This window comes from Megascapheus bottae, chromosome 19 (assembly GCF_031878675.1).
Source record: "Megascapheus bottae isolate mThoBot1 chromosome 19, mThoBot2.hap1, whole genome shotgun sequence".
Taxonomy (NCBI): Eukaryota; Metazoa; Chordata; class Mammalia; order Rodentia; family Geomyidae; genus Megascapheus; species Megascapheus bottae.
This window is the reverse complement of record NC_143527.1, coordinates 35,172,158-35,303,714: the sequence shown is the minus strand read 5'-3', so window position 1 is coordinate 35,303,714 and position 131,557 is coordinate 35,172,158. Positions and strand designations below refer to the sequence as shown.

At 38.8% G+C, this 131,557-nt stretch overlaps 2 protein-coding genes, 1 non-coding gene and 1 pseudogene across 5 annotated transcripts; 2 read left to right on the top strand and 2 right to left on the bottom strand.

Moving 5' to 3' along the window:
• The first annotated feature begins 10,204 nt into the window (after positions 1-10,204).
• Positions 10,205-42,898, top strand: Impact (impact RWD domain protein). 2 transcript variants are annotated; one of them, XM_090353317.1, is made up of 12 exons: positions 10,205-10,321; positions 11,264-11,392; positions 12,286-12,338; positions 14,564-14,626; positions 22,269-22,357; positions 26,217-26,339; positions 29,306-29,403; positions 32,468-32,541; positions 36,174-36,303; positions 37,453-37,509; positions 38,877-39,011; positions 40,015-42,898. In XM_090353317.1, exons 1-12 carry the CDS (start codon positions 10,286-10,288, stop codon positions 40,081-40,083), a joined length of 1,056 nt encoding a protein of 351 aa, XP_090209443.1. In that variant the 5' UTR covers positions 10,205-10,285; the 3' UTR covers positions 40,084-42,898. The 2 variants fall into 2 exon arrangements, with proteins under 2 accessions (XP_090209443.1, XP_090209442.1); XM_090353316.1 differs by lacking the exon at positions 36,174-36,303 and having other exon boundaries at positions 37,419-37,509.
• Positions 42,899-46,424: 3,526 nt separating this feature from the next.
• LOC150049826 (ATP synthase peripheral stalk subunit OSCP, mitochondrial pseudogene) lies at positions 46,425-48,349 on the bottom strand (annotated as a pseudogene).
• Positions 48,350-48,964: 615 nt separating this feature from the next.
• Hrh4 (histamine receptor H4) lies at positions 48,965-59,526 on the top strand. 2 transcript variants are annotated; one of them, XM_090353590.1, is made up of 3 exons: positions 48,965-49,157; positions 53,757-53,920; positions 58,708-59,526. In XM_090353590.1, exons 1-3 carry the CDS (start codon positions 48,965-48,967, stop codon positions 59,524-59,526), a joined length of 1,176 nt encoding a protein of 391 aa, XP_090209716.1. The 2 variants fall into 2 exon arrangements, with proteins under 2 accessions (XP_090209716.1, XP_090209717.1); XM_090353591.1 differs by lacking the exon at positions 53,757-53,920 and having other exon boundaries at positions 58,808-59,526.
• A 61,149-nt stretch (positions 59,527-120,675) lies between these two features.
• On the bottom strand, positions 120,676-120,777 carry LOC150049824 (U6 spliceosomal RNA). Its single transcript, XR_016538920.1, has one exon. It is a non-coding gene; the product is annotated as a U6 spliceosomal RNA (small nuclear RNA).
• Between the last annotated feature and the right edge of the window lie 10,780 nt (positions 120,778-131,557).

The following is a 131,557-nucleotide window of genomic DNA, read 5'->3' as shown; positions in this document are numbered from 1 at the left end:
AGCCAGGTCAAAGGGCTTGTGCTGAACAATCATAGCATGCTCGAACTACTGAAGTCACAAAGATCTAAGGGAGAGGGTTTCACAGCTCTGTTTTGGGGCCTGAATTAGAAATATGGGTCAAATCACAAATCTCTAGGTTTTAAATTTGGGGAAATGATCAGAAATTATGTAGTCCAGTCTTAAACATTGATCCAGATTGTCCCCGACCACATTCCGAATAAGTTTTTCCTCAAGAAGAGTTTGAAAACTTTTTGAACCAACAGGTCACTACTTCACAGGGTGTCCAAACCACTACCCTGCCCCTACATCATTACTGTTCAAATTTCTTCTTACTAAGCAGAGGCTAGCTCTATATAACTTTCAGGTAAGTTCTCATTACACAAGTGAGAGCTGAAGACAAAAAGCATAATTCTTCATCTCGCAGACCATTCATCTAAAATTTTTAAAATGACTATTAGCCAGGTGCCAGTGTCTCATGACTATAAGCCTTGCTACTCAGGGAGCTGAAATCATCATGGTCAAAGCCACCTCTGGCAGAAAAGTATGAGAGACTCTTAACTCCATTAATCACCGAAAAGCTGGAAGTGGAGCTCTGGCTCCAATGTCAAAGTGCTAGTTTTGTGCAAAAAAGATCAGGGATAGCATCCAGCATGCACAAATGCTACCCCCCTCTCTCATACACACACACACACACACACACACACACACACACACACGACTAGTATGAGATACCTAGATTTTTCTCAGGCTTGGCTTCCCAGATGTTCCACCTCAATCTTGTGCGTCACTTAAACAAATTGATTCTGATATGCAGTTAGCACTACTCTCTCTTAAAACCTACTGCCAGAATTTTTTTAAATCACAGGCAATTCTATGAAACTAAAAAGTGTAGAGAAGTTTTAAGTTCTGTTGTTGAATTTCTGACCTACACAGTAACAAATACATCCTAAAACAACCAAAAGGGCAATTTTCCTCTTCCTCTAACTTAAACCTGAGGCTTGTTTTCTATATGTAGGTAATAGAAAATGGGGAGATGGGGAAGGTCAGTGGAAAAGAGGAAAAGAAGGAAATGGGGAGAGGTGGGAGCATATTAGAGAAAGGAGGGGAGAAGATATTATGAAGAAGTGGCATATTTATTTTGTATGTGATACCGAGGATCAAATCTGGGCCTTCATGCATGCTAGGCAAGCATTCTACCACCAGGCCAAACTCCTGGCCCTCCCACTTTTTTGTTTCTTTTTGTATTTTTCGGTTGCAGAGCTTGAACTCTGGGCTTGGGCACTATCCCTGAGATCTTCAGATCAAGGCTATCACGCTACCCCTTGAGCCACAGTGCCACTTTTCTGGTGGTTAATTGGTGATATAAGTCTCACAGACTTTAGTGCCTGGACTGACTTTGAATTGTGATCCTCAGATCTCAGCCTCCTGAGTAGTCAGGATTACAGGTGTGAGCCACCATGCCCAGCTTGGCCCTCCTATTTCTTTCTTTCGTTTTTTTTTTTTAATAGTAATGTATAGAGGGGTTACAGTTATATTCACCAGTCAGAGGGTACATCACTTCTCACACATTGATACCCCTTCTCATGTTTTTGTCTCCATTTCCCTTCCCCCACCCCTTCCCATCATCTTGTTTTCCCCCTTCCCTTACCTATTTCAAATAAACAAGTAAATGTATATACAATACTTGGCCCTTTGATTTCTGACAATGTTCTTCCCTGTTTCTCTGAGCTCCTTGTCCTAGGACTTTCCCTTATAAGTCACAAGCTCTCCCCTTTACCTATCCTCATAGGTTTCTTAGATGAGTGCCTATGCTTCCATGGCTGAGAGAGCTATATAGTCAGATTTTCCAACTGTTTCTTATTCTTGAACTTCTGACCCACACAGTAATTAATAGATCCCCAAACAACCAAAAGGGTAATTTTCCTCTTTCTCTAAACTTATTTCCTCTCTCTCTCTCTCTCTCTCTCTCTCTCTCTCTCTCTCTCTCTCTCTCTCTCTCTCTCTCTCTCTTCTCTTGTCAGTGGAGAGGCTTGAATGCAGGGCCTGGGTGCTGTCCCTGAGCTCTTCTGCTCAAGGCTAGTGCTCTACCACTTGGAGCCACAGCAGCACCATTTCTGGGTTTTAAGTGGTTAACTGGAGAGGAAAATCTCACAGGAACTTCTCTGCCTGGGCTAGCTTGGAACAGAAATCCTCAGATCTCAGCCTCTTAAGTAGTTAGGATTACAGGTGTTAGCTACTAACTGAGGTGAGCATTTTTTTTTACTTGTGTGTGTGTGTGTGTGTGTGTGTGTGTTGGTACTGGGACTTGAATTCAAGGCCTGATACTCTCCCTTAAGTTTCTTTCTCTCAATGCTGCTGTTCTGCCAGTTGAGCTATATAGCTCCACCTCTTGTTTTTTTGTTTGTTTGTTTTGCTGCTTAATTGGAGATAAGTCTCTTGGATTTGTCTGCCTGGGCTGACTTTGAACTTAGATCCTCGGATCTGATCTTCCTCAGTATTACAGACCTGAGTCACCACCACTTAACCTCAACACTTTTCTATTCTCCTTTTCTATACTGCTTTTTCTATGAATCTTTTCAACCCTATTCTATATTTCAAAAACAGACATTTCCAAAATTTAAATCTGAGAAACAAATTTTCTTAAATTGAATTTCCATTGGAAATCATGAAGCCCTGCACATGTCCAGATTCATTTCTCAGCAGCTTCCCACCGTATCTCAAGCAGCTCTCAGTTATTGACATGGTCACAGATGCTTTAGAAACCTTCCTATATTTTCCTTGAACTCTCTTCCCAGTTTCTTCATCTTGCTCATGTTTATCCTTCAAGAAGTATGAATTTATATATCACTCCTCTAATTCCCTGTGACCACTTAGGTGTCCCTTCTATGAGAAAGAGGAGGAGGGGAAGAAAGGGAGAGAGAGAGAGAGAGAGAGAGAGAGAGAGAGAGAGAGAGAGAGAGAGAGAGAGAGAGAGAGAGAGAGAGAGAGATGAGGAAATAAAGAGGAGAAATCATGTAGGTAAATAATCATATGCCTCATTATGGGGACTAAAACTAGTCCAGAAAGATTAGTGCAAAAGTTGCACAACTGGGGGCCAGGAGTTTGGCTTAGTGGTAGAGTGCTTGTCTAGCATGCACCAATACCTGGGTTCAATTCCTCAGTACCACATATATAGAAAAAAGCTGGAAGTGGTGCTGAGGCTCAAGTGGTAGCACTCTAGTCCTGAGAAAGTCCAAGGACAGTGCTTAGGCCCGGAGCTCTAGCCCAGGACTGGCAAAAAAAACTGTGAAGAAGTAAAGATTTTAATAATAAATGTGTAGTATCCTGGTACTGGTAGCTCACCTGTAAGTCTCATTACTCAGGAGGCTGAGATCTGAGCATCCCTATTTGAAGACAGGCCTGGTAGGAGTGAGACCCTTATCTCCAATGAACCAGCAAAAACCTGGAAGTAGAGGTGTAGCTCAGGTGGTAGCATGCTAGTCTTGAGCAAAAATCTCAGGCTGAGTTCAAGCCTCAGAACCATAGCATGAGTGCGAGTGCGTGCGCATGTGCACACGCGTGCACACACACGGACACTATGGCTTTCTTATTTTTATGTCTTCAGTACAGTGAGAAAAGTTCTTTTCTGTCAACGTGTGTTGTTTAAATGTGCCTGTTTTGGTCTGGTTGGACAGTCTCTGCTTTGGGATAAGAGGGATTTTTTTTTTCTTAAGATTCTATTGACATTTTTTACATCATATTTCAAATTTCATGTTTAGCAAACAAATATTCAAGAAGGGATTCTCTATATATAATCACTGGCAGGGATAGGAGGGATTTTGAAAAGTATTTTCTTAATCTGGATTCTTTTCAAGATGGAATTAAGACACAGTATAGATTGTTCAAGAAATAACAGGATATGCGTTAGTTATTTAATGGCCACCTTATATAAATACATTTTACCTATTCAAACTAGATAGCTGCCAGCAAATTGTGAATATAATTTTAACCCATCTGGGAAGACGTGGAGGGCATACTTTCTTAGGGTAAATAGGGGAGCAGCCTGCCTGCTCTGTGTGCTTACTTGCCAGATTTTTCACTGATGGTGCAGAAGTAAAATTTGCCTTGCTGAGACAATTCTTTATTTTCATGTATATCATTGTGACTCCATTGGTTCTTGGAGAGCATATTTATAACTGTAAGAATCAGAGACTAAAGAATAGATAAGCTGGGTGCAGTGGCTCACACCTATAATCCTAGCTACTCAGGAGTTTGAGATCTGAGGATCAAGGTTCAAAGCCAGCCAGGCAATGACTAGCAAAGAGACTCATCTCCAATTAATCACTAGAAAATGGGAAGTGGGGCTGTGGCTCAAGGGTATGGTGGTAGCCTTGAGCTGAAGAGCTCAGGGTCAGCACCCAGGCCAGAGTTCAAGCCCCATGGGGGAAAAAAAGGAATAAATCTAGTCTCAACTTTTAGCAAGGATAAAGTATAACTGAGTAAAAGTGGGAGAAGCTAGAGAAAAGGAGGAAAAGTAATTTCCCGTTCCCTATGCAGGTTATGAAATTAAAGAAACTGCAATAAATACTTTTGAATAACCCATTCAATAAATAAGATAGAAATGCAGTATATACATGAAAGCAATATACTCTGAAGAATATTTTGGATTTGGATGAGTTTTACATGAGATAATCTTATACATTTTCAAATGTCGTCTGGGCACTTACAGAAAAAGTACTGAGAAGAGAAGAAACCTTCAGAGAAGCAAGGTAGGGAGCCATCAATGTTCACTAGATAGCTGAAACAAGACTGAAACCTCAAAGGCATCCTATCATAGTGGAATGTGGTGCGGCTTCATAGCCCTTCAGGTCCTGGTGCTTCCTTTAAGGGGCACCAACATCATCAATGCATGGGCTGGACTGTAGAGAGACAGCACAGGGAGAATGTTCTCCAGATGTGGATGGAGAGACCTGAAAGTGGCTTATATCACTTCCAGATATACTCTTCCTTTGCAGTTCTCTCTCCTGGGAGGCTGCCTCTCTCACCTGGAAAGGTGGTCACCTTTCTTTCTCTGGCAGAGGAAATTTCAATAATGGATTCAGAGGATGAGAGGTAATAAACAGAAGAAAGAGCATAAACAAAAGGGTGAGTGGTAATGACTATCACTAATATGTTACTTCTCCTCTGATACATTTTCTCTTCCTCACTTACCCCCATTGTTATTTTTGTCAACAATTTTGAGCAGTGGCTATGTATTGTTACAGTCATAGATTTTTATTTTTTAATTTTTTTGTGTGTTGGTAGTGGGGCTCAGACTTTGGGCCTGGACACTGTCTGAGCTGTTCAGTTCAAGGCTACCTACCACCCTACCCTTGAGCCACAGGCCCTCTTCCAATTTTCTAGTGGTTAACTGGAGATAAGAATCTTATGTTCATAGGCTGGCTTTGAACTGAGATCCTCAGATCTCAGCCTCCTGAGTATCTAGGATTACAGGTGTGAGCCACTGCACCCAGCTACAGTCACAGATTCTTATGAATAGTTACTGTTTTGTTGTTTTGTGGTTACAGCTTTTGCTAATCTCCAATATATATGTATATATATATATACATATATATATATTCATTCCATTCAATCCTGGGAGTTTTAACCTCTTCTTGCAGTTAATAATCTTTAGCAATTTCTCTGTCCTTTCTGGGGTCCCTTGATTGTGCCTTTTCTTTGTTAATTTATCCCTTCTTTAATCTTTCTTCAATTAAATCCTTTGACTTTTGTATGTTTCCTGTTGAAGCTGTTTACTATTTCATAATAACTCGATTTCAAATACCAATGCAATATTTTTTAGTTTGTTTCATCAAAAGGGATGCAAGTGACCCCAACAGGCAAAATTCCATATTAGTACTATATCAAGAAAGTTTTAAGATTCTTCATTTAATTTCAGAAATGCTTATTCATGCTGATTCCAATGTTCATCTATTGCTACAGACAACCCATAAAACAACAAGTGATTTGAACTATTATATTATTTTCTCTGGAGTTTTCCCCTTTTCCTGTAGGAGACAACTTCTACTTTGCACCTAAGGATACTTTGTCATAGACAGAGTTTTACCTACCTCAAGCTCCCAAGCAGCCAGGACTCTCTAGGCACATGTCATTGTGCCCAATTTATTTTCAATTGCAATAGCTACCATTTCTAGCATGCTTCCTACATGCCACAAAATATGCTAGGAGATTCATTACTTTCACTTATTAAAAAAACTCTCAACATAAATATTAACATTCTCATTTTATAGCTAAGGAAAGCAAGTCTCAGAGAGACTAAATTACTTGCCCAAATTTAGATTGATAACATGGGTGGAGAAATAGATCAAATAGTGTATTTTGCAAGCATATGCTCTTACCCTCTATGCTCTAATGCTACAGGTCAAATACTCTTTAACTGGACTAGAAGCTTAGAAATAAACAGTGGGTAATTGTAGCAATAGTATGAAGACAGTGTGAATGGGTTTTAGTAATAAATAGGTATGAGAGAGACTTGCTTTCCTGACAGTGCAAAGGGCATAGTATATCAAGCTCTAGGCAGGATGGCACAGAAATGAATTCTAGGTAATTAAACAGATTACAGGAGAAGAGACAGGTTTCTCATGTAAATTTAGAAAAACAGGTAAGAAATGAGGAGTTTTGTTTCCACCATACAGCAGTCCCTGAGTTAGTTAGTGAAACTTTTACTGTTATTTTTTTCTTTCTTTCTTCTGTCTGTTTCTGTCTCTGTCTTTATCTCTTTATCTCTCTCTCTCTCTCTCTCTCTCTCTCTCTCTCTCTCTCCTCTCTCTCTCTCTCTCTCTCTCTCTCTCTCTCTCTCTCTCTCCTCTCTCTCTCTCTCTCTCTCTCTCTCTCTCTCTCTCTCTCTCTCTCTCTCTCTCGGGGGCTTGAACTGGATGTTATCCCTGAGCTCTTTTCTTCAAGATTAGTGCTCTACCACTTTGAGGAGCCACAGCATCTACTTCCACTTTTTTTTTTTTTTTTGCCAGTTTTGGCTTAAGCTCAGGGCCTGAGGACTGTCTTTGGATTTTTCTCAACGCTAGAGCTCTACTACTTGAGCCTCAGCACCACTTCTGGCTTTTTCTAAGTATGTGGTACCAAGGAATTGAACCTGGGTCTTCATGCATGCTAGGCAAGCACTCTATCACTAGGCCAAACTCCCGGCCCTCAACTTCCGCTTTTTGAGTGGATAACTAGAGATGAGCTTCATTGGACTTTCCTGCTTGCCTCAAATTTTGATCCTCAGGTCTGAGCCTTCTAAGTAGCTAGGATTACAGGTATGAACTACCAGTGTAGCTAGGATTACAGGTGTGAACTACAGTGTCCTACTGTCTTCTGAATGAAACAACATGAAGATTTTTCTTGTTGTTTGTGTCATCTTAGGGCTTGAAATCAGGGCCTGGGCACTGTACCTGGCTCAAGGCTAGCACGGTGCCACTTGAGCCACACAGCTCAATTCCCCTCATTTTGGTGGTTTATTGGAGATAAATAACCTTATAAACTTTCCTGCCAGGGCTTCTTTCCAACTGCCAGCCTCAGATCTCAGCCTCCTGAGTAGCTAGGATTACAGGCTTGAGCCACTGGTGCCTGGCACTATTATTTGGGGCAATAAAAATTGTAAGACAAAATGAAGAGGTCAGTGATGATCCAAAGTGAAAGTAGGAAAGAAAGCTATTTGAACAACAGAAAGCTGCAGAAGGTTTTGTCTATTCTTTGCAGAAGACAATGGGATAAACTTGTACTGTTTACTGTTTTCTTTTGTTCCCTCTTAATTTTCTAAAGGCAGCACATGGCATTAAGTTTTGCATCTCCAATATTTGCCAATGTCTCATAGATGTTTGTTGAACTAATTTCAGGTATTTTGGCACAGGGCATCCTTGACCTGAGAAAAGCTTAAAAGAGAACCAGAAAAATGTTTATAAGGAAGAGTAGCAAGATGCACTATTGAGTATTTGTGTGTATGCGTTTTATTTATTTATTTGTTTATTTACTTATTGCCATTCCTGGGGCTTGAACTCAAGGCCTGAGCACGGTCACTGGGCTTTTTCCTCAAGGCTAGCATTCTGCCACTTGACCTACAGCACCATTTCTGGCTTTTTCTACGTATGTAGTACCGAGGAATGGAACGGGGTCTTCGTGCATGCTAGGCAAGCACTCTACCACTAGGCCAAACTCCCAGCCTGTGTATGCATCTTTGAAAACACTGGAGTGAGAGCAGGCAAAATACACTCCCAAACAATAGAATAAATATCTTGGTTGAACTATGGAAAGCAGTATTGCAGTTCCTCAAGACTAAACACAGAGTTCCCCTATGTCCCAACAATTCCACTACTTGGCATTTACCCAATTATCCAGAAACAAGGATATACTAAATCCACCAGCACAATAATGTTCATTGCAGCATTATTTACCATAGCAAAGACATGGAACCATCCCAGATGAGTGGATCAACAAGATGTGGTATTTATACACAATGGAATTCTATGCTGCTATCAAAGAATGACATTGGCCCATTTGTAAGAAAATGGAAAGACTTAGAAAAAAATCATATTAAGTGAAGTAAGCCAGACTCAAAGGAACATAGGCTCAATAGTCTCCCTCATTGGTCATAACCATGAGAAACCTTGGGTTCTCCTAGCAGAGATTTACAATAGAGCAAAACCTAGATACATAAGGCCATATAGTATGTCGCTAAATGAAAGGACCTCCAGGATATAGAAACAAAAGCCATATAATGAGTGATTAATGTCTTTACTGTACTATGTTATCTCTCATCTCTTTTGCTGTCCCTTGGTTATTTCAAATTGTTACAGTATTTTACCTTGTTATCTGATATATTGTATATATGCTTACTTGGTTATTTGAAACTGGATAGAGAAGGGGGGAAAACAAGATGAGGGGCGGGGGTGGGGGAGGGAAATGGGGACCAAGACATGAGAAAGGGTATCAATGTTTGTGAAGTAATGCACCTTCTATCTGGTGAATATAATGTAACACTTCTAATAATTACAATAAGAAATATATGAAAAATATCTTGGTTGAGGTATCTTGAATAAGGTGACAATATAATTTGTAAATATATTGGACTGTCTTATCCCCAAAGTAGACAAAATACTTTCAAACACTAAATATCAATACATTGGTGAGATAATGAGGCCTTTTCTGTGCTGCTATGTGCATCTGTTTCATTCATTAATAAGTTTTGTGGTTGTTTTTCTGTGGTTGTTTGCTTGCTTAAAAATGCTTGTTTATCTGACTTTGTTACCTGGCATATTGTATATACGTTTATTTGTTTATTTGAAATAGGAAAGGGAAGGGGGGGGAAACAAGATGACTGGGAGGAGATGAAGGAGGGAAATGGGAACAAAAACAGGAGAAAGGGTATCAATGTATGAGAAGTAATCCACCCACTAACTAGTGAATGTAACTGTACATTACCCCGACAATAAAAAATAAAATTAAATAAAATACATTGGACTGGAAAGTATGTTGGGGATGGTGGGACAAATGACAAGATATTGATTCAAATGGCAGGGGACAGGTAATGAAATAATGATTTTTTTTTTTCTAATTGGCCCAACTGGGGCATCCTACACAAGTTCTTAGGACAAAATGTTCAAGGGTATTAAATGACTACAGCAATACAAGGACTAAAGTCCCCCCCCCCCACGTTTTTGAAATTGCTTGCCCTCTCCTGTTTCCTTGTTTTATTTATTTATTTGGTAAATCCAAACTATGTTTTCCTAGACGAAAATGCTTAAAGACTTGTTAAAAAAACGAATAAAACAACCAAAACCCCTGCCTGGAATTGGAAGCTGCGGGTGACTCTCTCCCTGGGACTTGGCGGTGGACTGGAGCTTCCGACCCGCGGTGGGTGGTGGTGGTGGGGCTTCAAAAGGGGCCCAGGGCGAGCAGAAGCCCCCAGGCCCAGGCAGTCTGCAACAGGCCCGGGCGAGAAGCGCTCCGGCGGCTCTGCAGCTTCCCCGGGTGCGCGGGGTTCCAGGGCTAGGGCGCGGAGCATCAAGAGCCCCCGCCTGGCTGCTGTCCCGCCAGCCCAGCGACCACGGCGCCCTTCGCCCACCAGCTGGCCCACAACCCGGAAGTGGAAGCGGGAACGCCGAGCTGCCGGGTTACGGTTCCGGGTCCGGCTGCGCTGCATCCCGCGCTCTGTTCGCCGCCGCCGCGCTGTTCCCTGTCCTCCCCCTCCACCCCCCCTCGCTCTCCGGATCTGGGCAGTCGCGGCTACCGGGGCCGCTCCCGGGGCCTCATGGCCGAGGGGGACGCAGGGAGCGACCAGAGGCAGGTGAGGCCCCAGCGGAGCACCGACCTTCCCGGCTCAGCTCGGCCTCGCCTCATCTTCCCAGGCCTCCTCCGTCCGAGGCCGTGCTGGCTCCCGCCCGCACGGCCCCGGCCTCCCGGCCTTGCGGATGGCTCCACCGCGGTCCATTTTGCCAGCGCTTCCCCTCATCCCAGCTCCCCCGGGCCCGCTGCTTCTCGGTGGCTGCAGGCCCAGCCCAAGGCCGCCGTCCTCGTCTACCATTATTAGCACGCGCCCCAGCAACTCTGGGCCCAAGTCTGGAACCCGGGGTTCTGTACCTCACTGGGTCACGTAGGTCCAGGTCCCTAAACCCAGGTGGTTTCCTTTTGTTTTCCCTTTTGGGGGGAAAATGTGCAAATGCTAGAGACCCCGAAGTTCCTTGAGAGCCCACAGGGTCTTAGATCTCTTGGTCTGCAGTTCATGATTCATTCTCCTGTGCGCCTGGTTCGCGTGGGTCCAATGAAATTTATCCAAAGTTGAATGCTTTATGTACCTTCCCAGTTTTTCCCTTTTAGGTCTAGTTATTTTCTAATTGCAAAGCAAAAGAATAGTTTCTGAAATGTGTCAAGGTTTGATTACCAAAACAAAACATAAAATCAAGGCCTGTTTTCACGGGGGGAAAAAAATGGAAAACAACTGGGCATGTAGACATAGTGGCAAAGCTATTAGGAATGGTCCTGGGGGCTGGATTTCTGTCTTGTTTATCTTTGCATGGTGAATCACTGCAGGCTATGGAAAAGGCCAAAGCCTTGATAATGCAGTAGCTAGGCTGGGCCCAGTCATGGCACTAAGTCAGGAAAAACAGTCAAGAAGATAACATTGGTGCCCCTACTATTAAGGACTTGGGACTTCCTCCAGGCTAGTGATGGATTTGTACACTTGCTGACTTTTCTCTCTCTCTCTCTTTTTAAAAAAATTAACTTCCAGAATGAGGAAATTGAAGCAATGGCAGCCATTTATGGCGAGGAATGGTGTGTCATTGATGACTGTGCCAAAATATTTTGTATTAGAATTAGCGACGATATAGATGACCCCAAATGGACACTTTGCTTGCAGGTATTTTTTTTTCCCCCTTTTTCTCTACCACCATTTTCCTCTCATGGTAGTTAATATGGGTTGAACATACTTCTCGCATGAGTTATTTTCTTTGTTAATTTTTGTCATTATCTAGATAAAAATTTCATTACCCTTAAATCCTGCTCTTATTGGTCTTTTCAATCTTTCTCATCTCAGTTCTTTAAATTATTAAAAAGTTAATGTACCATTGACAAATGAGTTTCACTTCCTATTGTCCGTCTATCCATCTAATATGCTAAGGTCTAAACATGGAAAGATGGCTAATATTTAAAAGGTTAATAATGAGAATGACTATAGAGTAGCCACATTTCTTTACTGAGAATTAGAATAAAATAAATGGAAAGATCAGCATGGTTTCCTTAGTGCTTATATGCTTAATACTTATATTTTCAACATAAGGATGCTAAATAGTATTTGTTGTTATAATACTAATTTGAAAATAAATGTGTAAGATTCTATATTAAGAAACAGCCTTTTCTGTATAGCATATTTGGTGGATTGCAGAGGATTTGTTTTTTATATCCAGAAAATTTTGTGGAAAATTATACGAAATTACTTTGCCTATTAGGGTCATGATGTTATTGTTGTTCTAGCTTTCTTTTTCCTTGCATTCTCACCCTTATTTATTCTGATCATTATTGTTTTTATAGTTTCTCTATGAAGAATTTTCTTCTCTTCTGGAGGAGCTAATATTGGCAGTCAAACAATATATTCATTGTGGAAGTATATTCAGGAGAGAGTTCTCTTCTGAAGTCTAATATAAAAATGGTTTGGTTTTGATTTGGCAGGTTAGAAATTTGTTTATTGACTAGCTTGATTATTTTTGCTACATGGTGAAGGAATGTAAACATTTGTTTTAAACTGTGTTGTAGGTGATGCTTCCCAGGGAATACCCAGATACAGCTCCACCTATTTATCAGTTGAAGTAAGCTATATTTCTCCATTTATATTTTTACAAAGTTTGTACTGTAAATGATACTTTCTATTCTATACATTATGTTATGTAAAACACTTTAAAAAATTGAAATGCAGCTGTAGAAATTTAAAACACCTCTAATTTAGCATAGAGCATGTAAATAGAAAAAGAAAACCTAAAAATCTACTGAAAGCTGTGCATCACTAGCTCATGCCTGCAATCCTAGTTAATCAGGAGACTGAGATCTTAGGATCATGGTTTGAAGACAGCTGGGGCAGGACAATGAAGCTGTGTTTCAAGGGATATAGTACTAGCCTTGAATGGAAAAGCTCAGGGACAACATTCAAGTCCTGAATTCAAGCCCTAGAGCCAGCACAACCACTTTTTTTTAGTAATATAAAATTAACCATTATTCCTCATGATCTGCTGATGCAAGTGACCTGTGATATATTTTGCCAATTTGGGCCTCATAGTATGTGAAAACCGACAGAATAGTTAAGCAAAAAACAACCTACTAAAACGTTTATCTACTAATGGAATTATTTTTTGTGTATTTTAAAACCGCACCAATAGCAGGCTCCAATGGCTCATATTTATAATCCTAACCACTCAAGAGGCTTCTGAAGTCTGAGGATTGGGGTTCAAAGCCAGCCTGGATAGACAAATTTGAGAGATTCTTACCTCCACTTAACCAGGAAAAAGCCAGAAATGGAGGTATGGCTTAAGTGCTAAGCTGAGAAAGCCAAGCAAGAGTGGAAGGGTCCTGAGTTCAAGCCCCACTGCTTGCATATACACACAATAAGTAACTAAATAAATCTATAGTAATAAAACTTATTAGTAAGATGATTTGTGTGTGTGTGTGTGTGTGTGTGTGTGTGTGTTGTGGGGCTTGAACTCAGGAACACTTTCTCTGAGCTTTTTCACTCAAGGCTAGTGCTCTACCACTTTGAATCACAATTCCACTTCAGGTTTTCTGGTAGTTAATTGGAGATAAGAGTCTCATAGACTTTCCTGCATAGGCTAGCTTGGAACCGTGATCCTCAGATCTCAGCCTTTTGTTTTTTTGTTTTTTTTTTTTGCCAGTCCTGGGCTTGAGGTCAGGGCCTGAGCACTATCCTTGGACTTTCTCAAGGCTAGAGCTCTACCACTTGAGCCTCAGCACCACTTCCAGCTTTTTCTATATATGTGGTACCAAGGAATCGAACCCGGGTCTTCATGCATGCTAGGCAAGCACTTTAACCACTAGGCCAAGTTCCTGGCCCCAGATCTCAGCCTTTTGAGTACCTAGAATTACAGATGTAAAGTGTCTGTGCCAGGCTTGTTTTTAATTTATTGAAAATGATAACTATAGAATATTTATAAATCTAAATGTTTTTAGAAAAAGCAAAATGTTTTCATGACCATCCGGGAGCTCTTTTGAGAGACCAGTTAATAAAATTGGAACTCCTAGTATTGTGACACATTATTTTTACTCTGGATATTTAGATTCTACAAGCAGTTCTGTAAAAGTAAACTTGGAAAATTTATTAGATCCTATGAATTCACATTTATTTATTTGTTCATTGGTTTATTTATATAGTACCACGCCTGGGGCTTGAACTCAGAGCTTGGCCACTGTCCGTGAGCTTTTCTGTTCAAGGCTATCACATTTCTGCTTCTGGATATTTGGTTGTTGATTGGAGATAAGAGTCTCATTGACTTCCCTGCCCTAGCTTGCTTTGAATCCCTATCAGATCTCAGCCTCTTGAGTGCCTACGATTACCAACACCTGGCTTTCACATTTATTTTTATTTTATTTTATTTTGATATTTATTTATTTATTTTGCCAGTCCTGAGGCTTGAGCTCAGGGCCTGAGCACTGTTGTTGGGCTTTCTCAAAGCTATCGCTCTACCACTTGAGCCACAGCACCATTTCTGGCTTTTTCTATGTATGTGGGATGCCAGGGAATTGAACCCAGGTCTTCATACTTGCTAGGCAAGCACTCTACCACCAGTCCAAACTCCCAGCCCCTCACCTTAATTTTGTAAACCCTTAAAATTGGCAAATATTGGTGTTGATTTTGTCATGATTTTGGAGGAAGTAAAGAATTTCAAATCATAATGTGCAAATGCAGACACCATTTACATAAAAGTAAATGCTTAAAAATTAGAATAATTTGTGTACTGATCAGTAATTGCAGCTTGAAATGTAACTATAATCTTTAAATAATCTTTATTGTTTTATTCAATCTTAGTGCTCCTTGGCTAAAAGGACAAGAACGTGTGGATTTATCGAACAGCCTTGAGGAAATATATATGTAAGTGACAGGTGATCTTTTAACATTTTATTAGTGATTGTACTTGGGCTGTTGTTGAAACTTCTTGTCTTAGTATCTTTACTATACCTTTTGTCATACTACCTTTTCATTAATAAAAAATTACTTGAACTGTAACCCCTCTGTATAGCATCTATATAAAATTTTTTAATTGAAAAGTTTACTTGAAGAGCCCTTGAAAGGTTATTTATGTAATTTCATATATTCATTTGATATAAAAACAGTAATATTTAGAGCTAGTAGATATAAAAAACATTTAACTGACTTATGAATTAAATTCAGAGAATTCCTCTTGTATGCTTATTTTTATGAGATAGTAGAAATGAAATTGACAGCAGGTGAATTCTAGCCATAATTATTGGTTAAATGTCTAAATATTATACTCATTCATTTATCCATTCAACAAATGCTACATGGCAAACATTACTTTAGATCCTAGACACACATGGTTAGCATAAACACAAACAGTTTTTAAGCATATTTTTTCATGACATTTAGAATTTACCAGCAGGAGCAGCAGGGGAAAGATATTTCTTAAAGCCTCATAAAATGACTATAAAACTATAGTTCATGGTTAGTTCTATCAAAGAAAGATCAGCAATACGGTACTAATTGAGTTGGCAACAAAAGACCCTTCTTAGTCCAGGAAAGGAGAGAACCTTTTCTTCAGCTAGAACTGAGTTAGTTTGGTGAAGCTAAATCCAGTGAGAGGCCATAGTGTGTATGGCTTTGTGTCAGGAAACTTGACACCATGAAGGAATCAGTAATGGTGATAGCAGTGGGAAGAGGGCCAGTCAGGGAGTAATATGGTGAAAGAATGACCTGGACCAGGTAGGCAGGGAAGGTCCATTGGAGTTTTGAAGGCTATATTGAGGAGTTTTTTCTTTATCCTAAGAAAAATTGAAGCAGTTTTAAATAATGGGGTACCAATAATAAGATTTGCATTTTGAAAAAATCTTCCTATTGCTATGTGGAGACTGGAAAGTAGCAAAAACAGATGTGGGAAACCAGTTTGGAGGCTGATACATTAGCCTAGAGAAAATATGATGGGTTTGGCTTAATTTTAATGAGATATATTAATTTATTAAAATGAATAATATTCTGGAATATCAGTTTTTTCCAATTCAGGAACTAGTAAAGATTCTATTATATTTCTAGGTGGCCATCCCATTTGGTACAGTGAGAGTACCCCCTTTGTGTCCTTGGGATCCAGGCAGGTTTCTTTTCCTCCCAAAATATTTAATTAGAAAATGGTAAGTCACCATGGAATCCATTCTACTTGTTTTCTTCTTAAAGGAAGTATGGTCTTCTTGAGTCCCCATTTAGTGATTCTGTTATCTTCAGCATATAAATGTTATTTTCTCAACTTGATGACTTTTTATATCTGTCCCTAACCTTACTGGACATTCTAACTTTTGTGTTCCCAACAAATGTCTTGGTATAATCCAGTTTTTTGGCCAAATTTTCTCCACCTTAATATAGAGTAAGATAAGTACATTAAAAATTTGCTTATCATTGATGTCTTAGTTATACATCTGATGGTCATTTTTCAGCTCTTATTTTACTTGATCTCTGTAACTTTCATACTCACTACTTCTTTCTTGAAAATCTTTCACACTTGACTTCCATTATGTTAATTGTATTCAGCAGTTACATTTTTCTTCTGTTCATGCACTATGTCATACCTTTTTAAATAGCTTCTCAACTGCCCTTTCATTGTCCCAAAGTTTTGTGTGTGTGTGTGTGTGTATGTGTGTATGTATGTGTATGTATGTGTATGTGTATGTGTGTGTATGTGTATGTGTATGTGTGTATGTATGTGTATGTGAGAGAGAGAGAGAGAGCGCATGTGTGTTCGTGTGTACTTGTGCATGCACATGTGTGTGTGTGTGTGTGCCCATCCCAGAACCTAAACTCAGGGCCTGGATGTTATCCCTGAGCTCTTTTGCTCAAGGTTAGCATTCTACCATTTGAGCCATAGCTTCACTTCTCCCATAGTTAAAACTTGACTCTTCTCTTTAACTAGCTATTTGAGATTTGGAACGTTCAGAATTTACAAAGCATTTTATTCTAAAGACGACATGTAGATCTTATAGTCTTAGTTACTCAAAGTGTGTGAACAACTCAGTCTGATAGTATTATTTTTATTCATGTAGCTGAAACAGGAAAACATATTACATGGTATTTTCTAACTATATTTTCAAATACTTCCAGAATGGGGGGCAGCAAGTGGAATATATTATTGAACTTCAAAAATTTAACACAACTATATATATTAATATAGTTTTCCTTATTATCTTTAAGTGATTATACAGAAGGATTTCAGATTAATATGTCAGTTTATGAGTACGATGCATTTTGATCAGTGTCACCATATCATTTTCCTTCATATGTCCAATACAGTTTTTTTTTTTTTTTGCCAGTTCTGGGGCTTGAACTTAGGGCCTGAACACTGTCCTTGGGCTTTTTCAAGGATAGAGCTCTGCCACTTGAGCCACAGCACCATTTTTGTCTTTTTCTATGTATGTGGTTACCAAGGAAGCGAACCCAGGTCTTTTTGCATGCTAGGCAGGCACTCTTACCACTAGGCCACACTCCTGGCCCAACCAATATAGTTTTTAAAGCTTATAGTCTGTGTGTGTGTGTGTGTGTGTGTGTGTGTGTGTGTGTGTGTGCGCGCGCGCGCGCGCTGTTTCTGAGATTTGAACTCAGGGTCTGGGTATTGTCCTTGAGCTTTCTTGCTCAAGGCTAGCACTCTACTTCAGGCTTTTTTTTGTGGAGATAAGAGTCTCACAGACTTTCAATGATGTGCTGGTTTCAAATCAGAATACTTAGATCTCAGCTAAGGTTACCGGCAAGAGCTACCAGCACCTACTTAATAGTTTTTATGATTCCAAAAACTGTAAGATTATTGAAGCAGTATATTTAGCTTCATTCTGATTAGTAAGTTTAATTTTTGCCTTTATAAGTGACTACTGAGATAGGGTAGAAAGAAAATTTAACAGATTTTCCAGTAAATATTTATTGAATATATTAATGTACTCATATCATTAGGAATTTTGAATTTTAAAATTAGAATGAAAGTCTTGAAGATATATTTCAGTGGTAAAGCACATGCCTCGCTTGCAGGAAACCCTGAATTTGATCCTTATCATACACGCACACACACATGCACAATGAATGTGTACCAGTGTGATAGAGGGAGAGGGTTTACTGAGAATTTGAACCAAGTCTAAGGTAGTCTGCCCTCCCCCCCTGCCTGCCTGCCTTTTTTAGTATTGGTACTCAGAACCTTTCATTCTCACTTGACTTTTGGCCTTATGATTGGCATGCTACTATTGAGCTACACATCTTCAGTGTTGTTTTGTTTTGTTTTTGCTGGTCAGTTGGAGATAAGAGTCTAAGGATTTTTCTGCCTAAGCTGGCTTTGAACCTCTATTTTCAGATACCTATGTTCTAAGTAGTTAGGATTTCAGGTATGAGCCACTAGCACTTTTTAAAGTTAGCACCAGAGCATCTCTGAGAGTGTGAACAGGTTATACGGGTGGGTTTTACTGTGAAAGGGACTTTGTGCACAGCATTTGCTAGGTAATCGAAGAGGACTCTGGTAGGGGGAACCTTCTATACAAAATCCTGAAGATGGAAAGCAACCTTCCATCTTCAGAGTTAGCTTTCTGTTAGTGTGATATAGGGCTGAAATAATAAACTACTACTAGATAACATGAAAAAATGCTTATTTTAGCTCAGAGTTTTCAAGATTGATGATCATTTGCCCCCTTGCACTGGGCCTGTAGCAGCACATTAGAGGAGCTGTGATGGTGCAAAACTGCTTGCCTTATAATGAAAAATAAAGGAGAGGAACCATGCTGGGGTCCCACTCTGTGACACGTGTGTTCCTCATGACTTGAAGACGTCTCAGTGGGCCCACACTTTTGAAAAGTTCTAGGTTGGGAACTAATTAAGTGCCAAGTGGTTAAACACCTCTGACAGACATTCCAGATCCACAGCAGGGCACAAAATTTATGTTCCTGGTATGAAAAATGAGGAAGATTTGAGCAAAAGATTTGAGCAAATGCTGGAATAAGACTGTGAGTTTTGTTTTGTAGGTTCTGGGCATTTTAGGTGGGGACATAGTACTATCTGTGTGTTAGTATGGTAGATAGGCTATTAAAAGTTGGGGTTAAATAGTGGGTAAAAAGGCTTAAAATGCAGAAAGGGTCACTTTAGGGAAAGCATACAGTAACTCACAAAGGATTTATTAAGGCAATCAGAATGTAAATGGAAAAGAATAGCTAGTTATTTAAGAATATGAACTAGGATTTGATGGTTGATTAGCTAAACACACATTTTTTTATTTAGCTTTTTGGGTATGTGAGAATAATTACCTTAGCACGTATTTGGAATTCTTATAGTGTTAATAGTAACAAAAAATGATAGGGATGAAAAAAATGCGGTATTTGAATATATGGTGGTCCATTATAACAGTGCTTAATTTAAAAAATACAAGAAATTTTAATTTCCTATTTTTTTTTACTTTTTATCTATTCTTTTGTTATTTGTTATTGTTTTTCAGTGCCAGAGTTGAAACTCAGGGTTTTGTATATTATAGGCAAGTTTTGTACTCCACTGAGCTATATCCTCAGCTCAGCTTTTCACATTTTATATATTGTAGAATTTTAGACTTTAATGCTCTCTAGTGAGTTTGTCAGAGCTGAACTTTTAGCAGAAAAAGTTAAGCACACAGGAAAAAACTTGACTCAAGATATTAGAATGAAGGAGAGAAGCAAGTTCTAAGTTTGAACTCAATTTTTCTGAGACAAACGGCAGAAGGTATTTTAAGGGCTAGGCTAAGCTGATAAAACAGTACAAGATACCAGGAGTGATTATTGGATGAATGCTTTGGGCATTCTGCATTTACTAATTCAGTGTATTTATAAGTTAGGCTCAGAGTGAGAGGGAAATAAAGCACTCTTTCTTGAGAGTTTTGGTCCCAGATTCTCAGAATATTCCCGGTTGCAAAACAGGCCATCAAGCTTCTATAAAAGATATATCTCACCCAGACCCAGAGTTCAAGTCCCACAACCTGACAAAAAAATTAAATATATATATATATATATTTATCTCAAAAGGGTAGAGAAAAAATTTAGCAGAACAGTTTTTCCAAAGAAAATGTGCTAAGGAAAAAGGAAGGCAAAGGCCTAGGAAAGATGTAGCCTGTAAAGCTTAGTCAGGCGAAGGTCAAGTCTGTTTTAGTTGTGTTTCTGGAGTCAGTGTTGGAATAGTGTGAATTCCTTGTGTCTATGTTTCTATCTGTAAAATTAGGATAAAATTTAAATGACATCCGTGTGAGAACACATGGGAGAGAAAAATCATTCATATCATGAGTGTGAAGTAAAAAGAAAAACAAAAAGGGATGGGTTCAGTGGGTAAGATTGATCTTTTTATCTGTGGCTTTTCACAAAACTACATGTGCTACTACACTCAGCTTATTGATTAACATGAGGATATGAGGTCTCAACTAATTTTGTGTGTGTGAAGATGACCTTGAACCACACTCCTTCACAATATCTGTCTCCTAGATGAGATTTCAGGTGTGAGCTGTGTAGCCCAGTCTTGAAGTATTTTCATTATTATTTCCTCTTCCTCTTCCTCCTCCTCCTCCTCTTCTTTCTTTCTTTTTTTTTTTTTTTTTTTTTTTGATGGGTCATGGGGCTTGAACTTGGCCTGGGCGCTGTCCCTGAGCTCTTCAACTCAAGGGTACTGCCCTACTCCTGGACCTGGGCATTGTCCCTGATCTTTTCAGCTCTAGGCTATGGCTACTGCCCTGCCCTTGAGCTAAGCCCCACTTCCCATTTTCTGGAGAGGTTAATTGGAGATAAGAGTCTCAGGTCCTTTTGTGCTTGGGCTGGTTTGAACCTTGATCCTCAGATCTCAACCTCCTGAGTAGCTAGGATTACAGGTGTAAACCACCATGTCAGGCTTATTTTATTTTCCTTTTTGTAAACCAGGATTGTAGACTTTTAGAGTTTCTTCTATAAATGAGGAAACTACAACTCAGAGTTCTTCTGGCATACTTGACTGAAGTCATAGCTGTCTGTTAGGAGAGCAAAATGCAACAAAATGGCTTGAGCTTTGCACCTTAATTCTGGATTTTTATTCTAGCTGTAGAATTACTGCTTGTAAGATAGTCTTGGCCAAGGTAACTGAGCTCTGTCAATTTGTTTTCTTATTTATATAATGGGGAATAATACACTCAGGTCTTACACTTAATATTCTGGCAGTGTTTTAGTTATTGTCCTTTATTGAGAAGAGTAGGAATTGCTTAAAAGAAATTCACTAACATTTTCAATCTTTAAAAATCTTTTCAAGTAACTTTGTGTCTGTCTAAAGAGAGAGCTTAAAAAAGGAAAGATGTGGAAGATCATTTTAGTGCTAGGAGTTAAGTTCCAGTGAGCTAGGTAGAGTTTAAAGGTATAGTATTGTTTCAAAAGTGTTGTTTTCTTCAGAATTATTCTGAAAGTTTCCTTTCTTGAGTACTGACAATAGGTGGTGATAAAGAGATATAAGGTTTTAAGGGGATTTTTTTGTTTTTTCCTTGTTGGTCGTCAGGCTTGAACTCAGGACCTAGATGCTTCTGTCCCTGAGCTTTTGTGCTCAAAGCTGTGCCATGTTAAGCCACAGCTGCACTTCTAGTTTTGGGGTGGTTAATTAGAGATAAGAATCTCAGGGGCTTGCCTGGGCTGGCTTCAAATCTTGATCTAGATATCTCAAGGAAGTTGATATCTCAACTTCCTGAATAGCTAGGATTACAGGTGTGAGCCACCAAAGCCTGACTTAAGGACAGATTTTAAAGGAAGGAGGTAGGCAATAAGGTGGGGTGGTTTCTTGAAACATACCAATGCTAGTTATAAAATTAGTGTCTTTCTTATAAGAGTAGATAACACTGGGCTTTATTTTATTGCTGTTGTCATTATTTAACATAACCATGGTCATGACTTGGTTTTAACTCATGATGCATTCTTTTTTCTCTTTTGAGAAAAATTTAATTATGTGAGGTAGCCAGACATTTGGAACCAGTATAAATCAATTAATGTATGCTCAGCACTTTTCTTTTTTCTTTTCAGTAGTAAGGATTGAGAATATTTTATCAGAAATAAGGTACAAATGCAAAATTTGAACCCCTGAAGGAGTTCACTCTATGTTTTTCATTTTTCTTTGTTGAAATAAGTATATACTAAAAGAGTGTCCCAAATATACATACCAAATACATGTTCAAAAAGTTTAGAAAAGTAAGCAATGATTGAACATGAATACTGAAATTGTTTCCATTAATAGAAATGAAAAATGCCTTGTCTGGTTCATCTAGTATAAACTAAGAAATTTTTTCATTGTATCTCTTGTGCTTATTTTAAGTAAGGTAAGGTGTTGTGAAGCCAATTGAAATTTGTAGCATCTAATGTATATAATACAGACATAAATGTTGATAAGCCATATCTTTTAATAAATACTTTTAGAAAAGGCATTGCTAGGTTTTAAAAAATATATACATTTAAAAATTATCTTTTTTGAAATTGAGAAGATAATTTTTTTGAAATAATAATATTCCTTCCTAAATTTTGTTTAGACAGAATATCGGTGAAAGCATTCTTTACCTGTGGGTGGAGAAAATAAGAGATATTCTGATACAAAAATCTCAGTTAACAGAACCACCAGGTATGTATGAAAAATACTCTGAATTCTCTTTTAACTAAAATTAATTAACTTTTCATGTAGATATTCTAGTGAAAATGTTATATGAAAATCTTTCCTGGTTTATATCATGAATGTTTCTCTGGAAAGTTCATTTACTCATGTGTTTATGGTTATTTTTATAAGGCTTAGCCTTTTTGGATTCATGCTATACTTTTAAAGTAAAATTGTTTTATGGTGAAAGAATTTGGGTTGCAAATCTGTTGTCTTTGACCGTCTTTAAAGTAATATGAACTTCGTAGGATTCTTCATGAATTACTAATGAAATTTTATTTTTTTGTGCCAGCCTCAGGCTTGAACTCAGGGCTTAGGCTATACTCTTGGCCAGTGCTCTGTTACTTAAGCCACAGCTCTACTTTCAGCTTTTTGTGATAATTGGAGTCTCATGGTCTTTCTGTCTAGGCTGGCTTTGAACCACTGTCCTTATATCTTAGCCGCCCGAGTAGCTAGGATTATAGGTATGAGCCCCTGGCACCCAGCTGAAATGATACTTTTTAAAAAATTGGCCCATCCTGGGGCTTGAACTCAGGGCCTGAACACTGTCCTTGGGCATTCTCAAGGCTAGCATTCTACCACTTGAGCCACAGCACCCCTTCCAGCTTTCCTTTGTTTGTGGTACCGTGGAATCAAACCCAGGGCTTCGTGCATGATAGGCAAGCACTCTACCACTAGGCCATGCTCCCAGCTCTGAAATGATACTTTTAAACTGAGATATAATTCACATGCCATGATTATTTACCCTTTAAAACTCATGTAATTGAAAGTGGTTTTTAGCATATTTTCAGTTGTTCAGCTATCATTACTAATTGAAGAAACTTGAAAATTAATATTTTATCCTGTTGTTAATCTCTCAATGATCTATTAAGCATCTGACATTATAATTTCTAACTCTTGCTTTTACTTCACTTGATTAGTCTTTATTTCACTTACCACAAAGTCCTTTTGGAGTGAAAAATACATAATTTAATATGATGTTATTTGCAAATGGTTTTTTATTGTTACTTCTGGCAAAATTTGTTTCAATTTGGGGAAAATATGATTAAGAGAGAGCCTAGTGGTTTACTTGTTTTTTTTTTTACTGAGAACTATTTATATATTGCATATTATAACTATTCATATACTTGCAAATTTAAAAGTTGATAATAATGTACTTTTCAGAGCATTTTACCATTTGTATATATAAACAGATTATATTCCATTGAAATCTAAGAAAATATGAGATACAAAGACACTATATCTGTAATATCTGGAAGGATTTTCCTGATCATTTTTATGACCGATGTTGTGAGTTTGCCCTATTTCAAGGCATCTGTGAGAAAAGTAGTCTGGAACTTCTTATAGCAAAATTAATTTTTTCCGTCTTGCCTTTGTGGAGTTGGAACAGTTATAAAAACTCAAGACTCTTGTGCCGGGAGTTTGGCCTAGTGGTAGAGTGCTTGCCTAGCATGCACGAAGACCCAGGCTTGATTCCTGGATACCACATAGATAGAAAAAAGCTGGAAGTGGTGCTGGGGCTCAAGTGGTAGAATTCTAGCCTTGAGAAAATCCAAGGACAGTGCTCAGGCCCTGACACTGGCAAAAAAACCCCCAAAACAACAACAATAAAAAAAACCCTCAAGACTGAAAAATTTAGAGTCATAGCCATTATCAAGAAATCTAATAACAACCGATGGCTGGTGGGGATGTGGACAGGAGGGATCGTTACTGCACTGTTGGTGGGAATATAAACTCCCAGTGAACCACTGGAAAGCAGTATGGTGATTCCTCAAAAAAGACTCCTATGACCCAGCAATCCCACTCGTTGGCATTTACCCAGCTCTTAGGAAGTTTTAAAAGTTGATCTAAGAACTGATCTCTAACTATAGGCAGTATAGCTGTCTTTCAAATTGTGGAGTTATTGATTGGTAACGGCTTTCAGAATTTTTTTTTCTTAACTTTTTGTTGGGTAGGGGGAACATGGCTTAGTAGTAGAGTATGATAGACTGCTTTCTTTACATGCACCAAGGATCTAGGTTTTATCCTGAGCACTATTCAAAAGAAAAAAGAAAACTTTTTGTTGCCTTCACATTTAAATGGAATCATTAGTAACTGAAGGACTGATAAAGGTGAGAATTGTGGATCAGGTATATCATATGAGAATCATTTTCAGGACATCGATTTGTCAAGTTATTTATTTTTATCTTACGAACTTTTGTTATGAATTTATTTATTTGTTTGTTTATTTATTTTGCTAGTCCTGGGCCTTGAACTCAGGGCTTAGGTGCTTTCTCTGAGCCTCTCTGTGGTCAAGGCTAGCACTTTACCACTTGAGCCACAGCACCACTTCCCATTCTTTCTTTGTGGTGCCAGGGAATTGAACCCAGGGCTTTGTGCATGCTAGGTAAACACTCTACCACTAGGCCACACACTCTGCCCCATAAATTTATTCTTTGTGTGTGTATATATATATATATATAATTATTATTATTATTATTTTTTTGGCCAGTCTTGGGACTTTTATTCAGGGCCTAAGCACTCTCCTTGGGCTTTCTCTAGGTTAGCACTCTGCCACTTGAGCCACAGTACCACTTCTAGTTTTTCCTATATATGTAGTACCAGGGAATTGAACCCTGGTCTTTGTGCATGCTAGGCAAGCACTCTACCACTAGGCAAAACTCCCAGTCCCATATTCTTTGTATTTTTTAGAATAGAACCTTTGAATTCTGAAGTTTAAATACAATTTATAATTTTAAAACTTGAATTAATTTTAAAGTTACAGAAAAGTTGCAAAATACTATGAAGAGCTCTTTTATAATCATGCGGATTCCTTATTAACTTTTTTAACATGTTATAAGTATCAAGAACAAAAATAAGCAGTGATATAGTACTAATAAGTGAACTAAGTAGCTTATTCAGATGTCACCAGTTTTTGACTATTTCTGTTTCTGTTGCTATAGGACTTTGGGTCTAGGAATCTATATTGTCTTATTTTTTTTTAATCTCTTATAATCTGTAATCAACTTTTCAGTTTTTGCGTAACTTTCCTTATCTTGACACTTTAAAAACTATCAATCACTTAGTTGTAGAATTATACTTATATTCTCTTTGTCTATTTTCTTATGGAGTGAGATTAGCTATTTGGGCCAAGAATACCACAAAATCATATTGTTTCCTGGCAGTAATTTATATCAAGGAGTTATTGAGAACAATATGTTTTGTTATTGTAAACAATATGTTTACTTTGATCCTTTGGTTAAGGTCATGTCTGCCAGAAGTCTTCACTGTAACTATTTGAAGTATTTTTTTTGTATATACATGTGTATAGAGATTTATTTTAAGGAATTGGCTTACCCAATTATAGAGACTGGTAAATCTATCATTTTTAAGGATAGGCCAACAAGCTGAAGACTCAGAGAAGAGTTGATGTTGCATTCTGGTCCAAAGGTAATCTGCTGGGAAGAGGTCATTCTTCTGAGGAGTTTATTCTTAATTAATTATTAAGACTTTAAATGATAGGATGAGGTTTACTATGGAGGACAATCTGCTTTACTCAAAGTCAACTGATTTTAATATTAATCTCATCCAAAAAAACTTACAGAAATGTGTAGAATAATGTTTAAGTCAGCTGACAGGTAAAATTTACCAAAATAGTTACCAGCTTTCCCTTTGTATCTTATGGGCGAATCCTTTCTTTCTTTATTCACTGGAATTCTGTTGTAAGGAAGAGAAAACCTGGATTATTTTGTTGAAAACGGTGTTTAGAAATAAGACTCAAAGCAGTTTTTTAAAAGTGAAACTTTCTGTTGGCTTAATGGACCAGTCACAATATCTTATATCCATGCAGGATCGCATGTGAAGAAGAAAACTGAAGAGGAAGATGTTCCGTGTGAAGATGACCTCATTTTAGCATGTCAGTCAGAAAATCCAGTTAAGGCATTGGATTTTGATATCACTGAAAATCAACCAGGTATAATATAATTAATTAGTTTCATTTGAGAAGAATAGTATGATACATTTATTATCCTTTGGCATGGTATGGAAATTTGATAAACTTTCAAATGTTAGGAAGTTACTAGTTTGTAGACAGTTGAGATGTTATTTTCCTTGCCTATTAGTCTTTACTTTTTGCCAATTCTATCAGCATAGTGAAGAAAATATTACTTGTAGAGTTTTTTTGTTTTTGTTTTTTGCCAGTCCCAGGCTTGAGCTCAGGGCCTGAGCACTGTGTTTGGACTATCTCAAGGCTAGAGCTCTACCACTTGAGCCTCAGCACCAATTCTGGCTTTTTTCTATGTATGTGGTACCGAGGAATGGAACCTGGGTCTTCGTGCGTGCTAGGCAAGCACTCTACCACTAGGCCAAACTCCTGGCTCCTACTTATAGAGTTTTGATGGGAGAAATTAATGATAGAAAAAGGCTATTAATAGTCTTAATTTCTATTCTGTTTTTGTACTTCTGTTTTGAAATTTCCAGCTATCTCCTGACTTCTCAGACTTCAGTTTTATAGTTTGTGCTGACAACATAAGTAAAATAGCATTGAAAGTATAGCTACTGAAATTAAAGCTAGTAATAATCCTTGAAGAACTTAACTTTTGAGTAGCCTACAAGTTGAAGATAGATGTAATAGTTAAGTTCTATTTCTATAAGAAAGTATATCCATACTCTTCCTCTTTTCCTCTTTCTTCTTCCTGTCTGCTTCTGCAGGCCTCCATCTTGTATGAGGCCTCAGTTTGCTTTCCCCCCAATAAACTTTTCTGCCTGAAAAAAAATGTTCATTTTAGAATTTAAATATTTTTATTATTTTATTATTGTTATTATTATTGCCAGTCCTGGAGCTTGAACTCAGTGTCTGGGTACTGTCCTTGAGATTTTTCAAGGCTGGTGCTCTACCACTTGAGTCACAGCACCACTTTCAGCTTTTTCCTCTGTATATGGTACCAAGGAATCAAACCCAGGGCTTCATGCTTGCTAGGCAAGCACTCTGCCACTAGGCCACACTCCTAGCCCTAGTATTTAATTGTTTTTAAGTTTATCTCTTTTTCTTGAAGCAGAATTTTACTATGTGTCCCAGGCTTTTTTCAATTTCTCTGTTCTTTAGACTTAGTTTCCATGTACTGGGATTACAGATATATACTACCACCCTGGCTTCATTTTCATATTTAAAAATTTTAGGTGTTATTGTGAATATTACTGCATCATTTATGAAAACGTGATTGACTGAAAGGAAAAATCATTCTATTTGAATGTAAACATTTTCTTATGCTATTTCATTGTAGTTTTGAATAGTGTTCTGAATGCTTAAGACTTTAAAAAATTGATATTGTAAAGGTTACAGAGAGGTTACAGTTACATAAGTCAGTTAAAGGTACATTTCCTTTTGGACAGTGTCACTCCTTCCCTTACTGTTGCCCAGTTTCTCCCTAGATACAAATTGCATACTTCATTTTCAACATAATATCCAGTGAGTATCATTGCTGCATTTGTTCACCCTTTGTCCCTCGGTTTCTGTGCCTCCCCTTAGACTTCCAAAGATATATAAACAAATGAACAGAATAAAAAAAAAACAAAAACAGAAACACTGAAAAAGGAAAAAAACCTCTTGCATTTCAGTAGTACCTGGAGCAGGTGGAAGGAGATAAAAGGGGAAATGAAAGCGTTAGGGGAGAGGATCTAGACTCAAGAAAGGAATGATAGATGAAGGAAGGTACTGTTGTAAAGTGAGAAAACAGAGAAGCCATATTTAAAGGATTGAATCTTGGAGTCTTTCTTAAAAGGCTAGTGACTGCATGGTAGACTCCTGTCTCAAAGACCAGCAGCCAGCAAACACACTTAACACTGTTAAAAAACTGAGCCATGAAGGCTAGAAAGGAAATAAAGAACAAAACAATACCCAAACCAATTCAGCCCCAGTGGAGAGCTGAATTGGGATGCCATAGTGAGCGAAAGGCCATGAGTTAGGAGATGGGGAGGCATGTAACATGGCATCCTGTACCCAAGCTGGTCCAGGTCTAACTAGAGCCAGGTCAGGGGGCAGAGTCACAGCAAACTCCCAGTCCCATGCACTGGACTGACATGTTTATAACCTATGAGCCAAGAGCCTACTTTTGTCTCCAGGGATTTAGGTAGCTCATCACCTGAGAGGTGGGGGCTTTACCTGAGAGGTGGGGGCTTCACCTTTCCCCACCACAAAGACAAAATGCCAGAACCTACCATTCGCCCTGTGTCCAGACTTGATTATCCTATTTCAGTACAAAATCCTACATGGACGGTTACCTTAGATAAGTTTTCATCCTAATGAGGCTGGTAACCTTCACCAGGATACTTTAGTTTCTCATTAGTGATGGATTTAATTAGTGATTCTTAAACTTCTTAAAGAGGCAGAATAACTGGAAATTTAAAGTAGAATATCAGATGAATATATGGTTATGTTTCCTTCTATCCTTCGATGCACAAACAGTTTCATTAAAAGAAAACATTATGTTGGGTACATACTCTGTGGAAGAACACTTTCCTAAAATTTGTAATTTTCTGGGTAGGATTCTAAGCTCCTCCCCCTCCCCCCACATTATATTTAGCTATGTGGTGTAAAGTCATAGGTTCCCAACCCAGAGCTGAATGGAAGAAATGAATCATGGTGTATTTGCAGCCATCGGTCTTTGGTCGTAGGGTCCCTTAACATTTAGAAATTAGATATTGTACCAGCTTAAATTACTCCATCAATCTGGGTTTGAGTGCCAAGTCTGTCTTGCCCAATGAGTGATGCTGGAAGATGAAAGTCATTTCCAAATCTTTCGTTTTATCTTAACATGAACTGTTCAGTGTCATTTAGACTTGTTATATAATTTGTATTGGTTTCTCTATTCCTTTCCCTCTTGTCAGTCTTTTAACATCTGAATGTGTATTTTAAAATAAGTTAATTCTTTAAATTTATAGAAATAGAAGAATTACCTCCAATTGATCATGGAGTTCCTATTACAGACCGAAGAAGTACCTTTCAAGCCCATTTGGCTCCAGTAGTTTGTACTAAACAGGTAAAGTTATTATGTCTGTTTCACTTCAATGATGCTTTACCAAAGTAACATAAGTAAATGATTTTGCAGCAAACTTTTATTTTTTACCCTTAAATTTAATTTTTATACCAGATAAAAATTACTTGCTCATTTTCTGTTCTCAAATTAACTGTGAATCATGGGAGATTTGTTTTGTTTCTTCTTGATTTCAAAATTGTATTTAATGTAAGGCCCTAAGACCAAATCCTAACACCACCAAAAAAAAAAAAATCATTCTATGACACTAAATGAAAGGACCTCCAGGATATAGAAACATAAGCCATATAATGAGTGTTGTTTTTAATGTGCTATGTTATCTCTCACCTCTTTTGCTATCCCTTGGTTATCTCATATTGTTACAATATTTCACCTGGTTATCTGATATATTGTATGTATGTCTATTTGGTTATTTGAAGTCGGATAGGGAAGGGAGGAAAACAAAATTAGGGGCGGAGGTGGGGGGAGGGAAATGCGGACCAAGACATAAGAAAGGGTATCAATGTAGAAGTAATGCACCTTCTATCTGGTGAATATAATATAACCCTTCTATTAATTACAATAAAAATATATGGGAAGAAAAAATCATTCTAATCTATGATTGGGACTAAGTCTAAAGAACTTTTTAAAGAAACATTTGTGATGCTATTATGAAAAATTATGATACCAGCTAGTTAAAAAGGATTGTCCCTAAGTTCTATGAGACAAAACAAGAGCACAGGAGACAGATGTTGGCCTACCTGAATTCTTTTCTTTTCTCTCTGCTACCAAAGGATATAAACTGGAGACTGTTTCATTAAAGCTTGAATTCCTAGGGCACTGACTTTCTCATTTAGGGCTCTTCTCAATAAAATCCTCCTAGTCTTCTTCCCCATTTCTAAGATCTTGCCTAGGTTAAATTCTGTGTTGTAGAAAGTAGTTCTAATTCTCTCCATAAAGGTAAATAATTTAAAAGTTTCATTTACCACTTTTTAAAAATGAATCTCTTTGTTTTAGTGTCTGCCACTACTATACTCTATAAATTCTTTGCTGCTGGCTCTTTTCCCCATTTACAGTGTTGCATATCAGGTCTAGGAAATCTAGACAAGTCCTCTACCACTGAAGTACATCCCCAGTCCTCTGCACTGTTTTAAAGCCCTGGCCTGTAGGAATGAAGTACTTTGAAATAGGATGTTTATTCTTTGCTAGCCTCTGGAGAGAAAGCCGTTGTTAAAATAGGCTTGTAGTTAAGATCCCAACTTAAGGAGCAGCCTTCTGGTCTTTTCTCTCTGGAATCCCATTTTATCATTGGCTTAAGCTTACAGTCCTGCCAGGGTCCTTCTTAGGCGTTCTCTCCTGAATCTATTCATCTTTCATCCTTTTTCTGTTTTTAGTTATAGTCATAGAGATTATATGAGAATCAAACAAATTTTAGAGATTTTTGTCTATTGTACTAATCAGGAATCTGAGAAATTAAAATTATAAAATATGATACCAGCTTAGTTTTCCCTACATCTAGTATTTCTTCTATTACTCCTTTCCAGGTTACAACTTTTCTGAAAATTTGACTGCATTTCATTTTCTTCTCACCCTTTCCACATAATCTTTGATGACTTTATTGTCTACAAGTAAAAAACAATCTTAACTCTTACCCAAAGCTCTTTGTGTATGATCCTAGCCCATATGATGTGGTATATCTATCATCTCTCATAATCTTTGGTTACTACATATAATTTCTTCAACCTTTCTCTTTTATGTTCCTCTCAACATTGCTGGAAAAAAATACAAGATAGGTAGTTAAATTTGGATTTCATATAAGCAGTATTCATGGGACATATTTGTATCTATTTATTTTATTTTATTTTTATGCTGATCCTAGAGTTTGAACTCGGGACCTGGGTGCAGTCCCTAGGCTTGCTCCTCAAAGCCTTCTCTACCATTTGTGCCACAGCTCCACTTCCAGATTTTGGGTGGTTAATGGAGATAAGAGTCTCGGACTCTTGCTTAGGTGGGCTGAGTAGTTAAGGTTATAGACATGAGCCACTGGCTTCCAGCCCTCATTTCTATTTACTTAATACTTATATAGATACGTACTTGCTATTTACTGGATATTCAGAGTTGACTGGTTATTCTTTATTTTTGTTTGCTAAAACTAATCACCCCAAGTCTGTGCACTTGCACAGACTCGGACTAGAATTTTTCCTGCCTTTGTTACTCATTTTATAAACCTAGCTCATGTGACCTCTTTGTAAACCTTACTTGACTTTCAAATTTTGCTTTTTATAACATTTGGAATGTACTATTAGTGCATACTTGCCACATTGAATATATACATTTGGCCCATTTTAGAGCTTGCATTTAATATTCCTGTGTTTTCATTTAAGATTCTCTATATTAGGGGCCAATTTAGACATTTATATCCTAAACATCTATTGATAATTAGTGTTTAGAAATACCAGATCCTTTGCTAGGTGTAGTTGTTCAAGCCTGGACATAAAATGAGACCATACCTAGGAAGTAACCGACATAAAAAAGGGTAGGTGTGGCTCAAATGGTAGAGTGCCTGCTTACAAGGGCCAGGCCCCTAAGTTCAAACCTTATGACTACCACCAGACACACACATACATATGCAACAACCAAATTTGTTATTTTTATACCAGTGGAGAGTACCCTTTCTGCTCCTAAAATAAGGAGGAAACTGGAAATAAGCCTTTTCGGAGCCAGAGAGTTCCTTGCAAGTGTGACCTACTAGGGCTTGAATTCAGGTCTTTCTGAGATTTTTACTTTCTTGCATGGCTTTTTTTTACTGAAGGCTGGTACTGTACCACTTGAGTCGTACTTCCATTTCCAGCTTTTTGGGTTTTTGGAGATTAGAATCGCACAGACTTTCCCCCTTGTATTGATATTGAACCTAGGTCCTCAGATCTCACCCTCCTACATATCTAGGAATACAGGAACCACCAAGTGTTTCTTTAATTTAATACTTTTATCAATGTCCTTTAAAATATTTTTCAAGCATTTATTTGCAGAGCAAATAAAAAGCAAACATTGTGTTACTGCTGTTTTTAAGGTGAAAATGGTTCTTGCCAAATTGTATGAGAATAAGAAGGTAGCCAGTGCCACTCACAACATCTATGCTTACAGGTAAGTGATTACCACAATTTTTGGAATATGCAGTTTACAAAAGATTTATAAGTGATTGGGAAATTTACTATTGTTTGTCTTTTCTACCGTAATAGAAATGTGTGTATATAATATTTGGAACTTTAAAGTAGAAAAGTAATTGGGAAGAAAATAGGACAACTGTTACGTATAATAAATTTTTTGATGAATTTTCTGTCTTTTCTAAAAGCTTGTTTTCCTCAATGCTTTAATCTTGTGTCTTTAGTTTTTACAATTTAATGAGTGTTTTACCATAGCCATCTGATAAATATTGTTTTAATGGGTATACATTTGTTTGAGTTTCCATACCACAACTTATTTAAGCATTTCCTTTTGTTTTGTTTTAGTCTTTGTGTGTATATGTGTGTGCTTGAACTCAGAGCACAAGTACTGTCCTTGAGCCTTTTTGCTCAAGTCTAGTACTCTATGACTTGAGCCACAGCTTTACTCCTGGCTTTTTGGTGAATAATCGGAGATAAGAATCTCAAGAACTTTTCTGCTTGGGCTGTTTTGAACTATAATCTTCAGATCTCAGCCTCCTAACTAGGTAGGACTACAAATATGAGCCACTGGTACCCGGAAAGTCTTTAATATTTTTCACTTTTTTTTTTTTTTTGCCAGTCCTGGGCTTGAGCTCAGGGCCTGAGCACTGTCCTTGGACTTTCTCAAGGTTAGAGCTCTACCACTTGAGCCTCAGCACCACTCCGGCTTTTTTCTATGTATGTGGTACCAAGGAATCGAACCTGGGCCTTTGTGCATGCTAGGCAAGCACTTTAACCACTAGGCCAAACTCCTGGCCCATATTTTTCACTATTATACAGAATAGTCTAGTGATTCTGGGTATAGGAGTTCATGCTTGTAATTCCAGTTTGTGGGAGGTTGAGGCAAGAGAATTTTGAGTCCAAAGCCAGCCCAGTCAAAGTAAGAAAGACTCATGTAGTTACTGTATCTGACTTTATTACCTGGTATATTATATATACTTTTATTTGTTTATTTGAAATAGGGAAGGGAAGAGGGTAAAACAAGATTATTGGGAGGGGATGGGTGGGTGGAGGGAAAGGGGGACAAAACATGAGAAGGGGTATCAATGTGCAAGAAGTAATACACCTACTACCTGACAACTGTAACTAACCCCTCTATACATTACCCCTACAATAAAAAAGAATGAAAGAAGATCTCACCAACAAGGTTTTTCCCTTGGTAACAATATAGAAGACAATTGAAAAATATCAAAATAAAGAATGTGACATTGATAAAAAAATATACCTGGTTCATGCCTTGTAGTACTGGCAGCAGCTTCTTCTTCCTCCTCCTCCTCCTCCTCCTCCTCCTCCTCCTTCTTCTTCTTCTTCTTTTTAATGCTAGCTTCTTAGAAAGCTGAGATTTGAGAATTGAGATCTGGAGTCAGCTGAGGCAGACATATCTGTAAGACTCTTAACTTTAGTTTACCAACAACAAAAAAAGTAAAAGTGTGGCTCAAGTAGTAGAAGTGCTGTGAACAAAAAAGCTGAGTCAGAGCATAAAGTCCTGAGTCTGTGGCCCAATACCGGCTCTAAAACTAAACAAAGAAACAACAACAAAAACAGAAATGGAGGGACAAAGGGTAAACAAGTACATTAAGGATATTCACTGTACAATACATTGAAAATGAACTATGCAACTTGTGAGTGGGAGGGAAAAACTGGGAGTGAGCAAGGGAAGGGATGGCTTTGTCCAAAAAAGAAACATACTCTTTGCCTGACATATAATTGTAACCCCTTTGTTTTTAGCACTTTCAAATAAAAATAATTGGGAGGGAAAAACAGAAACCAAAGTACACACAACAGGACTATGGGCCTGGCTCAAGTGGTAGAGTAGTAGAGTGTTGTTTACCTTGTGTATGGCCCTGAATTCAATCCCCAATATCTAAAAAAAGAATAATCCAGTTAATATCTTTGAATATTCTGCCAGATAGATTCTGGTTACTTCAGCTTCTTTGTTGAAATGAAATAGGTATAATTAAAAGGAAGACAGAATAAATTCTTAGAGGAGCATTATATTAAAAAAGGAGGAACGTTTTCCAATTTTTTTTCAATGAAACTTAGTTTATATCTGCTGGGCATATTCCATATACCAGCTACTCTAGAGGTAGAGAACAGAGGGATTGCTTTTCAAGACAAATCTAGGCAAAAAGTTAGTGACCACATCTCACAACAAACAAGCTGAACATAGTAGATCAAATTGTAGTCTCAGCTACTATCATTGATAGGAGGATTCTAGCCTGACCCTTGGGGGGGGGGGGAACACCACCAAACCCTATCTGAATAACTGAGGCAGAAGAGACCTGGGAGCATGGCTCAAGTGGTAGAATGCCTGACAAGTCCTGAGTTCAAACTAAGTACTTCCAGAAAGATAGAAACAAACAAATAAAAAAAAACACAAAAAGTATTTAAGAATTAAGAATTTTTTTTTTTTTTGGCCAGTTGGGCATTAACTCAGGGCTTGGGCACTGTCCTTGGACACTTTTTCCTCAAGGTTAGCACCCTGTCACTTGAGTCACAGCGCCACTTCCAGCTTTTTCTGTGTATGTTGGACTGAGGAATCGAACCCAGGGGTTTGTGCATGTGAGGCAAGCACTTGACCACTAGGCTATGCTCCCAGGCCCTACTTCTTCTACTTGTTTAGTGTTGAATACTAAGATTTTTATACAAATCTTTGATGAATAGTAAATGAAAGTACAAAGGACAATTTTAATACATAAATTATAAGATTTAAGAACTTAGTTGGAGTCTAAGTTAAAAAAATACAGATATAAAGATTTGGTGCCAATTAAAATTCACTTGAGACTATAAAATCTAGACTTAAATTCAAATTCACAAAACTATCAGTTTGTATAGGAGAATTTTTAGTGAATTCACCTCTCTTCAACCATCCAATCAACAAAAGGAACTATTTGTAATTCTCTTCTGAGTATTGTCACTGAAGAGAGTCATCAGTATGAAAATGCAGAATTAGGCTGTTTGTCAAGGATGAAATGTACAGTAAAAATAGTAATAGGTATCCTTCTTTGATGCCACATGTTTATTGCATACTTACTTTGAGTCAGCAGTGTTAACAATCAGTTTAATTCTGATTATTTCAGCCTTGTAAAAAGATTAAAGTTTTCAAGAACTAATAATTATTAAATGATAGACCTGATTTGATAATCCAAATTTTATTTATCTTTTCATTTTATTCCTAATTGGCTATTTGGCTTCAAAACTCTACTCTATGGATCTTGTATATGATGTTATGCTTAAGTTAGCAAAAAGAAAAGCTCAGCAATGTACCAGTTATTCTCTTTCAGGTTCCAGAGCTTTGGGTTTTTTTAAAAGTCTTCTGAGTATTTAGTCTTTCTTATTTTCTTCCATATTAATGATTGCTTCTCACATGTCTTTGTCAATGTGACTTCAAGCAGCAGCTTCTCCCCCCATCTTCCTCAGTAATTGATGCCTGGCAGTAGAGGGACTGAGCTTGTCAGAATTATGTATCATAAGACTAAATACAAAGTACAGGCTTAAGGGACCCTATTGGGAGTAAAGTCAAGGAACTTTATTTGGTAGATAGACTTTCAATTGTATATTTTGAATGCTTAGGGTCCTTTTAAGCTTACAGCTTGATACTGGGCTGTGTTCCTGCTTTGGAGTTAACGGGGTGCTCTTCAGGCCACTGGAACACAGCGCCATTGGATGCTACATCATTATCTTCCTGGCATGTGAGGAAAGGGTTAGTGAAAATTTCCATGAGTTCATGCTTTCTCTTAATTTAACAATACTGACTGACAGTCAATTTTTTTGCATTTTCTCCATAAAATTATTTTATTAGGTTATAATTAAAAATCTGATCTACACTAATCCCTGATCCTTTTAGCCTTAAATTTGTTGTATTAACCTTCATCATTCATTTAATAGTACTAATATATTTTCCTTTAACTAAGTCAACTCTGAATAATTATAGAGTGTTCTCAGAGTAAATGTGAGTTACCATTTATTGAATAGAAACATGGTGGTGATTGGATGGATAGACAAGGAATGAATTATTTAATGTGACTGCTATAATGCAATTAATGTAATTAAGTATGTAGATAAATATTTATAGTTTTTAGGTTTACATAAAATATTTATAGCTTTTAATGACTTTAGTTGGGATCATATTTTTATCAAAGATGCCCAGTTACATGTGATATCATTGTAGTGTCCTAACAAACTCACTGTTTGGGGGTAAGTGGTGCTACCTGTGGATTGTTTCTAGGATTTTGTTTGCCAACTTATTCCACTACAAAGTTTTCTTATATTATTCCAAATTTAAATGGATGAAAATCCCATGATTTATTTGTAATACTGATAAACATTTAGGGAGATATTTTAAAGAGGAAGGGTAAATTTTTAAATTCTTGTTCAGAATGGAGGAAATAAAGACATGCTCGATGGCTAGAATAAAATGAGAGGGAAGGTGTGAAATGTTCACATGTTATCCTTCTTTTCATGTGCTTCCTCCCATAGGCTCTTTTAATACAGGATTATGCCATGTATTTCATTTACATCATTTCATAGTATCTATATTTTTCAATGATGTCTATTACATCATAGCTTAAGATTCCTTTTTCTATTAAAGAAGCATTTCTGATATAAAGCTTATTCCTAGCTTTCCAAGATATAAAAAATGGTAAAAATGGGTTGGATAGTAAGTAAATCATCCATAAAATGTATCTTGTATAGAGTTTAAAAGGAGTTTTACAAACAAATATGCTGATTTTGGAAGCAAATGAGCTGTAATAAGTATTGATGGGGAGACTTTCATTGTACTACTTTGAAGTATAACCCTGTTGTACTTATTTCTAGAATATACTGTGAAGATAAGCAGACCTTTTTGCAGGACTGTGAGGATGATGGGGAAACAGCCGCTGGTGGACGCCTTCTTCATCTCATGGAGGTAGGTATAAACTAAAATTTAAATCTATTCTATATGAGCCATAAAATTTCTCAAGGAAACAGAGCTCCATGTGGGAATTAGTAAGTTACATGATAAATCATTTGGCTTAATTAATAGTACAATTTTTAAAATTGTGTGGAAATTTAACCACTGGATATAAGCAGAGAAAAATGGTTAGCTTTGCATTCTAAAGGCGATTGAATATTGTCTTTAGTTTGGGTAAACTCTTTAGTTTTTTGATAATTTCCTCTTTTTCTTTTCTTCCATCTTTGTGGAAGTTCTGTTAATGGAATATTGGAATTTCTGGAAAGATTCAGAATGAATCCTTTCTCCCTACTTTGCTTTCCTTTTCTACCTTCTCTTCTCCCTTTTCCTCTCCCTTTTTCTCCTTATCTTTCTCTCTTTTTGCCTTATCCTTCCATCCTCTCTCCGAGCTCTTTCTTCCTTTCTTTTCCATCTCATTGTCTTTGTTACCTGACATTCCTTGATTGAGTTCCAAAAGTGTTGAATTTAAAAAATTTTTTTAGTAATCATTCATCTACTTAATTTTTTCTTTTTCTTTTTTTTTGCTAAGTATGTACGTTTTAAGAGTCCATTATTTTTCATAGAATCTTATTCTGGGTTTATGAATATGTATTTCTAAAGTTCCTCTGCATTTATTAATTAGGATTTCTTTATTCAGATGTTCTCACCATTAAATTTTTCCTGGTCCATTTTAGTTTATTTATCTTGTCCTTTCTCTTTCATGCTGCTGGATTTTCTTCATCTGTCTGGTGATCATTGATTGTCCATTAATTTTAAGAATGGATTATTTTTTTCCCTAAGGTAGTTACTGTATTAAATGTAGAGCCTTGTTTTCTAAACTAAGCCTTTCCCTTGACTAGGAACTCTAGATGTGGGTCAGGCCCATATACTGGTGAGTTTTACTTTAAGGGGCAACATTTAACAAATATTAAGCTAATGAAGACCTTATTGGTAGGCTCCGATGACTGCTTGTACAGGTTTTGTTCTTTCTAGGTTTTTTTGTTTAGGTGTTGTTCAGTTCAGTAATAAAAAGCTCTCCTATACTGAATTATTCTGGTAGAAGTCCCCAAATAATTGGAACACTACTTGCATGATCTCTTCTTCATTCTGCCCTAGTTTGGAGTTTGAGGACACTGGAATATAGAATTGATTTTCCAAATGGCTTTCTATTCCAATATTTCAACCCTGAATTACTAGAAAGTTAGTGAATTACTCACCTGGTTTTGCCATTAAAGTCAGTGGGAAATTTTATGTGCAATATGTAATGTGGGTTATTTAATTCTTTGAAACTTGTGTTTGTTCTTATCTACTTGTATATCTAATCATGCTTCTAAATATAACAGATTTTGAATGTGAAAAATGTCATGGTGGTAGTATCACGCTGGTATGGAGGAATTCTGCTAGGACCAGATCGTTTTAAACATATCAACAACTGTGCCAGAAATATACTAGTGGAGAAGAACTATACAAGTTCACCTGTAAGTGGCTATTGATCTGAAGTTTCTTATCACTGTCTGTGAAAGTAGGGAGTGAGGATCTGGTCAGAACAATGAGACTGGGCAATCATATGGCCTTGGGCAGATTGTTTTATCTCTTAAACCTTGATTTTATATATTCATAGATTTCATATTAGAAAGAACTTTGGAAGACAGCTCATTCTCTCTCTTGCCTCTCAAACTGAGGCCCAGAGAAATTGTAACTTATGTTACACTAGACTAGATGTTATTTGTGTGTGTGAATATAAATGTATGAGAGTGTACCGAAACAGGTTTGAACTCAGGGCCTCTGCATTGTCCCTGAGGGTGTGTGTGTGTGTGTGTAAAGCTAGTTCTACCACTGAAACACAGCCTTACTTCCAGCTTTTTGGTGGTTAATTGGAGAGCAGAATCTCCTGGACTTTTCTGACCAAGCTGGCTTTCAACCATGGACTAGATGTGGTGTGTGTGTGTGTGTGTGTGTGTCCGTGTGTGTCCGTGTGTGTCCGTGTGTGTCCTTGAGTATGAACTTAGGGCCTAAGTGCTATCCTTGAGCTTTTTACTCAAGGCTAGCACTCTACCACTTGAGCTACATCTCTACTTCCGACTTTTTTGATGGTTAATTGGAGAGAAGAGTCTCACGGACTTTCTTGCCCAGGCTGGCTTTGCACTAATCCTCACTTGTTTGGCATGTTGTTAGTAGTTTTCTTTTTGTATACTTTGAGTTCATTTTTGTTTAATGTTCATATGTAATTAAACTTTACTACATAAGAAACTAGAAATATATTAAGTACTGAGATTAAATCTAAAATATTAAAGTATTTTTTCTTAATTAGTCTTAATTGTCCTACTGTATTAGACTATAAGTGAAAGTACATTGTAAGACACAAAGATGGTACATATGACAGTGATTATGCCCTCACCAGTTTGTATAGACTATATGTTTAGATATCAGGTTCCATCTATTTGTAAATGGAGAGTTATTACATTTTTTTTTCTTTTTCAGGAAGAATCATCTAAGAGTTTGGGCAAGAACAGGAAAGTAAAAAGAGACAAGAAACGGAGTGAACATTAATACTTAAAACTCTATAAGAGGTTAATTTTCCTATAGTTATAAATGTATTCCACCGTCATCAAGGAATATATTATCCTGGCTGCTCAAATCAGCCAGTTCATCATGGATACCAGCATTGATTTTTCTTCTTTAGTATATCATCTGCCAAAAATAGAGAGCTTAGAATATATTTGTGTGTGTTTTAGGCTTTTGGGGAAGAACTAATTCATGCTTAAAATTTATCAAATTTTAGGACATTTGCTCAGGCCAGTGCCTGAATTACTGCTTCACTTAAGTACATGTCAAGTGCCTTTGTTAGGTGGGGAAGAAATGTCTCCAGAGGACGATACATGCCTGATTTCTTGTTATTGGGATTCATCAAATGAATATTGCCTTTTCTGCTCTTTGTGGGCTATATTGGAATAGAAGCTCAACGAAGATTGATCTTGGAGAATTTCTTCCTGTGATTTCAGTTTAAAGTGTGCCATCTTTCGGTTTTCATTTTTTTTAGTCTTTGTCTTTGAGTAATAAGTGGAAATCCAGAAGTATCTATCTGCAGTTATGTGCTGAGGTGGTCATTTATCAACCATATTTGTTAGCTTAAGTGTTATGCTTCAATTTCTGAAACAAATTGGTGATTGTGAAATTTCAAAAAGTGATTTTGTGGTCTCTGCCTTTTTATTGTTTAATTCTTATAATGCAAATCAATGAATGGAGTGTCAATAGGCTCCTTCCACCTCGGAACTGTTCATGTAATATTCTGGTCTAACAACCTGGTTTCATTTTTCTTTCTGGTCTTCATTAAGGTATTAGAACCATGCTAGGAGCTATACTGTGGTTAATGGGGCATTTATAGACTGGGGCAAGTGACAGAACTACACTAGTCTAAGGCAAGAACTGCAATAAATTTGATACATATTTCTCTGTGCTCCAGGCAGCCTTTTTAAATCCATGGTTTTTGTGGAAAGAAGAAAGAGCAAATATTTTGATTGGAAGCAAACTCTTCCCATTCTTAGCAAATCTTATGTTTCATTTCATCTGCAAGTTGCCTGTAAGCTTTCAGACAACATTATTCCTTTCAGATAAGATGGCAGACAATTAGAAGTGATCAACTGACCATAGATTTGTGGAGGAACTATTTCCTAAGGAAGGAAACCAACATTAGGAGGCAGCTTTGGAGTGGTGCTAGAGCATGGAGAGCAACAGAGTTTAGGTATATCATTTTCTCCTCTTTCCAGTGTTCTACTTTTAAGAGAGCCAACATCTTTACTTAGTATTTTGAACAAGAATCTTGGGTTCTGAGACATAAAAACTTACTTTAGTCTTTTTTTTTTTTTTTTTTTTTTGCCATTCCTGGGGCTTGAACTCTGACCTGGGTACTGTCCCTGATCCTCTCTGTGCTCAAGGCTAGAGCTCTACCACTTGAGCTACAGTACCAGGTCCATCTATTTCTGTGTATATGGTACTGAGGAATTGAACCTAGAGCTTTGTGCATGCTAGGCAAGCACTCTACCACCACTAGATCTTGCTCCCGGCCCCCAAAACTTATTCTTAATATTAGTGTGGTGAATTATCAAGTTACAAGAAAATGTATGTATTTGAATGCTTACCTCAGTTTCCATGAAGTGCTAAGCATTATATTGTAATAAATTTAACAGTTAACATAATGAAAGAAATTAGAGGCATTTATTAATATCAGGCTAATTTCACAATTTTGACTTAACAAACCTGTGAGAAATGATGTAAATGGTAAGAATTTAATGCTGCAGAAAATGAGTTAATTTTTTTCTACTGCATCAATTTTGCATTTCTTCTTTTTTTTTCTTTATTTTTTTGGTGCTGGTACTGGGGTTTGAACTCAGGGCCTTCACTCTCACTTAGCTTTTCTGGCTCAAGACTACTGCTCTACCAATTGAGCTATACCTCTATGTCTGGACTTTTGCTGGTTAATTGGAGACAAGACTCTAGAATTTGTCCTCCCAGGCTGGCTTCAGACTTTGATCTTCAGATCTCAGGTTTCTGAATAGCTAAGATTGAAGGAATGAGCCACAGGCCCACAGTTTGAGTCTCATTCTTGTTTTATCTAACATGTACTTGAGTCTCTAAAGAAGACACTTTTTTATACTATGATCTTATTTCCCTTAAAAATCTTAATTTTTGCTTCTTTTTTTACAAGATTAATAACTATATTTATGGAATAAAAAAACTAGTCTGCTTTACTGAAAGCAAATCAGCTGGTAAAAGGAAAGATTCAAAATCCTCTAGTTCTAGTCTCTGAGTTATTTTACACACTACTATTAATGAACACTAACTATCATTAGTTAGTTAAAATTTCTATTATATAGAGGATTTTCCAATTCTTCAGGTAGTAATTTTTTATAACCAAATCTATCCTTCCTATGCTGTATTTTATATTATATTTCGTTAGTAAAAATATTTTCCCACACATTATATATGAAAGCAGATAGCATCTACTTTTAAGTGGAAATGATGACAGTAACAGCAGATGTCGGCTCTGGAGATATGCACCATGAAGCAACCTAGCTGTAGAGAATTGTATCAGATTAACCACAACCAGGAGAGAAGAGATAAAGCAAATTCTGTTTTTAGGGCTGATGGGAAATTGTGTAATCACCTTTAATTTCCACTGTAGAGATAACCATTATAAACATTTGGTATGGACATTTATTAATTTTTCTTATGCATGATTTTGTATATATGGCTATTTTCCCACAAAAATATTAAACTGTATATAGTGTTTTGTATCCTGCATATTTCATATAGAAGTATATTGTTAACATTTTCCCATGTCAATAAATATTCTTCTATGGCTCAATTTCTTTTCTTTTTTAAAATGTTTATTAACTTCATTGGAAAGATGATGGATAGAAATGTTACTTAATGATTATATTGTTTTTTTATTTAATTTTATTGTCAAGCTGATGTATAGAGGGGTTACAGTTACATGCTAAGCTAGTGGGTACATTTCTTCTTGGACATTGTTACCCCTCCCACATTTTTCTCCAACTTTCCCCTCCTGCACCCATCCCTAAGTTGTAAAGTTCATTTCCAACACATTGTCTTGTGATTATCACTGTCACATTGTTAACCCTTTGTCCTGTGTGTCATCATATTGTTCCCCTTCTCCTTCCTAATTCTTATGAACAAACATATATACAATACACCAGGTACAGGGACAGCAGGGGATTAACCATAGGGGTAAAAAAACCAATATTTTCCAGATTTAGATGGATATGCAGCCCAACTTAGATCTCCAATAATAGCCTCCTCAGGAACAATTTTATTCCCATTAATCATCATCAATTCATTGATAACATGAATCCAAACCTTCCTCCTAAAGTAACTCTCTCTGGTTAAGTTACTAGGCTGGCCTATGTTGCTGGTAGCAAGATAAGTTATTCTCGGAATTCTGCTTTTTTTATGTCTGAAGGGAAAGGATCAAAGTAAATATATACTGAGAAATGGGAATGCTTCTTTCTAGAAGAAGGTAAAATATTTGCATAGAAATTCCCAACTTGGCAGGTCTTACATTTATGCTAGGGTTGGCCTGGACTATAATCCTCCTATTGATGCCTCTCAGATAGCTGGAATTGCAGGCCCCCACTACAATGCCCAGTTTTTACTGACTGAGTTCTGGTCTTGCAAACATTTTGCCCAGGCTGACTTCCAACTACGGTCCTCCCCATCTCAGCCTCCTGAAAGGCAAAGTTTATAGGCATGGGTGAGCTACCATGACTGGTTAAAACAAAATGCTGCAGTCTTTGTAGACCATATTTTCAATTCCTTGCCATGTCTCTTTTCTTTCTTTCTTTCTTTCTTTCTTTCTTTCTTTCTTTCTTTCTTTCTTTCTTTCCTTCTTTCCTTCTTTCTTTTTTTCTTGTTGTTCATGGGGCTAGATTTCAGGACGTGGGCACTGTCCCTGAGCTTTTTTCTCAAGGCTAGCACTCTATCATTTTGAGCCATGGTGCCATTTCTGTCTTTTTGGTGGTTAACTAGAGATAAGAGTCTCACAGACTTTCCTGCTCGGGCTGGCTTTGGACCACGATCCTCAGATATCTGGCTCCTGAGTAGGTAGGATTATACACATAAGCCACCAGCACCCAGCTTCTTAAGTATTTTACTTAGCCATTCTAATGTTCTACTATTTCTTTGAAAGTGATGAGAAATACAATAATGTTGTTTCACTTATTGTGGCTTGCAAGAGCAGGGAAGTGTGTGAAAAGTTGTGGATAGGGAGTCCACAAAAGTTACTCTGGGTTTCTCTAGAGTCTTGGGCAGGAGATGGGATACAGTGGTGAAATCTCAGTTTGCTGGTGCTTTACCAGTCTTTCTCTTGGGCAACTATATCTTTCTGAAAGTGAATTTTGAATAGCTTTCTGAATATGTATCACACTTAAAGGAAAAGAAATAAAATGGAAAAACATAGTCTTTTAAAGCTATCCTCTATCTCACATTCTGTCAGGAGAGACAAGCAAACTTCACTTTCTACTAACCTTCGTCTCTTTGTACCTGAAAAAATTAAACATTGCATGTGTGGAAGTTTGCTGCTACGTTCATTCAGCTTGCATATTGGGAAAGCTTATGTTTTGCTTGGTGTTTGACGGATATTTTTAGTAAGTATAGAAACCTAGATTGACAGGGTTTTTTCTTTGAGTACTCAAAAGGTGTCAAAGCCATTACATTCTTACCTTATTTAATAACAAGCAATCTGCTGATGTTCTTTACACTGATTCTGAGCAAGTTTATTTCTGTACTCTGTCTAGTTCTCTCTCCTTTCTTCCCTCCTCTCTCTCTCTCTTTCTCTCCCTCTCCGTCTCCGTCTCCGTGTCTGTCTGTCTGTCTGTCTGTCTGTCTTTCTCTCTCTCTCTCTCTCTCTCTCTCTCTCTCTCTCTCTGTCTCTGCTTCCTGAATTTGAGATTTTTTTTCAGAAATCTTTTTTTTAATTAGAGAATTTATTAACGTTGGTTTTTATATCATATTTAAATGACAAGTTTAACAAACAATTGTTCAAGGAGGGAATCTCTATTTACAATCACTGGGACTTAGTATTTAGAACTTAATCAAAATTAGGCCAAGGATTTGTATGTCATAGAAACATTAATTTATGAAATAAAACATTATGTCTATAGAGTCATAGGTTTTTATGTCTATATAGTTATGTTTGTATTTCCATTACCATGTCCATAGTTTGGGTATGCAGTTATTGAGTCCTCGCTCTTGTACTCTTTGGATTTAATAGCCACATATTAAGGATACCATGTGCCTTTTGTTCCTTAGGTCTTGACTTGTCTCACTCAACATGATTTGCTCTAGATTCATCCACTTCCCTGCGAATGCCATTATTTTATCTTGTCTGTTGGCTATGTAGAATTCCATTCTGTATATATACCACATTTTCTGTATCCATTTATCTGCAGTAGGGCATCTGGATTGTTTCCATTGCCTGGCTATTGTGAATAGTGCAGAGAAGAACATAGCTGAGCAGGTGTCCTTATAATATCCTGGGTCATAAATGCCCAGAAGTGGTATGTCGGGATCATAGGGAAGGTCTATTTTCTGTTCTTTAAGAAACCTCCACACTGCTTTCCAGAGTGGCTGAACTAGTCTACATTCCCACCAGCAGTGTAGTAGGGTTCCTTTTTCTCCACAACCCCGCCAGCAACTGTCATTGTCTGAGTTCAAAATCTTGGCCATTCTTTTTGGGGTAAGGTGGTATCTTAGGGTTGTTTTTATTTGCATTTCCTTTATGACCATAGATGATGAACATTTTCTCATACGCTTTTCTGCCATTTTAATTTCTTCTTCTGATAAGTCTCTCCTTAGTTTCCTTCCCCATTTAGTGAATGGTTTATTGGGTTTTGGGGGGATTAGTTTCTTGAGTTCCCTGTAGATACTGGATATTAAGCATTTGTCAGATGTAGTGTTGGTGAATATCTTTTCCCAGTTGGTTGGCTGTCTCTCTACTTTTGCAACTATGTTTTTTTTTTTTTGCCAGTTCTGGGCTTGAGCTCAGGGCCTGAACACTGTCCTTGGACTTTCTCAAGGCTAGAGCTCTACCACTTGAGCCTCAGCACCATTTCTGGCTTTTTTCTATGTATGTAGTACCAAGGAATCGAACCCGGGTCCTTGTGCATGCAAGGCAAGCACTCAACCACTAGGCCAAACTCCCGGCCCATGCAACTATGTTTTTATCTGTACAGAAACTTTTTATTTTTAGGTAGTCCCATTTATCGAGTCTTTCTCCAATCTGTTTTGAGTTACTCTGGTTCATAGTTTTTATCAAATTTTGTTAGATTTTGGAAATTCTTCATTTTTTATTGTTGCTTCAGGTTTAAGAATTTTCATGGATGGGGATTTTCAGCTCGACTCCTGCTCAGCTTCTGAATCTTGGTTCTGGCAGACATGTCCACATTCTTCTCACTGATACGACAATCGTTCCACCCATGATTGCTGGGTTAGTCTTAACCTCCAGTTTCAGCACTTGGCCTTGACTTAGGAAACTCTTCAGAATGATTGTGAGTTCAGAGAGAACAGTGCTGTTTAAAGGACTGACAGTGGTTACGACGCAGGGTACTTCTCCACGGTGGACACTCACCATGATAGAGAAGGCAGAGATGACACCCTGGGTGTTGCTGAGCTGACCATTTTCATTAAGTAACCTCATCAGGGAGGCTTTGAGAGGGGAAAACTTCTCTTTTGTTGTGATGTCACTTAGGCTTTTTGCTTTCATGGAATGCTTGATATATGGATTCAGAATAATCAGCAGACACTTTGGGGTACCCTAGGAGTTGTAGTCTCAATAACTCCTCCTCCACTGGTTCCAGCTTCTTCTGTTTAGATGCAGTAAAGAGCTGTGGCACAGCGCCCTTCAATGCCATGTACCTGAACAAGGGGTCTCATGATCTTGCTGAAGGGCCTGGCCACTGAAGTACTGAAGCAGCTCACCTGCCAGGAGAGTAGGGACACCCCCTCCCACGCCCCAGGTGCCCGTCTTTTTGCTCTGTGGTGGTTTGTAGGTCAAATCCCACTGACTGTCTGGGTTAATTTTAGCTTTTTTTTTTTTTTTTTGTACCAGTACTAGGACTTGAAATCAGGGCCTCGTGCTCTAACTTGACTTTTTCCCACTTAAGGCTGTTATTCTACCATTTGAACCATACCTCTAGTTCCAGCTTTTTGCTGATTAGAGGAAGTCTCTCTGATTTGTCTACTCAGGCTGGCTTCCAACCAGGTCCCTCAGATCTCAACCTCCTAAGTAGCTAGGATTACAAGTGTGAGCAACCAGGCTCCAGTTTATTATATTGGTTTCAATAGATGGATTTTTCTTTGAATAGATTATATTTGGTATCTTCTTGACCTGTCTGATGATTGGATTGTATGTTTTGATTCTTTTAGTTTTGGAAAACTTTTTTGCTCAAGGCTAGTACTCTACTACTGTAGTCAAAGCTACTACTCTTCCAGCATTCTCTTTCTTTCTTTCTTCTTTCCTGTCTTTCTTTCTCTTTCTCTTTCTTTCATTCTTTCCCTCTTCCTTCCTTCATTTCTTTTTCCTTTCTTTCCTTTTTGTTGCTTAATTGGAGAGAAGAGTCTCATGGACTTTCCTACCCAGGCTGGCTTTGAACTTCGATCCTCAGATGTCAACCTATTATGAAGCCAACATTACAGCCACAAGCCACCAGTGCCTGGTGGTTTTAGATATTCTTATGTTCACTCTTGACTTGTGCTCAGCATTTCAATTAAACTAGAAATGATTTGATTCTTGTAGGTTTGTTTTTAAGAATTGTTAGACAGTATATATTATTTAGTATAAAGCTGATCATTCTCATTATTAAGGCAAAATACCACTGCCTGCTCCATGAATAATGATTTTTTCCCATGTGGTTGAAGGGAACTGGGATTAGTACCAGCCCTGGATGAGCAGTTTACTTTTCTCAAAAGATTCTTTTTACTAGCCTAAGACACTTTCCTTAAGCTGTGTTGACCAGTGATTTTGTGAATACCTGTGGAGGATCCTCTATAGATCTCTGGAACCCTTTTTCTCTAGCAGCTCTGCAGCTCATAAACCAAACTGGTACTTCCATCTCAGATTCTGCCTTGATATTCCCTCCCTGTCTAGCCCTGGAAACAATCTGAAGATGGTAAACCCAGAGTACCTTCAGGACTCTCTCTTCTTTCCACTTTTCTCAGGACCAGTGTTCTTCATTGCTTTATGTCAACTGTCTTGAAATCTATGTTCATTAAAAAGGAAACACAATGCCTATCACCCCATTTAGATGAGAACAGACTATGTAACCAGATTTGCATTAGTTAAAAAAACAAAACAAAAAAACAATCAAATTTGAGAATTTGGCCTAGTGGTAGCGTGCTTGCCCAGCATGCATGAAAATCCGGGTTCGATTCCTCAGTACCACAGTACCACATACACAGAAAAAGCTGGATGTGGTGCGGTGGCTGGCATGGTAGAGCTCTAGCCTTGAGAAAGCCCAAGGACAGTGTACAGGCCCTGAGTTCAAGCCCCAGGAGTGGCAAAAAAAAATCAAACTTGAACTCAAATTATTATTCAAATAATATATCAATTATATTATATAGATATTCTTGAATACTATTTAATTCTATTACAGGGAAATTGATGAGTCACATTACTGTTTAAAATAAAAAATTTCACTGTTCTTTGGAAATAGTTTTTCAGTGTTAGTAAATGGAAACAGTTAACCACAAGTTGACTTTATCATGAACCAGGAAGTGTCATGAGATCAGCATCAGAATTTAAAAATTGCTTTGAGTAGAAGATTATATATTTTGGGTATCTGGTTGAAAAACATATTTGATAGAATTGTCTGGATGGATTAATTTTCTTTCTTGAACTTCTTTATCACTTGATGTGATGGCAGGTACTAATAGTACAAAGAACTTAACATTAAGTACTCAAGTTACTTTAGCATTTGTTATGTCCATGCTCGCTCTTGCTATAATGCTAGGAAATGCTGTGGTCATTTTAGCTTTTGGCGTGGACAAAAATCTTAGACATCAAAGTAATTATTTTTTTCTTAACTTGGCCATTTCTGACTTCTTCGTGGGTAAGTTAAATGACTTTATTTCAAATAATTTTTCCAATAATTAATTATTTCTAAAACCTTTAAATAAGCTCTTGTTATTTCAAGGCAGTTATATAAGAGGGAGGGGTAGAAAATATAAAACTTTTAATAAAATCTGGAAAGGAGTCTGAAGTCTATGTTGCATTTTAAGCAAATCAGTGTAATGAGGAATTTTCATCTGAAAGCACTTTCTTTCTGTAGAATAAAATTAAGTCCAGAATAGTTCTTTTTTGGGGGGAGGTGCCTTGGGGCTCAAGGCTACCGCCTTACCCCTGGACCTGAGCGTTGTCCCTGAGCTCTTCAGCTTAAGGCTATCACCCAATCCTTGAGCCAAGCCCTATTTTCTAGAGGTTAATTGGAGATAAGAATTTCAGGTCCTTTTGTGCCTGGGCTGACTTTGAACCTCAATCCTCAGATCTCAGCCTTGTTAGCAGCTAGGATTACAGGCGTGGGCCACCATGCCTGACCCATCTTATTCTCTTCTGAGGCATCTACAGATACATTTCAACCCAAATTAAGTGCACAAATGTTGGTATACTACACAGCACATGTGTACTGAGATTTATGCAGTATCACTAGGACCTAGGGATGAGTAGATCCATCTCATCCCTAATTCATAAATGATTCTAATGGGTGGAGCAATGTGAGATTCTGTGGAAACACACCCAGAGAAAGGGAACTCAGAAAATGGAGAAAGCACATTTTAATTTGTGGAAAGTGACATTCAAAGTGCACCATTTGACTGACAGGTAGGATTTCCATAGACAGAGATGGGGAGGAGAGAATTCCAAGAATCAGCAATAGGGTACTGGTAGAAAATCATGATTCCTTTCTTCCTAGGTGGGAGCCTTAGGCTTGTGTGCAGAGGCTGAGTAGGAACAGAAAGGGATCAAGTTTGGATCTCTATTGTCAAGGCCTCGAAATAATTGCATCAGTCTGGATTGGAGCTTTTTAAACCGGCATAGGATGTAAGAATTTAACAAACAAATAGGAAGAAGGTAGAGCAAAGAACAAAGAAGAATGCCTACCTCCGAGGCATTTTTTTTTTTTCCTGCCAGTCCTGGGCTTGAGCTCAGGGCCTGAGCACTGTCCTTGGACTTTCTCAAGGCTAGAGCTCTACCACTTGAGCCTCAGCACCACTTCCGGCTTTTTTCTGTGTATGTGGTACCAAGGAATCGAACCCGGGTCTTCATGCATGCTAGGCAAGCACTTTAGCCACTAGGCCAAACTCCCGGCCCCTCGGAGGCATCTTGTAGGAAGCAGGGGAGTTGGGCATGAGCAATGGTGTGGTCTAGGTAGAAGTTCAAGTGGTGAGACTCTGAGCTACAGTGAGGGTGCAAAAGAAGAGCACTAGGCAAAGCTGCAGAAGGTGGAGTTGGTCAAGAGAAAGAGAAATGGGAGACTGGGCCCCTCTGGGTCTAAGGAAGAGATGGCTCTCAACCAAAGTCAGGACTATTCTACTATTGTCTAGGAAGTTCTGGAGGAAACTCCTGGCTAGAGAGACTGACTCACTTGAGTGTTGTGGTGTAGTAACAAGATCACAAAGATCACAGATAAAGCAGTGTGTGTGTGTGTGTGTGTGTGTGTGTGTGTGTGTGTGTTGCTGGGATTCAAACCTAGGCTCTCATACATAGTAAGTAGGCAAGCCTTCTACTCCAGAACCGTGTCCTAGTACAGAATTCTTTTTTTTTCTTTTCTTTATTGAAATTAAAACTCAGAGTATTGTACTTACTAGGCAAGCTCTACCACTTGAACCACTCCATCAGCCCCAGCCCCAGCACACATTTTTTTTTAAATCAACAATCACTGAGGTCTGGTGGCTCATAACTACTATTCCAGGTACTCAGGAGGCTCAGACCTGAGGATCATGGTTGGAAGCCAGCATGGGCAGGATAGTCCATGAGACTCTTCTCTCCAGTTAATCATAGAAAAAGCTGGAAGTGAAACTGGCTTTAATGGCAGAGTGCTATCTTTGAGCAAAAGGAGATAAGGGATAGCACCCAGGACTTGTGTTCAATCCTTAAGACCAAACGAAAATCAACAATAATCCCCTTTCTCTTTACAATTCTTTCTCTCCACATAGCCATCATTTGCAATTTGATATATATCTTGCCTTATCATTCTCTCTGCTCACATAAAAATACGCATAATACAAAAGTATATTGATGTGATTGTAGAGACTATTCTGCTACAAATATAGCTCTTATTCTGTTATGAAATTTTGTGACTTTTAGGGAACATGTGGTAGTTAAAAAGATGATGTATATTGATTACCTAAATGAGAATGAGGCCCTGACTTACTTAGTCATAGAGAAGAACAAGACAAACAACCAAGAACCAAGTGCTGGAGATTTTGACCATAGATGGCTCCCCTTCTTACTGTGTTATTTTAATAGTCTGTTTCTCTCACTATTTTGGAGATGATGGTAAGCAGTGTTGGGATTTGAACTCAAAACCTTATACTTGGTAGGCAACTGCTGTATCACATGAACTATGGACCCAGCCGTTTTTGCTTTAGTTGTTTTTTTTTAGATAGCAGCTTGTGCTTTTGCCTGAGCTGAATTTGGGCTGTCATCCCTCTACTTCTGCCTCTTATGACATGGTGTACACTACCATACTGGGCTTGTTCTTTGAGATATGGCCTTAATAGCATTTTGTGCCTGGACTGGACTCTACTGCTTTGAGTCATTGGGATTACAGTGCATTTTTTTTTTTTTGTGGGTCATGGAGCTTGAAGTTGGCCTGGGTGCAGTCCCTGAGCTCTTCAGCTCAAGGCTACCGCCCTACCCCTGGGCTTGGGCATTGTCCCTAAGCTCTTCAGCTCAAAGCTACTGCCCTACCCTTGAGTCAAGCCCTACTTCTTGTTTTGTAGAGGTTAATTGGAGATAAGAGTCTCAGGATCTTTTGTTCCTGGGCTGGCTTTGAACCGCAATCCTCAGATCTTAGCCTCCTGAGTAGTTAGGATTACAGGCATGACCCTGACTCCTATTATTGTTTTAAATAATAAGCTTGTTTGTTTCTCATACAAACCATTGAGAACTTATGCAAATGGCTGATGATTATGAAGATAATGGCAAATCAGATTTCAAATGAAATGCTTGATATATCATACTCTGGCAAATCTTGATATCAATGTGGAAATGTCAACACAGTTATAAAAGCCCAACAGCGAAAGGAAAGGAATTCTTGTGTTATTATTTTCCTGTGCTCCTGAGGTTACTATGGTTCCTGAGCTCAGCTAAATCTGGCTGAGCTCACTTGTTCATTCACATAGGGGAGGTTTATGGTTAATCAGTGATTCTTCTTCAATCACATTACCTGGTTTCAAAGTTCAGTCTTTTCCATTTACACGCTGATTGAATCTTAGTCAAACTAGGTTTCCTTTCTGTGTTAGGTTCTTGAACTGCTTGATCAGCATGGTTTTTTCTTCTAGAAGTTTAAATGAAAATGTATCTGGAATGCATACAGTCACATGTACCATATTTTTTAGTCTTAAGTTAAATGTGCAATTCATTGCATAGGCCACATACATGTTTCTTCAGGTAGGAAATACACAGTCTTTGATCTAAAACAAGGTCCTGCTCCTCAGGGAAGACAAAATAAAAGATAGCCATCCTGATATAAATAGAATTTAATTAGTGAACTCAAAAAGAGAGATAAAAGTGGCAAAGTGCCAAAACAGGGAGTTGACCAAGGAATGACCTCTACCAAGGAAGGTATACAAAGCATGTGAAGGAGGTAGTCATTTTCTTGGAAGTCATTTTTTTAATAAGAATCAGACACGCAGACACATACACACATACACATACAGACACACACAGAGACACACAGCAGACAGACACACATGCACACACACACCCACACATCAAGGAGACTTTTTTAAGAACAAAGAACCATGTTGGTAAGGAGAACAAGGTGTGAGAATGTGAGATATGAGATGAATTTGAAGGAAGGGTGGTGGCCCATTCTCTCTGGCTTGGATTACAAAGAGTTAAAAAAAGGTTTATGCTATATATAGCTGGAAATAGAAGTTAGAATTTAATAATTTAATAACTAGTAACTACTGGAGGAACATTTATAACAACTATTACAAATATACTTAAGCAGTATAGAAAATTAGCCCTGATCTCCTGGATGAAATACTAAATATTTCTATATAGCATACTATTAGTGTAGCAGAATATTTGTGACAATTGACTTATAAAGAAAGAGGGTTTATTTATATCACGGTTTGGAGGTTCAAACCCAAGGCTGGACAGCCTATTTGCTTAGATTCTGATGGGTAGGAAACATAGAAATTCTGACAGATAAGAGTCCCACAGTCCCTTTCAAGTTCATGCCCAATGACATAATAACCTCCCACCTGATCCTACTTCCTAAAATACCACAGCATCTCTAAGGCTGCAGACCAAGCTTTCATATATAGGCCTTCGGAAGTAGGAAGTAATGTATTCAAAATCATAGCAACAACAGAAGCCATTTCCTATAAATTCAGATTTTGCATTGTGCTATACCTATTAAAATACCCTTTTATTTCATTGATGTGTGCTGGTATTGAATTTTTATTTATTCTTTGTACAGGTATGATTTCCATTCCTTTGTTCATCCCATACACAGTGTTCAACTGGAATTTTGGAACAAAAATCTGTGCATTTTGGCTTACAATTGACTATCTTTTGTGTACAGCATCTGTGTATAATATTGTCCTTATCAGCTATGATCGCTACCAGTCAGTCTCAAATGCTGTAAGTAAAATGTCCATTTGTTGTTTTTTTTTGTTTTACAAAATTATATAGATATAAATTTTGGGTCCCGAAGTAATGGGATGGTTGTTACTTTGGAGGTTAGTTTTGGAGTGATTCAATTTTTTGAGTTGTTGATATATTTTAGATATGAGGCCTTTGTCCGTTGTTTGGTTGGTGAAGATCTTCTCCCACTCTGTAGGCTTCCTGATTAGTTTACTAGCTATGTCCTTTGCCATACAAAAGCTCTGCAGTTTAATGCAGTCCCACTTATCCAGCCTTTCTCTGATTTGTTGTGATTCATTGTTCAGTAATGAAATTAGGTCAGAGGGTCAGAGAGGAATAGAATAAAAGGAGTGGGGAATGTCTGTGTACTTGGTTATGACATAATATACTTCTTGTCTTAGGTACCATTGAATGTGTGAAAATTGTGTTCCAAATCACTCTTTCTCATTTGTATTTTCTCATTTTGCTTTTTTTAGGGGTTCACATGAAATTTTAATCTTTACTTGTGGTTCCTAGGTCTTTCCTCATTGGTTATCCAAGCTTCTGAATCTACCCGTAGGTTTGTGGGCAGAAAAGTCTACAACTTGCTTGGGGGGTGGGGAAACCCTGCATATAGGTTCCATAAAGATAAGATGAAGAATAATGCCCGGAGACAAGGTAGACATCTGTGTATAAAATGTGTGTGCACATGTGTTTTTGTGCATTTGTATGTGTCTTTATATTTGTGTTCATCCTAGTCTTGTCCTGAGCAACCACCCCTAGCAATACAGGTTGTAAACTTGGCAAAGGGATGAAAGGCCCTGTCCCTAATATGCCAGGTCTCCACTATGAATGCATGAATGCTGACAGGGTTCCCCAGGCTGTGCTTGTATTTTGCTGACAGTTCATATGCGACCTTAGAAAAAGAAGGAAGCCTTCTAAGACCCACACAAGCTCATAGGAAATGATGGTGAAAAGCTCAACTCTTCCTGTAACTGAAAATAACAGAGATAGTATGATAGGAAATGGGTGGGGGCTGATCTCAGGAGATAGAAATCTGATCACAATTTGAAAAAGCAACAGGCAGTGCAGCTGACAGCATGTGATCACAGGGCTCAGAGATGTTTTCTAGAAGGGCAAATGGTATTTGGGTGAAGCAAGGGTGGTGAGAAAGGAGTACTGTAGCTGGAGGAAATGTGAATCAAAACAAATACAGAATAAAGACAGGGAAAGGAGCATATTTCTTACCTGCAGATAAAGAAAGAAACATGAGCATGAAAAAAATAAAGCTTCAAGGAGAACTGTTGAGGGAGTTGGGTTGGCTGGCTAGGGTCACCATGACAGATGACTGCAGTCTGGTTTGCTAAAAACATCAGGATCTTATTCTCTCATGGATCTGGAACCTTGAAGTTCAACACTGAAGTGACCACAGCAGTATCTTCTCTCAGGAGGAGCTAAGAGGACCTGGTCCATGTCTTTTTCTTAGATTCCAAGTTGGTAATTCTGGGTTTACAAATGTGTCACTCTGATTTCTGCTCCTGTCACCATCTGGTCTCCTCCTTGGGCATCTGTATCTTTGTTGTTTGATACTAGTCATATAAATCATGGAAAACCCTAATCCAATATAATCTGGTCTTAATTTAAGCATATCTGCCAATGCCAGACTTCCAAAAATGGTCACATCTACAGATGTTGGTGGTTAGGATTTTTGACATAACCATTTGGGGAATAAAATTCTACTCACTACAGAAAAAAAAATTAGGATGCAAATCTCATTATTAACACTAGCGATTTCCAATGGGCATTTCTGTCTCACAAAAGAAATATGACTGACAGAATGTTTGGCTATTTCACTGGGGGGAGGGAAAGGGGCAGTATCTTGAATAATATACATGTTTTTCAATGGGTGGGAACTTGGCCACTGACTGACTCAGGGAGCCTACTACAACCAGCTGGGTCTAGATTTAAGCAATGCTTGAGCTATCTGTCAAAAATGCTCCCTGGAGATGAAGAGATCCAGAGCTTCTTCTCAAATCCCTTGGGTGTCCATTATCTCAATTGGCCTTATGCATAATGAAAGAGAGATCCCTTTCTGGCATATTGCATTATGTCATTACAGAGTCTGAACTGAGCAATTAAAACTAAAGGCAGTTTTATGACTATCTCGGTATTGTTACCATCATCGTAATCATTAGATTTAGTGTAAAAGATATATTAATTAATGGAAAGAGGAACACAAGGCAAAAAAGTATATTGTGTATGAGAACTTGTGGTCAGCTTGAACTTGATCTTATCTTGAGAAATACCAGTTTTTTTTTTTACCCCAGTCATGGGACTTGAACTCTGGGCCTGGGCACTGTCCCTGAGTTCTTCAGCTCAATGTTACTGCCCTACTCCTTGAGCCACAACACCACATCCAGTTTTCTGGTGATTAACTAGAGATAAGAGTCTTGGGGACTTTAGTGCCTGGGGTGGCTTTGAACTACAATCATCAGAACTCAGTCTCCTGAGTAGCTAGCATTACAGGCATGAGCCACTCCGCCTGGCCCCAGTTATTATTTTTTTAATGTTGCTACTGGGACTTGAACTTAGGGATTGGGTGCTTTTTTGCTCAAGGTTGGCACTTTCTAACTTGAGCAATAGCTCTACTTCTGTCCTTTTACTAGATAATTAGAGATGAAGAATTTCATGAACTTTTCTGATTTGGCTATCTTCAAACCATGATCCTCAGATCTCAGCTTCCTAAGTAGCCAGGATTACAGATGTGAGCCATTGGTGCTCATCTGGCCCAGTAGATTTTTAATGTTACTAACCAGTTTTATCTGATCTCCAGCCATTGGTTATTCCTTTTCAATAAGTACATTCCGTCAAGAACCACAGTAGTGCCAGCAGGTGCTGGTGGCTCACACCAGTTACTCAGCTACTTCCTAGCTACTCAGGAAGCTGAGATCTGAGGACTGAGGTTTGAAGCCAGCCTGGGAAAGAAAGTCTGTGAGGATCTTATCTCCAATTAAGCACCAAAAATGTTAGAAATGGAGCTATGGCTTAAGTAGTAGAGTGCTAGCCTTGAGCAACAAAGCTCAGGGACAGCTCCCAGACCCTGAGTTCCAGCCCTAGACCTGGTACACACACACACACACACACACACACACACACACACACACACACACACACCTCAACTAAAAGCAAACCATAAACAAAAAATATCCCACAGTGCTAGATGATATCACATCTCTTTAAGATGTAAAACACTATCAATGGAGACTTTAACATTCAGAGAGAGTAGTACTTGAGAGACAGTGGAAGGGAGGCATGCTCCCATTTCCTGGGTTATATCTTTTATTATGAGATAATTAAATCAAATATAGAACATTTGATCTGGAGGGAAACATACACATATAAAAGAGGTTCTGAGAGATTGTCTGCTTCAGATGCCCTTAAAACATTCATGGTTCAGATATTTATCTCTAATGAATAATTGCTGGATATAAGAATATTTAGATTTATAAGATATTCTATTTTTCTTTCTTCTTCTTTTTTTTTAGCCAGTCCTGGGCCTTGAATTGAGGGCCTGAGCACCGTTCTTGGGCTTTCTCAAGGCTAGAGCTCTACCACTTGAGCCACACAACTCGTCCAGCTTTTTTCTATGTATGTGGTACCAAGGAATCTAACCCCAGGTCTTCATGCATGCTAGGCAAGCACTCTACCACGAAGCTAAACTCCTGGCCCCTCTCTCTTCTTTTTGTGTGCTGGTCCTGGGGCCTGCAGTCAAGGCCTGAGCACTGTCCTTGGGTGTTTGTGCTCAAGGCTAGTGCTCTACTACTTGAGCTACAGGTCTACTTCTGACTTTTTGGGTTGTTACATGGAGATGTGAGTCTCACAGACTTTTTTCCCAGGCTGGCTTTAAACTGCAACCCTCAGATCTTAGCCTCCTGAATTGCTAGGATTACAGGCATGAGCCACCAGCACCTGGCCATTCTCTACTCTTAATGAAAGCAGAAATTACTGTAATCACATTTCTCAAAGTGACTGGTCATTGCAGCTTTGGCACACTACTGAACAGGTAGACACACCTGTAGAAGTGATTTTCATAAGGTTGCATTAACACCACACATTTTCTGGTTGTCCTTAATCTTCTTGAGAGTGCCAGAAGAGTTTTTTATGTTCTTGACCCTGATTTACAGTCTCAGTATTAACTGCAGAGTAGGTTCTTTCTGCATGTTGGCATCAGATAAAGCGTGATTTTCAAACTACTTTTTATTGGGACCACTGTGAGAAATGCATTTTCTGTTATGATACAATGTGTATATTCATCTATATCTGTGTATTTATACTCCCAAAGATGCATTGCTTTAGGTGATAAATATCATCAAATAATACCTATACTTTGTATGATTAATTCTGATACTTATTATTCTATATGATTGAAAAGGATAGTTGTCATTATCCGGTCTGCACATTAAAAAATAATGTGATCGGATACACTCAATTTCAGTTAACATTTAGATTAGGGCATATGAGGGGGGGGTAGAAAAATTGCTGTCTTACTTATTGGCCGTGACATTTGCTATTGTGTCAGAAGTTTTATCTTGAGATTATAGTTTTCCCCATTAAGCCATTAAGAAAGTCTGTATCTTGGCTCAGTATTCCTTAACATTGAAACTCTTCCCCAGTGCAAGCCACATTACTGTTAGTTAAAGTTCCTACTTCTTGTAAATCATTGATTTTTCTGAGGGCCTAGGGGATGCTCTGTACATTCAAGATGTGTCCATTGTATTGAAACACATTTATCGGGTCTCTTGTAGGTATCTTATAGGACTCAACACACTGGGATCTTGAAGATTGTGGTTCAGATGGTGGCTGTTTGGGTGTTGGCTTTCTTAGTGAATGGGCCAATGATACTAGTTTCAGAGTCTTGGAAGAAGAGAAATAGCACTGATGAGTGTGAACCTGGATTTGCTTCAGAATGGTATGTCATTATGGTCACATCGTTCTTGGAATTCTTGGTCCCAGTCATCTTAGTGGCTTATTTTAATATACAGATCTATTGGAACCTATGGAAGCGTGGGAATCTTAATAGGTGCCTCAGCCACCCTGGATTCATCTTTCCCTCTTCCAGCGATCCTGGATCGTCCTCCAGACATGGACTAGGTTCAAGGACATCTCTTTCTGACAAGAAGGAAGAAACTGCATCTCTTCATTCAGACAGATCAAGAAAAAAGAACCATCTCTTGGTTTCCTTCAAAACCCACACAAACAGTAGTTTTGTTGCTTCCAAAATAGGTTCCCTCTCCCATTCCAATTCCATAGCTGTTCACCAAAAGGACCATTTTGAACTGCTCAGAGCCAGGAAATTAGCCAAGTCATTGGCCATTCTTTTAAGTGCTTTTACCATTTGCTGGGCTCCATATTCTCTATCCACAATCATACTTTCCACGTATCCCCAAGAAAAGCGTCCTAAAACAGACTGGTACAAATTTGTGTTTTGGCTGCAGTGGTTCAATTCTTTCATCAATCCTTTTTTGTATCCCTTGTGTCACAAGCGTTTTCGTAAAGCATTCTTGAAAATTTTTCGTGTGAAGAAGCAGGCCATACTACCACATAATCGCTCAATATCCTCTTAAAGATAATGTTTTCATTTCTGGAAATTTTGATCTTAATCACTCTTTTTTTTGGTTATTGGCATGAACTCAGGGCCTGAGTACTGTTCCTGAGCTCATTCACTCAAGGCTAGCCCTGTATCACTTTGAGCACCATAGCTTATCTTCCAGTTTTCTGGTGGTTAATTGGAGATAAGAGTATCATGGACTTTTCTGCCTGGGCTAGCTTTGAACCTGGATCTTTAGATGTCAGCCTCCTGAGTCTCTAGGTTTATAGACATGAATCACCAGTGCCTGGCCTTAATCATTCTCAAATGAATTTGGTCCTGTTTTTATCTTGGCCTTTGCATTCTGTCAAACAATCCATCTAACAGTAATATTTGTAATGTTACAAAAATGCATATGGAAGTCAATTGAAAATGACTCTAATGAACAACAGTTTAGTGAAGTGATAATATTTTTGTAGTCTTCATGGTCACGGAAGTACTAACATTTTCTATGACAATCCTACATCTTTTCTGTTTTGTAAATCTAGAATAACACTGATTGTGAAAGTTCAAAGTTTGTTTTCCTACTATGCTCTATTTTTTTTTTATCAATGTTAGCTTCTGTCTTTTTACTTTATAATAATACAGGTTCAGATATATCCAGTTTGAAGTTCATTCCCTAAAGTATTCAATAGAGGAAAGAGGCTCATTGCTGGGGATCCATAAGTCAGTTATGATCCAGCTGTAAGTTGGATTTGGGATTGAGTTGGCAAGAAGAAAGAGAGCCTGGATGAAGTCATGTGTATTTTCAACCCCCTAAACCTTTTATGTTCCTGGGAAGGAAGAGTGAGTGGTGTGGCAATCCTATAAGACATGGGAAGGACTCTCAGTAGTCACCAGTGGTTGGAAGAACAGCCTGTCCTGTTCCTTCCTGGTCTATCTTCCCATTTCCATATCAGCTAAACTCTTTGTGAGGAAAGATGGGACAAAGTGGGAAGCTAACAGCTGGTGAAAAGACTGATTAAGCTAGCTATACATGTATAACATTCACTTTACTGGAAACTTTGAGAATTAGTTATACAATATTATATTTCTTTAATGTGATTGAATTGTAAAACTCTGAGTTATTCCTGTATTATGTAATTTGTATAGGTTATGCTTTGCTGACAATTAACAGTTAAGTAGTTTGGTTATGTTATATCCTTTTTTTTTTTTTTTGGTCAGTCCTGGGGCTTGAATTCAGGGCCTGGGCACTGTCCTTAAGCTTCTTTTGATCAAGACTAGCACTCTACCACTTGAGCCACAGCACTACTTCTGGGTTTTCCTGTTTATGTGGTACTGAGGAGTCAAATCTAGGGTTTCGTGTAGGCTAAGCAAGCACTCTACCACTAAGCCACCCTCCGAATCCTGTTTTATCCTTTTGGTTTTATTTATTACTATTATTTTTTTCTTTTGGTAGTACTAGAGTTTGACTCAGCTTCTTGTGCTTGCTATGCAGATATCTCTATCAATTAAGCCACACTCTCAGCAAAGGGCACTGATTTAAGTATTTTTTTTTTTTTAGTTTGAACTAAGTTTGAACTAAGGTTTTGAGCTGGTTAGGCAGGCATGCTTTTGTTCAAGCCATGTCTTCTTTTTTTCTTTTCATCGTTAGTTCTTTTCAGTGTTCTGTGTCAACAATTAAATTAATTTTGCTTGTTCATAATAGTTTTTTTCATAATTTAATCTCACCTTAAGGTTTTATTAGCATTTCTTCTGTAATTTCTCAGAGTTCCTATAGTTTAGTAATTTTGACATTTTTAGATCTTTTAAAGTTCTGATTGATTTCAGCACTAAAATACGAAAATCTTTAAGAAATCTATGTAATTTTTATATGCATTAATCCATTCTATAAGAGACTCATGTTTAACATTTAATAGCAATTGAAATTTTGAGAAATAACCTCTCATGAGTGTACATATAATTGTCTGTGCGTCTCTGTGGGTTTTAATTATTTATAAATTAGAAGGTGTGGAAATGTGATAACTTGTATTTTTATTGAGTAGTTCTATGGAAACTTTTAAATGAAACCTAGGGAAATCATGCCTATTTTACACATACTTTAAAGTTATATAAAATATACAAAATGTACTCATATACTATATTAAGGTAGTATCTATATAATATATTATGATAATCTTATAATTATATTTGCCACCATAAAACAGAATTTGCAGAATTTAATTGTTATTATAGAATACTTTGAAAAATTGCATTGTGTTAGGTGCTGGTAGCTCATGCCTACAAATCCTAGCCACTCAGGAGACTGAAATCTTGAGGACTGAAGTTCAAAGCCAGCCCCGGCAGAAAATCTGCATGAGTCCATCTCCAGTTAATTAGCAAAAATGCCAGACTGGAGGCATGGCTCCACTGGTAAATCACTGGCCATTAGCAAGCAAGCTTAGTGAGTCCCTGAGTTTAAGCCCCATTATTGGAAAAAATAAAAATCACATTGATGTTAAGTTTTGTGATTTCAAAATTGCTGGGAAATGAGTAATGTATGTCTTAGGAGTGATGATATATGCATGATAAATAAAATAAATAATGCAATTCATGAAATGAATACTTGAAAATACTTTTTTTTTTTTTTTTGCCAGTCCTAGACCTTGAACTTAGGGCCTGAGCATTGTCCTTGGACTTTCTCAAGGCTAGAGTTCTACCATTTGGGCCATTTCTATGTTTTTTTCTATGTATATGGTACTGAGGAATCAAACCCAGGTCTTCATGCATGTTAGGCAGGCACACTACCACTAGGTCAAACTGCAGGCCCCATACTTGAAAATACTTTTGAGTGTATATAATGTACTAGTTACTTATTATGGCAGTGCCTCTGAACCATGCTAATAAGACTTAGATATTTAAGCAACATGAGTTGTACTTTGGGGTTTTCTTAGCAGCATTCCTGGATATGTCAGAGGGGCTCAGTAGATGCTATCTGAAAAATGCATATGCTGGGCACTTACCTTCAGTTGGCCAAAATTAGTTCTACTTCTTTCTGCATCTCCATCTTTACATTGCAACCTACTTTGCTGCGCTTCGATCAGGTATGACTTGCTGTTTCAATAGACTGCTGCTAGCCGACGCCTAATCAGTTCTGAGACTAGGCCTTAAGTGGTTGTGTGTGTCTTCTTTAGGGAGTTGCTGAGCTTCAGGTGAAGCCCCCAGGGTACCCTACATGAAGATGAGAGACACCAGAAGGAACAGAGTGAAGCAGTCATGGCCCAGGCTCTCAGACTAGCTAGCTTGGCTCAGCAGCATTGTGGGGAGGTACAAGCTGTCTCAGCTATGGCTTGACCTGAAGAACTACCCATCTGACTCAGAGCATCCTAAGTGTGTGTTACTCAGCAATAGCTAAGTGACCTGTGAAGCAGGCATCCAATAGTGAATTAAACATAGCCTAAGAAAGTTGAATGGAGAGGAGACATCGATGCTACTTCTTGTAAGAGAGCTAGGACAGAAGACAATACACATTATTCTGCAAGAAAACAGGGTTTCTTTAAGGTCATGCCTATTCTACAGGAACATATTCATTGCAAAATGATTTGGCCTCCAGATAATTGATTTTTCAATCTAACAATGGGATAGGTGCATGTATGGGGGAAAAGTTTCTATGTATGGAAGAACAAGGGAGGCCCATGGGAGACAAGCTATGCTCAACTCCATGCCACTCCACATGCCAGGAACTCTGGTCTAGTAACTAGCTATGCACATGGCATCAACTAGTCTCTGTCTTTGGAATGTCTTTTTTTCTTTTTTTTCTCCTGCTGTCATTTCCTTCTGTGCTTAGACTTGCAGTAGAGAATAAGAGCTGAAGAGCAGGCCTGGTTCATGATATGTGAAGTGATTTATGGAAGTAATTCATCTAATCTCTCATTTCACATTTCAATATTGTCTATACACTGCTTTCTAAGTAGAAGTTGTAAAGAGTTGAGTGTAAAAGAAAGCATCCTGCAAAAATAAAATTAGGGTAATGGTTGAGCCATTTTTTCTGATGCTAGGCCTTCCAATAGTAGGCAGGCACGGTGGCTCATGCCTATAATCCTAGCTACTCAGGAAGCTGAGATCTGTGGATCTCTGTTCAAAGCCAGACCAGACACTAAAGACCGTGATACTCTATGTCCAATTAATCACTAGAAAGCCGGAAGTGGGGCTGTGGCTCAAGGAGTAGGGCAGTAGTCTTGAGCTGAAGAGCTCAGGGTCAATGCCCAGGCCCTAGGTTAGGGAGGTAGCCTTGAGCTTTAGAGCTCAGGGACAGTGCCCAGGCCCAGAGTTCAAGCCCCATAACAACAACAACAACAACAACAGCAGCAGCAAAATCTAATAGTGAAGATAAGGATGGCTAAGTATACTTCCTTTTTCACCGAAGGGTGCTTATCAACTGCTTCTTAGAAAGTGGTAGATAAATACTTTTAAATTTATGATTCCATCCTTCCTGTAACCGTACCCTAGTCAAGGTCATCTGAGTCAGGGCTCAGAAAATAGGTGATTGCTTGGAAGTTCTGCTCTTCTGACCTCTCATTTCCAGAATCTCATTGGTTTGAGTTTGATCTTTTATTTCTGTTCCTTTGACTTAATTTGGATGGTCTGGAGTTCTGAACATCATAATATTCTCTTCATTGAGGAGAGGCCTGCTCCTCTGAGACAAGAGCCCAAGGTTCCTGCTAGGTCCTGGGTGCTATAAAGACAGAGTCCTTGCCTTTGAGGAGTTTTATATCATCTGGCATGGATGCTTTCACTGAAGTGGAGAGACATAGCTTGATTAATTGTTCCTTTGCTAGTGTCATTTGTAGGGCCAGAAGAGAAGGCAAGGCCCTGTATCTGTCCTGCTGCAGATCTTTCCAGTGTGGCCTTGTACATTTGCAAACAGTCCAGGCCTTCTATAGAAAAGCTTACAGGCACTGACTGGAGAAGTCTAGAGTAAACTTCCTAGGGTAATGATGCAGAAATTTATGTATGGTGCATAGAATCAATTACCTTAGTCCTTACAAAGTAATAAAGAGAGTAGATGACTTGTTATGAATGATAGGACCTGCAGTAAATAATGCTGCCACTTGACCTCAGAGTAAAACTAGAGTTCACATCATCTCTCAATTCTTAGGGAGCTTGTGCTTTCCATCTTCCATTTATAGAAGTTTTTAAGTGATGACTTTCAGAAGTTGATGGTAAGTGGACTAAACCAGCACTACCATCCCCTCAAATCCAATTCAATCCAAAACAAATAAAATCTCAATCCAATCAACAAACATCAAACCTCACTCTAATCCTTCCACACCTTCAGTCTCTTGTTTTCCACTAGATGGCAGTAGTTCCACATGTGTTATCTCCCTTTTATTACTGTTGAATAAATAAACAGGGAAGATTGTTTCCTGTAAGTCTGATAACAGCCATTCACATTTTAATATATTATATTCAATTAAACTCAGGCAATCAGTTGGTGTAAACTGTTAAAAAAAGAAGAACAATCACCAACCCCCCCTTTCTGCAAATTATGCAAGGCTGTCCCATGGTGCCTGCAATAGGACATCTGTGTGTGAAAACCACATTCTGGCCCATAGCCAACATCTACTCCTGTCTTTCTCCCTTTACTCTGGTACTCATCCATCTCCATCCACACAGGCACACTCACACATATATGTCCACACCCTAACTCTTCTGTACTTACTTACCACTATATACCACACACCAAAAATTCACCCCCTCACTGCAATACTCTAATGAATGTTTATACCAACTATCTCCTACACACACACACACACACACACACGCCCACATTTACATTCAAGAGAAGAATTCCTTCTTTAAAATTATCTTCATGTTTCTTAAGACTATCAGGTAAGTATACATTTTTCTGTATTGATTTCATTATTGTCCTTTGCTACAGATTCCTTTATAATAACACAGTTTTTTTAAACCAATAGCAAATTATTAGTTTAAAAAGTCACTGTATTCCAGGACAGATAAAATTTTTTATTGACATTTCTTTTGTATCTAAACTTTCACTCATAATTTTCCGGTTAGTCCTTAAAGTAGTTGTCCATTTCCTACTGTAAAATTCATGTGCCAATTTACCCAATCATCCAGAAACAAGGACAGACTAAATCTAATAGTAGTTCATCGCAGTACTATTTACCATAGCAAAGATATGGAACCAACCCAGATGTCCCTCAGTTGATGAGTGGATCAACAAGATGTGGTATTTATACACAATGGAATTCTATGCTGCTGTCAGAAAGAATGACATCACCCCATTTATAAGGAAATGGAAAGACAGAAAAAAATCATATTAAGTGAAGTAAGTCAGACTCAAAGGAACATAGGCTCAATGGTTTCCCTCATTTGTCATAATTAGTAGAAACCTTGGGCTCTCCTAGCAGAGATTTACAACAAAAGGTAGAGACATAAGGCCAAATAGTATGACACTAAATGTAAGGACCTCCAGGATAGGAAATAAAAGCCATATAATGAGTGATTGTTGTCCTTAATGTACTATGTTATCTCTCATCTCTTTTGCTATCCCTTGGTTATCTCATATTGTTACAGTATCTCACTTGGTTATCTGATATATTGGATATATTTGTATTTGGTTATTTGAAATTGGCTAGGGAAGGGGGAAAATCAAGATGAGCTGTGGGAGGGGATGAGGGAAATGGGGACCATGTCATGAGAAAGGGTATCAATGTTTGTGAAATAATGCACCTTCTATCTGGTGAATATAATGTAACCCTTCTATTAATTACAATAAAAAATCTAAATTAAAAACATTTTCTTTCATTTATTTATTTATTTTTAAATTTATTGCAAAGGTGATATACAGAGGGGTTATAGTTACCTAAGTCAGGTATTGAGTATGTTTCTTTTTGAACAGTGTAACCTCCTTACTCATTTTCTCCCAGTTTCCCCCTGCCCAGAATCCTTTATCTTCCTAAGTTGTGTAGTTAATTTCCAACATAGTGTCTAGTGAGTATTACTGCTGAACTAGTGTATCTGTGTCCCATCATTTCTGTGCTTCCCCTGACCTTCCTCAACTCAGATAAGACAATAAGTACAGAAATTAAAACCAACAACAAAAAGACAAAACAGGAAAAAATGTACAGAAAGTGAAACAAAAAACATCTCTTGTTTCCATTTCTTGGAGTTCATTTTGGTAAATATCATTTTAAATGATCTTATGCACATAACTATTGAGCCCTTATGATCTTCACCTAAGAAAATGCTCCTTTGGTCTCACTGTGTGAATGTTTAGAGCCCTGCTTAATTTATCATGTCCAAGTGTTATATATCTCTATCTATATACCTATCTATCTCTCTATATATCTCCACCCATTAGTTTTACTTGTAGATTTATAGACACATTCCAATTATTACAAATGAGGGAAACCATGTAGTGTATGTGTTTTTTGGTTATGGCTGACTCCACTCAATAAAATTTTCCAAGTCTATTTCCTTACATATGGGGCAATGTCATTCTTTCTGATGAAAGCATAGAATTCTGGTGTGTGTGTGTGTGTGTGTGTGTGTGTGTGTGTATTCACCACATTTACTTTTTCTTGATCCATTCATCAACTGAGCAGCTTCTGAGTTGGTTCTATATTTTAGCTATAGTAAACAATACTGCAGTGAACATGGTTGTGCTGGTGGCTTTTGTATGGCCTGTTTGTGGTCAATTGGATAAATGCCCAGGAGAGGGATTGTTGGGTCATAGGGTAAACTCTATGTAAAAAACATTTTCAATTTGAAATATTTTCTGCATTGGTGAAGCACCCTCTTCTAGGTAAACTTAGTCTTGAAGCTCAGGTCGAGTTAATATCCAGCTCCCAAAGAAGCAATATGATTTTTTTTTGTAATGACATAATCAGAGTTTAAAAGGAGAAACTATTGTTTTTATTAAATAAATTTCCAAGTTCATATTAAACATATTCTATTAGTCTAGCCACATTTTAAGACCTTAACTTTAGCCATGAAGAAATGGCTAGCATCCCTGTGTATGGAGGTACCATAATTCCTTTCCTAAGTCACATTAAAACATTCATTTGAGCCAGGATCTGGTGGCTTATGCTTATAATCCTAGCTACTCAGGAGACTGAGATTTAAAGTCCAGCCCAGGCAGACAAATCCAAAAGACTCTAATCTAAAATTAACCACCAAGAATCAAGAAGTGGAGGCATGGCTCAAGTAGTAGGCCATTCCTGAGTGAAAAAGTTAGAGCATGGGCTGTCAGAAAGAATGACATTGCCCCATTTGTTAGGAAATGGAAAGACTTAGAAAAAATCATTTTAAGTGAAGTAAGCCAGACTCAAAGGAAAATAGGCTCAATGGTTTTCCCATTTGTCATAATCAGTAGAAACCTTGGGCTCTCCTAGCAGAGATTTGCAATAGAACAAAACCTAGATACATAAGGCCATACAGTATGACGCTGAATGAAAGGACCTCTAGGATATAGAAACAAAAGCCATATAATGAGTGTTTGTTGTCCTTAATGTACTATGTTATCTCTCATCTCTTTTGCTGTCCCTTGGTTATCTCATATTGTTACAGTATCTCACTTGGTTATCTGATATATTGGATATATTTGTATTTGGTTATTTGAAATTGGATAGGGAAGGGGGAAAACAAGACGAGGGGTAGGGGTGGGGGGGAGGGAAAAAGGGACCAAGACATGTAAAAGGGTATCAATGTATGTGAAGTAATGCATCTTCTATCTGGCGAATATAATGTAACCCTTCTATTAATTACAATAAAAATATATGAAAAAAACTTAGAGCATGGAACTCTGAGTTTGAACCCTGGTAATGGTGTGTGCATGCACCAAGATATTCACTTGAGTTCTTTCATTTGTGTCATTCTTCAAAAGAATAATGGTATTACCATCAAACCCCTTTATCTTAAAAATGTTTTCTTGGGCTGGCAGTTTGGCCTAGTGGTAGAGTGCTTGCCTAGCATGCATGAAGACCCAGGTTTGATTCCTTGGTACCACATACATAGAAAAAAGCTGGAAATGGTGCTGTGGCTCAGGTGGTAGAGCACTAGCCTTGAGGAAAATCCAAGGACAGTGCTCAGGCCCTGAGTTTGGTGACCAGGACTGGCAAAAAAATATTTTCTTATCTGTATCACTTAAATTCAGGCAACTCTTAGCTCTGAAACGTTTTGTTCCTTATGAGATTGTCTTTGATATAATGGGTGATAATGTGGAAAAAATGTACACTTTTTTCAGGAATAAATCTTACATAATGTGAGATCAATTTTCAATGTACAGTGTACGATTTGAGAAGTAGATATATCTGTTTCTCAAAATCTCAGATATTGTTTTACCATGAAAATCCTGACAGTTATGATCAGCTTTTTAGATTTATAAAACATTATTACTATTATTAGTAGTGTATTTTGAGTCATTACTGGTGCTTGAACACAGGTACTGGGCATTATCTCTTAGCTTTCTTGCTCAAGGTTGAACAATGGCTTCACTTCTGTCTTTAGTCATTAATGGGAGATAAGAGTCTCACAGGCTTTCCTGTCAGCTGGCTTCAAACAATGATCCCCATATCTCAGCATTCTGAGTGCTTGGCTTAGATTCATATGTAATTTTCACTAAGGAGAGTTCTGGATACTCTTGATGAAGACAATACCTTCATTCCATCCCCACCAATATCAGTTTTACTTATTAAAATGCAGTGAGGTTTGTTCTGAGACTTTAGAAAGAAAGAATTCTTCTGAAGAAGAAAATCTGGGAAGAAAGTAGTGGGAGGAGGAAATCGATAATCTATGGTTATCTTCTTGAGCTTCTATCAATAAAGAAGTAAAGACAGGAAGCTATGAAATCATTTTAAAGTAAAGGAGTTTCATTCAGGAAAGGATGACTCCAGAAATTGATAGAAAAATTCAAGAGGCACAGCAGAGTTGCTTTGGTGACCAGATGCCTTGGTGTGTCACCAAGTCATTCTTTTCCATCCTGCAAAGAATCTTACATAGTTTGACAGCTTGACTGATATGTTGGGCTCCCAGGAGGTAGCACATTATCTGGAATCCTGTGTGGTCACTGGATTCTCCTGATAGACATCAGTAATGCTGGAGCTCCTTGGCTTAGGCAGCTGCATGTGTGATGGACAAAGACAAAGGAGAGGATGACTGCTTTAGGCAGACTGGAGCGGACAGACTGGTGAATGTGTGCAAAGGTATCACTTCAAAGGTGTAAGAAATGACAGAAATGATCCAAAAAGATCAGTGTCTAGAAATATAAAAAACCTGATCTCTCATGATTTTGTTAATTTAAAAAAATCGCTGCTAAAATGTAGGTTTTGAGTAACCCCCAAAGGGTCATGTTTTTCTCATCTTGTGGTGCTTTTGGGAGGTGGGAGAATCCTTTGGAGGCAAGGCATAGTGGGAGGAAGTTAGAAAATTGTGGGTGTGCTTTTGAAGAGAATATAGGGATGCTGGCCTTTTCATTTCTCTCTGTGTCTCCCAACCACCAAGAAATAAATATTCTTTCAACATGGACCCCACCATAATGCACTGTGCTATCACAGGGATGGATAAAACAATAGTTTCAAGAAACCACAGGATGAAATTGTAAGCCAAAATAAAACTCTAAACCTTTCCTCTTTATAAGTTGATTATATTAGGTATTTATCATAGTGATGATAAGTTGATTTAATGTGCTTTCCTTCTTTTCCACCTCTCTTCCTCCCTGCCTCCCTCCCTCCCTTCATTCACTCTTTACTTCCTTCCTTTCCTTTCTCTCCCTCTCCATATGTATGTGTATACATATATAGACATAAGTCAAGTAATAATAAGATACATTTTTAGAGATATCTTAGATGATTTCATTATTGTGGAAACATTATTGAGTGTACTTATACACACTAAGATGGCTATGATGTCATTAGACAATGTAATCTTATTGGACCATAGTCATATTTGTAATATGTCATTAATCAAAATGCCATCATGTGACTCACAAGTGCGCATGTATTTGTATGCACACTCCCATGTATATACACGTATATATCATATATAAGCCTCCAGTGCCTGGCTTAAATTTGTATATAATTTTGACTATACGTATATATATATATACACACACATGTCTTTCATCTATAATATATATAATACATTTATACCTCTATAGCATAATTTTTTTCACTTTGTGAAGTTCCTTGGGTACATGCACATGCACATACATACGTATTTGTATTGCATGGGTGTAAAGTAATACCAGCCTAAGAAGATCGGGGATTTACTTTGGACATCAACTACTGGTGTGAACAGCGGCTCCCCTGGCAGTTGAAGGGTATGAAGGGAGCAGGTGGGATATGGGGAATAGTCATAGCTGGAGTGTGTTTGTGTGTGTGTGTGTGTGTGTGTGTGTGTGTGTGTGTGTGTGTCCATAACAGCTTCTCTATTCCAATTGCATGGAGATTGGGTATGAAAGGGTGTAGACACTGGGAGAAGGGTGAGAGAATTTTTTCAAGCTCATACTCTTTCTGGCTCCTGGATGTTCCTTGGACATGGACCAGGTTCATGGGAGTAATTTGGCTTACTCCTGAAAAGTGTGCATTACTTTACACACTGGCATATAACACGTCTGACTCACAGGCGAACTGAGCTAGAAAAATGAAAGGTAACAAAACTACACCCCCTCTCCTGTTATGCTAGGCACATCTGCAGGCTTTTCCATACAGGCTGACTTCAAGGGAAGTTCCGTGCATGCAGAGACGCCCAGGGGCCTGGCCTCTCACCCCTCATCACATTTTGAGGTGGGTGACACCAGCTTTTGAATCAGGAAGCAATTTAAAAATCCGTCATGTTTTGATCCCTCAGGCCTGGTTTCATCTGATTAATAAGCTATTCTTTCCAGGCCCTGCCCGTTTTTTTCTCCCCTGGGCAGGCTCCCTCCCACCACCACCCTTTAAGTGTCTGCCCAGAGCATCCTCCTCTCCCTTTTGAGCACACTGGGCAAAAAGTATCAGCAGCCTTACCCAGAAGGTCCAGCCCAGCACTGGCTGACCTTGCCAGGAGGAATTTCTCTCTGCAGCTTGAATTTTCTTCCTGTCTACCTTCAGGCCTTCACTGCTGGCCATGCTCCCCTTTGACCACTCTGAATAAATCTTCCCTGGATCTCTGACAGCTGCTGATTTGGCTTCTTTCTTATTTTTTTTTAATTGAAAGTAAATCTTCAAAGTGGTCTAGCCACCTGAGAAGCTCTGCTGAACACCGCAGCTGGGCAAGGGAACCTCAAACAGAATGAAGGCGTTGTGCCGGTCCCCTCCTGCTCCTGCTCTGGGCAGAAAGTGCCTGGCTTTGTGGGCTGCCAGGACCACTTAGCTTTCAATTTAGCTTTTGCATTAGAAGAGTATATGTATTTGGGTAAAGAGATTGTAGAGTGATTTTGAGAGGGGGGGATAGGGAGAGAGAGCAACAGAAAGACAGCAAGAGAGGAGGAAGGAGAAAAAATTTCCAGAGAGATATGTGAGTTTCCAAATAGAATGGAAGTCTAATTTTTTTATAATATAATTCACAGGATATCTTTGGACTTCTTGGTTAGACTATAGCTGTACATTGCAGAGGGAAATAACATTTCAAACAGTCCAATTTTAACATTAGGAAGTAGCATAGTACAGAATGGTAACATTAGGAGTTCAGATTCCTTTACTTGTTTTTTCATACTTGTTTTTCATTATTATTATTATTAATTATTATTATTATTATTATTTGTGGATCATGGGGCTTGCACTCGGCCTGGGCACTGTCGCTGAGCTCTTTAGCTCAAGGCTACAACCCTGCTCCTAGGACTGGGTGTTATTCCTGAGCTCTTCAGCTTAAGGCTATCGCCTTACCCTTGAGCCAAGCCCCACTTCTGTTTTCTAGAGGTTAATTGGAGATAAGAATTTTAGGTCCTTCTGTGCCCTGGCTGGCTTTGAAGCTTGATCCTCAGATCTCAGCCTCCTGAGTAGCTAGAATTACAAGGCGTGAGCTACCACGCCTGGCTGGTTTTCATTATTTTAAAAGGTGGTCACTTCAGGTCTCTATTTCTTTCCCCAAACATATGTTTTGAATTACTGTAGTGGAAATATTCAGAAAAGTTGGAAAATAATAAAGCACATACTTTTATATCTATTTTTATATCTGTGTCTTATATTTCTGTCCGTATACCACACACACATACACACATGCACACACACACACACACACACACACACACACACACAAACACACACAGAACTTGAAAGTAGCTGATAGGTGTCACAATCCTTCACTCTTACCTAAATATTCCACAGTGCTTCCTAATAAGGGCACTGTCCTATATAACACAATAAAAAAATATAAGGGAAGTCTTTCCCATGACTATGTATATGAATAGACTAGGTGAGTTGTTAAAACCAAGAAAATACAAAAAAGAATTCTCTATTAACATATTAAACTCTTTTAACAAATTAAAACTTTTTCAACTGATCCCCTCAATGTCTTTTTTGTTTCATTTTATTTTGTTTTGAGTCAAGAGTCAGCCAAGGTTTACCCATTATGTCCAGTTACTGTCTTGCTGTCTCTTCTGTAGTGGAGATAGAGCCTGCATACAAAGTGAACAGCCTTACCTGTGGACCTTAGTGACTTTATACAGAAGTATACTACTATGTGACCACCACAGAGCGACATACTAATACTCCTTCCATCACTCATGCCCCCTAGTCTTTATGGCCTGAAGTGGCAAGAAAACAAAGTGCCTAGAATTCTCAGATCTTTCAACTGAGAATGTAAATTGGTTAAATCACTTAGTAAAAATGGGTAGCAGAATCTAAATAGACTAAGATCATGATCCCCAACAATCACTTTCAAATATATATACCTAAGAATTGCATCAGTGACTGGAAGACCTGTGCAAGAAAGGCTTACAGTAGTTTCTGTTATAAGATCCCCAAAGCAAAAGTGTTCATCAACAATAAATCAAATAACAGTGGCTTATTTATATCATGAAATGCTACCCTGAAATAAAAAGGAAAGAGATTGTGGATCATGCAGTATAATGAGGGGATCTCAGACATGTGGAAGAAGGCAAGCTTGGGATGAAAGCACATGTTATATAAGACCTTGTAATGATGGGCAAGAAACAGAACAAAAACTGTAATAAAAGTCTTGATTGTCTTCCCCCGGGGGGTGGGGGGAGGGAAATGGGGACCAAGACATGTGAAAGGGTATCAATGCATGGGAATTAATGCACCATCTATCTGGCAAATATCATGTAAACCTTCTATTAATTACAATAATATATATATATAAAGTCTTTATTGTCTTTTAATGATACTTTCCACTTTTTTCTCTTTCTGAAGAAGAGTCATGCAGGTGAATTATTTTGAAGCATGTCTCCCATTCTGGACTTACCTGATTGTTTTATTTAACTTGACCATTCTCAGTTAGGAATCTATGAGTGTATGGATGTGTCTTTGTCCTATGATGTATATTGTATGTCATGAATTAACTACTGTTCCTGCATCTAGAATGGTGCCAGTCATGTTCTGTTCTTGGGATGATTGAGTAGAACATCACTCAATACATTTTCTGTGGTTCTGTGCTTCAGAAAGGATATACCCTATTTTGGACAAGAGTGTGTCCTGGGTCCTTCCTTCTGCATCATAGGAAATGGGGCCTATTTAATGTCAGGTTGTTGCACTGTCAGTGATGTGGATACAGAATTTGATAATTTGGCTGAAAAGTGGTGATAATCACCTCTCATTTCTACATACTCCGCTTTCTGAAATTAGAAGCAGTACTAATTTCTTTTCTTTAAAAATGTGGTAAAATACACATCACATGGAATATACCACTTACCCATGTGTAAGTATACAATTCAGTGGTATTAAACATATTTGCATCATTGTACAACCATCATCACCTTCTATCCCCCAAACTTCAGTTACTTTTGTTAACAGGAAATACATCTTCTTAACAAGTACAATTTTCAGTTCTAAACCTGAAGGGAAAGCTAAATCATCTCAGCATTGTACATGATGATGATAATTTAACAAATGAGTCTATGTGCTGTAAAGATAGGTTTCCTAAGAGACTGCGAAGAATGACAGTCCACAGTTTGCCAAGGAGCCTGGGAATACTGTCTTCCTTATCAGAACCGGTCCCATTCTCCTAGAACCTCCATTACTCATTAGTCAGCATGAAGATGGGGGAATATTTAGGGAGAAGTGAGCAATTACTAAAAAGGGCCAAGAGAGCAAGTTTTCAAAGGTAGAATACTCCAGCAAAACCATTTTCTATCTAAGCAGACCCTCTGGAGTTAGCATACGTAGCTGCACCTGGTTCCCACCTGGACATAATTAGTTTCCCTGAGCTCAGAGCCGAGCAAACACTGAAGAAACTGATGTCAAAAATCGGAGCAATCTGTCATGATCCATGCGGCACAATTAAAGTAGTGTGCTTTCCATAAGAATTATGTAATGCAGATGACAGCATATTTAGCTCGCCAGAACTGGAAAACCATCTGGTTCTATTCTACTTCACAACTATGATGTCTGTTTCTTCCGTTCTAGTGTATGTGTTGGGACAAGGAATCATTAGAAGAAAAGGTGAGATGCCCTGGTCTGATCTATAGATCTTTTATTATCTTGAAAGTTAAAAACATTCTTGGGCAGGAGTATAGTGGCAGAATCCTTGGTGCTTGAGTCAAAACATTCTCAGTAGCCAAGACTGGTTACATCCATAAATCACAGCTGCACAGTAATTAGTATAGCATCAAACAAATGGGAAAGTGTATCTTGTAGACGTATGTGAGTCATCCCTGTCTCTTTTTGCCTGGGCCCAGAACCCCCAGAGCTCATCTGTCTAATCAAACACACATCATCGCACACCAGACGCATACCAGGGGATTTCAGTGTGTATTAAGTCAGCACTTATTAACCAACCATGGGGTGCTTCGAAGTCCTAGTTTCTTGAGAGGTCATGCAGGAAGAAGTTGAAATAACTGATGAATGAATCAAGAAAGATATGCTCACAATCAACAATGAGTATAGGAAAATTAATTATTATTAGAGCTCCCGGGGTGAGGTAGAGTGGATCATCTGATGGCTGAAGGTAACTGACAATCATTCCTCCCCTTTCAGATAGAGAGCCTCACTCTCATGTCCACCAGTGTTTATCCTTGTCATTGTTTACTCTCTGACCCCTATATACCTCTAGGGCACAGGGTCAGATTCTAGGAATATTTTAATGAGTCCCTTTTAATTTCTGGGGCCCAGCTAAGTGTTTCCTCAGGGCTTTATACTTAATTCTGGGAAATAAGTTTATCCTAGTGTGGGGAGGAGAATAAGTCTCAAAGTGAGTACAGATTCGGTACAGAGCCAAACCATAGCGAGGATGCTCTTCTGGAAAACAATATAGAGCAAGGATAGCCAGGGAGTTATAGAACTGGCTGAGCAATGTGTGGTCTCACGTCAAGTCTAATTGTGGCCTGCTGAGTTGGAAGGGCTTGGAAGACACAGTTACTCTGGAACCTAAATCCAGCTAAAAATTTTGTTCCCTAGAGGTAAAGGAGTCATACCTTTGTGACTTGCTATTAGTTAAGGAGGAAGGGGTATGTCACTTCCAGAAGATTGTGTCTAATCTGGGCTCCAAGCTGCTGTCAGCCATGGCAGGGCTTCAGAGAAGGACACAGGTAGAGCTAGGGGAGCTTGGTAGGGCCACAGGTAAAAGCCTCTGGCTATGGGACCTAATTAATGCATCAAATATATCCATTGTGGCCTTGCCAGGTCAAGCCTAGATGCTCTTGCTGTATTTCTTACTCTTTTATCCCATTCTTGTCATTTTCTTGTGGTCTTGAACAGATCTGCTTCTTCCAGTGCCTGTCCCATTAATGGATCCAATCAATCTGTGACTATTTGATGCGTATATAAATCAATAAATGTGAAAAATTGCATTGGAATACAAAGAAGAGCAAATTAATTCTAATCAGAGGTTGGGAGAATGAAGAGGAATCGGGGATTGCCTCCAGAACAATCTGAAAGCTGAGGTAGAGGAGGAAAAAACAATAAGGAGGTTTTGGCCTAGCCTGGGCACTTAGGTATGAAAGAGTGTGAACTGTGAGGGAGATGGGGTGGTTTTAGCTTTTTGGATTACTTTGAAACTGGGATCACGAAAAGGCAATGCATTAATCTGTGAAGAGTTTACACTTAAGATATGATTGTATAAGTTACATTTATTATCACAGATAATGCTTAACAGAGAAAAGGAGGTGAGATTTACTTTGTGTTATGCTTTCAGAAATGTTAGTCATGACAGTGGGGGTCAGGGGTAAGACCTGGTGAAACAGCTCTCATCATGGCAGAAAGGGTGGGGCGGGGCGGGAGGAGACGAGGAGAAAGAATATGCAGATATGGGGGTGACTTTCTTCACGTTTCTCCTTTTATTTCAACCAGGCTAGTGCCTCCAACTTTTAGGAAAGGTCTTCCTCACTTAGTTAATCCTCTCTGGAAACACCCTAACAGATGTGCAGAGCCTTGTGTGCCCTTTACTTATCTTCCAGGCATTTTTCAATCTAATCAAATGTACAACCACAACAAATCATGACCATGATTTAATTTTCTTTTAAAATTGTTCTGTGTTTGCAAATTCTTTGAAAATAGCAAGAAAAGTAATATTACTATATTACTATAATATTATTAATTTGGGAAGCCATAGCTGGCTGACTGTCATCATGTTCACAGACCTTGATTCAGAACAAGGAAGAAAGGTTCCTTCAGTGATTGGAGTTAAGTTTCATTTTAGTCAATGAAAATAAGGTAGAACCTCTAGGATGGGAATTATGTATCTCACTGAAAAATATTTCTGGATATTGCATGACAATCATTTGAAAAAAGGACTAAGAGATAAGAAAAGATCCGGGAGATAAGGAGTCTGGGAGACCAGTTATAATTATCCCAGGAAGAGAAGGCTCTGGTGACAGAGGTGACCGGTATTTGAAGGGGGATTAGAAAGGAATTGGAGACTGGATGTAAGCAATGAGATAGGAGGCAGGACTGAAATTTCTGGTATGGATGATTAAGAGGATGTTAGAATGATTAGCTTAGATGGAGAAACTGAGAGAATGATGGGGGAATGATGAATTCACTTTTAAGGTGTGTAGTTTAGTCTAATCTTGGGGCAGAATTTGAAGTGAAATTGCCTTAAAAAAGATGGAAGTGATTCAGCTCTGAAATTCAGAACAATTGGGTCTGGAGATAGAGATCAAGGACCCATCAACTCTAAGTTCAGGGTGAGAAAGATACAGGAACAGTTGAACAAAGAGAAGGCTTAGAGTAAGGCCTTGTAGAAAGCTTACATTCAACTACCAAATGAAGAAGAGATGCTGTGGACAGGGAGAAGGACAGTGCATTGGAAGTAAAGTGAGGAGGAAAATTCAGGAACCATTTGGTCAGAATCCTTTAAGCTACAGGGAGCCTATTTATTGCAGATAAATAATTTTAGAAATCATTTAGTATAAATATATTCTGTCCAATATTTGGGACATATTAGAAAATGAAGCTAAAATACTTTATCAATAAAATAAGAAATAGCAAACAGAAATGGGTAATTTAACATTTACCTAGGTGTCTGCATTTTTTATTTGTGAAATCCAAATAAGCTCACTAGTGTCTTAGAAGAAAGGTGACAAAGCTGATAGGGCTGGCACCACTAGGAGGGGTGGAAGCAAGCAGTAGAGGGCAAGGGCTCTTAAGAAGAGGTGGGAGTCTCTTTCAGATAGTGAGAGAGACAAAGCGGGAGTTAGTAAAGATAAAGATAAAGACAAATTGTGACGAAGAGAGATCTAAAGAGCTCAGAGTCATTGCTTTTCCTTGCTCAGTGACTTTCATTAGAATACCAGGTTCAGACGAGGGTTGAGAAATTAAAAAGCATATTAGATTCTCTAGCTCAGAGGTTGAATTTCCCCCACCCCTATTTGTTTTCTACTTTGGGGAACTCCCTTACATGTCAGAGACAAAATTTGGTAATTAGTGTCAGTATATCATTATGCCTACAGGAGACTTATCAATTCACTTGATTGTTCTTAAACAGGAACCAATTATATGTATAATCAAGGTGAATCTCTATTCTTGGGAAACTACCAATACTTAAAGCTGACTTAGGTTGAATTTCTTAAAGAGAGTATATTTTCAAATCCAAAGTAGCCAATCTCCAGTTTTCTTCTCACTGCTATGTTGTTAATATTGCTATTCTAGACTCCCAGATTCTGAGGATCAAAAAGCATGAGACATTTCTGTAGCAATTCATACGATGGCAACAAAAACACAACAAAGAGTGGCCTAAGAATAATTTTTGGTGAGGCCATAGAGGAACAGGTACAGATATTATAGAAAACTCTTCAGAAATTACTCCAAAATTAAATCTAGAATGACCATATGACCCGAAATTTCATTCTAAGACATACCCTGAGAGAAATTGAAACAGATACTTGAATGGCAGTGTGTATGATAAGAGATTTTACAATAACCAAAAGGTGGCAACATGACTGGGTATAGATGGCTCATGCCTATAATCTTAGCTTCTCAGGAGGCTGAGATCTGAGAATTGAGATTCTGGGACAGGAAAGTCTGTGAGTCTCTTATTTCTAATTAACTACCAGAAAACCAGAAGTGGTACTCTAGTTCAAAGTGGTAGGGCACTATCCTTGAGCAAAATGAGCTCAGTGACAGCATGTAGGCCCCAAGTTCAAGCTCCAAAACCAACCCCCCAAAACAAAGGAAACAAACAAGCAAACAAACCTCAAAAAAGAAACCCAGCAAAAAATAAAGATGGTAATAACCCGTGTGTTCATCAGCAGATGGATATACAAAATAGGATCCCTGCATATAAGGAGATATTAGTCAGCCTTAAAAAGGTCTGAGAGTCTGACACAAGCTACAGTATGGTGAGTTAAGCCAGTCATACATAGATGATCAAATGTTGCATGATTCCACTTCCTTGAGGCACCTGGAGTAGGCCTTTTCCTAAAGATGGAAAGGAAATTAGAGATTACCTAAGAATGAGCTGCAGGAAAAGGGAGCTTAATCCTCACAGTTTCTGTTTGGATGATGAACTAGTTTTGGAAATAAGAATGCTGGTTGTGTGACATTGTGAATGTACACAATGCCACTGCTTAAAATTGAAAAGTTTTATGTGTATTTTTTTATGACAACTGAAAATGCAGTCTCCCCAGAGCCATCGAGTTGTAGAGTTTAAAATGGGTGAGTTGCATGGTATGTGAATTCTGCCTCAATAAAGTAGTTCTACATACCTTCGGGAATACTTTTCCTTAACTGTCTTCAGACCACAGGGATCATGAAAAACCCAGCCTGGAAATATAATAAAATGCAAGTTGTTGGGGGAGAGAGAGAGAAGGGAGATAAACACAGCTGACAGGATTCAGATAATTAACTCAGAAACTTACCAGGCTTCAGATGCTGAGGGTCATGCACATGGCAGAGGAAGATGGATTGGTTTTGAATTGTGAGACCCTGGAGTTGTGGTTAGGGTTATTCTAGTCAGAGGCCACATTTACTAGCCTGAAGTGCTTTAGGGACAAGTCACTATGTGTAACAAATTAAAAATGCTTTGGTTTGAGGATTGAGGATAGTCACATTTTGGATTTCTACTTGAAGTCTCATTGCTCTGAAAAACAACAATGTGAATGGGAGTGGAGTCTGAAGAATCATTCTATTGTATTCTTCTGCACAGAGATGTGTCTGGGATGGTGATTGATGATTGATTTTTTTTAATGTGCATTTGCAGTTCCAGGAGTGACCATCCAAACTGTCCACAATGTCACTGGAGAAGCAAAACTGTTCATCCATTGAGCGACAGCAAAAAGCAGCCTATACCAAGCAAACAACAATACATTCCCCCAAACAGATCAAACAGCTGCTCATCAATCTGGTGAAAGCTGCAGGTTGCCTGACTAAATTACTGTCGAATAGGCAGACGAGCACCATTTGTCAGTCAGCATTGAGTTTAAATGAGCAGAGATGCACATAAAGCCAGCAATGCAATTGTAATTAAGAGTTATTGGCAACAAGTCTCAACTAGTGTGTTCTTAAGGTAGCAGTGACCCAGCTTGAAGGGATCCAGAGCAGAATTACTGTCAGGGAAAGGCCTACTTTCTAACTTTTAGATAATTCTTCAGGTGTGTAAATTGTGTGCCCATCATGAGGCAGATCCATGGCAGGTCAGACTCTTAACTTCTCCTGTTTGCTTTTATCTCAATGAAAAATTTGTATCACACATCTTAAAAAGTTAGTAATAAAGTGGTGGTACCTAAACCAGGACTTCTGTTTGCTAAGCAAGTGTTGGATTGCTTGAACCATAACCTTATTCCTAAAATAAAGCTCTTGAACTCAACCTCTAAGTTAAGCAATGGACATCTTGATTAGTGCAAATGATAACTGAAATGTTTGTGAGAACCAGTACACATCTGGATGCTGAATTGGATGAGATTTCACAAATGTGGAACTCTGACGGCGAGTTAGTTCTAGAGTGTATGACACTGACAGCTTGCCTCACCCAGTTTACAGTCTGGAAGAGAGATGCAGATGCCAACACATACAGCTCTGCAGTCTGCAGTCTGTGACTTCAGAAGAGAAAAAGAGTCAGAGGAAGGTGTAGAGCGCTGCAGAAGAGGTTGGATTAGATTGGACATTGAAGACTGTGTTCTTAGGTTTTTCTTGTTATTATAACAAAATAGAGTGGGCAATTTATAGAGAACAGAAATATATTGCTCCCAGTTCTGGCATCTGGGAAGTCCAAAATGGAGGTGTCAAGCAGAGTCAGTGTTGGGTGAGGGCTTGCTTTTATTTTCCAAGATACTGCCACCTGACTATATCCTTACATGGAGAAGGGGCCAAATACTGTATCCTTGTTTGGTGAAAAGCCAAAAGGGGCACATAGGTTCCCCTGAATCTCTTTTCTAAGGGGCAGAAGGAAGGAAGAAGTGGAGGATTTGTCGAACAAACCTGTCGTGTTTGCCTTCTTGTATGGTTCAGCTGCTGTGTTCCCTCTAGTTGGTGCTGGTTAGGGAGATAGCTGTTGAAAGTTAGGAGTATTTCCCCTGCTCTTCCACGCAATTTCCTTGCTCTAATTGGCTGTGGCCACAAAGACTTCTTGCTCCATCCTCTGGTCCCAGTGATCGCCAGCACAGGCCAATCCCCAAGGAGCACTTCGGGGAGCTGAACCTTAGACTCTGCTATGATACAATGTATTTTGCTTGAACAAGTCCAATAGCACAGTGCCAGGAAGTCTAGTATGACATGGGAAAATGTTGTGATCTCACACTTGGGTTGCAGAACGTAATGGTATCAATCTCTGAAAATCAAATGAAATCTTGTGGGAGTCAGATAGGTCCAATGAATAAAATTATATAAAACAATTTCATACTTGACATTTACTGAGAGGGGCTTAACTTTTCCTACATATTTTAGTCTGTTCGGCTGGTATTATTTATTCATATTTCTTTTCCCATTTGGTTCTCAATTTATCTTTTGGGAGCTTAGAATTAAACTGTAAAAATGTATCTATGCTAGGCACTGTTTTATGTTCCATCAATGGAGAAGCCATCAAAATCTCTAATGGAATAAGATTCGGCTTATTACAGGGGTGATTTAGCTGAAATAAAATGTAATGCTTAACTTGGAGAAGCTGGAAAAAAATGAGATTTAGGAATATGGAGTGGAATAACCAATTGGCGAAATGACAGTGGCTTCTTTGTCAGTCTCCTAATTGGAAGAATGTTAGAGCATCAGGGAGTTGAGAGCCAAGCAAGGACTTGGTCAGGGCCAAGCAAGGCCTCAGAAAAACCCGACAGGACAAAGTCAGCTTCTGATTGCTCTCTGAAAGATAAATAAAAAATTCAGAGCTTGTGTAATTTCTTTTTGTTGTATTTTGTCATATGGAAAAGTTAATATACAGCATTTGTTTTTTTTTTTTAAAAAGGAGTCAACTATAGATAACAGAGCAGTTCCTAATACTGACCTCTGTGACTGGGAGAAGTAATATGAGGGACGTTCATGTCTAAACTCATAAGTGCAAATCCTCTGAGAGATAGTGTTTGGGAGTGAATGTGAAAACTGAAGGTAAGTGAATTAGTGTTCCAGGGCTACCATAACAAAGCACCATAAACTGAGTGCTTCCAAACACAATAAATATATTCTCTCATAGTTCTGGGGACTGCAGTTCTGAAATAATGGCATCAGTAGGGCCACACTGATGCTTTTCAGTAGGCTCTGAAGAAGAACCTCCCTTGCCTCTTCCTAGCTTCTGGTGGTAGCTGGTAATATTTGACATTATTTATCTTCTGAAAACATTACTGTTGTCATTTGGTATTGTGTGTGTGTGTGTGTGTGTGTGTGTGTGTGTGCATGCTTTTACTTTTCTTGTTTGAGGTTTCTAAGGGTTGAAAACAGGGCTTCATGATGACATGTGCTTTGCCACGGAGCTACACTTCCCGCTTCTATGTTTTCTTGGTATATAATGACATTAGTTTACATTGCATTAGGCTTTACTCTGCTTCAATATGGTTACATCTAAAAGAGTATTTCCATAAAGGTCATGTTCATGGCAACTGGGGATTAATACTTTAACGTGCCTTTTAGGAGGACTTTGTCAACCTACAATTATCTACAGTGAAGGTGTTCTGTGTGGTACCATGAAGTAAGCAGAAGAGTTACAGGAGGGAGGAACAGCTTGGCACGATGACATAACATGATGATAAAATGTGAAATATGACAGAAGGGAATGTTTTGGTGGGAATGATAATGACAATATCAAGTATTACTACTGTACCAGTTATTATGTTATATAATTTAATTATAATGCTGAGGAATGTACTTGAGTGCCATGTTTCAGATAAGGATATCAAGGTATATAGAGGCACATGTGCAACTGAGAGAAGGTACACACATCGAGACACACACAGACACACACACGCACGCACACACACAGACACACAGACACAGACACAGACACAGACACAGACACACACACACACACACACACACACACACACACACACAAACTGGGAAGGGGCTTTGGTATGGTAGGAATGGTCAGGCAGATTCTTAGAAGGTTTCCTTCACTGGAGTTGTTTTCCCTTTCAGATTACCCTATGAACTTGAACATTTCATACAGAAAATTATTCCTTGTGGCAGAGTGAGATCCAGATCATTTGAAAGGGAAGTTGGACCTTGAGGCTGTGTGAATCTGTCTGTGTTCAGCAATATACAATGGCTTAACAGTATTGACTAGATCACAGAGGGTAACACTTTATTGACCCTTCTCACCAAAATGACTTGATGCCAGTTACTGAAAACAACAATTTTTTTTTACCAGTTCTGGGGCTTGAACTCAAGGCCGAGCACGGTCCTTGGGCTTTCTCAAGGCTACCACTTGAGCCACAGCACCACTTCCAGCCTTTTCTGTGTATGTGGTACCAAGGAATTGAACCCATGGCTTCCTGCATGCTAGGCAAGCACTTTGCCACTTAGGCCATACTCCCGATTGAAAAACAACAAATGTATCACTTTGTTTAGTTTCTTTTTAATCTTCCATATGCCATCATTGGCTTAAAGTTTTTTTTTTCTTTTGTCAATCATGGGACTTGAACTCAGGGCTTGGGTGCTGTTGTCTCTGTTCACTCAAATCTAACACTACCACTTTGAGCCACAGCTCCACTATCAGTTTTGGGGTGGTTAATTAGAGATATGAATTTCATAGACTTTCCTGCCTGGGCTGGCTTTGAACTGTGAGTCTCGGATCTCAGCCTCCTGAGTCACTAGAATTACAGGAGTGAGTCACCGGTGCCCAGCAGCTTAAAGTATTTTTAATTGTTGAAAATACACATTACGGAATCTCCCAGCTAAACATGCACAGGTCAGGAGTATTGGGTATTGGCTGGTACACATTGTCCTGTGACCCATGGCTAGAATTTCTTTCATTGCAAAATGGAAACTCTGTATATGCTTGTTAAATGATTTCCCATACACTGCTTCCTTCAGAGTCTGGTGATCCCGTTTTACTTTCTGTCTCTTTGACTGTGACTGCTCTATTTACTGAATAAAAGTAAAATCATACAATATTTGTCATTAGGTTTTTAGGTTATTTCACTTGGCATGTGTCTCGTCAGCTCATGCATGTTATCATAAATGGCAGAATTTCCTCTTTTGAAGGTTGAGTAAAACTTTGTGGACCACATTTTGCTTATCATTCTGGTGATGGGTACCTGAATTTATTTCCACCTTTGGCTATTATAAATAATGTTGCTTTGAATATGGGTGTACAAATATCTGTAGTTCAATTTTCAACTCATTAGAATAGTATGTTCCTGAACTTTATGGTGTCTAAGAAACAGACTTCATTCTTTTCTGTTCTATAACACCAGGTTGGCATTGTAGGGTTTCTAGGATCCTAGAGCAGACTGGGGTAGGATGAGTATGCAAGTCTCTAATCTAGGTTTAATTTCCTCTGGTCACTGGTTGAGTGACAGGAACTCATGAGAATGTGCATCATGAATTCAAAAATGTAGCTCTGACTCTCCCTGACAAAATTTCATGTTGAAAACTATGAAGTTGGTGAGAACAAATTTATCCTCCTTTCCACTTTTTTAATCCTGTTGGAGAGAGCTTGCCTTGGATGGAGTTTCTGTTGGGTTTCCTTCATTGCCAAGAATTAAATAATCAATGTCAGGACAAAGTAGTCATACTGGTGGTTCATGCCTATTATCCTACTCAGTAGGCTAAGATCTGAGGATCAAGGTTTGAAACCAGCCCAGATATAAAAAACCCCACAAGCTTCTTATCTTCAATTAACCAGCAAGAAAGTAGAGCTATGCTCAACTGACAGAGCACTGGCCTTGAGCACAAAAGTTTAGGGACAGCATCCAGGCCCTGAGTTTAAATCCTATAACCAAGGAACAGCCCATCCCCTGCCCCAACCACAATTAACCAGCATAAAACTGGAAGTGGAGCTTCAGCTTCAGCAGCACAGTACCAGCTTTGAGGAGGAAAATAGCCAAGTAACAGTGTGAGGCCTTAGTTCAATAGTTCAAGCCCCAAGCACACATGCACACACATGCACACACATGCACACACATGCGCACACACACACACACACACACACACACACACACATACACACAAGAGCCTTATCCCTACTAATGTCCCATCATGGCCTGATGGCCTTTCTTGAAATCCTTGGTGCAGGATTTCATTCTATCCATGGCTGATACCTCCATGCTCACCCCCTTTTCTCACCCCATCCTCACTGTCAAGATGGAATTCTATATCCAGTGTTACATTTGTGTTTCTTAAGTGATTTTTCATTAGAAAAGATTCCTCATTTGCTTTCATGTTTTTTTTTGTGGGGGGAGGGAGAAGATAGGACTTCCCTTCGGTAAAATGTTCTTTAGTCTTGGGTTGTCTGAAGTTTTATGGTTACATTTGGGTTATACATATTTGGCAGAAATACCAGGAAAGTGAACATTCTTCTCCATGAATTAAATCTGAAGGCTTCTTTATTAGTAAGTAGTTTGGCAGTTGGGTAAAGACTTAGGTTAGTAGTGATGACTTAATTTTTTTTTAATGTTATGATTGTCCCTTTAAAGTCGAACAGAGTTTTGTAGCTATTTTGAGATGGTATAAGTGTGCTATTCCTCCTCAAATTATAATATACAATTTTTGCATAATTAATGGATTTTAGATGCCCATTATTCATTCTAAGTTTTTATTGATTGTTGGTCTTCTTTTTATTATAAAAGATGTCTAGCCCTTCTCTTCCTCTTCTACTTCTTCCTCCTCTTTTCATCTTCTTCCCCTTTCATGTGAGGACATGAACTTTATGAAGTCTTGTTTTAAAGGACTTTTCATCCTTATTATTTATTTATTTTTTAAAGTTTTTTTTTTTTTTTGCCAGTCCTGGGCCTTGAACTTGGGGCCTAAGTACTGTCCTTGGGATTTCTGAAGGCTAGAGCTCTACCACTTGAGCCACAGCACCATTTCTGGCTTTTTTTTTCCTTCTATGTATGTAGTACGGAGGAATCGAACCTGGGTCTTGGAGCATGCTAGGCAAGCACTGTACCACTAGGCTAAGCTCCCGGCCCCCTTATTATTTATTTTGATACTCAAATCACCCCACATTTGACTAGTAGGAGATACAGTCAGTCTTTAGGTTCCTTTGACATTGCCAAGTATTGTTTGAGTACTTCTTTGTTTTCTGGCACTGAAAAATGTTTCCACACATCCTTTACATTTTCTAGAAAGTAGCCTTTTCTTTCAGGAGCTCTGGTTCCTCTTCATGGAAGTTGATGCTCAGAGTGATGATTTGCACTCCAGATCTTCAGTTAAGTCAGGCAATCCATCTACTTGGGATCCATGAGAAATCTTCAATTTATTCTTTGCTTAAAGGATTCTGATCATCTCCCTGATGTTTCAGGCCACCTCTCTCCAATTCATCTCTTTTAGTCTCGGACAGGCATTATCATTAAGTCTTTGTAAATTCCTGCTGTGGCTCTGAGTTTTTTTCAAAGGCAGCAGGGTGTCCAAGTGGCAGGTAATGTTGGAACTGGCACAAAGAGGGTGAGAAAGAAAACCTTTAGCTGTGTGACAGAACCTGGAACTGCTGGGAGAACACGGAAGTCGAGCTGGTGGAGAAATGTATGTTATGAGGAGAATTTATCTTCACACTTTAGAAGCACAAATCAAAAGTATATTTCTTTTGTGCTAAAAAATCACTAATATTTATTAGATTGTCTGTGTAGCAGGTGTGCCGGGGGCTGTGCACACCCTGTTAGATATCTCATTTAATTCCTACCGTGACATGATGGGAGGGGGGGTGTCCTCACAACCTTTTGGAAGGAAAGAAATGAAGCAGAAAATGATGGAGTTGGGTGTGTGTCTCAGCAGACTGACTCTTGAGATGTCTGACTGCTGGATTCCCAGTTGTGTGGAGGGCATGATGAGGAAAGGATGGGCACTGTGTTTGCAGAGCAGAGATGGAAACAGAATCACTTCTGTTACGATCCTACTAGAAAAAAAGAAAATAATTGTGTGTACAAAGTATGATGGATTCTCACAGGGGTGTTTCTGAGTCTGTCATTAATTAAGTAAGAAGACTAGGGCTTGTGAGCAAGGGCATATAGATTCTATTTTTTATGACATATTTTCTGATTCCTAAGCAAGGGAGATTAACAAGTAGGAACAAATTAGAAACTATGAAGAATATAGAAGAAAAATAATTCTGTAAAGGGTATTACTAATAATTGTTGATGTTTTAATGTGTTTCCTATGCTTTTTGCATTGTTGAGATTACAGTGAGAAAATTTTCTGGTTTAATTTTCTTTTTCTCACTAAACCTTTATATAAGCACATTCCCCTGTGACTCAAAGTTATTTATAAACCCCACTTTTATTTGTTTGGGGGGTAGAACTGGGGTTAGAACTCATCGGATTGTATTTGTTAGGTAGGCTCTCTACTACTTGAACCATTCCTCCAGCTGTTTTTCTTTTGTTATTTTTCAAATAGTATCTTTCATTTTGCTCTACTGGCTTGGACCACAATCCTTCTATTTACACTCCCTAGTAGAAGGGATCAGAGGCATGTATCACAATGCCCAACTTTTATTGATTGTGGTGGGGAATCGAACCCAGGTCTTTGTGCATGCTAGGCAAGCATGTTACCACTAGGCCAAACTCCTGGCCTGTCTCCAGTATTTTGATAGATAGTAAATAACTTATTTCCATAGGGCACATATTATATTTCATCAGTAATTTGATAAAGGACTTTTCCTATATTCCTGTCTAAGCAATATGTTATCAAATATTGTTAGTCAAATATGTTATCAAATACTGGATCTTTGCCAATAGGGGATATTAAAATGTTATTTCAGCTGGGTGTGGTGGTACATTCCTATAATCATAGAATTTGCAGAATTGTGAGTTTAAGGCCAGCCTTGCTATATAGTGATTTGCTGTCTTTTAAAAATAATGCTTCTTTCAAGCTGGACACCAGTGGTTCATGCTTACAATCTAAACTACACAGAAGGGTGAGATCTGGTGGATTTTGTTTTAAAACCTACCCAAGCAGAAAAGTCTGAGACTCCATCCCCATACAACTAATGAATGACTGACTGGAGCCATGGTTCAAGTGGTAGATCACTAGCTATAAACAGTGAGTGTTAGGTCTTGACTTCAAGGCCTGGTATTAGCCATCAAGCCTTTGGGGCTTTGAATTTATGCACATAGTCTCTGAAACGTGGCTATTCATATTGAGGAAACTGTAGTACCATGAGAAGCAAGCATACTGCCTATGGACTGTCTTCAATATTTCTTGAAAGCCTATTGGTTTAAACATACAAAGCTTTTCAACACAGTGTTGCCATGAACTTGTCTGTTAGCAGTGAGGTGTCAGGAAATGCTTTGAGATGTTTTTCCTCAAGGCTGACAGAGACAATAAATTGAAATTAATTTTTTTTAGTTGATTAACTTCATGGCAATATGCCTTTACTTTGGAGGTTAAGGATGTTGGGAAGTTAAGCATCCACTGAAGAAGAAACTGAATAGAAAGACTCGAAAGAGGAGCGCTCACAAATACAAGGGAGAGATGTTTTGACAGTAATGGGCACATCAGGAGCGGAAGTGGCCCTTAAATTGTGTTCATTAAGTACTGTATGTTTCTTTGAGGTTTATTAAGACCCTTGAGAGGAGACTTAACAAATTTCAACACAGAGAAATAAAAAAAGTGCTCATTTAGGACTATAACATGCTTCCCCTGAGTTCTCTTAAATGTTATTTTTGACACACTTTTTTGGCATTTTGACACACTGTTGTTACAGAGGCAGTCACAGCACAGTACTTCCATTAGACAAAAACAACAGCTTCCTGTTCTCACCAAGCATAAAAGAGTTCGCAGTGAGATTTGAATTGACTTCAGGAACTTTTCAGTCAAGGAGCTGGGAAGAGTACAATGAAGCCCATATTTGTGTGAAGGGAAGAAAGTGGCCCCTACCTCCCCCTCCAGGAGTCCAATCTCTGTCAGCTGAGTCACCACAGAGAGGAAAAACTGGAGGCACAGCACATCTTTAACATATTCTCTGGCCCTTTGGAAAGCAGAGAACTGTGCACAGGTACTGTGTGTGCGCGCCAGAAATTAAAGACGGTTTGGATTTTTGCCAGAGTAGAAAGTTTGAGCATCTCAAGGTTGTTGTTCAGACAGTTGTAAGCACAAGTCTCTGAACAGATTTTTAGGACAGCCTTGAAGGAAATTGGACCATGGAGAAGCCATTGCTGTGTGCTCTTTCAGGGATTCAGAAGCTGAATCTAGCTCTTACCCTTTTCTTTGATGTCTTCCTCCTTTCTTTCCTCTTCCTCTCATGGTATTATTAGTAGCCTTTCAGTATTCATAGGGATGAATGCTGGGCACTCTCCTGCATTCAAAACCTCTGTGTGTTTAAGTCTGTCACATAATGAATATAATAAAGGGCATATCATTTGCATATATTGTACAACCATCTATAGATGAATTACAATATCTAGTATAATGTTAGGTGAATAGCTGTTATGCTGTAATGTTTAGTGAAAACATTTAAGAGAACATTTGTACACATTTAATTCAGGCTCTATTATCTCCTTGCTTTTGGTGGTACTAGGATTTGAACTCAGAGCCTTGTGTTTGCTAGGCAGGCATTCTGCCACTTGAGACATACCTTCAGATTTTTTTTCTAAAGATTTCTAATCTGTGATTGGTTGTATCTGTCAATGCAGAATCCATAGAAATGGAGAAACATGCAAGGAGCTACCAGAAGTTAGAGCAGACATAGTATGTATCCGATCTTGGAGAAGTAGAATTGTTAGAGCCTTTCAACCACTTATATATCTCATGCAGTTTGACCTGGACAAATGTTCTGAGCTTGCTACAATCTCCTCTTCTTAAGAAAGACTGATGTTTACCACTGGGTCTCTGTGAAACTCTCTGCTCCTGGGCAGAAAATTAGATTTATACATAAGAAAAAAAAGATTAGCAGTAATAGGAAACTTGCATATCTATAAACAGTTCTGATGTCAACCCCTTTAACTGGACTAAACTTTTTTTCCTGATAAGTACTAGGGTTTGAACTCAGGATCTCATACTTGCCAAGCAGGGGCTCTACTGCTTGGGTCATGTGTGGTTTTTTTTTTGTTTGTTTTTTTTTTTTTTGTTGTTTTTGTTTTTTTACTTTAGTTCTTCTTCAGATTAGGTCTGACTGGCTTTGAACCACCATCCTATTACTTACTCTTCCCACAAAACAGATTACAGATACAAATCACCAAACCCAATTTGTTGATCTGAGGTCTCTCTAACTTTTTTTGCTTAGATTAATTCAAAGCCATGCTCTTCCTGATCTCTGCTTCCCATTTTCTAGAACTACAGGTATGAGATACCATGCCTAGTGTACAGGAATTATTTTCCATGGTGATTCATATCTCAACTTATTTCCACATGACATCAAATATAAGCTTTTAGAAACATAGGTAAGCTGCTTAAAGAAAAAAATATATCAGAAGGAGTGGTTTGTATTAAATAAATAAGGATGAGCTAATAGAGGGATAAGATAGCCGACTCTGAAGTTAGATTAGTGTAGGTCTTGCTGTATACTCCTGGATGTGCTATTTACCCTTTCGTGTCTCATTCTTTTCTTCTGTAAGTGGGAGTGGTCATGGAGGGATTATGTGAAGCATGATGGTGAAGCATGTAGACAGAGTCTGCAGGAGGTGGTCACTTAACATTAGTTGTTGCTAACGATGTAAATTGCAAATGTGAATGAAGTTGGCTGTTGTCATGTTTTCGAGGGACCAAGGACAAGGGAAGAGTTTCTAGCACAACTCAGGGGTATTTTTCCACATAAGCTTTGAGTGTTCCGAAAGGTGTTAGAACATTTGGGATTCTGTTGTTGGAAAGGAATTGAACCACTGGTTACATCCCTGCTGTCCCACCTCACATTACAGATCAGCGCCAGCTCTGTGCACAGAGCATTACTCAAACTGTCTCTTTACACAGCAGTTAACCTTACTTGTCACTGCTTCCGGTGGGAGATTAAGAGCATTGAAATTACAGAGGTGGCACAATAAATCACGGTCACTTCTTGACATGGCCAGACAAAGCAGCTGGAAAGAGCCTGGCCTCAATGTCAGCTCAAAGTTGAAATGCAAAGTTTTAACATATTCATTCTCTCCCATTCTTTCTTGATTTTTTTTCTCCCCTTTTTACCCATGACTCAGACGGGTGAATAGGAAATCAACGTTGACAGTTTGGTGGGTTAAATTACCACACATGGTTTTCTTTCTTTCTTCCTTCCTTCCCTACTTGTGGCCGTTGTGACTTAGGAGTGGAATAAATGAGCGAATGAATTTGAACTTGCAATAGTGGAAGATCTGTTTTTGAGTTTCAGTCTCTTACCTGCTACACACAAACCCACTTAGAATGTGAGATCCGGGATGGGAGTCTTGCAAGACCTTATCCTCTTTCTAAATACATCAGCACTTACCAAAATAGTGAGAAATTAGTGGGTGCTACTTCTGGCCTCCTGGCTCTCCCAGGCTTAAAAATATTGGATTTTTGGGTTATCATAAATTAATTATATATATTAATGGAGATTAGTGTGATTTTTAAATGTTTTATTATATATTTTATTGTAATTAATAGAAGGGTTATATTATATTCACCAGATAAAAGGTGCACTATTTCACAAACATTGCTACCATTTCTCATGTTTTTGTCTCCATTTCTTTCCTCCCACCCTCTTAGTGTGATTTTTAAACAGATGACATAGTTTACAATGACTAAAACCAACCTTCCTTTACATACCGAGCCTCTCTCACCTTTCTCAACTTCTACCAACATTTACATCCAAGTTGACTTTTCTGGCTCTTTTATGCTTGCTTGAGCACTGTCCTTGGGCTTTTTCCTCAAGGCTAGCACTCTGCCACATGAGCCATAGCATCATTTCTGGCTTTTTCTATGTATGTGGTATCAAGAAATTGAACTTGGGTCTTTGTGCACGCAAGCACTTCTACTACTAGGCCAAACTCCTGACCCTTCTTTTATATCTTTTACTTTTCTATCAAGACTTCTTGGCCCTCAAGTGTCTCCCAGACAGGAACTGATAAAACAGAGTTTGGAGTATTGGCTTCCTGGATTTTTTCTCTTCCTCCCTGACTTGGTTCCCTGGCCTAAGACCTTCATAGTAACCTTGATCTTTGTGAGAGCCAAGAATCATTCCTTGTCTGCATTCAGTACTCTGTTTTATTGTCATTTCCTTAGGCTGGACAACTTGATTTTATGAAAACTATACTCTCTGTCCATAAAAATCTACACATACACATACAAGGCCCACAGAGTTTGCTCCATGATGACTTTGAACTGGTGGGAGCACCTTTGTGGATCTGAAATGAAGACTACACACCTTCTACCTATCTGTACTGGGACCCTCTTCTCCATGTAAGAAGGAACTAGGTTGTTCCTAACACTTATGCACCTCTCGGCCTACTATAATATAGATCTTTCGCTAGCTTCTCAGAGGAATCCAAGGAATCTATGGGAGCAAGTCTACTTGTCTGAAGGTTTACATAATTATCTGTCATATCAGTCTTGTTTGAAATATCAGGGGGCATTTTGATCTCATATTTGCATTACTGTTTTATTCATTCCTTATGTGGTTTAAAACTCCAGGCCTGGAAAAGACCAATATTGGCTAGGAATGAGGGTGGGGGGAACATTGTGGAGGACATTCAAGTGTTAATAGTATCCTCAACTAAAACTATCACATACTTATGAATTTTTTCAAAAATTGGCCTCTCCTATGCTTTCTTTCTTAATGCAAGAGCATTTCTTGCTCTCTCTCTCTCTCTCTTTCTCTCTCTCTCTCTCTCTCTCTCTCTCTCTCTCTCTCTCTCTCTCTCTCTCTCTCTCTCTCTCGCTCTTTCTCTCTCTCATCCTAGGGCTTAGCTCAGGGCCTGGGCATTGCCCTTGGGCTTTCCCAAGGCTATTGCAGTTGAGCCAAAGCACTACTTCTGTTTTTTTCTGTGTATGTGGTACCTAGGAATCAAATCCAGGACCTTGTGCATGGAATGTAGCTCTCTTTAGTAGGTTTCCTGATCATGGAAGAACAGGAAGAATTCACTCCATTTTGTCCATTTTGACTCATATAAAAAGTATATATAATGCATTTTTATATTCATAGAAGAAAATAAATATTTTATGGGCTTGATTGAGCAAAATTTCTGTAGGTGTTTTCAGGAGGCTCAAAAGAAACAGGAATGAGGATATTAGTATTATGATGTTTATTAAACAGGAGAGTTACACAATCAATAGGGACATGCAATCACAAATGAAATCCAAATATCCAAAGATACATAGAAGAACTACAAGGATAATGTCAAATTGAAATGAAGGTGTTGTATGACTGGATAGTGTAGGGAGGCTGAATATTCATTAGTTCCTAGTAACCATGAGTTCTGCTACCACTATTGGCGATGAATGTATTGTTGAAATCGATCAGGAGACCTGGAATCTTGCCTCTTGGAATCAAATAAATTTCATTGTGCCCTAAGATTACTTAGCTTAAGCTTTGCCCTTTTTCCCAGTCTTAGATAATTTGATTAACTTTCTGTATACATATGCACCTTGCTTATGTTTTCCCAAACTTTATATCTATTTTGACACAATTCCAGCAGGTATTAACTTAGCGATATACAATAAGAAACATTGCATTTGATATTTTCTTTAAATTAATGTAAAGCTGTTGCTGAGCCTTTATTCCACAGAGCTGTCTAGAAATTCAATATTGCTCCTCACCAAGGCTCTCTGAGAATGCCTTCTCTTGAATTGTGCAAGGGTTTTGAGTCTTTGGAGCCTGAACATCAGGAGAAACCATCTGTTATTGGCTACCAGCCCTGTTCTCTCTCTAACTACAGAGACTCTTAGTGGGATGGCCTATATGCTCAGAGACTATTTCTTGTGTGCTTAATTTTGGGTCCGGGAATCTTGGAGAGGGCTAAAGGATCACTGTGCTTAGAAGTCTATTCTCTGGAGGTATTCTGCACAGCAACACCTCTTAAGTTTATCACTTCCCTGGGCTGGAATTCTGTAATATATATATATATACACATATATGTACATATATATGTATACACATAGATATGCATGCGCGCGCGTGTGCGCGCGTGTACACACACACACACACACACATATCTGGGCTTCCAGCAGGATTTAAATACCTTTCTTTGTATTCCTGCAAATATATTTTTTCTATGTCATGGACCTATTTGTGTCCTCTCAAATTCCTGTTGGAGTACCAACAACCTCAGACAGATCAAGGTAGAGAGAAAAGATCCGGTAATGGGAGTGAAGACCGTGCACTTTGAAAAAGGAGAGAGTAGAGGGAAGCGGATTAAAGGAATACAGTAGAGAGTGTGAACTTGCTCAAAGCACACCATACGTGTCAATGGAATTGTTACAACGAGACCTACTTATACTATAAGTGTTTTCCAACAAACAATAAAAGGGACTGGGAGAGAGTAAGGGAAGGGGTGATATATCCAAAATGAGATGTATTCATTGCCTGACTTATGTACCTGTAACTCCTCTGTGCATCACCTATATAATAACAATAAAATTACAATAAAAAGATAAAAAAGAGATAATTAAGTTGAAATTAGGTTATTTGGGTGTGACTGGTGTTTTTAAGTGGAGTGACATTAGAAAATAGACCAGATATATGCACACATGGAGATGACTATATGAACACTCAATAAGATAACTGTGACTTACAAGCCAAGAAGAGAGTTCTAGAGGAAACCAACCCTATCAGTCCTTGGTCTTACACTTTTTGTGCTAGAACAAAAACATCAGTCTCTGTTGTCTAAGCCACTCAGGCTGTAGTGATCTATTTTAAAAATTCATAGCAAATGAATATACTCAGTACCCTTTGATTGGGTGGGCAAGCTGGGGATTTGACACAAGAAAGAAGCATTGGCTTTAAGCCACATTTCTTGTGGCATGGTGCTCTTTAGAAGGGAGCAGGCCAATGGGCAAGGGGAACCTGCTCCCTCTCCTGGGGGAGAACCCAGGTCAGATGGTGTCTTGGTAAATTATCCTTCCATAGTTAGATTTCTGTTTTCACATTTTCCTCTGTCCTTCCCCCTCCTTCTTTTGACAGAGTAGGTTACTTGCTCTATCCTCTAGTCATGGAGCTTTCTCTTCCTGGGGGCTCAAGTATTGATACAGTTGACCTTGCAGACCTGTGGGTTCTGCATTTGAGGATTCCACCAATGATGGATTGGAAATGTAGTTAGTCTATGATGGTGCTCCTTCTGGAAATATAGCAACTACTCAGGTAACATTATATTGTATGAGGTGATTGGTACTAGATACAGATAAATACTCTAAATTACATGAAAGTATTTGGATAGTTTATATGAAAATACTATACTATTTTACATCACATACTTGAGCATGTGTGCATTTGGGTATCCATGAGACTCTTGGATTCTGTAACAGATCACCTATGAAATATCCAGACTGTGTATAATGCTCCTCAAACTTACTCATATTGGAAGGATTGGAAGATTTGAATAAAATGGCTATTGAATACAATAGATATTGGCCATTCTTATTTCTGGTTCAGAGTAATCTCTCTAAATCTTTAGCCCAGTTGTTAATGAGGTAGTTGTTTCTTTGAGGATTTGTTTTTTTTAATTTAAGATTTTTTATTGCAATTAATAGAAGGGTTACATAATATTTGCCAGATAGAAGGTGCATTAATTCCCATACACTGGTACCCTTTCACATGTCTTGGTCCCCATTTCCCTCCCCCCCACCCTCTTGTTTTCCCCTCTTCCCTATCCAATTTCTTTGAGGATTTGTTTTGGGGGGATTTACATGAACTTAACATTTTAGATATGAGGCCCTTGTCTGTTGTATGGCTAATGAAGATCTTCCAATCTGTGGGCTTTTTATTAGTCTTGCTAGCTATGTTCTTTTCCATGAAGAGGCTCTGCAGTTTAAGCAATGCCACTTATCCAACCTTTCTTTAATTTGTTGTGTTTCTGGATCTTTATTAAGAAAGTTTCTACCTGTGTCAAGGAGTTGAAGTGTTTTTCTTATTCCTTCCTATAATATTTTCCGGGTACTGGCTTTTACCTTGAGCTCTTTGACCCATGGCAGGGTAATAAATACAAATCTAACTTCAGTTTTCTATATGTGTATAGCTAGTTCTATAGCATTTATTGAAGAGGTTTTCTTTCATCCTGTTTTTTTCTTTTTTTGGCTCCCTTATTAAAGATTAGGTAGCCATAGGTCTGCAGGTTTATTTCTGGGTCTTCAGTTCTATTCTATTTATTCTCAGGCCTGTTCTTGTGCCAGTAACAAGCTATATATTTTTTGGCCAGTCCTGGGCTTGGGCTCAGGGCCTGAGCACTGTCCTTGGACTTTTTCAAGGCTAGAGCTCTACCACTTGAGCCTCAGCACCACTTCCAGCTTTTTTTTTCTATGTACGTGGTGGTGAGGAATCGAACCCTGGTCTTCGTGCATGCTAGGCAAGCCCTCTACCACTAGGCCAAACTCCCGGCCCCTATTTTTTTTTATTACTATGACTATCTAATAGAGTTTGAAGTTTGGTATTGATATTCCTCCAGCACTGATTTTCCTGCTAAGCATTGTTTTTGCTATTCAGGATATGTTATTATTCCATATGAATTTTTGGATTGCCTTTTCTATTTCCTTAAAGAATGATACTGGGATAGTGATAGGTATTGCATTGAATTTGTAGATAGCCTTTTGAAGTATTGTAATTTTCATGGTGTTATAGGTGGAGATGAAATAACAATAGCCAATAGACAAATGGAGAAATGCTCAAAATCTCTGGCCATAAAAGAAAGACAAATAAAAACAACATCAAGATTCCAACTCACCCCAATTAGAATGGCCAAGAAATCTAATAACAACAGATGCTGGTAGGAATGATCTAATAGCGACAAATTCTGGCAGAAATGTGGCCAAAAATGCTACTACACTGTTGGTGGGAGTGTAAACTTTTTCAATCACTCTGGAAAGCAGTATAGAGGTTCCTCAAAAGAATAAACATAGAGTCTGACTATGATACTAGGCATTTGCTCAAATGACCACAAACAAGATCATACTAAAGATACCAGCACAACCATATTTGTTGCAGCATTATTACATAGCTAAGATATGGAACCAACTCAGATGCCCCTCAGTAAATGAATGAATCAAGACAATGTGGTATATATACACAATGGAGTTCTATGCTTCCATCAGAAAGAATACATTACTCCATTCATAAGGATATGGAAAGACCTGGAAAAATTTATATTAAGTGAAGCAAACCAAGCCCAAAGAAATGTAGGTTGTATGGTTTCCTTCCTTTGTAATAACTAGAATATGTCTATGATATTCTTAGCAGGGGATCAAAATAGCCCAATCTCTAAGTGCATAAGACCATTTATAATAAGTGAAATGAAATGAAATCCAAGAATTGAAAACAAGAGGTTCTTTTTATGTCTTATATGCAGCAATTTCTACTTTTTTCCCTTCCGTTTTAGTTTATTTATTTATTTTTTGTTGTTGGTCATGGGTTTAGGCACTGTCCCTGAGCTCTTCAGCTCAAGGCTTACCCCTTGAGCCACAGTGCCACTTCCTCTGTTTTAGTTTTTTTTCTACCCTTTGTCTTGTATATAAGATTATCTGATTCCTGGAAGGGTAAAGGGAATCACAGAAACAGCAGGACAAAGGATATACTAATGCAACAATAATATTCATTAGACATTACGTTGGAAATGAACTTTAAAACATGGTGGGGAGGGGCTGGGAATTTGGCCTAGTGGTTAAAGTGCTTGCCTAGCATGCATGAAGACCCGGGTTCGATTCCTCGTTACCACATGCATAGAAAAAAGCCGGAAGTGGTGCTGAGGCTCAAGTGGTAGAGCTTTAGCCTTGAGAAAGTCCAAGGACAGTGCTCAGGTCCTGAGCTCAAACCCAGGACTGGCAAAAAATAAAATAAAATTAAAAAAAACATGGTGGGGAGGGGAATGGAGAGTGGTAAGCAGGAGATAATGTTTAAAAAGAAATGTACTATTACCTTACTTTTTGTAACTGCAACCCCCTTGTTCATCATCTTTACAATAAAGGAAAAAATGGGAAAAAGGAAAACAATAACATAGTCAGATTAAAAAATAGAACTGTGGCTAGTTGCTGGTGGCTCATGCCTCTAATCCAGAGACTAAGATCTGGGGACTGTAGGGAAGAAAAGTTAGTGAGACTTGTATCTTCAATTAACCACCAAAAAGCCAGAAGAGGAGTTGTGGCTCAAGTGGAAGAACACTAGCCTTGAGGCAGAGAAATAGAAGCCAGCTGGTGCCAAGTTAGAGAGATCCTATCTCCCCAAGATAATATAAAAATGATTGGGAGTGTGACTGTTATCCTTCTTTTGTCCCAAGAAGTAACTGGGATTTTAGAAGACTTCTGAATATGATTAAAGATGATTTCACAGAAACATTTTCAATATTTATTGTGGCTCTGGCCAAGCTGTTAATCATGTGAGCCAAGTGGTTATTGAGCCCAGTTTCCATGTTCATATTAAAAGTCCATTGGAAAAGGCAGGGCTTTCAAGCAGTTTTTTAAACCTCCCTATGATTTTGGTAACTCTATTACTGCCATTGGAAAAAATTGTCGAATGGTATTAAAATGTACAGCTACTGATAAACTGTGACCAGTTCTTGGCTCTTTGCAAGATCTGGGAATATTAAGATGTCATTAAATATTTTATCTCCCTTCCTTCATGCTATGACTTTAATGCTGTGTTCAAAGATCATTACTCAGTAATGCTGGCAAGCATCCCCTCCTTTGAAGACATTTTTTTATAAAAGCATGTAATATTCATTAAAACTCTCTGTTGCCTATCCTTATGTATTCCCCCCTCAAAAAAGATTTATACAAGACACATTATTTTAGGTAGGATGTACATATCCTAGACCACAATCAGCAAAAATACTCCAGATTTTCCAGTTTTTGTCTTCTTTTAAATTCCTTTCTGAAATAATCTTTAAGTAGTTATATAAAGTGTTTCCAATTCACCCTATCACATCTTAATCCATACCTATTATGTTCAATGGTTATCAGAGGAGTGTATTTTACAGCAAAATAATTTGTCACAGCTCTGTGAGCCCTGATTAGTAGGAAGACTTGTTGAGTATGGGGATTTGAAGCTTTTATGGAGTCAGTAGCATGGCTAAGTTTTTTTTTTTCTTTTCAGTTTTCTTTTTATCTATTTTGATGGGCAGATTAGGGAGCATCCTGAAGCTAAGGGAAACAAGAAAGCATGTCACAAAGCGGTAAGATGCAGGCAGCAAGACGGAAAATGTTTGCAGGGCTATGTGAATCACCAGATGACGTGTCCAAGTTTCTCTCCCCAGTGATTCTTTTTAATGAGAATCATCCATGCCCGACTTGGGAGGGCTTAGGCGTAGCCTTGATAATGGTCAAGGAGATGGAAAAACAATGAATGCAGATGCCATTGGAGTTGCTGTCTGATACAGCTCCCTTCAGAGGCCTTGCCAGAGGATTCCTTTCTGGATCTGACATCCAACTAAGCTGCTCTTGAATAGTTTGCCTCCTCTTTCTCAATGGATCACTTTTCTGTCATGCGTTTGGCCATACGCTGCTTAACTCCCCCTTCAGACTCCTTCCTTGCAACTGGACAGGACTTCATGCTATGCATGTCTATGTTCTGTCCTTTACCTCTGGCTGGATGCCCTAGCCTCATTGCTTTTGCACTGATTCCCTCAACTGCTTTATTCCCAGTGATGTATTTGATTTTTTTTAAAGTTGCCTGAATTCCTTTGTGGATTGAGGTGAGAATAAATAGAGGCAAAGAAGGAAATGAATTATAGTTTCCACTGTGCCTGACAGTTCTGTGTAATAAACTATTGCAGTTTAGACACAGAGAGTTCCCTTTCTAAGGTATTCTGTGTTTTATGCTTATTAGGAGCCAGTACATGCTTTTGGACCTTGAAATTGGAATATATGTTTTCAGATAGGGTCTGATACAATAGCAACAGGCTTGGAATGGTCCCACTAAATAGAGATAGATGGTCATCATATTTATAGGCTAAATAATACAGAAGGAAAAAGGAGAGGATAAGAACCAAGAGAAGCCGCATAGATTTCTACAATTAAATGTATTTGGGCTGAGTTGACTCCTGTGGTTCATGCCTGTAATCCTAGCTACTCAGGAGGCTGAGATTTGAAGATTACAGCTTGACGCTAGCTGGGGCAGGAAAGTTCATGAGATTGCTCTCTACAATAAACTACTCAGAAAAAGCTGGATTATGCCACTGAAGTAGACACCATTTCCATCATTACTTTATTAAGGAGAAAGTTGAGGTTTAGTATCTAAGCTCTTATGGCTTTTAAAGGGATGTTACATATCCATGCAACCTCAACCAAAAAGGGAAAAAGACCTAACAGCAAATAATTATCCCAAGACCTCCAAGTTGGGGTTTTGAGTACTATGAAAGTTTTATTCTCCATAGTGACTTATTTTTTTCTTTACTTTTGCCAGTCCTGGACTTGAACTCAGGGTCTGGGCTCTGTGCTTGAGCTCTTTTTTGCTTAATGCTAGTGTTCTACCACCCGAACCACAGTGCCACTGCCAGCTTTTTTGAGTAATTTATTGGGGGTAAGTTTCATGGTCTTTCCTGCCCAGGCTGGCTTTGAACTGCAATCCTCAGATCTCAGCCTTCTCAGTAGCATGAGCCACCAGTGCCTTAGTCTATATAGTAGCTTACTTTATTTTTTTAAGTGTTTGGAAAGATTTATTCTATGTCTTATGAGATATATCCTCAGGAAACAGCAGATGGGATAGATACTGATGTAGATGTTTATTTATAATTATTCAGCTAGTACTTAATAGGAGTTTATTATACAGTAGGTACAAATGTACAGTCGTAAGTATAGCAAGTACTGTGAAGAAGTTCAATAAGTTTTAGAGGCATACAACAGGTAAATCCAAATCTGGGTATAGAAATAGAGACCAAATGGTTTGTCAATGATACATGCATCTTAGGTAGAAGGAAATAGTCTAGTGTTTACTTAGTATAATAGTAGATAGTTACAATGCTGCTCAGTAGGTGAAATTCCATGTACCATGTTTTAAAAAGCTGAAAATTAGGCCGGGAGTTTGGCCTAGTGGTAAAGTTCTTGCCTAGCATGCACAAAGACCCGGGTTCGATTCCTCGATACCACAAACATAGAAAAAAGCCGGAAATGGTGCTGAGGCTCAAGTGGTAGAGCTCTAGCCCTGAGAAAGTCCAAGGACAGTGCTCAGGCCCTGAGCTCAAGCCCAGGCCTGGCAAAAAAAAAGCTGAAAATTAATATTTGCAAAGATTCCCAGAGTTACCTGGGACATGTGTGTCCAACATATATAAATAAGGTAGAACATGTGCCTAACATGCCCAAAGCCCTGGGTTTGTTCCCAGCAGAGGGGAGGAGGGAGCAAACAAAAACCTTGCCTATTTGAAAAGGTAACATTAGTTTTTAATAAGTGATTATTCAAAATTGGGTAATAAAATCTGATTTCTAATGTTCTTGAGCATTGCAAAAGTTAAAATTGCCAAGACTTGTTGCAAGTTTCCTGTGATAAGTTACCAATGTCACCACCTTATAATTTAGTGTAATTTTAACAATCACAGTGCTTCTGTTAACTTTTTTCCAAAAATCATGTAGTGCCTCTTATTTTTAGTGGGACTTGAGTTAAAATGTTTTCTGATACAGAAGATACATTTTTTATTTTGCAGTTTGCAAGGATAAACTTGCTTTTAAAATGAAAAAAAAAAGCTGGATATGGTGCTGTGGGTCAAGTGATCAAGCAATGGTCTTGAGGAAAACAGCAGTTCAGGGACAGCGTCCAGGCCCTGGACATGTCTGCCCATGCATGAGAATGTGGGTGAAGAGCATATCTTAGTGGCAGTTTACCTGTTTGCATGAGGCTGTGGGTACAATGCCCCAAAAAGTAAGAAAAAGAAAAGAAAACGAACCAAAGAGATTGGTTCAAGTTTTACTTCACCATTAAACCACTACCTAGAATATATTTTCTCATACTCACATTTGAATTTAGGGTCTCATTCTTGCTTGGCTGGAGTTCTAACACTTGAACCACATCCCCAACCCAGCTATTTTTTTTTACTGGCTCTTTTGGAGATGAAATTTTGTGGATTTTTCTGCCTGAACTGGCTTCCAGTTTTAATCCATCAGACCTCAGCCACCTGAGAATTAAGAATAAGACATGTACTTTAGATTTAGAAGAGTTTAATAATTTATTGAAAAATTATACTCACCTTAATTTCTCTTTTTTCCATGTTATTACGTAGTGCCTCTTGAGATTTGTTCTGTACCTATTCCTCTAATTAGTGGTTCTGAAATCTGATGATTCTCCCTTTAAGAACTGCTCCCCAGATACAGGCAACATCTCTGGTTGCTGTCAGTGAAATTTAAACTCGTGTGAGATTTTGGCTTGCTGTTGGCAGCCTCACATTTCCATTCTACTTCTGAATTTTTGGAGGCACAGTGTTGTGTGTGTGTGTGTGTGTGTGTGTGTGTGTGTGTGGTTATTTATGATACACAGATGAGGAAGCATTTTCATTACCTTGCCAACCACGTGGAGACTCAGTCAGAATGTGTGTTCATCAGTTTTTATCACTATGACAAAATACCTGAGACCAACACCATGAATGGAAGCAAGATTTATTTTAGTTCATGGTTGCAGGCATTTCAGTCCAGATTCCATGGAATTCATTGATTTGAGGTGAGGCAGAAAATCATGGTGGTGGAAGTATATGGTAAAGGCTAGCTGTCCACAACATTGGCAGCTATAAAGAAGCCTGAGGGAAATCGAATGCAAAGGAAGGGAGGAAAGGAGGGAGGGAGGAAGAGAGGGAGAAGGGGAGGGTGGAGAGGAGAGAGAGGGGGACAGAGAAGCTTAGGGATATGTCCTCAGACATATCCCACCCCTAACTTCTTCCTGATGGATTAGTTCATTTTCATCCTTGTTTTCCAATCGCCTATTGATAGAGTCCTGAGCTGGAGCCCACACCCTCAGTAGACAAAACTTTTGGAAAAAGCACTGTGTGCACGCTCTTGTAATGCAGTCCTCCAGCCTCAGGAACACGTCAGCCAGCATATTGGAATCCAGACAGTGGACTAGAAGTGCTGATGGCATTAGTCATAATCCTCCCTTTTCCCCGGGTCCTTTGGGACATGACATACAATCTGAAATATAGTTCATCTACTCATCTCTGGAGATTGGGAGGTGTAGGCTCATATAAATGTCAAGATGAACACTTAGAAGAACTCTGGGCTTTATTGCTATGGCTAGACTCCCTCTTTATGCCTTTTGGTGAAATAAAATAAATTAAATGTATCTCATTGGTTCTAAACCAGGTGAGAGGAGAGGACTAGAATCTTCTAGGTTTTTTTTCCTGTGAATTCTGATTTAAGTAGGACAGGATAGAAGAACAACAGAATCAAGAACCGTTATCTTGGCCTGGCTATAATCTAGAATTTGTCTCCTAGACATTAAGAGATGTAATAAAGGCTGTGGGTCAGATGTTCATTTAAAAATAAAAACAAATGAAACTAGAAGAATTGATGGGATGGGTGAAGTTGGGTGAGATAGGAAAGATGAGAGGGCTGACAATCAAGATGCATTGTACTCAAACTGACATGTTGAATTAAAACCTGTTTAGGTAAGTACTTGAAGATGAATAAAACAAATTAACAAGCTGATACTTCTATGAGAATAAAAATGCAACCCACAACTGAGTGGAAAATTGTATGACCCATTAAGGACTAAAACACCAAGGCTATAAAGAACTCATAAGATCAGCAATAAGAAACTAACATCCAATGTACAGTCACTTCCCCGACAATGGCAAATAGTAAAGTAGTTACTTTTCCTTAGTCATGGCATAAATGCCAGTGAAACTACAATGAAATCACAAGAAATGTCAAAGCTCATCTCTGAATCCAAACACCCCCCCAAAACAGAACCCAAATGTCCTTATTTTGAAGACTGGAAAACGCTTGTTGTGTGCTCGTTGTATCCCTCTGACCTTGATTATTATTTTCAGCCAGGTGTAAGCTAAACCTCCAGATTGGTATATTTGAGATATTCACCCAGATCCACACTGAACTCTGGTAGCTAACCACATCTCAGGAAAATCAGGGCTCAATTAACAATTAAGGCCGCCCTCTGGCTTTGGGGAATACCCTTAGATAAAAAGAGGCCAGAGCATTGTTTTTACATGGGATAACAATGTCTGGAGGTATTTTGGTGGGGGGCTCAGAGGCCAGGGGGTGCTGCTACTCATCCTCAACTGCATAGTCCTGGTCCCCCACAACCAAGTCCTACCTCACTTAATGAGTCCATCAAGTCAAGATTGAGAAGCTGTGGTGCCAAGTAACACTTAGACTGCTTTTCTTCCTTAACCTATATCATTCATTGTGTCAATTGAATGAAAAAACAAGAGAGACTACTGTCATTTTTTCCAAATAAATGCAAGTGACATGGTAACTGGCATATTAACATTCTAGATGCACTGCAGAGAGAATTTTCAGCCGTGCACTCTCTCCATTACAACACTAAGCAACAGAGTTAAAAACATGATCCTGAAATTGCAGAACGCACACATCTTCTTAATGGCATGAAAGAAATGAAAGGAAGAAGAAAAAAGACAAAAGCAAGTGGAGGAGGTCCTGTTCCTAATTATGAAAGTCACATATCCAAAATTTTCATTTGTAACATCTTTAATGATGAGCCCCTCTGAAATACATGTTTTAGGTATAGCATATCAATATTCATGAGAGCACATTTTCACTTTGTCTGGGTGTAGACCCAGAAGGGAGCATTTTTTAGCATGATGGCGTATCACATAAAGCAATGGATGTTGAGGAAATGGATCATTTCATAAAGTGGTGTGGTAGATATTTTTATTCAGCATACCATGCTTCAGTTGACAGGTTCCCACTCTCTCTCACCTCAGCAGAGACACATTTGTTTCCTTCCCAGGCTCCACCACTGTGGACACAGCTGTGCACTGACAATCCCTAGTCAGCACAGCAAAGAGTTAAAACAACACAAATGCCTTTAGTCATAGTTACAAAGACATTAGTCCCCTCCATAGGCAGCCAGCTTGAATAGCCTTTTCATTTGTGCATTCCTTCCTGTCTTGCAGGTTTTTTGGCTTTAGGAGGAATGATTTCTATTTCTTGTGTAGTATAAACTAGGTACGCATTTGCAAATTCATTAAATTTTAACTATTCCCATCTCCCCCCCCCCACAAGGTCTGGGCTTCTGAAGTGACTCAAATGGGAGAGTGTTTGGGTACCAAGTGTGAAATGTTGAGTTTAAATTCCAATATAACCACACAAACACACACATTTTTTTTTTTGGTCCATCCTGAGCCTTGAACTGAGGGTCTGTAGTCTGTTTCTGAACTCTTTTGCATAAGACTAACAATCTTCTACTTTGAGCTACAGCACCACTTCCAATTTTTTTGTGTATGTATGTATTTGTGCCAATATTGGAGTTTGAACTCAGGGCCTAAAGTTGTCACTTAGCCTTTTACGATTAAGGCTGGCATTCTTCGACTTGAGCCGTAGATCCACTTCTGATGGTTAATTGGAAATAAGAGTCTCATAGACTTTTCTGCATTTTTGGGTTTGAGCTCAAGAAATGATAGCTTTGAGAAAAATGACTGATACCACTGCATTGGAGACTTCACCACGACCTCCCTCCTTACAGTGAAGAGAAATCGTGATCAACAGGGAGAGCTGGGTGCCAAGTCTTTCATAGCCTTGTCTACCCTTTCCTCTAGCCACTGAGAAACGGATTAGACTTCTCGTTTTGCTATTCTGTGTGGTTGTAAATTTTTACAACTGCTTTCTTCCAAAGTGTGGAAATGCCAGGTTCTTCAAGAAACCAAAAAGGTGGTGTTTCATACCCTCAGTTACCCCATAACCTGATGTAATTTGGGTGAGTTTAAATCAGCCAAGTTGCAGTTCACCTTGTCATTCTAAGGGTTTCATCTCTGCGTGCTCTGCTCACACCGGGGCCCTACCTGGGCTAGAACCTCCATCATCATCACGGTCCAGTGATAAGCCTTGTTTCTTTCTCATGTTTTTCAGGAATATAATGACCTTGAGGACTAAGAATATATTTGAATCGACTTTCATTTAAAACAGCTGTAGTTCTCTATTGTGCCTTTTATGTCATGCAATGAATAAAATAACAGGGTTTGGCTGGCAACTGTCTGGCACCTTTCTTTTGTCTCCGATTGTGCTTGGCTTTGTTCTTGGATATTTGAACTTAAAGGAGTTACTTGAGAGACTATAGAGATGATTGGTTCCCAGGATGCCGAGCTTGCTCTTGGGGAGTTGTGAGGACTAGGAACCCATTAGAGGCAAATGACACTTTGTTACCAGGAGCTCCCATAGGGCAGGAGGATGGTTTTATACTCCTGATCAATCATTTCAGACATTGTTGGGTTCTTACTAGTCTTTATTCGAATCTAGACTTCAGCCCGTCTGCACAGAAGATATAGAGAAATCATTAAATGAATTCACATTCACACTGTTTCCACTGGTACTGGCTAGAATGTTGGCATTATCATATTTCATGGAGGGAGAACAGTACAATAATGACACTCACCATTTATATATATTTGTGCCTTTTCAAGAATGAACAGTTTCCTAGTAATAGCTAAGTATTATCTTTCTGAATAAAGATACATTATTGTGGCCGCACATGTTTTATTTTAAACTTTGCAGTATTGAGAAACAAGTCTCTGTATTTCCTTTTGGTTAGGATCTCAGACATATTATTTTTGCCAATAGTATATTTTATTACATTTTTTTAGCGAGGTTACAGGAGACAAATTAGAATAATCATTTCTGGACATTTTTCTACCAGTCATGGGGCTTGAACTCAGAACCTGAGCACTGTCCTTGGACTTTTCTCAAGGCTAGAGCTCTACCCCCTGAGCCACAGCACCACTTCCAGCTCTTTTCTATGTATGTGGTATGAGGAATCAAACCTAGGCCTTCATGCATGCTAGGCAAGCACTCTACTACTAAGCCAAACTCCTGGCCCCCTTTTCTGGACATTTTTTTTAATATGCCATTTAAATGTGTCTGGCAAATATCATGTAACCCTTTTATTAATTACAATAAAAATATTTAAAAAAATGTGTCATTTGATGTCATTTAAGGACTCTCTATCTTTTATCCTCTGGTGGTGAATCCAGAGAGCACTTGCACAGATAATTCATTATATCTTTAAGCATTTTGCCTTGTTTGCTAACACTGTATTATAGTCAACAGCATGGTAGAACCTGGTTAAAAACAAACAAACAAACAAACAAAAAACCAGGCCAGGTACATGGCCTAGTGGTAGAGTGCTCACCTAGCTTGCAGGAAGCTCTGGGTTCGAATCCTCAGTACCACATATTTAGAAAAAGCCAGAAGTGGTTCTGTGAATAAAGTGGCGAAGCACTAGCCTTTAGCAAAAAGTGTCCAATGGAAGTTCCCAGGCCCTTAGCTCAAGCTTTAAGACTGGCACAAATGAAAACAACAACACACAGAAAAACCCAGATTTTTTTGGTAACTGATCCCTAGGTTGATATAAAAGAAAAGTATCTATGTAGAATACATTTTTTTGCTATAAAAGAAGTGAAATGATCTAAGCTCCAGATTGTGGGGTGTGTGTGTGTGTGTGTGTGTGTGTGTGTGTGTGTGTGTTGGTACTGAGGCTTGAATTCAGGGCTTTATGCTCTTGCTTGGCTTTTATGCCCAAGTCTGGTGCTTTACCACTTGAGCCACACCTCCACTTTAAAATATTTCTTGCAATTTATTTCTTTATTTTTAATTTATTCTTTCTTTTACAATTTTTTTATTGTAAAGGTAATATGCGTTGGAGTTACAGTTACTGAAGTCAGGTATTGGGTACATTTATTTTTGAACAGTGTCACCATCTCCTTGACTGCTGAATTGGTTCATTTCCATCTCACTCTTTCTGTACTTTTTCTCCCCTCCACAAATCAGATACAGTTACATAAAAAAACAAAATGTATAGAAATCAAGAACAGTGACCAAAGGGGAAAAGGGGGAACCCACTTTTGTTCAAAGGCTCTTTGGACTTTTACCCAATTGCCCTTGGCCCCCACAAGCTTGGGGACTCTTGGTGTCACAGCAACTCTTTTACCCTACACTCCTGGCCACTGCTTGGTGTAGATTAGCTATGAATGCCAACATCTCTTGGCAAAATAGATTACAAAATATGCATACTTTCAGGTATGAAGTGAAGGAAGATGGGGTAATGCCAATTTATTTCCTAATACTGCTAAACACATGTGCCCACCACTCACAGTTTAGTAGCAGGAGCAGCAGCAGCAGCACAACTTTGTCCTTCTTACTGGTCTCCAGCTGTAATTTCAAGGCGTGACCTCGACATCAAAATTGGGTGGTGATGATTGACTCACAGACTTGAAGACCTGGGTTCAATCCCTACTGCAACACCAACAGAAAAACACCACACCACCACCACTATCATCAGTACCAATAATAATAATAATAATAATAATAATAATAATAATAATAACAACAACAACAACAACAACAACAAACTGGGCTCCCCAGACCTGCAGATCCTTTGGGATACAATGTCTAGAGAATTTTCAATGCATCCAACTGTTCATTTATTTATAGAGTCCAAAGCATCTGCTTTTGGGGAATAACAACAAATAAAGTATCTGGATATCTTAAAAAAATCTGAACTTCTCTGGACCAGACATTGCACCTGACATTGGGGATCTACACTCACAAAAACAGGTCTCTTGTGCCTTTGTACAGTTCTCTGCCTGACAGCACAACTCTGAGCACCTTCTTCCAGCATTCCTTTCTTTGTTTCCAGTTTGACTTATGGAGTTCCTTCCTTCCTGGGTCCCTGTGGTCCAAGTTTATGGCTGTCCTCACCCACTGTGCATCCCATGGCAACTCATTGCCGGCTCCGATTTGGCAGGTAGTTTATTACCTGCTGCATTTTATAGATGAAGCGGTATGGAAGTGTTTTAAATTTTTTTCCTCTATGCTGAGCTAAGCCTGTCTTCATGTGTTAAAGCTGAAAGAAAGTATAATATATCTCTGAATTTGAGGAACCCCTACATTTAGGCCTCTCTTCAAAGTCCTCAGAGCCTCAAGTTGAGTTACTCAAAAATAATTTTTCTGGGATAATTACTTCTAGGTTGGAGGGATATGACAAGCTTCTTGCCCAGTTAGTCCAATTGGCCACTGGATGTCACTGTTGCTCCGTAGAAATACAACAGACACAGCCATTGTTTGCCAGGGTTTGGGAGCAATTGTAGGTCTGTCTGTGTTTTTTTTCTTTTTCTTTTTCTTTTCCCTTCCTTCCTTCCTTCCTTCCTTCCTTCCTTCCTTCCTTCCTTCCTTCCTTCTTTCTTTCTTTCTTTCTTTCTTTCTTTCTTTCTTTCTTTCTTTCTTTCTTTCTTTCTTTCTTCCTTTCTTTCTTTCCATTCCTGCCATTGTCCGATGTGCATTGTAGGTAACCACAGAGCTCTGGAGCAATGAGGTGGGATTATAATTAAGCAACCTACTGAAGAAATAAAATTTATCTTACCTAGGAGTAACTATGGTTGATCGTCTGATTTAGGTGAGAAGAGGGTATGTGGGAACTTGCAAATCATCCTCAGAATAACCTGAGTGAAAGCCACATTCTTCCCTTTGTCTGGAGACCTAGGTCAAGTATGCCACACATACACCTAGCACCATGCTACTAGCACTGAGAAATCACATTACAGACTAGCTCTTTTTAACATTGTGATGACCCACCCCACTCCAGGACCCCTAGATGAATGGCTGCCCACCTCTGGTTGGCATTTTCCCAGAAAACTGTACCTACATTCATCAGGAAGCCATTCTCTGACAGGGGCATTGGTAGGGAACTAGAAGGTAGAAAGCTGGGAAGGGTCTTTCTTTGGCTCAGAGGCTTGCTGCTCTTTCCAAGATACCATGTGATGTGATGCAGCATCTGGGAAGGTCAGTGTAGGGTTTTGGAGCCTGGCTCAGCACAGGGAATGTAGGAAGGGTCAACCATAATGGTTTCTGGAGCAGGCTGAGTGAGGTCTTTTGGCCACTTCAGATTTTCTAAAGTACAAGACACCTGCTGGACTGCCTTTGGGCACTGAACTATTTATATCATGCTCTTGAGAAGCATCAGAAGGGGGGGGTCACAAAATTCAGTAGCAGTGGCATTCTATTAATGGAGCTCTCTTCTCCTATGAATATGACAAGGATCATCATCAGAAAGTGGCTTTGCATGGTCTTCCGGTGGATAATTGCAGGGCCACTGCTTCAGAGAGCTTTGTAGTTCAAATCCAAAAGGAAGCATTGCTTGGATCCGCTCCTGGTCTACTTCCATCCCTTCCTTGCACATGTCCGTGCCTTTCTCTGAGCTTTGCTCAGATGAATGTGTCTCTCCAGATCCACTTTTCTCTCTTTTAGGTACCCAAGCCCAGAGCTCAGGGCCTGCATTTGGAGTCACTGGAGCCAGAAGAGGTAAAAGATCTCTGCATTTTTACAAGCTCCACAGCCCTCAGGGCAAGATGCTTTTTGTCCATTACAAACAAGCATTTAGCTTTCCCGCCATCCATCTGCCTTTGGCTTATTTCTGGTTTAGAATTTTTGTGAACTGTTTAAGATCAGATGTTAGCTCGGGAATCCGACAGATACAGACATAACTCTTGGCTGGACCTCTTTCTCACTGTGTAACCTCAGGCAAATTACTTAGCTTCCTTCAATTTCAGTTTTTCTCTTTAGTAGAGTAAAGACAATCAGAACCAAAATGCCAATCCTCTAAGGTGATGTTGAGGATTAAATGGAAGGCATTTAGGGTGTGGAGTCTGTGTAGTATTATCGATGCTTCCAGAATGCTAGCTGGTATTATGGAGTTGGATAAGTTGACTCAAGAGAAGAGAGAAGAAATTTGATACTGTAAGAATAAATTTCAGAGAGGCCCAGAAAGAGTGACTAGTCAGAGCACAATATTTACTCATGCAATAAGCATTCTTGAAAGTCTTTTATTTTGTCAGACATGATATATGAAGGAAGATTTGAACTGTTTCAGAGAGCTGGTAATTGAGAGACAGAGATGCACAAATGTTACTGTACATGTAGGGTTTTGTTTTTTGCAAGTATAGAGATAGATGTTAATGGGCCACTCGCTTCATGGGGCTGGGAATGACAGAGAGCAGAGACAGGAAAACCTTCTGAAAGGCTCCCACTGCTTTTGATAGTGCCAAGCTGAGGACTAAGTCTTCAACACATGACCTTCAGAGGACATTCTAGATCAGGATGGCAGAATTAGTGTAGCAGGAATAGAGACGGAAGTTTGCATGGGTCAAAGCAGTGTAAAGATGCATGCACTGATTTTTATCAATGGCACTAGATTCTTTTATCTTAGAATCTGGGCCTGTGGACTGATGAAATATCATATCATACAACGGTAGCATCTCTAGTCACCAGTTTATAGTGGGATGCAAAATTATTCTGTTACAATATACCTGTAAAGGCATTTTGAACAAATGGGGCTTTTATGATCCATCACCACATAAATGTTTATGTTCAGAGCAATAAAATTAAGAGTATCACAAAGATGCCACAAGCACATTCCTATTTCCAGTTGACATTACCTTTCCCATCCTAATGTACTTCCTGTCACTGTTACCCAGCTTTCACATAAATCACCTCAGTGTTTAAACCCGTTTCTGTTTTATGAGAGGACATACTGCGTAGATTAAAAAGTATGCAGAAAAAAAGTATGCAGATTCAATTTCCTTTTACTCAATTAATTATTATAGTGCTGTTATTTGGATTGCACACTGGTGACACAAGCCCTCAGGCTCTATCCTTCTTGACAAATGTTTAATGTTGTGCTATCATTTCTATCCACCCCATCAAAACTGTTAATTGCAGATAAGACTTCAGGACCTATTTACCAGTAGCATCTTTAACAATGGTGAACTTTAACCAGCTTTACTAAGTCCCTACAAGGTACACCATATGGCAAATATGGAATTATGTATGTAATCCTTTTTATCAGCTGGCAAAAGATCAACATCATCTTCTTTCTGTCAACCTGGTAACTGGTTGGATGGCACCTGTTTGCAAATATGTGAAATGCCAGCTGCAGAGACCAGTGCCTTCAGGTAAGTTTCTTAGAAGAACACTTGTGGGAACCTACATTTTATAACAACAATAAAGACAACAAGAATAAGAACAACAGCTATCCGTGGCAAGGACTCATGTTCACATTATGCATACCAAAAACTCCCATCAAGAAAGAGAAGTGGGCTGGTGCTGCTGGTGCATGCCTGTAATGCCAGCTATTTAAGGGAGGCTTGTGATTTGGGGGATTATGGTTCGAAGTCAAGCGGGCAGGAAAGTCTGTGGGACTATGTCTTAATGGATGAAACTGGATATGGGGATATCAGACTGTCATCCAAGCTAGTCTGGGAAGTTTTAACTAGGCAGATCGAGGTTCAGATACTTGCCTGGACAAAAACAAGACTTGATCTAAAAAAATAACTGGTACAAAAGAAAGCATTGGCTACCTGGCTCAGTGCTAGACTTGTGTGAGCCACTAACTGAAACTGTAGCATTTTTTTAAAAAGTGGGAAAAATTTCTGCATTCGCAATAAGCATATTTACTGAAGACGGATTAATTGCTATGTAGAGACCACGTGTCCTTTTGAGAGGATAGGTATTTTTGCGGGAAGGGTAGATCTATCTCTTACACACAGAGTAATGACTGTAGTTGGACAAAATGTCTGGGGTGGTGGAGCTCAAGTTCTCTGCTTGACAAAGAAATTAAATATGGTGATTTATAAAAGAACCTTTAAAAATCTTATTAGGAGTGGTTGTGAAGTGTGAGTAGGATGAGTGAAGGAAAGGAGAGAGAAAATGGAAAAATGGAGTGCATTTTCAAAGTCTTTGAAAAAGAAGATCAAATATCTAAGTCTTTAAGAATTGATACAATTTCCTGGGCATGGTATTGAATGCCTTTAATCCCAGCACTCGTGAGGCAGTCAGTGGGCTTCCTAGATTGAGGCCTTCCTTGTCTTAAGCCTCACACTTCTAAACAAATTTAAGCCAAAACAAAACAGAGAAGTATATATTTAATGGTTATTCTTTCCTAGGAGAAGAAATGTCTTTAGTTTGAGCAATTAACACCCCCACCCTGCCCCATGCACACTTTTCAAAGCATGTAATATTTTCCCGCTGTCTGTAATGAGGAATCAGAGGCAGGTTCTGTTCCTCTGGCAGCTTGTAGCCTACATAATTCACTAAGGCACATCATCGGTGGAGGAACAAAACTGTGGACATAGTGTAAGTGCTTCTTTTCAATGTGTGTTGTTTGAGGGCTGCTACAGACTTCCCAACTTTAAAAGGCCCCAAAGCTGCTGAAGAGGGAATTTTGAATTTTCTTCCTTTCTCTTTGTCTCTCTGTCTTTGGGAAAAAGAGTGGCAGAGGAAAAAAAAATATGAGAGTCTGAGAAACCACATAAGGATAAAGTAGATGAAATTTTTTGCTCCTGGTTTTCTTTTTCTTTCTTCTTTGAATAAAATCTTGGTTAAAATGAATATTACAGAAGCTATTTTTACATTCTACTTAAATTATTTTATTCTTGATTCACATCTAACATGGTGAGTCATTTTAGTAGATCTGAGATATCTTTTCTAAGACTTGAAATCCATTGTCTGTAACTCTGATCTGGAGAATGGCAGTTTGAAGTCAGCCTGGGCAGAGAAGTCTGCAAAACTCTATTTAGACTAAGGTCCCATTTAGACAGTCTGTCTGTCTGTCTCTCTCTCAGCATTGTGGGGCTTGAACTCTTGGCCTGGGCTCTGTCCTTGAGCTCTTCAGCTCAAGGTTATCACCCTACCCCTTGAGCCACAGCACCACTTCTGGCTTTCTGGTGGTTAATTGGGGCTAACAGTCTCACGAACTTTACTGCTGAGGCTGGCTTTGAACTGTAATCCTCAGATCTCAGCCTCTTGAGTAACTAGGATTACAGGTGTGAGCCACCATGCCAGGCATGCGAAATTCTTTTTTTAATTAACCAGGAAAAACCAGACTGGAGCCATTGCTCAAGTGGCAGAGCACTGAGTTTAAGCCCCATTATACACACACACACACACACACACACACACACACACACACAGGCACACACACAATTGCACACAGAAACAGGAAGTTCTTAGTAAGATTACCATTTAAACAACCTTTTGGATGACACTTCTTTATTGGCCAAATGTTTTTTGATACATTATCTACTGGAAGAACTGAATACAGTGAGTACATGTGGTTGAATTTCCTAAAATAGATAGCAAACAAGGTCATGGAAAGAGTTATCATTTCTGATACTTACCAGGACTGTATAAACAGAAGATATAAATCATAACTATGTGCATATATTTGGCTGTGTATTCTGTTATAAATTGGCACTGCAGATAGGGCAAGTTTATATTCTTTCATTTCCTTCTTGCATACACATTCATAGACATGATAATTTATACAACTTATTTATCAGATACATAAATATTTACATATTGTAACTGTAAGATATAGTCATGGGAATTTATGAAGGTCATAGATTTACATATATTTATCAGATATTTACATATATTTATCAGATAATGCATATATTATCAGATATTTACATATCTGATAAATATATGACTAATATATAGTATCTATACATGAATCTCAGAATGCCCAGCACTACACACACACACACACACACACACACACACACACACACATCTGATAAATATATGACTAATATATAGTATCTATACATGAATTTCAGAATGCCCAGCACTACACACACACACACACACACACACACACACACAGAGGCAGGAGCTGTGGACTTTCATGGAGAGGTTCAGGAAGTCTGAGGGGTTTTTGGATGATTGACTATAGAAGAAAGGGAAGCTGGCTTTTAGCTGAAATTCTGGGGGTTGGGGTGTGCTTCTGTTCCTCCTCATCTTCCTTGTCTGAACTCCTTGTTCTATAGCAGTGCTCTGTCAATAGAACATGATTAGGGCTCAGGTCCAAAAGGGTTGAATAAAGAGAATTTAAATATCATAGATCCTAACCCTGAATGAACTTCAGGGGAGTGGCCTGTATGCAACTCTCAGACCTGGGTTTATTCTATCTGTACCCCTATTGCCCTTTCTGTTTGCTCACTGCCTGAGGCTGTGGTGGCCCTGGAGAAGTCATAGATAGAAAGGGCCTGGCCTGCTAAATCACCATTTAAGGCTCTGAGTTCCACCTGTTAATACAGGATCATCGATTTCAGACCTTCTGAGGAAAGTGTGTGTCTGAGCTGCCACACATTTTGGCTGTGTTTTTTTTCTAATAGCTAAAGCTTCCATAAGTAGGATTTGTAGCATGAATAAGATGACCAAAGAGATCATAACTAGAAAATGTTAGGAAAACTTAACCAGTATTCCAGAAGCATAGAAATTGTAGAGAATGTTGTGAGAAACAGCTTGGTAATTTGTTTCTTTTCTTTTCCCCCTTTCATATTGAAGATTGAACCCAGGCTCTTGTGCATTCTATGTAAGCACTTGCTCACTGAGTAATAAACATAGCATCCCTTTAAAATTCCTAAACTTCCCAGACTGGCCTCAGACTTTTCATACTCCTACCTTGGCTTCACGAGTGGCTGGTATGATAAGTGTGTGCTAACATACTAGCTAGCCTTGGGATTTCTTAGCCAGTTTGTAGCATGCCAGATCTGATGGACGAGGTAGGGGGTGAAGATATGGTGTAAGTACATGTATGGAGGTGCTATAATAAACACTTGGAGATTCCTTAAACCTCCTCTCACAACACCCCTACTCCCAAGGAAGACTTTTGGATCTAGTCCAACCATCTCCTATTGCTTGGTTGAAATTCAAAGTGATGAATGAGTTTTCCCTAGCCTCAGGTCCCCGGTCTCTCTTGTGCATTCATTCAAGGTGTAATGTTAGTTACAAGAGTCCAAAACAGGGGCCAGGAGTTTGGCCCAGTGGTCTAGTGCTTGCCTAGCATGCAGGAAGGCCTGGGTTCGATTCCTGGGTACCACATATGTAGAAAAAGCCAGAAGTAATGCTGTGACTCAAGTGGTAGAGCTTTAGCCTTGAGAAAGCCTAAGGACAGTGCTCAGGCCCTGAGACCAAGTCCCAGGACTAGCAGAGAGAGAGAGAGAGAGAGAGAGAGAGAGAGAGAGAGAGAGAGAGAGAGAGAGAGAGAGAGAGAGAGAGAGAGAGAGAGAGAGAGAGAGAGAGAGAGAGAGAGAGAGAGAGAGAGGAGAGAGAGAGGAGAGAGAGAGGAGAGAGAGAGAGAGAGAGGAGAGAGAGAGAGAGAGAGAGAGAGAGAGAGAGAGAGAGAGAGAGAGAGAGAGAGAGAGAGAGAGAGAGAGAGAGAGAGAGAGAGAGGAGAGAGAGAGAGAGAGAGAGAGAGAGAAGAGAGAGAGAGGAGAGAGGAGAGAGAGAGGAGAGAGAGGAGAGAGAGAGAGAGAGAGGAGAGAGAGAGAGAGAGAGAGAGAGAGAGAGAGAGAGAGAGAGAGAGAGAGAGAGAGGAGAGAGAGAGAGGAGAGAGAGAGAGAGAGAGAGAGAGAGAGAGAGAGAGAGAGAGAGAGAGAGAGAGAGAGAGAGAGAGAGAGAGAGAATCTGTTTTAAGCTGATGTTGCCAGTAGTGCTGTTTGGGAACCTTAATGGGAAGACATTAAGGGAACTCAAGAATGGCTCATAGTCACAATATGGAGAGGCTTTCTACTCTGCCTAGATGTTAAGCCATTCATAAAGACAAAAATTCTCATGGAGGAGAAGTAGTCAGTAGTCATGTAGCTTGAAGCCAAGAGAAATCATCTGATATATTGAGCCCACTGTGTTGGAACAAAAGGATCAAATAGCTCAGAAGCTAAGACAATCCAGAGAATCATAAATATGCTCAGAAGCCTTTGGGGAGGACCTCAGTAGGTAACCACATTTAAAAAAAATATTAGCTAAGAAAATGATTTTGGCTATCCTGTTTTTTAGGCCTACATTTTAATTAGCCATAGGAGTTCACATGTTTCTTTGAGTACTTAATAACTACCTGCATAATAGACCCTCCTGAAAATTGCATTAGCAGAATGTTTTTGTATTCTGCCATAAATTAAGTAGTACAGAGGAGGCACCATTATATTCTTCCATTTCCTTCTTAACACACATTGGTAGGCATGAAGATTTATATGACTTATTAGCTCATTTCCTGCCCACACCTTTCCTGCCAGTTTTCCTTGTTGGGTCAGTTTTCATAACCTTCTTTTTTTCTTCTTCTGTTGTATGCCTAGCAGCCATTGGCTATTCTGTCTGCTTCTACCTCAGGAACTGAGCCCAGTTGTACCCAGAGCCCAATTGTTTTAGGTGTTGCTCTGATTAACACCTTCCTCCCAGGGCTTTTTCATGCTGAAAAAGTGGTGGCAATTTGGGAGATCGGGGTCCTGATGTTAAATAGCCATTGGAGAGAGAGAAGGATGTTCCCAGGCTGCATTATCCCTGGAAAAAAAGCAAGCTGCAAGAAATCAACATGTAAATTCAGTCAAAGGGATTCAATGAGTTAATGAGGGGTTAAATGGGCAAAGATTTAAACACAAGACTTTTTGTCTCCTTCGAAAAGAGCAACACATTTTTCAGGTTGGTAATTGAGGAGTTAAGCTTTTAGGAGCTCAAAAAAAAAAAAAAAGTTAAAAACACTGAGAGTGTTCCATTTCCCCTCCCCCCAACCCAACAGCAGTTGTGACCTCTATCTCCAGGGTCCAAAGTCAGACAAGGGTCTTAATTAGCTGCAGAGAAATCTAGAGCTTTGGCAACAAACCAGCAGACATTAGAGAAACAAAAATACCAGTAAGTAAAAGAGCCATATTTTGTCCTCAAAGTTAAATAGGGGCACCACATCTGGCTTTTTCTGTGTATGTGGTACTGAGGGATTGAACCCAGGTCTTCATACAGGCTACCTACCTAGGCAAGCACTCTACCACTAGAACAAACCCCGGCCCTAAAACATTTTTTTAACAATGAAAAAAATCATACAATTCCACAGGTAAACGTTTTGTGCTTTAATGCTTCCATTATGTGTAAGTAGTTGTACAAAGGAGTTGCAACTAAACATGTCAGCTTATGCATACAATCCATCTTGAATCCTCATCATCTCACCCATCCCCTTAAGCTACCTGGCTACATTTTCCACCTATGTACATTGAATATTATGACATCATTCTCCCACTTTTTCTCCTTCATTTGACTTTTTAATTTACTAATATATCTTGATATATTTTTGTACCAGATTTATATAGGTGATATGCCTTTCTGTATGTACATGTTTATATATTATTTTATACTTCCTTTCCTTTTCCTTTTTCCTTTTTATTATCTTTAAATAGTTGTTCAAAGGGACTTCAATTCAACATGTCAATTTATGAATATAATACATCTTTACCAATGTTATTTCTTCCATTGTGCTCCCCATCTCTCCCACCTCATTTTTATATTTTAAATTTCAACATGATTTTTAACCCCTTATAAGAATAAGCTATATATTTATTCAGAGGCTGTAAGTACTATGGCTTATCTAATCTGATGCTATTTAGAAGTATATAACCCCTATGCTATATGTTCATTTTTTTGTGAGCTATTTTGGAATGTTTCTGTCTGCTCTTGCCATTGTAACTATTTCAATAGTTATTTTTCCTCTTTAACTCTTTCTTCCAGTTAACTTTGTTCTTGGTTTCTTATTCTATTCCTTGATCCCTCACTGGTTTTGGAGTGATATGGGCTTTAGAGCACATTACTCCAAAATATGCTATTGTGGCATCTGAGCAAGCAATGGAAGCTACAAGGTCTCTGTGACCTTCAGCCGTTTTCTACCGCTGCAGATCAGGAAAGAATTCTGACCTTCCCTAGACAGGGTCATGACTTCATTCCACAGACATTCTCCCTATAACCAGTCACAGGGATACCTCTGGGGACATTGAACAGTCTCTTGTCATCTTCCTTCCATTTGTTATCATTACAGTATACCATTTTCTGTCTAGTCATCTCTGTCCATGACCTTGCTTCTCATTTGACCTACATGGAAAATACACATTTTTGTTTCTTTGGATCTTGATTTGGGTCCCAAATCTTGAAAATCTTACACTAAGCAAATCTGCCATGCTTTCCTCTTTTAATCTGCTTCTCATTAAAGGGATCTCAACCATAAACTTTGCAGTAAGAGAGGTCAAGATTACTTGTCCCCACACTGGAGATGTGGCTCAAGTGGTACAGGGCCTGCCTAGCAGGCATAAGGGCCTTGATTTCAAACCCCAAGAGAAGACAAGAAAAAAAAAAGATAAGAGAGGAAAAAGGGGAAGGAAAAAGAAGTTATATGTACAATTTCCTATCTTTTAAGTGTTTTGCCTAGAAACATGTGTTTATAACTTAACACAGTCTGTATTAATTATGTTTTCTGTCCTATGATATGCTCTTCTAAGTTAGATGCTATTGCTATTTGATAGTTTTAGTTCTTTTTTTTGATAGTTTTAGTTCTATCTTAATTACTTTCAGGTCTACAGATCAGACATTTCATTTTATTTTTTTATACAGTTATTGATTTTTTTCCTCTTACAAGAATGTGAGAATGTCTTCTTGCATTCCAGAACTTACACTGGTGTGATTTCAATTCTTCTTGAAATATGTGTTCTGGAGTTTCATTCCATAAAAGTCAGTGATAGGAAATACCTATAACTTTTCTTTTGGAAAATGTATTTATTTTCTCCTTCCCTTTCTCCCTCTCTTTTGCCCCCGTCCCCCCTCTCTTGCTTTATTTCATTTTAGACTTCCCCTCATTCTTTTTTCTTTTTTAGTTTAAAATTTTTAATTGTAAAGGTGTTGTGCATACGTGCTACAGTTACTAAGTTGGGTGTTGAGTACATTTCTTTCTGAACAAAAATATGGAATGCTTCATGGATTTGCATGTCATCCTTGCACAGGGGCCATGCTAATCTCTATTACTCCGATTTTAGTACATGTACTGTTGAAGTGAGCACTCCCTCTCATCCTTTCTTTTTCTCTCTTACTCTCTATTTTGGTGATAATATGACTTGAACTCGGTGGCCCTGTGCTTGTTGTGAGTAGATAAGAATTTCTGCAAAGAAGGTACTTAAATAGCCAAGAGGCACACAAAAAGATGCTCAGTATTTCTAGTCATTAGGGAAATACAAATCAGAACCGAAGTACACTACCACTTCACATTTGTTAAGGAGATCATAGCTAATAAAACAAATCCAGCAAATATAAAAAAATGTTGGTGAGGAGGCAGATAAAGTAGAATATTGTTCACTATTGCTGGAAATGTAAAATGATGCAGTTGTGAAAAATCAAATAGAAAATTTAAAAAATAGAATTTTTTAATATAATCCAGCAACTCTACTTCTGTGTATGTGACCAACAGACTTGCAATCAAGGAAGCAAGCAGTCACGTGTGCACCTTCAATCATACCAATGTTCTTTACATTAGGTAACAGGTGGAAGCAACACAGGAAACTATCAGCAGAAATATAAAACAGACAAATAAAATATTATCAAATACCGTGTTCTTAAATGTCATTAACACCATGTTCTTAAAATAAGCTTGAAAAGCAAGGAATTCTGAGATTCTGCAAGATGGATGAATCTTGAAAACGTGCTAACTGAAATAAACCTGTCCCAGAAGGAAAAATGCTGAATGATTCCATGTGTGTGAGGTACAGAGACGAGCTAACTTCATAGCACAATGGTGGATGTGTGGAGATGGGGTGATGAGAAGTTATTAATTAATGGGTACAGAGTTTCAGTTTTTAAAGATGAGAAATGTTCCAGAAATGGACGATGTGATCATTATACAGCAGCGTGAATGCACTTAAGCCCATTGAACAGTACAGTAAAAGAAGACTGAAATGGTAACTTGTATTTTATATGTATTCTACAATTTTCACAAGAAAAAAATATGAAAAAAAGAAGTGTCATGTATTTAGGGAACCTATTTATCTAGCCAGTCTTTACCTGCTTGAATTTTATTTTTTTAATAGGATTTGATATATTTTTTAAGTCAACATTTCCCAGTCTCCTGTTATGAGACAGCTAGTCTTCCATATAAATTAAAAATCATCATTAAGATTAACTTCTTATTCAATGGTGTCCACTGGGAACTTAGCTTTAGCAGCCGACTCCAATGCTAGGTGAACTAATGTGACAACCCAAGAATTCAGTGCACTGTATCACTGAGGTTTGTGGTTTCTTCGTTGACTACCCTGAAATCAGTTGCATTATTTACATGTCCTGTTGTGATCTTTGATAGAATCAATGCTCAAATTCCTCTTCTGAGGAACAGATTTACATAATTTTATAGTAATTAATAGAGGGGTTACAGTTATATTTGCCAGATAGAAGGTGCATTCCTTCACACACATTGATACCCATTTTCATGTTTTTCTTTCCATTTCTCTCCTCCCACCCCCTTCCCCATCTTGTTCCCCCCTTCCCTTTCCTATTTCAAATAAACAAACAAACAAATATACAAGATAATAAGGTAAGATACTGTAACAATATGAGAATAACCAAGGGACAACAAAGGAAATGAGAAATAGCATAGTACATTAAGAACAACAATCACACATTATATAACTCTTGTTTCCATATCCTGGGTACATGACACTTCTTAAAAATGAATTTGTAACATAAAAATAGCTTGATCATCTATTTAGATTAGCAGTAACTACTTTCCATGTAGAAATCAGAAGGTATTCTTTCTACTTCCCCATTTTGGCCACTTCCACAATTGGAGAATACATCTTGTATTTCTTGATCTCCCGTGTCTATATTAAATAAATAAACTATAAAGGCTGTAATAGTTTTGCTCAGGATGTAATAGTGACAATTATAATTGTGTGACCATAGTCTGCACATAACTCAGATTTCTTGAGTAGTCAGAGGGCTTGAACTTCCCAGCTAGGGCATATCAATCAAAATTTCCATATAAGCACAAAATATCTCCTCCACTGTATGCTTAATAGACAAAAATCACGGGTATAATCATAGAGATAGCATAGAGAAGTATCAATCAATTTTCCTGTTCAGCTTTTCTTTCATTAGGAACAATAACAAACCTTGGATCTGTCTACATTTTGTGTTTCAGATTTCTATACTATCCAATTAGTGCCCCACTTAATCTCCTCACCTGTTGTTGCTTTGTTCTGAATTTCATGGCTCTGTTGTTTTAAACCCTTGCTTGCATGCATTTCCAGAGGGAGTCTGATTGCAGTAACCCCTTGGTTTGGGGGAAAATTGGAACAGTGCCTAAATAAAGAAAAGTAGGTCCTGTGATTATTTTATTTTCTGCACAGCATGTGGTTTGTTACTGATGATACATGCATAGGGCGCTTTCTCCATCAGGCTACAGAGCCCTCTACAGATGGCATTTGTGTCACTGTTGCTAGGCTCGGAGCTGTAGTTTGTTAGGCAACTCCAGCAAGGGGAAACAAATGTGGACGTCTTACTACATCTGAAAGTGTGGCTCACTGACAGATGTTCCCGCATGCTTGCTGATGTCATGGCTGTGGCTCACAGGAAGCCCATAGAATTAACAGAAAAGAGAAAAATATTGGTTGAAACCTCAAGAAAGAGATTATATAGAGACATACAATAGAAATTTTTGGAAAAAAGAAAGCCTGCCTTGTCTATACATTCTCCCTTCAGGTTTAACCCTCCCCACCCCCAATAAAGATGCGTTCAAAACACAAACTATTAAATGGACAAACACTACCTTTTTACATGATGTCCATTATTAAAGCAAAGCAGACATCCATACCAACGGAAGACCAAAAATCAATTAAGGCGGTCTTTTCCTTTCTTCTATTAAAAAATGTATATCACAGTGTTTACTTGGTAGACCAATTATTTTACAAACTGGGTTTCAAGAAAAAAGTGACTGTCTGGAAGAGACCTTACATGACAAGTTGCGTTCCACAGTGGATTAAAATGGTTGAGAGGAGACGGTAACATAACTTCAACTACAGCCGTGTGAACACACCACTGTAATAATTCATTTAGAATGATGACACCTGAGACCTAATTTAAAAGTCCTAGATGAATACCAGCCTCACATTCAACCCCGAGGGCTGCCACAAACATACCTAAGAAAGTCTAAGAACCATAGTGAGTCTAATTGAATTGGACTTAAACGGACCATTGAGATGGCCTGACTGAGCTCAGGGGAATTCCTATTGTCTATACTGTATCAGAATCACAGCTTGAACTGAATAACTGGTTCCATTCAATCATGTTACTGTAACTCATGCTTGAGGGAAAGGGGAAACCTTTTGCTATCAGCAAGACTGGATGGGAAACAATTTCAAATCACTTTAAACCCAGTTGGCAACTACTTTGCCAATTATGGAATCCAGTGGGAAAGGTATGTGCAAGGGCTCAGGACTAAATGATTTATGTCAGGCATCCCGGCCCCCCTAGGAGTGCAGGAGGGTATGTGGAGGAGGGGCACATGGCTAATTATTTCTCCTAAGAATACTTTAGCGAGGTAATTTGTGCTTGTAGATGAGTTACACTGCAGGCTGGATAAAAGGCGAGGTAAGCACAGAATTTCCTAAGATCCCATTTAGAGATGGCTAAAGAGGGAACCTAAGGATTCACTACGCTTTCTCATCTTTTTACTCTGAAACATTTGGAGGTATAAAATGGAAAGAGCAAACTTCGTTCTCTGCTCTAACGGGCAAGTTGGGATCAAAGTGTGTAATTTGTACTGTGGTGTTGCATTGGCTGCTTCTGACTGCAGACTTTGTAGGCAAGGGTGACATGCTCTCATCACTCATCAGAAAGATGAGCATGAATCTGGGGTCCTTTATAATGACCCTAAGAAGTAAGCTCACAACACTTTCTCCCCCCCACCCCAGTCCTACTTTATTTTTGATGACTCTAGTTTCAGGGATGAGAATTTCTACACTACTCAATGCCTTCTAAAGAAGAATCTCATCGCTTTCTGGGATTCCTGTATGAAACTCTCCAGCTGAGAAGTGACCCTGAAAGTTACTCCAAGGCTAATGAGCGCCCTCAACTATATAAAAAGACAACAGCATTCTGCTTAGAAACTTTCATTGGAGGCATAGAGCTCTCTAGTCTTTTCAGATCTTTTTTTTTTTTAAATCTAAGCCAGAGATTTTTTTTATTAATCTGGAGGAGATTATGAATATTATCATTATGCTATGTGCATGTGTGTGTTTTGATGAAACCTCACGTGATCATATCAATATAAGGTTGACTGCCTTGCTTTCCTTCCTGGTCTCTTTCTTAGCAGTTGCCTACTATCATTACAGCTAATATAGAGGATTCAACTTTTGGGCTAGCTGGCGGCTCTCAGTATCTCTCTAATGGTTTTCATTGTGTACATCCCTAGAAAACACTTCTGACCAATGAACCCCTAACTGCAAATGACACAGACAAGCTTCATTGGAAATGACACCACTGGAGGGAACCTGGCACTCATTTGGGATGTGTTTCCTCACTGGGGAAGAGGGCCATTTCAGCAGTTACACCAAAGGGATGTTGTCACGTGGCGGTTACTTGTCTAAGGCATAGAATTGAGCCGTGGGGGTAATTTGTGCTCCTACACACTAACTGTGCGCTTAGCTGTGTGATTCCCAAATAAGAACCTCAGCATAGCTCGAGGAATCACAGCCTCCTTAATTCATCTGTACGTAGAATGTGGATGTCAGATAAACAAAAGTAAATCATTGCCCATGTCTGGAATCAGTCGTGTTTCAAATCAGAGCTTGTGACAAGTGGGGTTTAGAGATGATGGGGGAGTGGAGGGGAGAATAGGAAAGTCTCACCTAGGGTTATTTGGAGAATGACATTCAAAAAAGTTGTTTTTGTTTTGTTTTGACAGTCCTAGGGCTTTCTCACAGATAGTGCTGCTCTGCCACTTGAGCCACAGCCACACTTCCAGCTTTGTTTCTATGTATGTGGTACCAAGGAATCAAACCTGGGTCTTCATGCATGCTAGGCAAGCACTCTACCACTAGGCTAAATTCCTGGCCCCCATACATTTAAATTTTTGATTACAATCAAAGATGTTTGTTCTGTGGCTTTACATGAGGAAGAAGTAGAGACGGCTGAACCTACTTCAGGCGAATGACTGGTCACTCTGTGTCGAGATCTGTGCTAGATCATAGGAAGGTGAATAAGGAAGGAATAAGACAAGTACTGTCTAGGTCCTTTTAGGTTTCGTACTTGAATAACTTAAACTAATATGAAGCAAATCATTTTAAAAGGGGGGGGGCTCTCAGAGGTTTCAGTCCTTGGTTTCTTTGCCCTGTCATTTTGGGCACGTGGTAGCACAATATGTCATTGTGGGAACATGAACCAAAAGAGACCTGTTTGTAGTTGGGCAGAAGGACAAGGAAATTAGCTAGGTCCCAATATACTATCAACAGAATGTTCCCAGTGAACTAATTTCCTTCCACACCACCCCACTGCTTAAAGTTTTCCCTGTCTCATAAAACAGTTATTGGCTAGTTTTTAGCCTGTAAGACAGAAGCCATCAGAAGATATTCAAAATCCAAACTGTATCAGAGTCCACAATCATATATACCCCTACTCAAAAAGGCCCCTGGATCTGGAACTATTCTTCTTTGTGAGCGTTGATTGTGGCTGGAAATCTCTCAGTTGTGACCTCAGCCGGGTCATTCAGTGTGCCTTTTGTGTATCTCAGCCTCAGTGCTTTCCCGCATGCCATGTGGTGTTCCAGTCTCCACTTCACAGTGGCTTGGAGTCTGGTAACTTTTCTGGCAGGAGTTTGAAAATGTCGCTTGTTGAAACCCAGTTTCCCAGTTTCCTTGCTTCACTTTGCAAAGAGAGCCAGGGCATTTTATTTGCTACCTACTGCTTAACGGTGGCAACCCTCAGCACAATTAAGGTCTTATTGAGGAAGAAAAGGCTTTGATCACCTTTAACAACTCTTGGCATTCCCTTTAAGTGCCTCTGCTAATTCTCACCTCTTTTAATAGTGTGGACATATTCAGTCACCCCTGTCCCATCCTCTGCCTACCACTCCCCAGGCACAGATGTTCACTGGCTTATTCAAATAATATCTATGATATCAATAGCACTGGATATCTAAGTGTAGCTTGGGATGGGGTTCTGTATTCTGAGTGTCATTCAGAGCCTCATTCTCAGCCTTGGAGCACAGCACAAGAGGCTTTCCTTCCTCCAAGACCCTGGGGTGAAAGCCAACTCTGTTTCCTAGTCTAAGGGAAAAAAAATCAATTAAAATTTAGGGCTGAGCTGAATGTGGTAGTGCATGCCTGTCATTTCAGCATTCTGGAGGTTGAGGCAGAAACAGTACAAGTTTGAGGCCAGCATGGACTACATAGGAAGGAAGAAAACAAATACACCTGGCAGCGCTGGGATGGAGAGAACCACTCTTGTTCTTTCAGGGTCTTCCCCCCCCCCAAAAAAAATCATGTCCTTGAACTCAACCCAGAGGAGTTGGGAGAAGGCTGGGATGAGTACTCTGCTGTTGGGCTCTGCTTCTCTCAGCCTGTCTGTTTCTCTTACTGTCTCACTTTGGCCTCTGTGGATCAGTGGAACATTTGAGGAAGCTCAAAGGTAGAAGGCATCATCTTCTGAGAAGACAAGCATGTTTCTAAGAGGAAGGGAGTACATCCTACTCTAGAAAGCCATAGCTTATTCTGGGGTTGGTCTGGAAGAAGTGGGGAAGGGAAGAACCATGGACCCAAGTCTTCACTGTGGTTTGGGGGAGGGGGAAGGGAAGAAATGATGTCATAGGCTAAGCAGCCTTTGGATTAGCTACATTGATATATGTTTTCTATTCCTAGTCATCCATCCCTGAGGCTATTAGGGTAGTAAGAATGATAAGAACCCCAGGGAAACTGGTTGGGTGGGGGAAGGTGAATTCTGGGTGAGCTTTGCATTGGAAAGGAAGGGTCTCAGGAGACTTTCCTTCCTCTGTAGGAACTGGCTTATGCATTTGTATCTGGATAAAATCTTCTTCCTTGTGCTTTCTTTATTTGCCATCTTAGTTATGTGGGAAATATAAATAGGACTGAGGTCCAGTTTGGCTTGGTATAACACAAAAGGTCCGATTAGAAAAGCAAAATGGGCTGGAGGCATGGTTTAAATAATAGAGGGCCTATTTAGCAAGCCCAAGGGTCTAAGTTCAATCTTCACTATTCCGAAAAAAATAAGAAATGAATTAAATTGTATTTTAATGTGTTTACTCTTATGGGTGCCTATACTATGGCCTAAGGAGGACAGTTTGAGATCTCACTAGTGACATTGGACTTGAAGGAAACTTCAGTAAGCTCTTTTGTGGCTTGCACTGTCCACTTTCTGAGGAAAAAAAGAACAAGAGTCTCTTTACTCAGGGGTCAAATGTAGAGACAAGAAATGAAGGCAAAACTTACACAGTTTGTGTGTTTTAAATAATTCCAGATGAGAAGCTAAAATGATGAATATCACTTTCTGAAAACTGATTTAAAAACCCATTTTTCTGTGCTTCCAACTTGGCCACAGGCAAAATAGCATTTTTATTTCCCAGAAAACCATTGACAATGAGGCCCAGACCCTGTGAAATTGTGGGCTGGGAACATGCATGGTGTGTGTGTGTGTGTGTGTGTGTGTGTGTGTGTGTGTGTGTGTGTTGAGGGGGGGGGTGGTTCTAACCAGGTAACCAGGTGTTTCCAATTTGCATTCTCTTGGGCCATCACCTGGGAAGAACAGCAAAGCTCTCCCCAACCCTATCCCCCCCCATCCCTGTTGGAACACACAATTATATTTCAGACTGCTTATGTGGCTTCGTTTCTTAAACACAGTCACTCTTTGGTTGCACAAGAAAGGACATCTAGGCAAGGTTGAGTGACTAAAGCCAGCCAAACTCTTTAGCGTTATTCCTGCCCTCTACCTTGGCCCACTGGGCCAACAAGCACATTTACCTGGCTTAGTTGGTGGGAGGTAGATGAGGGTTGCTAGCATCTCTGCCAATGCCAGTGTCCTTCTTATACACAAGAAGGGGGATAGGCAGCCCTGAAAGTCCTTGGCCTCTCCCCTGGCTGTAAGGTCAAGTTATAGGATCACCCAGTCCTTTTGTGAATGAGACCAAGGGTACCTTTGGGGCACTGAGCCTTTGCTTTCATGTGCTCCTTTCTGTTTTCACAAGGTCTCCCCCTCTTTATTCTTCTCAAAGCCTGCTTTTGTTTCACTGATAGCAGTTTCTCCTCAAGTTGAGCATTCTTGCTTTTATGGTAGATGTGTGATTATAGCTGGTATTGGAACAAATATTATTTATTTGAATGGTTATATAAATTATTCATGAAAAGGGAAAACCATTAAAACTTGAGTCTTAATAGCGAGTGTTGTACAACAAGTTGTGCTAGGTAGGATGAGTGTAAAAGCTGCTATGATGAAAGAGCCCCTGAGCTGTAGTGTGTCAAATAAGAGAGAAGTTGATTTGTCATCAGTGTAACTGTTTGGAGCTCAAGTACAAAGACTAGTTTAGGGACCTGGATTTTTTCCATTGTATCAGCTTATCATATTGTGTGGCATTGTCCTTCTCTGTAGGGATTGAAGCTGCCCTCTGACATGGTTGTATTCTACCCTGTCAGAAAGGAGAGAATTTCTTGCACAAGGCCTTCTTTAGGTACAAGTTGCATGTTTTGTTGGCTCACGTTCTGCTGTTGTCTGTTGTGGTGGGGGGAGGGGAGGCAAAATGTAAACTAGGAATAGCTGACAATCTATAGCACAGATTGTTGATGTTAACATGAATTTAGGGAACACTAGAAAGTACCAAGTAGTATATTATTGTACACAGAGAAAAATGACAAAGAGGTAGAGAATGCCCAAGGTTTAGGCATTGCTGCATATGAATGGCAGAGAAAGCTTGAGCTCTGCCTTCTGTCAAATTATGGGTACCAGACACAGGAAAGGGCTAGCCTCAAGTGACTTCACATGAGTTCTAGCCTTTCTTTCTTCCCAGGCTGTGTAGTCTGAGACTGCTGCTAACTTAATTGTAATTTTGGATTAATGGTCATTTCTTTGGGCAACCTCTTCTTTGGAAAGGAGTTCTTAGGTGACTTTGGAGTGTTGTTAAAGTTTCTGTGACTATTTCATCTTTGACAACTTAAAAGTGGACACATTTTTGGCTAGATTAGAGGCATCATAGAACCCCAGAAGTCTCTTATCTAGTTGGCTATATTTTGTCTGGTTATGCATCCCAGAATACACATGACAGATAGGTGGGCCTTGCTTGCATTTGTGAATTTTTGTCCATGAAAACACACACCCAGCCCTTCTTCTCTTCCCGGTCTCTCCCTCTTTCATGATACTAAGAGGGTACCTGACCTGGGATATTCCTTCTAGTTGCTGATAGGGTAGGGTCCCAGGTCTCAGGGTTACTGACTCCCTTCACATTTTCCTACTGTTGGGGAAATGTCATCACTTTCCACTTGCTGGCCAACAAGGAAGGGCACTGGGAGTGTGGCCTCCACATAGAAGGAGACACCCCTGCACTTAGTGCTTAAGTTCTCCTTACTCTAGGCTTTCACTGACTTCAAGCTCTCTACCTTTTCTGGTTGTGGGTTTATTCTCTCTGTTTCTGTCTCTCTCTTTCACCTGAACCACATGTTTAGTCCTTTATTCATTAGCCATTTTGTTTTTCAGATATAGTTAGAGTTTTTATTCTTTTCTGGCTTCAGATTCAGATCCTACGTTGGAGATGGAATTATAGGTATCCACTACTCTAACCCAGCCTGGGATTTTCAAACAGAGGCTCAACAGTGCAGCATTGAGATAATGGTACAGCATTAAAACAACCCATGTAAAACAAAGGCTAAATTCAAGAAAGCTATAATAGGCTGGCTGGTAGAGCATACTTATTAGCTAGCTAGTTGGGAGGCATAGGGTGACAGGAAAAAGACAGCTATAAAGAATGCGTATGATGTCAGACATTATTCTAAAGAAATACATAGAAACACAGGATATAGTCTATCTTAAGTTGCTTGAGACTCTTTCTGCAGTGGTTTAGAGATAGCCTTGTTACAGTTTTTGACAGAGTGTTGGGAGCTGTCATTCCAGGTTGAGAGAGGTATATACAGGACCAATGACAGGTGTGTTTGAGAGCCAGGTATGTTAGACAACCCTGACTGGAGAAAGGTTGGGCTAGGAGTCAGAAAAAGGGGGAGACAAGGCTGGGGGTATCCTGGAATGGCAAGATGAAGAACAGACTTTCCAGTTTCCACTGGTTGGTTACCTTTGAACAAATGGGTCACATCACCTGACTGGTCTTTTGTGATCAACTCTGGGAAGTTTTTCTCCTCATTCTGTGAAAGATGAATAAGATAAAACAGTCTAAAAATGGCAGATGGACAGATTTGGGTAAAGTAGTTGCTCATCTAAGATTGATGCGGGAGTAACTGAGCGGTGGGAAAATATCTGTCCTTTCACAATGAATGTTCTGTAGGAACAGGATGATTTGTTAGTTCAGGAACTGAGGAGAGGACAGTCTCTCTCTCTCTCTCTCTCTCTCTCTCTCTCTCTCTCTCTCTCTCTCTCTCTCTCTCTCTCTTTCTCTCTGGAGAACAAATTGTTGTGTGTATCTCTCTCTCTCTCTCTTTACTATGTTAAAGTATTGTACAAAGGAGCTTCAATTCAACATGCCAGTTGGTGAGTGGAATGCATCTTGACCAATATCACCCCTCCCACCATTCTCTCCCACCTCTCCCAACTCCAAAACCCCTCGTTACCTGCTTCCATTTTCACACA

Bases quoted from the DNA above. Each gene is read 5' to 3' on its own strand.
- Hrh4 (XM_090353590.1), top strand. From the start codon at position 48,965: ATGGCAGGTACTAATAGTACAAAGAACTTAACATTAAGTACTCAAGTT. The intron at 49,158-53,756 runs GTAAGTTAAATG...TTCTTTGTACAG, and splicing joins CATTTCTGACTTCTTCGTGG to GTATGATTTCCATTCCTTTG. The intron at 53,921-58,707 runs GTAAGTAAAATG...GGTCTCTTGTAG, and splicing joins ACCAGTCAGTCTCAAATGCT to GTATCTTATAGGACTCAACA.
- Impact (XM_090353317.1), top strand. From the start codon at position 10,286: ATGGCCGAGGGGGACGCAGGGAGCGACCAGAGGCAG. The intron at 29,404-32,467 runs GTAAAGTTATTA...GCTGTTTTTAAG, and splicing joins CAGTAGTTTGTACTAAACAG to GTGAAAATGGTTCTTGCCAA. The intron at 32,542-36,173 runs GTAAGTGATTAC...TTGAATGCTTAG, and splicing joins CACAACATCTATGCTTACAG to GGTCCTTTTAAGCTTACAGC.